The sequence below is a fragment of the Molossus molossus genome, unplaced genomic scaffold (genome assembly GCF_014108415.1).
Source record: "Molossus molossus isolate mMolMol1 unplaced genomic scaffold, mMolMol1.p scaffold_m16_p_21, whole genome shotgun sequence".
NCBI classification, from domain to species: Eukaryota; Metazoa; Chordata; class Mammalia; order Chiroptera; family Molossidae; genus Molossus; species Molossus molossus.
In genome coordinates, this window is record NW_023425357.1 from 47,419,658 (window position 1) to 47,542,625 (window position 122,968).

The following is a 122,968-nucleotide window of genomic DNA, read 5'->3' on the forward strand; positions in this document are numbered from 1 at the left end:
AGCCAGGGCCTCTTTTAAAGATGTTTAAACTAGGACACAAACAAAGACCACAGCTTGCATTTGATGGTTCTGTCCCTTAGGTCCCTTACTTTCTACATTTTAAACTCACTTTCAGGCACTTTGGGCTACCCTAGTGACTTGACCATGCTACCATGAATTTTTTAATTTGTCTCCGATGCTAAGTGAAATGCCCAAAACGAATTGGGTCCAAATGACTATTTTCTTTTCTTTTCTTTTATAACTTTTTTTCCCCTTTATTGATTTTAGAGAGAGAGGAAGTGAGAGGAAGAGATAGAAACGTCGATGAGCAAGAACATCGATTGGCCGCCTCCTGCATGTCCCCTACTGGGGGTTTGGCCCACAACCTGGGCGTGTGTCCTGACTGGGAATCAAACCGGCGACCTCTTGGTGCATGGGTCAATGCTCAGCCACTGAGCCACATTGGCTGAACCAAATGAACATTTTCATTGATAACTTTGGTTGCACCCAATGGTGATTTTTTTTTTTTTTTTTTATAACTTTCTGAAACGTATTCCAAGGACTACAATCGGCGACCTATTTTTGCAGTCCCGGCTCTCAGTGCCCTTCAGTCCAATACTGCCTGCTTTATGTACTTAGCAATGTTTCTCACACTTTCATTGCCTACTGACGTTGTTCCTAAGTCGTTTTCATAAAGAAAAACAAAACTTCTAAGAGTGGCAAAGTCACGAACGATTTCTTTTACTGACTATTCCTGAAAGCAACATTAAGATTTTAAATGTTATCTTAAGATCGGAATGTGAAATAAAAGAGGTGAGACGTCGTTACATAAATCATTTCTCAAGTTCAGCTGTGGCCCTCGCCCGGCCTGGAGCCTCTCTGTCGGGTGGTGCTGGGACTTCGGTCGGGCAGATCACTGTCAGAAAGGTGCTGGACTTCATGGCTCCTCTTTGCTTCAGGCAGCAAAGGCACTATCATGGGGGGGACCCTCAAGAAGCTGCTAAGGGTAATTGCAGGGCTGCTGGCTGGGGTGCCTCCAGCAGCCTTCCTGGGCCTCCTGTGTTCATCAGCTAATTACCGACCCAGGGCCGGGCACGTCCAGGTTGTTTTCCAGCTGCGGGGGTTACGGTAAAGGCCAAACCCTAACAAAGCAGGAATTCTTCCATCGATTCTACGAGCTACCAACATTCTTCTCTTCTGTTCTTCCTCTGCTTATGTTTACCATCACCCATTTCTGTTGTGTGCAACCAGGACCCAGAATGAACCGAGACTCCAAAACTATAAATCCTCCTGAAGGAAAGAAAAGTCTGATATTGCCCGGCCTGTGTGGCTCAGTGGCTGTGCGTCGACCCTGCACCACAAAGTCGCTGGTTCGATTCCCAGTCAGGGCAAATGCCCAGGTTGTGGGCCCGATCCCCAGTGGGGGGCATGCAGGAGGCGGCCAGTTGATGTCCTCTCTCATCGATGTTTCTATCTCTTGCTTCCTCTCCTTTCCTCTGTCTCTCTAAAAATCAATGAAGAAAAAAAAATTGTTTTTAAAGAATGTTCATAGTATCATTACGCAGAATGGCCAAACAAGGGAAACTACCCAAATGCCTAGCAACAGTAGAATAGATAATCAATTATGAGATAGATAGATGATAGATAGATAGATAGATAGATAGATAGATAGATAGATAGATAGATGATAGAGGTGCAGTTCTGTTACATGAGAGTTACATATAGTTTCACATATGTGGAGAAGACTATATGGAACATGTATAATGAAAACAAGCAACTAAAACTACACCCAACCGACAACATGGACGAACCTCCAACATGACATTGAGCCAAAGCAGCCAAACACAAAAGAATGCTCACTGATGATTCCATGTCCATCAAGTTTAAGGTCGCAGCCAGGCAAAGTGAATGTATGCTGTTAAAAGCCAGGAGTGTGGCTGCCCTTGGGAGGTAGGAGGTATCTGGGAGGGGACATGAGAGGAGTTTCTGGGGTGTTGGTGAAATTGTTTCTTGATCTGGGTGTTCAGAGGTATGTATAGCCACTTGGTAAAAATTCATCACACTTGGGATTTGAGCACTTTTCTCAACGTATGTTATATGTCAATAAAGACTTACTTTTTAAATGGAAAGTATCACTTTTATTTGTTTGTTCATTATTATCTTTTTTACCCTTACCCGAGGACATTTTTCCATTTTTCGTTCGGACAGAGTGAGAGAGAGAGAGGGAGAGAGAGAGAGAGAGAAACATCGATGTGAAAGGGACACATCAAGCGGCTGCCACCCGCACGACCAACCTGGGCCGGGGTCAAATTGCAACCGAGGTACATGCCCTTAGCGGGAACCGAACCTGGTCTCTCTGGACTGAAGGCCGATGCTCTTACCACTGAACCAAAATGGCCAGGGCTGTTTGTTTATTTTAAATGCTCATCCAAGGATACTTTTTTTCCATTTTTATCTTCAGATAGAGTTGGGGAGAAATAGGGAGAGAGAGAAAGAGAGAAACATGGATGTGAGAGAGATACATCGACTGGCTGCCCCCTGCACAACCCAGACCAGGGCCAGGGACCGAACTGTAACCGAGGTACTTGCCCTTGACTGGAATCGAACCTGTGACTCTTTGGTCCACTGATTGACGCTCTACCGCTGAGCCAAACTGGTCAGGGAGGAAATACCACTTTTAATTAGTTCATGTTCAAGCAAATTATCTGCTTCTGCCCATTAAATGCCAAACACAGCACTAACTACTGAGGGATCTAACGTGGTCCAAGCATGGCCCTGGCTCCCGTGGGCTCAGGCAGGGCCTCGCACTCGGCCCGTTCTAGTTCAGGTCCTTCCCGTCGTGGGCCTGGGTCTCAAGTTGCTGATTCCACAGAGGAATTTTCCACCGTGAGCATGAGTATCAGAGCTGCCGGAGCAGGGGGCTTAGCCAGAAACACCCCATCTCCACCGGGCATATTAGAGCCAAGCTAGCCCTAAGTTCCGTCCCCCGAACATCCTGGCCTCTGAGGGCCCAGCCCTCCTCACAGAGCCCCCATGAGAGGGATTAGAGTGGAATTCGATTTGGCATTAAACCAATGTGGGTTCATGTGCTGGCTCTACCTTGTCCTAGCTGTGTGACCTTGGGCAAGTCAGTGCACCTGCCTGCACCTTAGTTTCCTCATCAGGAAAAGGAACTTCCACTCTTGCCTTCTTCAGGGGGTGTTGGGAGGACAAGGGGGTAATACATGTAAAACTCTTAGCATGTGCCTGGTGCACAGCAAATGGCCCAGGTGTACGCTAACTTAGATTGCACAGGGAAAGGTCTCAGCCACAGGCCAGACCTCACAGTGAAAGGAACTCAACCAGAAGACCAGGCAGAGGGCTGGGCCTCCTGACCCCTCTGCCCTCTGAACCAATGCCTCAGAGAATTCGGTTAGGAGGACACGGGAGCCGGGAGCTCATGGGCATGGCCGGAAGAGAAAAGACTGTGTCAATGAGAGCAGCTGGTGGTATTCAGTGACATTAGGCGTACTTATGGCCTGGTACAGGGCTCTCAAAACTCGCAAGCCAAACCTGGCCAGCCCCTGTGTTTGTAAATAAAGTTTTATTAGAACACAGCTACACTCATTCATTTACATAGAGCCTGTGGCTGCTCTAGAACTGCAGCAGCAGGGTGTTCACAACCACCCACAAAGCCAAAATATTTATCATCTCACGTTCTCTGGAAAGTTTGCCAACCCCTGACCTAGGAGCCAGTGACCCCACTCCTGGGAGGAGAACTCCTCCCTCTGGTCTGCAAGGGGAGCTCATTGCCAACTAGGTGCCCATCTCTGGGCAGTCAAGAAATAAAATGTGCGCCGTGCACCCTGTGGAATACAGTTGACCGAGGAACCATTCGCACAGACTGGCGTGCGTGGTTCTCCGGAGCACCGGGCTGAGGGACAGAGGGAAAATAAAAACCGAGCAGTGCAACAGTAGCAGCTAACACTGTTGGAGCATTTAGCATATGTTAGGCAGTTTTCTGAGCACTCCTTAAGCGTTACCTCCTTGAGTCCTCCAGATTACTCTACAGAGTAGGAGCAAATGCACCAGCCCATTTCACAGGTGGAGACACTGAGGTCCTGCACGGCTGAGCAGCAGAGCCGGGCTATGAATGCGGGCAGTTTGATTCAGAGCCTAGACCCCTGACTGCTACACAGTCCAGAACACAAGACTTCTTTCCCTGTGTGTTAAAATCACATATGTTAAAACAGTAGGTTTGATGCTACGTGTCTTTTGCCACAATAGAAAAAGAAACGCACAAAGCAACATTATGTGTTTAAGGGTGTTTACCCAGCACATTGGAAGGCTGCCTCCGTGCCGATGGAATGGGGAGTGGGATAGATGTAAAGCAGACATGATCGTCGCCTGCTATGAACTGAGCAGGCGGATCAATTCCATTCCACGCCTAAGATCCATAATTTTTTCAGCTTTAAAATTTTTCAAGAGAATTCTGGCATTCTAAGTCCAGCACGGGGTCCAGTCGGAGGCTGCGGCCAGTGCTGCCAGCTGCCTGGCCCAGCGGCTCTGTGGGCGTCCCAGCCGCCGGCAGTGCGGGCTCCGGGGCTAGCACAGTGGGCATGACGGGCGACCGCAGGCTGGCTGCCTTATCGCGCCGGACAGAGCGCACCACATGCGGCCTGACACGGGCCCTCCCCATGGCCACAGCGGGATGGCCGGCTTTTTTCCTGACCATCTTTGAGCTCGAGATCAGACACAGGGAAAGATTAAAACAAATATGAATTTAATCAAGGGATTCTGCTATCCTGGGGTGGAAACAGGAGCCTGCTGACATAAAGAGAGGATGGAGCACTGGGGAGCCAGAGTCGAATCAAAGCCGCTTGCTTACCACTAACCGCTCAGATGATCCATATCATAACAACAAAAAAGAAAAACAATTATTTATTCTTTTTGATGTTGCAGCTCAGCAGCAACTTGCTTTTTGAAGAGAGCAAGGTCAAAACCAAGTTATTGTTTTTGCCTGAAACTTTGACAGGGACGCGGAGTTCTTCCGTGTGACCTACTTAGATGAGAGGTATGGGAAGTGGAGATGCTGGTTGCTTCTGGGCCACGGCTCAGGACTTCCTTTCTTCTCCTGCCCTGCCTCCTCCTCTCCTTCCTCTCTCCCCGTCTTCCCATTAAGGACCTGGATACGATGCCGTGCGGAACACAAAGGCCGCCCAGCAGTTCTGTCTGTTCAGGGAGAGCGAGGAGCTCAGGTCTCTGAACCGACCCCTGGGGTTACACAGCCACACTCAGGCGTAGCGCTAAATGTTAGGGAGACAACCAGAACACACAGGTGCAGCCCCTGCTCGAGGAGTTCAGCTTTCACAGGAGACACAGTGGTTAAATGATTGATGATAATTCAGGGGATCCATGTACACAGGGTTCATGAGAAAATGAGCCCTGGGAACCCAGGCTGGGATCCACAGGCACCCGTGCCTCGGAAGAGGCGTTTAAGCCAACAGTGAAGAAGGAGCGGGGCTGGCCAGGGAGCAGGGAGGAGGCGTGCTGGGGCAGCGGGGACAGCAGGTGTTCAGGCCTGCAGGTGCGAGAGCTCGCGGAGCTAAACAGCTCCTCACTCAGCTGTGTCATGCCAGCAGCTTGAAATCAACCACGGTGGGAACATTTACACCATGATAATTGGCAGACACTACAAAGGAAGGATTTTTTTTCTTCCAGAAAACGAGTTTACCTTCGTATCACTGCTCCTTTTTCTACTCCCTTATCAGTGTTTCTTGGCATTACCACCCAAACACATTAACTCGAACTCATAACCTTATTCGGGATGGACTCCTAGGGAAACAAAAGTTAATACAGCCCCCCCTGAATCTAGAGACCAAGAACAGTCAGCTAGCTCACAAGAGACAGGAGACCCTTTTCCTGTCCTCTGCTGCCGGCCCTCTGTCCTACCCCCTCGCACCCCCACACACAACCTTCACGGCCACATCTGCCCCACCCTCCCATCACCCTCAGTGGACATCTGTTATTTCTACTCACCAGGACCCTGTCCACTTCTGCTGTTGACAGCACCCCGATTTCCCTTAGGGAAAGTGCTAAGTTGTGTCAGTGGTCCCAGTTCTTCCCCTCCTTCCATATCTAAACCCTTCACCATCAGAATTGAGTTTCTTTCACTAAAGAAGCAACGTTTATGAGCCCACCCCCTGCATCTGGACATAGTCCTGTGGCTCACTGTGGGCAACACAATGAGGCAGAAGTGACGGTGCGCCCAGTCTGAGCCTTGGCCTCGGGAGGGCATCACTGTTTCTTATCTGTGACTTTGCCACCACCATGATGAGGACATTCTGGATTGGTCAGCTGGTCCAGGAGAAAGAATGGGATCAGAGTGGTCCTAGCTAACTGACTCAGACAAGCTCAATCTGGAGCAGAGCCTTCAGCCAAACCACACACATGCAGCAGCAGACGCTTCCTGGTGCGGGCTGCCAGGTTCTGTGGTTGTTCCAAAGGGAACCATCCCCACCCACTCAGTCCACGTGGTCCAGGTGGAGCTGACCCTGTCTCCTGGTCCCAGACAGGACATGTGCCAATCAGTGTACTCTGTACTCTGGCACCACCATTCACAAATGGGCATGTGATCCAAGTGAGGTCAATGAGATCCAACCCTGGGACATTTCCAGGAACTTGTAGGAAAGTCACTCGCTTCCCATTGGAGTTGCAGAGGTGGGGGGATGTCAGCCCGTTGCTTTGGGCACTGTCTTGCCACCACAATGGAAGTGGGTTTTGGAGAATGGAGCAGTTGTGTTCTGGTGAACTAGCTCCCCCCACCCCAAAAGCCCTGCTTTATAACATTTACCAATTTCCATGATACAAATGCTCCCACCATGGCCAGTTTCATGCTACCAGTGATTAAACAACACTGCCCAAAATTCCTGAATGTTTTACAATTGACTCTAGCACATCCCTGAAATGGCATCTATACCACGGACAACAGAGGCAAAAGATGAAGAGGTAAATAGGATCCTGGTGGTATTATTTGAGCCCCTAGATCTAGCCATGCCTGAAATCCATCGACCCCTTGGATTTTACTCTTATGTGAGCCAACAACTTCTTTTTGTTTGCTTTTTTCTTTCTTTAGTTTTTACCTCCCAATCTGCTTTCTTCACTTTGCCAATTACTCTCAAAGAATGGACTTTCTGGTTCATACCATTTCCTAGAAGAAGAAAACAGAAAGAAAACGGTTGCTTCTGTCTGCATAGTTCAAATGCTCATTGACGAATGGTCAGTAATAAACCATGGACCTCCGCACCATTCAGTGAAACCGTCTCTAGCCCAGGATGGATTCTGCCAGCAGCCACGTCCTCCAGATCAACACGGTTTCTTGGAATTTGCTTCTTTCTCCTGACAGTGGAGAAATAGTTAGCCACCTTTGATTCTGGCTGGTTGTTGTATTCTGGGGGACTCTGCTGCATCCCATGTGAACGCCCTCTTCTTCCATAGGCTCAGCTTCTGCTGGCTGTATCACCAACCTCTCGGGCCCTGAGGTCCTGATCACTCCCTTCTCTTCTGCTCCTTCCCTTACCCCTGGGCACACACAAAGCAAGTCAGCTGCTTGAGCTCCTCACTGCAACTACATCAGTCTCAGGACTTCTGTTTGCAAGTTATAGAAACTCAACTCAAGTTCATTGTCTCAAGTACCTGACATGTCCAGGGATGTGTCTGATTCTGCAACTCCAATGATGGTGTCAAGACTTGGTCTCACTCTCTCCATCTGTCACTCTGCTTTCTTCTGCGTGACTCCATTCTGTCTCATGGGGGGCCCTGAGGTTCCAGACTCACTTCCTCTCAGTCACAAGTCCACTGGAAAGCAGAATTTTCTTTCTCAACTCATCCTACAAAAACAGTGGGTTGACCACTTCTGTAGGGTGGTGGATTCTCATTAGCTCAAACTGACACGACGCCACCCTCGAACCCTTCACTGTGGACAAAGGATGGGTTTATGGGTTAGCTTAGGCCAGCGTCACATGCCATGCCCGAGGTCTGGGTGTGAGATCACTTCCACCCAAACCATGTAGACTGAGTTTGGGGGAGAAGTGGTTTCCCCGAGGAAAATGGGGCAGTTCTTACCAGAAGAAGCGAGAGCGAATGGTGAACATAAAAACAAATTCCCATGATACTCATCTCCATGCTAGGCCACTAACTCGTGACCGCCATCATTTTTCACCTGGTCTTCTAACCACTCCCAGCTTCAGTCTCCCCCTCTTAACCAGGCTCCTCACAGCCCCGAATCTTCCAACGTTCACTCCAAAAGAAACACGCACACACTTCAATAGCTCACAATTGCCCAGCCCCTGAAATCCAAGGTTCCAGACCTAAAGCTCAAGACCTTCCCTACTCTGACCCCAGGAGAACTTTCCAGCCTCAGGGCCTACAGTTTTCTCTTCCCCACGTACCTGACATTTCAGCCAAACCAAATTAGCTGCTGTCTTCTCACGTGACTCTGTTTTCTCTCCTCTGAGCCCTTAGCTTATGCTGTGCCCTTCACCTGGAATGATCACCCACTCCCCTGTTTCACTGGGACCCTGGAATCAAGCCCAGCTCGATACACCCCTGCCAGGAAGGCTCATATTCTGCTGAGGCTCCGCCAACTCCGTTCTCCAGTCCACCCACTCCTGCCTCCGACGCAACCTTCGGCACCTGGTTGTCCCAAGCGTTGCTCTCGTGCAGCATCTCCGGTAAGGAGGCTGTGAGCTCCTGCGGCTGAGAGCACTGTGGGGAGGGCAGGCTCCTGGGTGATCAAGCCAGCCTTGCCATTGAGCCAGCTCTCCCAGCGCAACCCAACTCAGACCCTTTTCTTTTTCCTTTTCTTAATTTATTGGTTTGAGAGAGAGAGAGAGAGAGGAAGGGGGGGAGAGACATCAATTTGTTGTTCCACTTATTTATGCATTCATGGGGGAACTCTTGTATGTGCCCTGACTGGGGATCGAACCCACCACCTTGGTGTTTGGGGACGATGCTCCAACTGAGCTACCCAGCCAGGGTCTCAACTCAAACTCTGTAAGCACACACAGAACGGGAGTGCCCCATGGTTGGATTCAGGGCATCATTCTCTCTGTGTATGACCGTGGCTAACTCCTTCCCTCCTGGGACCTCAGTCTGCCACCCCTACAGTGAATGGCCCTTTTAGGGCGGGCACTCTGCAATCCTGTGACTCTGCTTGTCTTTACCAACCTTCAGAGCCGATGGCTCACCCTCACAAGGATGCCAGTCAGCACTCTCTACTGCCCACCCTGCCTCGCCCGGGAGGACCCCACACTGACCTCCTGGCCTGCCTCTGAAACCTCAGCTGGCCCATCCCCCAAGCCATCGGGGTAAACGAAGATGCGCTGAGGGAAGATGGGAAGGGGGGGGGGGAGGACAGGTGGAGGAGTCGCCTGGTGTACCACCCCTGCTGGAACGGTGCCACTGGACGGGCCTTGCCTCTGGCTGATGGTGGGGATTTAAGACAGCAGGTGCCACAGAAATAGCTGTCGGCTCCCCCACCCTCGGACTCCCCCAGAAAAGGGCTGATCTCTACGAGAGAGCATGTAAAGGGTGGAGCGGCGGGTCAGAAAGCCCCTCCCCAGCTCCCAAGAGACAGACCTGGAAACCTTAAAGGAGGGGAGTGGGAGGGGAAGCTGACCCAGGGCGGTCCGCCCCCTTGGCGCCCACGGTGGGGCACTGGCAGCCGCCCCCGCCCTCGTGTGAGGGAGCTGCGCGTCCGTGGCCACAGCCTGCGCCAAATGTCAGCCTCGAGTCGCAGGGGCCCCTCCCATCCCCGAAAACCAAAGGCACCCTTCGAGAGGAGAAAAGGGAGGGAGCCTCGTCATTAATAGCGCTGGCGGCAAGGTAAGGCCGCCCGCCCACTCTCGCGCACCCTTGCCCATAATTATGCCAGCGAGGCTTTTATCCCCACGCGCGCACGCGGAAAGTTTATTGTTGTATTTCGGCCTTTTCTCAGTCTCCTCTGCCTTTTATGCAGGGGAAGGGTGCTGAGGGGTCAAAGCAGCCTCCCCCAGCCCCTCTCCCTGCTTCAGTCCTTTTAGAAAAACACCCAAAGCCATAATTTGTCTTAGAATTTCTTTTGAAACAGCTACAAGAAAGACTAAGGACTGCTCTTTTCCCTCTGTTTCTGATCCCAGCCATCCCTTTATCTGGCTTTCATTAGAGCTTCGGCCGCGCCTCTTTTGTGGGGGAGACTTGAGAGAGCCAGGCAGTTTCCCAGCCCCTGTGATGTTGCTAAAGATTAAAAAGGAGCTTTGAAGCTGCACCGTTCTCTGAGCGCCCCTCGGTCCAGGACCTCAGAAAGACCCAAGCCATCTGGCAAACCTGACATAAAGACAAAATAAAGTGATTGAAACAGTCTCTTCAAAGCCACAATGGCAGATTTGTTGATTTGAGCGCTATCTTTCATGCGAGGCCCTCAGAAGTCACCAGAACACCTAGGTAATCTCAGGCAGGTCTCAGTACAGTGCATGGAGCCGGCCAGCCAGGGCTGAGAGGTTGTGCCTGGCGGGGCGGAGGATGCACCCAGGCCGCTGGACACAGGCCCCAGGAAACTCAACAGCTGGGTCCAGAGCCGGGCCCTGGCACAGGTTTCTGGAGAAGCCTGCTCACTCGGCTCCCGCCTGGCGTGCCACCTCGGGGGGGCCCTGACCCCCACCCGATGGTCAGGACTGGAAGCTGCCTGCCGCAAGGCTGTCCCGAGCCGACGGGAGTGGCGGGGAGATGAAAGGCTGCTGCCCTAATTGCAACCGACAGCCCATTAGTAACGCCCTGGCAGCTTCCATATCAGAATCTGCTTCTCACGGCTCACGGCTGGGCAAGGCCTGGGCAGATGGCTGTCTGCCGGGCCCACGGGAGGCTCACCCTGGCTGACTGAGCCTGGGACAAGCGGAGATCCTGAAGGCACAGAACCCAAGTCAGCTCTGACTCGGTCCTGCCTTAACACCGCCGACACCTGCGTAACCCAGCGCCCAGCCCCCTCCGGACCTCAGCTTGCACTCCTGCAAAGGGACAGAGTCATCTACCCTCACGAGCAGAGTTCCTCTCATCCTGTCGGGTAGCAATGCCCCTAGCGCGAAGCCTGGGTCATGGGGGCACTGCTGGCCTGGATGGAGAACCCAGAAGAGACACCGTCAGAGCCAGTACCAGGGCTGAACAGAGCCCCCCACACACGGAGTTGCAGTCTGGGAATTTGGGAGACACTGCCCCACACACCTACTACAGACGGGAGGTTATACAGATCATTCTCCTCTCAATGACTCAGTGGTCCTAGTGGGAAAAGTTGGGAGCTGGGGTGGTATATTCGATGCTGGAAAAAATTGGGTTCCACAAAGAGTCCTGAGAGGGCCAAGGTGGGGTAAGGAGGGAGCCAAGTGTATCTCTGGGTCCCCCATCTCCCTCCAAATGAGCTTCTCTGCTTATATCTGTCACACACGTTGGGCTTCAGGGAGAATCTCCAGCTTGTTTTAAGGTTCCACAGATCAAAACACACACACCATTTAAAAGCTGCAGGTCTAGAGGGGCTCTGCTCCTTCCTTCTGACCTCCTCGAATCTGCGATGCTAATCAGGCCCTGATGAGCTCAGCTGAAAGCGAAACTTCACCTCGTTCAAGCAAAATGATGAATTCACCGAGTCTGACCACTGATCAGCCCCTGAATGGACCGCAGGCCTACTCTGCACTCCCGCTAGGAGAAGGCAACACCTTCCAGTCCCCAGGAAAGCTATCTAAGGGGCGTCCACGTTCCCAGTGGATCTGATCAACTGCATTCTGCTTTCGGAACCGGAGAGCAAGGGCCACTGGTCACCAACCTGGGGGACGACTCACCCATCCCCACCTTTCTTTGACTCCTCCCTCTGGCCCATCGCAGGACCAGGATCCCAGCTCCTCCGTCACTGCCCTGTACCCTTCAGATGGCCCAAAGAGGAAGCTTCTCACCACAGCTGGCTCCGTCCAGGGTGGGACTCACAGCAGGGTTTTCCTGGCATCTTGGCAGTGATGTGCCAGCGTGCAGTTGGGCTTCCATCTGTATGTCCTGCCAAAGGGGGCAGGGGGTCCAGCTCCCAGAGAGACATGGCCACCAAACAGCACATGTGGGAGGGGCAGCTGCTCACCACCCCTAAGGGAACCTTCCAGGTGGACAATTTGCCCCTCCTTTTCTAATCACTCCCCATTTTCTCTGTCTAGTGAGCCCCTACTCATCCTTCAAAACCCATCTCTAAGTCACTCCTCCTTTAAAGCTTTTCTAATCTTCCTTCTCCCTTGAGTCACATACCTCATCGTACACACCTGTCTTGGGGACGTCTGAAATTAAATGACAATCATCATTCCAGGAAGAGGCAAACATCTGGAAATTAAAGGACCTCAGTTCAAATCCCTGCTCCCTTATTCACCTGGGGTAGGACCTTGGACATGTCACTTTGTCTCTCTGAGCCCCAAGTTCCTCATCAATAAAGTGGAAAAAATTTAAACTTATCTTCTAGGGTTGTTCTGAGGATTACACAAGAAAGTTAGTTATACATTAAAGAGCCTAAATTATGTCCAACACAGAGAGGCCCTCAAGAGAAGTGAACTTTATTCCTTCCCTAATGGAATGTGAGCTTCTTAGGGGAGGAGCCAGCTCTTCATTCATTCATTCATTCATTCATTCATTCAGCCATCAGCACGGAGCTGCTGTTGAGGACTCGCCCTGAGCCAGAAGCCATGTTCTACAGCAGGTCATAAGACAGACACTGTCCAGGTGCTCCTAACTCTCCCAGTTGGTCTTCCTCACCTGTGTATGTCCAGCACCTGCTTTGGCTGACACTGTCCCCACGTGTCCCAGGTAGCCGAGCCAAGGGCAGGTCTGCAGAGTCCAAGCTAAAAGTTGCCTGACCCCAGCATTGTCGGCAGGCCTCTTCCGGCACGAGGCCTCCTCTGTGGGCAGAGCCTTGTCGGAACACTGGGAGGAAAAAAACAAAGAGACGCCATCATCCCCACTCGGGGAGATCTCCTGCTCTGATGAGAAATGGTCTGATGGGAGAGACACTCAGCCCATCCCTGGGGAGATTTTAGCCTGATGGAAGAGACAGACACATCCTTCTCAACCTTGAGAGCTCCCGATCTGATGGCAGTCACGTTTTCTTGATTTGAGGAACTCCTAGTCTGAGAGCAGAGAGCGGAGTTCCATTTCCCCCGATACTGTTGCCTCTTAGTTTGATGGGAGAGACACAGTTACTGCTGATTTAGAATTCCCAGTCCGAGGGAAGATCTCGGCCCAGTCTATCACTGATGGGGTGAGACTGTTCCTGTCACAGGAGGGCACTTCCTCTGATGGGAGAGGCAGTCTGTGCCCATAGATAGCTCGAGAGTCAGATAAAACAACACGTATGGAAAAAAGAGATCAATCTCGGGTCCCTTTGAAAACCTCGCTGTGCAGTGTCTCTGCCTGTTTGTAGACTCAGAAGTGATATTCCTGGCTCTGCAGATGCACCACAGGGCTGGACACAAATGACACAGACCCATCGCCTCACAAGCATCCAGCCAAGCCCCCTCACCAGAGAATCCAAGCCAGAGCTGGCCTGAGGCCCTCGTCACTGGCATCTCCTGCCAGTCTTGCCAGGGGAGGCTTTCTCATGATCAGGGACATCTGGGCTGGCCCCAATCCCAGAGGCCACCGACATGAAAAGCAAGGGGCTCGGCAGAAACACCATCTGCACATCATAAAGCAGCGTGGTGGTTCCCAGAGGCTGCCTCCAGCTGCGGCTGCGCTACCCAGGGAAAAGCAGAGGAAGACACCAAGTGGCCGGGATGGGGACAGAGGAAAGGATGGCCGAGAGGGGGGAGCCAGACTGGAGTTATTCCCACTTATAGTCAACACACTTTGGAAATGAAAGTCGCCTGGCCTGGCTCCCTGGCGCTACCCGGGTCCGCAGGCTACACCTGCCCCTGCAGCTGCCATGGCGACATGGGCAGCGGACGGCAGTGCCTGCGCACTCCCACTGCCTGGGTTCAAACCCCGGGGTTCAGATCCTTAGACAAGAGGATGGACTTCGCGGAGCCTGTTCTCATACCTGCACAGTGGAGATGATAAGAATCATATCCCGTATCATGGGGTTGCTGTGAGAATTAAAAGAAGTGATACAAGTGTTGCACTGTACACTTAAGATTTTTGCACTTGTTATACCTCGATACGATGTCTTTGTGAAAGAGGTCATGTGCATCCTGTGCCTGATTTAAAGAGGTGCTCGGTCATTATTGGCTCTTCTCAGCAGTGAAGACTCTATCCTGAGGATCCCGGAGCAAGCAGCTGCAAGGGGTGGAGCTAATATGGATATGTCATTGACCATCCTCCGCAAGGCCCTGCCCCCAGCACTCCCAACACAGCTTATTGGACAAAGCCTAGGACAAGGCCAAGGGAAGCTCATCTATTGGCGGTTGAGTCCACTCTGGACTGTAGATTGATGATTACATTGGGCCATGTAGAAGCAAGGGAAGGAGGCAGAGAGAAGGGAAAAGAGACAAAGAACTAAGAATAGCAGAGAGGAAAGAGACACAAGGTTCCCGAGAGACAGAAAGCGAGGAAAGAGGGAGGGGAGGCCTCCAAACACAGCTTTGGGTTCCACGTGAGTGCCCAGTAGATGAGGCTGAACGGTATCGCAGCTTGGAGCCTAGGAACCAAATCCTGCCAAAAAGCAGGACGTGCACACACACCTACAGACATACCACACAGCACATCACACCCATCCTACCGACATTCATGCACTCACTCTGCTTTACTTTTTCTTTACAATTCCCCACTCATATCTGCACAACTTCCAGCATGGTGGATCCCCAAGGAGACTGATTTTGTTGAGTGAGTGCGGAAACAAAGAGAAACAGAGCTGACTAGTTCTGGACAGGGCAGAGAGAAGAGAGGAGATGGCTGGCCGGGGGAGGGAACAGGTGCAGAGAGCGAGCTCGTGGGGGGTTTCACAGTGTCTGAACTGTGGTGCACGGTCCTTCTACTGCACTACAACCACACCTCCTGCCGTCTCGGCTCCGCTCTTCTCCACACCGGCACCCTTCTTGTTGGGTTTGCCCTCCTGGCTGGCAAGGCAGCTGCATCATCCCTTAACGAGAGCCAACAGGGGGCGTCCTTGTGTCTTGGTGTGGGTGCCCCAGAAGCAGACCCTGAGACAAGAATCTGAGTACAAATGGTTTACTGGGACGTGATCACAGGAAACTGGTAGGGGAACGGGGAAGTGAGCCAGGGAAGAGGCAGACGGTGAAGAATGTGTGATCCCTCCGGGCAGCCAGAGCCCCGTGTCCCAAGGGAGCTCTGAGGGACAGGGTAGAGGAGGCGGGGAAGGATCAGAAGGAGCCAGCGTGTGAAGAGGGGAACAGCATTCCAGAAAGAGGGAACAGTATCTATGAAGTCCCGGCATGGTCGAAGAGCGTGGCATGGTCAAGGGACTGAAACTGGGCGAATGAGACTGTAGTATAACAAGTAAAAGAGGGCTGTCGCACAAGGCGGGGTCCGAGAGGAGGGCCTGGGGCCAGGTTACACAGAGCCTCGGACGCCCAGGACAGGAGCTCGGGTTTTATCTGAGTGTGAAGGGGGCCGCTGAAGGGTTGTGAACAGGACAAAGATATGGTCTCAGTTAATCCATGTTTGTAAAGGTCACTCTGGCTGTCCCAGGGAGTGTGGGTGGAGAGTGGGGCACAGTGGAGGCTGCAGGACATGGCAGCCTTGCTAAGTCAGTGTCAAGGGCACATAGGTGAGGGGGCCATTTCTTCCTAATGCGGGCATCTGGGATCTTAACCAAGTGAAAGCTGAACAGCAGGCATGAAGGAGGAGGCTGTATTCCCCACTTTAAGCTTTCTCCTCCTGAATAAAGGGAAAACTTCTGTTTTTCCTTTTGCTGCCTCGGAAACTAGAAAAAGATGGCCGTCCATTAACCAGAGCCTTCTCAGACACCTGCGATAGGGTTCACCATCCGTGACAACAAACAAATGGCAGTTCCGAATGCAAATAACTCAACAACCTCGTACAGTTCGGCATAAATAGATCTGGCTGAGCCTCGCAAATTTTCTGCCGGGGCCGACAGTGTCAGCAATTCCGAGCCTGATCTCTACTGGCTGCTGAAAGACAAGAGCACAGGAGAGAGAGAGAGACAGAAAAACCTCCCTGGTTGCATTTCTGTGAGCAAATGGGCACATTTGCCTCTTGGGTGAGCAGGACAAGTGTCTGCCAAGCCAATCAGAATGTGATTTTAGGAAGAAGCTGCTCTGCCAGGTCTTTATTGGCGACCAATCATATGAAGGACGAGGGGCCACATTTTATGAAGCATGCTGTGTTTGTTAAAGAGTGTATGTTCTATTTAACTAGGCATTGCCTGCCAGCCAAGTTAGCACAGTGACATGCCCTGGGGTTCCAATCATCTCATCCCCTTCCTCTTGGTCACACCCTCCTCGCTCTGCACCCTCACAACAGTAGTCCTCTCAAGGTAAGTAGAGAAACTGAGTTTGAAACTGTTTCATTTTGTTTCTTATTCTTGCTGTGCCCATCCAGCAGCCATTCTCCAATCCTGCAGTGACAGCACCCTGATTTTTCCTGAGGGTCTCAATTCAGGCAATATGGTTGAGGTGGCAGCAGCCTCCCATCCAAGTTCCAGGGGTAGACCTGTGGTTTGGTTTGTCATTGAATTCCCCCACCATCATGGCCACCCCACTCCTTCATGGTTATGGGTTTAGGGTGGGCACGTGATCTATTTCTGTACAATCAGATAACCCCATGACTTTTGCTGGATTTATGAGATGGCAGCCTGGAGGCCATGGGAGCCTGTCAGAGAACAGGACAAGGGCGAAGGATGCACAGCCAAGAGATGGAGAAAGCCTGGATCTTGCAACATCATTTGAGTTCCTGGATATAGCCATACCTGGAGCTCAGTCTCATTAGGGGTGGGTTTCTGACACCAGCAAATAAAAGCATTCTCACTATCACATGGAGGCTAAGCAATGTGAGGATGAGGACCAGGTATCTTGACTTCTAGTCTGGTGCTCTTACCCGGTATTGTGTTCCACTTGGCTTCATCAAACCTCGCAATTAAACTTGACTAATCTGTGTGGCTTTATGGTGTGCCGAAAGATGGATATTTTAAAAATAAAAACATCTGATCATAAGAGTATTTGTCTAACTGAATCAGAGTCATGGCAGCCCACCCCCCTCCCCGATCATATCATTGAGTGATTTTCAAAGATTCTTTTTGCAACTCATTTCAAATGAAGTCTTAAGCAGAGCTCTTATGTGTAAGAAATAAAAGCTGTATCTTGTAGAGCAAATATATTTTATCTTTTAAGTTAAAAGTTTTAACATTTACTTTTTATAATCAACACAGGTCAAAATTCTAATGTATTTATTTCCAAGGTATAAAAATTGATTATATAGAAAATTGATAGAGAAAATCAATGAAATCAAAAGCCGTTTTTTTAAAGAACAAGAAAATCAATAAGCCTCTAGCCAGGCCTAAGGAAAAGTACTATTACTAATATATATGAGAAAGGAGACATCATTACAGATCCTGTGGACATTAAACTATAATAAAGGAACACTATGAATAACTCTATGCCCACAAATTTGATAATCTAGATTAAATGGACAAATGTCTTGAAAAGCACAATTAGCCAAATTCACACAAGAATAAGTAGATCATCTGAACAGACCTATATCTATTAAAGAAAGTAAATCAGCAATTAATAAACTTTCAAAACAGAAAGCACCAAGCCAGACAGGTTCACTGGTAAAATCTACCAAATATTTAAAGAAGTTACACCAAATATAATATTATACATCAACTACAATTGAAAAATAAAAAATTAATTTTTAAAAACTTAGTTAAACCAATTTTCTACAACCTCTTTCAGAAAATGGAAACAGAGAAAATACTCTCTAATTCATTCTATGAAGCCAACATTGCCCCCGTACAAAAAAACAGATACAACATTACACAAGAAAAAAACACTACAGACCAACATTTCTCATGAACATAGATATAAAAATTCTCAACAAGATATAGCAAATAGAATCTAGTAATGTGTAAAATAATTATACACCATGAACAAGTGAGATTTATCCTGGGCATGCAAAGCTAGTTGAACATTCAAAATCAATTAATGAAGTCTTTCACATCAACAGTCTAAAGAAGAAAAATCACATGATCACATCAATAAATATAAAAAAGCATTTGACGAAATCCAACACCCATTCACGATTTTAATATATCTCTCAAAAGCTAGAAATAGAGAGGAACATCCTCATCTTGATTAAGAATATCTACAAGCCCTGGCCAGTTTGGCTCAGCGGTTAGAACATCGGCCTCAGGTCTAGAGAGACCAGGGTTCAGTTCCCGCTAAGGGTGCATACCTCGGTTGCAGTTTGTCCCTGGCCCAGGTTGGTCATGCAGTGGCAGCCACTTGATGTGTCCCTTTCACATCAATGTTTCTCTCTCTTTCTCTGTTCCTCTCTCTCCCACTCTACCTGAACAAAAAATGGAAAAATGTCCTCAGGTGAGGATAAAAAAAAAAAAAAAGAATATCTACAAAAAACTTCCAGCTAACAGTGAAAAACTTGAAGTTTTCCCTCTAAGATCAAGTACAAGGCAAGGATGTCCCTTCTTACCGCTGTTTTTTAATACAATACTTGAAGTTCTAGACAATGCAATAAGACAAGGAAAGTAAATACATATTAAGAAGGAAGAAACTGTCTTTGTTCACAGATTGCATGATCGTCTATGTAAAAAATCTGAAAAAATCGACAAAAACCTGGGACTAATAAATGATTACAGCAAGGTTGCAGGATACAAGGTTAATACACAAATGCTAATCATTTTCCTATATACTGGACATGGATAAGTGGAACAGATTCCCATCAGCCTACAAGGTTCTGCTTCTAGGATACCCAACCTAAGATTCATCCTCCAGGCCAATATGGCTTCCTCAGGGGGCTTTGCCTGAACCCCCAGGATGGCTCAGAGTCCTATTGTAACAGTACCCTGTTGTTTTCCTTCATAACAATTAGTACAACTGTAATTAAATAATTATCTGTGCAATCACCTGTTTAATATGTGTCTCCTCACCAGACTGTAAACTCCATAAGGAGAGGACCGTGTCTATTTTGCTCCCACTGTGTTCCAGCACCTAGCACAGCACCTGGCACAATAGCAGGCACTCAACAAAACTGGATGAAGGGAGGGAGGGAGGTCCTTGTGTTTTCATTTTCCTATTAGATCAAGGCTTCAGCTTTATCTTTGTCATGGCAGAATCTGAGTCTAAATAACTTTCGAGGTTGCCAGCAACGGGCACTGAGGCTGGACTCCCTGCCCTCCAGCAAGCAGCTTCGAGGCCATAAGGGTAGAGGCAGCCTAGATCCCCACATGGACAGCTGCCATCTGCTGCCTCTTTTGTTCACGCTGAGGTAGGAAGCTGGGGCAGCTCCGCCTGTGACCGTGAGCAACCCTGGAAGCCGCGTTGTCAACAGCCTGTCACAGCGAATCAGCTCAGACCACTGCATCCCCAAGAGCTGCGTTGTGAACCAGCCTCAGCCCCACAGGGGCCTCTCCCAGCAGCACTAACAGGCCGGTGCCAGGTTGGCCAGTCCATGCTGCCAAACTGGGGCATCTGTTACAGGCACTAGGGGCCTGGGCTCAGAAAATGCCACTTAATTCCCCTTCCCCTGGGGACAGAGGGCAGGGTGCCCCCAGAGTACCCAGGGAGATGGCCCTTTCCTACTTCCTTTCTGTTTTTTCACACTTGGGCAAGAAGCCTTTCCACTCCCCACTTCCCTGACCCTTGTGCCAACCACACAAGCTACGCAGGGCTGGTTCTACCCATTATTCAGAGGGAAAGACTGAGGTTCAGACAAAGACAGGAGCAGAAGGACGTAGCCCTAGAACAACTGGCTTTGGGTGGCTCTCCCAGCCTCACTGCTGCATGAGGGGCTCTGCGGAACACAGAAGGGCAGAGGTGAGTGTCTCGGAAGCACCTGATGTTCACGGCTTTGATCTGTCTGAATCATGGGGTCAGCTCCCAGTAAGCCTCTTTGATCTGTCAGCCATGAGGGGATACCTATAAAGGGTCCCCACCGGCTCTTCCAGAACTGCCCAATCCAGGGAAGCCGCACTGTACCCCTAGGTCCCGCACATCAGCTGTGTCCCAGAGCCCCCTCGCCATTGGAGCAGGAGGTCTGCAGGCCCAGCTGAGCTGGGAGCCTGGCCGGCCCCTGCCTCCAGGAGCAACAGGTCCTTCCTGAGAGGCCAGAGCCTGAGCAGCCAAGCAGAGGCCATTTCCTGGGAATGCCACACCCCCCAGTGGCCAGCCTTCCTCAGTGCCTCTCTCCTCCTCTTCTTCCTCCTCTTCCTCTTCCTCCTTCCCCTTTTCCTCCCCTGGTGGACACCGGTCACTCTTGTCTCCTGTCTCCAACCAAAAAGACCCGCGGGAGAGAAGGAATCATCATTGCAAAACAGTAACAATTATTCATTCATTCATCCAACAAATATTTCTGGAGGGACTGCGCTGAGTCCAGCTTGGCTGGAGGCTGCCCTAGTTCCTTGCCGCTGGGCCTGTCCGACGTGACCACTTGCACCATAGAAGCATGCAAGCCAAGAAGGCAATCGAGTTGGCCAGCAAGACGGAAGTTACACTCTTACGTCACCGAATCACAAAAGTGACCTCTCACCACCTTTGCCACATTCTGTTGGTTCGGAGCAAGTCTCTAGGTCAGTCTACACTCAGATGGAGACATGACTACCAGGAGGCAGGAATCTTTAGGGGTCATTTTAGAGTCTGACTGACACAGTGTGGTTCAGTTCAACTAGCATTTTCTGGTGCCTCTTATGTGTCGGACACTGTCCTGAAGCTGGGAATAAAAAATTAGATGAGTTAAGGTTTCTATCTCCCAGGAAGTTTTTGTGCAAAGTGTTTTCTGCTTCATGCTCTTACTCATTTTCTCCCAGCTGTGAACACTTGGGGAACTACATAGGACCTCTGTGGAGGGGAGGAGGGAAATTCCTCACTCTGTAGTGTGAATGTGTTAACCAGACCCTTCCCTCCATCCCAGGGTTGTCAGAGGGAAGAGAGAAAAAACACACACACACAGAATAAAACTAGCTCTGAAGGGCATTTGCACAGTGGTGGTCACTGTGCTGGGTGCTGTGGATACCAAGGCAACAAGACCAGACCCTGCCCTTGGGGAGCCGAGTGGATAATTGGGAGCAGACAGGTCAAGTCATGGGTTTGGCCTGGAGTAAGGCATGCCACTGTGGAGGCCAGACCCACGGGGAAGTTGGCATAGCAGTTCTCCTTAGAGCAAAAAGAGTTACAGCCCAGGCTGAAACCAAGCTTTGCCCTGTACTCAGAGGCCTTTACATATCAGCACATAAGGTGTTTGTTTTTAAGATTAGAACCCCTCAGCTACCAGTGTGCTGGGTTTGCTGGATCTGGCATCCAGTACAGGGCTCAACAAATATTGTCAAAGGGAGGACAGAAGCAAGGGAAAGTGGATGGGAGGGAGGAGTCAGGAAAGGAGAAAGGGAAAAGAAAAGGAAAAGGAAGAAAGGGGGAAGGGTGGAAGAGAAGAGGGAGGGAGAAAAGGGAAAGAGAGAGGGAGGAGGAAAGAGAAAGGGGGTAAAAAGAGAGAGAAAGAGGAAGAAAAAGATGAAGAGAGAAAGACAGAAATAGACTTGGAGGGAGGGAGAGAAAGAGGGAGGCAACAGAGAGGGAGACAGAGAAAGGAGAGAAGGGGAAAGGAGAAAGACAGTGAGAGAAGTAAGGAGGGAAGACGGAAAGAGGAGGGAAAGGATGGGAGGGAGAAAGACAGAGAAGAAAGGAGAGATTCAGAGCAGTGGGCCCGCCCCCGGCCCGGGCCACGCCCCCCGCCCAGGCCACGCCCCCGGCCCGAGGCTGGAGCGCCACCTCCAGCCGCCAGGGGCCGCCACGCGCAGCCGGCTGCACCCCGCGTGCGCGGCGGGCCCTCTCTCCCGCCTCCGCGCTGGCTGCTCGCCGAACCCGCCGCTGCTTTCGTGCTCCGGCTGCGTCTCGCTCGCCCGCCCGCCCGCCGTCTTCTCGTGAGGAGCCTCGCGCCGCCCGGCGCACGCCGCCCCCCTGCCTCGCGGCGCAGGCTCTCGCGGGCCCCGCTCCCGCCCTCCGCTCGCCTGGCCCGGACCGGAAGCGGCGGCGCACGGCCTGGGCCTGGCGCGGGGGGCGGGCACCGGGGCCCGGTCGGACATGGGCAAGAAGCACAAGAAGCACAAGTCGGACAAACACCTCTACGAGGGTAAGGAGTGGGCGGGGGGGCGAGCCCGCGGCCGCTCGGGGGGCTTTTCGCGCCTTCGACCCCCGCTCGAGCGCCCGTGGCGGGCCGGGGCTGCACCGCCCTCGGGCGGCCCACCCGCGAAGGGGGCGCGGCCCGCCGGCGCGGCGGCTGCACCCGGGACCCCTGGCGGCGTTCGGGGCTCCCGCTCGGCGAGTGCCCGTCATTCAACAGGTGCCTCGGGGCCGCCCACTGCGTGCCCAGCGCCGCCGGGCTTCCCCTCGGCCCCTGCGCGCCCAGCGGCCACTGCACCGTGGCCGCGCCCCGCCGGCCCGCCGGCCCCTCAATAATCGAGCCTCTTTCCCTGTCTCTCAAGAGTATGTCGAGAAGCCCCTGAAGCTGGTCCTCAAGGTGGGGGGCAGCGAAGTCACCGAGCTCTCCACCGGCAGCTCGGGGCACGACTCCAGCCTCTTCGAAGACAAGAACGACCATGACAAGCACAAGGACAGAAAGCGGAAAAAGAGGAAGAAGGGCGAGAAGCAGGTTCCAGGGGAAGAGAAGGGGCGAAAACGCAGACGCGTGAAGGTAAATGTGGTCGCGCGACCTGGGCTGGGCGCAGGTGCTGCCTCTCCTGCCCCGCCTCCGGCTCCCGGCGTTCAGAGCCGCGGAACCGCCTGCGAAGGCCGCCTTGTCTGCGGGAGGAGCAGGGCTGAGCAGCTGGAATCACCTGTCAGCAGCCCTGTTGAGTTAATTACACCCTGGGCTGCGCTCGCAGGTCAGTGAGGGCGCAGCCAGCGTGTCCGGGTGGGCAGGCGCGCTTCCTCGAGGGCCTGCTCCATCTGGAGAGCCCTAGGGTTCCAGGACCAACTCACCTGGGAAGTGAGTGGGATCTGTCGAGGTTCACATTTGGTTTAGAAATAAATACTGTAATGCTAAGTATTTATTTATTTTATCCTCACCCGAGGACGTTTTTGCATGTATCCTCAGATAGAGTGGAGAGAGGCAGGGAGGGAGAGAAACATCACATGAGTGGTCGCCACCCACACGACCCCAACCAGGCCGCCGGGACAAAGTGCGACCGAGGTCCGAGCCCTTAGCGGGACCAGACCCGGGACTCTCCGGTCTGCAGGCCCACGCTCTAACTGCTGAGCCAGACTGGCCAGGCCTGTAATGCCAGGTATTTAACCAGTAACGTCCATCTTTTAAAACAAAGTTTGAGTCTCTTTTAAGAGGAAATTTGATTGAGACCTTTAAGGAATATGACATCAGTGATAAAAAATAAGCATTTTTTTAACCATTGGCAGTTAATAGACAAAAAATAAGTAACTGCCGCCTTGGTTTGTAAGCTGAGCAAAATCATAATAATTAACCGCACTCCCAGAAGATGATCACATACATACTTGAAATTATCCGGGACTTCTGCACGTCCCAGTTTGAACCTGTCCCTTATCAAGTCATCCTGTATCTTGAAGATAGATTTCCATAGGTTAGTTTTATCATTTTTCTTATGTTTATATACACAACTGAAGCATTCTGTTCCATGTAATTAAACACATTGGTTAAGTCATTAAATCTTAGAGATTCTCTTCTTCCAATTTCTTAAATCGGTTCCTTTCTGCTTGGTTTTTATTGTCTTTCCATAGACAGAGACAATATATTCATCTATGTAATGTTTCCCTTTCTTAAATTATAAAATCTGTATGTGATTTTTTTAAATTTATTTTTTACTGATTTTAGAGAGGAAGGGAGAGAGAGATAGAAACACTGATGAGAGAGAACCTGCCCCCCCAGGGATTTGGCTCACAACCTGGGCATGTGCCCTGACTGGGAATCGAACCGGCGACCTCTTGGTGCATGGGTCTATGCTCAACCACTGAGCCACACTGGCCGGGCTAAAATCCATATATGATTTTAAAAGAATTTCTAGTGGTACAGAAGGGGACAGAATTGGGGTGGGAGGTCCTCACCCCAGTCTCTCATGTAGTCTCTCTCTCTAGAAGTAAATAGTTGTATGGTTTTTTAAAATTATTTTTTGTTGAGTAAAGTAATTTGTGAACATAGTTTTAAAAAGTCAAGAATACTGCAGGGCTTTTGACACAAAAGCATTCTCCTGCTCCAACCTGGAGTTTACTTCCCAAATATTTTCATTTTCTCTCTTTATAGTTATCTCCATTTCTAAATGTAGGTTTATAGTGCTCTTTAGTGGTTTATCAGCTTAGGTCTTTTACTGACATCGTCTGTGGAAGACGAGAATTTAAATTAGCATTCTCATACTGCTTCACGCCCCACTCCCTCCATTCTCCCAGTATATGTGTATCACAGTTGTCGGTGAAATCCGTAGTGTTGTGCTTAATTATTGTTCACTGAAGACAAATAGGATGTACAAATACAGGTCTGGATTGTGAGACGTCGTTGTCGCAGCCCTCTGTCCCCTCCTGCTCTGGTCTAGATTCTTAGTCCTTTGTATAGGACCAGTGTTTGACTCTTGAAATCTTTAGGATCCTTTCCTTTATCTTTAGTGCTCTCACAATGAATAGTCTCGTTCTGAGATGTTCGCTTGAAGTATTTCTGTGATCGTTTCCTTCCCTCTGTTTTCTCTCTTCTCTTTCTGGAACCCCTGCCATTTTTAGATGTTGGACTCCTGGACTCATCCTCTTAATTTTCTTGTTTTCTCTTTGTTTTTTGTGTTCTTCCTTCAAGGAGAGTTCCTAAACTTGATCTTCTGGTTCTGCTATTGAATTTTGTTTCAGGTCTTGTATTCTGTATTTCCAGTTGTCCTTGTTTTAGTAGCATCTTGTTTTTATATGTAATATCTTCTTTTATCTCTCTGAGGATATTAATTGATGTGTTTTTGGGTTTTTTTGACGTTTTCTTTTGCTCTTTGTATTATCTGTATTTCCCCTCAAGTTCTTTATTTATTTGGTCTCTTACGTTAAAAGCATCCTTTAGTTATCTGTGGAGCCTTTGTAATTTGTTTGTATTTATATATGCAGCACAAAAAGGTTGATCAAATTCTTTGTGCTGGACAGAGTTTGTCAGCTGGTGGACTTCACGGCATAATCACTAAACAGAAACTTAAACATTTTGGTGGGGAACCCCCAAATGTCTGTACCCAGTAGGAGACTTTCTCTAGGCTCTTCAGTTTCTCCAGAGAAAAATCACTCCTGGGAGAAGGACTTTACCCAGTGCCACTGTTTCAGAGCCAAGCGGGGGAAGGAGGCTGCAGGGTCACTGCCTGTGTGCTGTGCTTTCAGCCGGGCTCCTCTCCCCACTTCCGACTGCATCCAGGTCTGGAGGCTCTGGTTCCTCATGTCTCTGAGTTCTGAGCTTTTTCAGGTTTGGGGGCTTTGAACTTTTCTCATTGGTGTCTACCTCCGCTTGCTTTCTCGACCTACAAACTTCTCCGCTTGCTTTGCATCTCCCAGGTGTCTTGGCATCTTTCATCCACTGTTGTCTCTTCTGTATTTTTTGTTCCTGCCATTATCTCATTGAACTGGAAGTTGAAGTGTACTGCCTTTAATCACTACTGGTTTTTGTTCTGCCAGCTACCCCATAACACCAGTTGATATATCCTTCCTTTCTTGTTTATCAGTTATCTCCTTTTTATTAACTACATTGTATTGTTATATTGATGTACCACATTTTATTTCATATACTACTACTTTTAAAAGTTATAAATAATGCTGCAGTGAGCCTCGCTGTACACTCTCTTTGCACACTTTTATAAGGACGTCTTCAGAATAGGTTCCTGCAAGCCTCCCCTTCTCTTCCAGCCACTCTGCCTTTTCCCGACTGTGGCTCTGAATATCATTAATCACCAGTATATTTTGATTCCATTGCAAATGAAGATGTTTTTTGCATCCACAGTCTCATTCAGACATAACACCTTGCACAGTTGGACAGGTAGGTGAATGGTTCTTATTTTACAAAAGATAAAGTGGAAACTCAGAGAAGAGAAGTGAATTTCTCCCGGTTCCCACTTCCTGGAGGCTAGCGATCATAGGACATTCCAGATTCTCTGAGGTCGTTCTCTGTAGAGGCTCTTTGGGTCATCTCTTTTTTTCAGGCCAGAAGGTTAGAAGGTAAACCCTGTAATTTTTCAAAGGTATCTTAGTTCAGTGATTTTCTTCTTTTGAGTAGGAAATCCCTGATTATATTCGTTTAAAATGCCCCAACAGTCCAGCTGGTGTGGCTCAGTGGTTGAGCATCGACCCCATGCACCAAGAGGTCGCCAGTTCGATTCCCGGTCAGGGCACATGCCCAGGTTGTGGGCCAGATCCCCAGTGGGAGGCATATAGGAGGCAGCCAATCGATGTTCTCTCTCATCAATGTTTCTATCTCTCTCCCTCTCACTTCCTGTCTCTCTAAAATCAAAAAAGGAAAAAAGAAAATGCCCCAACAGATAGGACCAGTAGTATTTTTCACTGTAGGGCATTGAGAGTCCAGCATGCCTTGGTTTTAATCAGATCTTAATCTGGACATCGCTTCTATGAAAGTGTATTGGCTTTTTTTTTTCCTTAAACATTTGAATGCTGAGCAGTTGGTGGAGAATTTGCATGCTGGCATAACTCTTGTTGTGTAACATTACCCTTTCCTAAACATTCAGCCTTTAACATTTCGAGTCACTCATTCCCACATTATATTAAAAAAAACAACAAAAAACACTGCTCGCCCTGGCCGGTTTTGCTCAGTGGTTAGAGCATCGACCTGCAGTCCCTAGAGACCTGGGTTCGGTTCCCGCTAAGGGCACATACCTCAGTTGCAGTTTGTCCCCAGCCCTGGTTGGGTTATGCGGGTGGCAGCTACTTGATGTGTCCTTTCACGTCGATGTTTCTTTCTCTCTCTCTCTCTCTCTCCCCCCCCTATCCCCCTCCCACTTTATCTGAACAAAATATCAAAAAATGTCCTCGGGTGAGGATAAAAAAAAAAAATGCTCATACCACTTGATGTAATAATATAGGCACACGGACACAAGTAAAACTAAGGTGCGAGAGGTACAATTCTCTGTAGGCCATTACACTGATAACATGATGACACACAAATGTTACAGAAGTGTTTATAAAACCATTTTAAGTGAAATAACACAGTCGTGTGTGTGTGTGGGGGGGGGGTACTGAAACTACCTAGGTGCTTTATAAATGACTAGTATGGATTAAACACATATTGCTTACTGGGTTCTGCGCTTAGTGCTTTATGTATGTTAAGGGGGAATGGACAGTTTGGATTTAATGGGTAGGAAAAAGTTCTGGAAATTGGTTATACAACAATGTGAATATACTGTACTTAACACTTCCTCACCATTAGCCTATCAGAGTAGTGCTATCTTTTTTTTTTAATTGTGGTAAATTACATATAGCATAAAATGTACCATCTTAACCATTTATAAGTATCTAGTTCATTAGTGTAAATATATTTATTCACATTGTGATACAGCCAATTATCAGAACTTTTTCATACCCATTAAATACTAATTATTTCCCTTTCTCGCCATTCCCTGGTAACCACCATTCTACTTTCTGTTCTAGGAGTTTGACCACTCTAGATAACTCATAGGTGAAATCATACAGTATTTGTTTTTTTGTGTCTGGCTTGTTTCACTTAGCACAGTATCCCCAAGGTTCATTCATGACATGGCATGTGTTAGATTTCCTTTATTTTTAAGATCGAATAATATTGCACTATATGTATGTATGTACCACAGTTTGTCAATCCATTCATCACTGGACATTTGATTTGCTTCCTTTTCATTATTATAAATATTGCTGCTGTGAAAATGGGTTTATAAGTATCTCCTCAGTACCCTGCTTTAGTTTGTTTGGATATATATCCAAACGTGGAATTGCTGGATCATATTATCTTCTCTTTTATAAATGAGAAAACTAAGGCCTGGAGAGGTTAAATTAACTTACTTAAGGTCACACATTCAGTGCCAGAATAAGAAATCCTATCCTGCCCTTAAGAAGTCTTTAGTCTAAAACAGTTGTTAAAATAGACCCCAACCTCCACTCCTTCATAGCACATGGAAGAATAAAAGCAGGGCCCTAACAGCGGCTGAATTCTCATCTCCTGCTCCTGAGATTCCTTGGAGCTAGAGGGATCACAGAAGACTTTGCTCAGGAAGTAGCACTTGAGCTGGTATTTAGAAATCAATATAATGATGCCACACTACATATTCAGTCAGTGTGGGGTCAACTCTACTCTTGGCTGCTATTGTATTCTTGTGTTGTACAATTAAATGTAAAGGATCATATGTATAAAGCAATGAGTAGTTTTATGGCTACTTCAGGTATTTTCCAAGGTAATCTGACAACCCAATTTTCATTTATATACTGACATGAAAAGCTGAGCCCTGAATAGAATGCTACACTCCTGTATAGAGATTGGGAGGTAAGGAAGCTTGCTCACCAAGTAGGGAATGAAGAACAGCAGCATGAAGGTGAGCAGATGTGGGGGTGTGGATAGGGGACATAAAGTAGCATAAAGGGGAGTATAGGATAAGATGTGAAAGGCAGCTGAGATGTCAGAGTAGGGAGTTTGAACTTGAATGAACAGTAGGCTGTGGGGGAGTCAGAACATTCTGAGTGGAAGAATGATACAAGTTGAGTCAGTAATGTTAATCTGTTAACAGTATCTAGCAGATATTAAAGAGAGTGGAGACTGGGTGTAAGGAGACCTACTTAAAAGGCATTTCATTAAAATAGCTCAGAAGAAAGGTCTAAATGTCTTTACTAAAATTCAGACCTGTTCTGAAAAGTATAATCCTAACCCAAATTCTGTTTTAACATCTTTGCAAGTCAGCTACAGGTTTAGCTGCTCAGAGGAGATAGGCTACTCCCATTGCTAAGGATGTTAGAATAAAATGAATTATTTTTTTAAAGTTTTTAGCCCTAGCCGGTTTGCTCAGTGGTTAGAGCATCGGCCCGCAGACCAAAGAGTCATAGGTTTGATTCCGGTCAAGGGTCACGTACGGTTGCAGTCCGATCCCCGGTCCTTGTTGGGGTCGTGTGGGAGGCAGCCAATTGATGTGTCTCTCATCTCTCTCTTCCTCTCCCTCCCTCCTTCCCACTCTATCTGAAAATCAATGGAAAAAATCCTCGAGTAAGAATTAAAAAATAAATAATAAAATAAAGTTCTAAAATTACAAGCATTAACATATATAGAATATTTATAAAGCTGAGGTTAAGTAAAACTTTTAATGAAAATGTAAAACTATTATTCATATGAGTAAATGCTAGTAAGTGCTATAGGTCCCAGGGGATACATACTCATAAAGCGAGTTTGGGTATTTACGCCAGGCACTGTCCTAACTCTGTTCAGTGTGTGAGTCCTCGCAGCTCCGTGGGGCAGGCACTATCAGTGTCATGTTATTGCTAAGTTAATTGAGATATGGAGGTTGATGTAGCTTATAATTACAGAGGAGAAGTGAGTGACTATAATTATTAAGCAAAGTGGAAATCCTGTCAAAACATACGTCATTGACTTTGTCATGACATCTACCACACCCAGGATCTCAAGGCTGCTGTGGCTTATCGGGGTTGACAGAAAGCCCCCCCTCCCTCTGCCGCTCCTCCTGCGTCGCCCCTCCTGATGGCAGGTCTTCCAGAGAAGGAGGCATTGACTGAGGGCATGAGTAGTGAGCTCCTCTGGTCGAAGGGCTGTTCATTTATTTATTTACTTATTCAACAAATACTCACCAGACACCTGTACTGGGCTCACGTGATGAGGAGAAATAAAATAGACACAAGAGGATGAATGGATTGTCACGGCCTGGTAAATTCTCATAGGGGAATGCCTCACAGAGATCATGTTAAGTAAACGGTGCGGCAGGTGCTGTTTCTACCTAGGGCCCAAAGTGAGATGAAGCTTCAAGATCATACAACTGATTTTTATTGCATTCTAAAGTCACCTGTTAAAAACGGAAGTTCTAAAATTGTTCTGCACATGGAAGCATTTTTAAAATTATATATATTATTATATATAAAATATTTTCATAACTACAAACACATTGTACTTATTTTTATTTTTCACTTCAAACTAATTTTATTTTTTTAAACTTGTCTTTATTGTTGAATATATTAGATATTCCTTTTTCCCCTATTGACCCCCTGCACAATCCCACCCCTGCCCCCCACTGCCTTCCCCACACTATTGTCTTTGTCCATTGGTTATGCATATATGCATAGAAGTTTTTGGCTTATCTCATTCTGCCCTCCCTCCCCACTTCTCTTTGAGGTTCATCAGTCTAACAACCAATTTGTACTTCTTAATTCCTTCACCTTTTTCACCCATCCCTCCAGTCCCATCCCATCTGGCAGCCATCAAAAAGTTCTCTGTATCTATGAGTCTGTTTCTGTTCTGCTTGCTCATTTTGTTTGTAAATTCAGTTGTTGATGGATATGTATTAATTGCCCTTCTGTTGTTCATATTTTTGTTCTTCTCCTTCAAGAAGACCCTTCAACATTTCATACTTGTCTGGGAAACTCTTTATATGTCCATCAATTCTAAGTGATAGCTTTGCAGGATAGAGTAATTTTGGTTGCAGGTCGTTGCTTTTCATCACCTTGAATATCTCCTTTCTGACCTGCAAAGTTTCTTTTGAGAAATCAGCTAACAGTCTTATGGGAGTTCCTTTGTAGGTAATGAACTGCTTTTCTCTTGCTGCTTTTAAGATTCTCTATCTTGAACCTTTTGCATTTTGATGCTGTTGTGTCTTGGTGTGGACCTCGTTGGGTTCATCTTGTTTGGGACTCTTCCTGGACTTGTATGTCTGTTTCCTTCACCAAGTTAGGGAAGTTTTCTGTCATTTTTCAAATAGGTTTTCAATGTCTTGCTGTCTCTCTTCTTCTGGCACCCCCATGATGAGAATGTATTATACTTATTTTATTATGAAATATATTATTTAGTCAAATATATATAGAGAGAGAAGGAGAGGTTTTTTGGGTTTTTTTTTCCAACTACATATATATAAAATCTCCAAAACTAGCCAATCTAAAGGACAGTGCTTACTACTCAGAATTAACTTCAGCTGTTAATTCACATGCATTCACATTCCTATTCCATGCTGGCTCCTATAGAGCTTGGAGGTACAGAGCTGAATAAGACATGGGCCCCTCCCCACAAGGGACTCCACTGAAAGGCAAATATGCCCATAATATAGAACAGTATTAACACGCAGATATTTGCTTCAAACGTGTTACAGATGAGTGAGATAACTTGCCGTTGGTTCATGGCTAATTAGAATATGATCTGATGTAAGTGCAGTGTGTTTGTAGTTATGGAAGTAGTCACCTCGCCTCGCCTGCCTCAGACTGGGAGCACACAGGGTACTTCCTGTGGCTGGAATGCTTTGCCTACTGCCCGCCTCCACTGCCCAACCTGACTAAATGGCCTCTCCGCAGAGCCCAGCTCCCGTGTCGCTTCTTTAAGCTTCCCTACCTCCCCATCTGAATGAGAGTCACCCAGCAGTTACACTCTCGTGGAAATCTGTTTTTGTGGGGGTTTTTTATCCTCACCCGAGGATATTTTTCCATTTATCTTCCGATAGAATGGGAGGGAGGGAGACACATGGACTGGCTGCCTCCCACACAGCCCTAACCAGGGCTGGGGGCAGACCGCAACTGAGGTACATGCCCTTGACTGGAATCAAACCCACGACTCTTGGTCCACGGGCCAACACACTACCACTAAGCCAAACCAACCAGAGCTGTTTGGTTTTTTTAAATGAGTTGTTTAATGTTTGTCTCTGTTATACTGTCAGCTTCCAAGGGCAGGGCTGTGTTTGTGGTTTATCCACCAGTGTGGATCCAAACAGTAGAGCCTCACGTATTTATTGAATGCAGGAATGAATGAGCTCACTATGTGCTAGGCACTGCACTGAAATTTCACAGACGACATCCTATTGAATCCTTATAATCTTCTGAGAGAGATACTGATGTCTGTTTTAAAAATGAGAAAATAACTCTCCCTCAAATGAAGTTTATCTATGATCTCATAGCTAATATGTGGCAGAGGTAGAATTTGAACCCATTTTATAAACTGCTAACTATAAACCCTTCTTTGGCTACCTGAAGGTAAATGGCTCCAGTATTTTTGTTTAGTTTTCTGTGTGTAACTAACAAAGCACACTAACTGTTAACCAGAACTGTGTTAACTTTGATTTTACATATCTGTGTTAGTTTAGTGACATTCATAGTAGGATTCTGTAATACATTCTGAATCACATAAAAGGAAATTAGGTGAGTCAGAATTTTAGATGGAGAGAGAAATGTGGAGATCAAAGCCTCTTGTTTTATAGGTGAAACTGAGACTAAAACAATGGGGTAACTTGTTCAAGGTCACATGCAGGTCACCTAGAAGCTAGGTCTCCGAATTCCTAGTCTGGCAAAAACATGTTACAATATCTCTATTCAGTTTAGGGTAGTTTCCAAGTACATGTTTTTATATTCCCTTTCTCTTTTGGACTCTAGCCCAGAAGGCTATATTCATTCTCTTGCCATACTAAATAGTAAAGTGGTTACTGTCGACCAAGCTACCTAGATAAAGTTACCAGGTAAGGGTAGTTCACAGACATTGTACCTTTCTTTGGTACTTTCTCAACTTTCTTTTTCATGGCCTCATTTTGCCATCTCATTGACACCAAGATAAATAAACTCGGAGTTACATCTCTACTTGCAGGTGATACAAAGGCCTGGTGAGAATGAATGAGTTGACTAAAAAGGTCTCAGAGTGTGTTAAGGAGGATGCTGGAGCTCGAGCCTCTGGACCACGGGTCAGCAAACTGGTCAACACCGCCTGATTCTATAAATAAAATCTTCCTGGCACACCGCCACACCCATTTATTTACATATTATCTTTGGCTGTTTTCACACCACAACAGCAAAAGCTAGTAGTTGTGACACACCTTGTGGACCACAGCTGAAATATGTACTGTATGGCCATTCACAAAAGAAGCTTGCTGCTCCTGCTCTAGACTCCTGCACTGCGGTCCTGCTGTCACCTGGGAGACACCTGCTGCCTCCAAGCTGTCTTCCTCCATATCTCCGTTGATTGGGAAGGATCTGTGCTTCTGGGGTAGTTTTCCATTGAACGATGTTCTAAACCTGCCAGCTTACAAAAGATTCATGCCAGTTCTTCTGAGCAAAAGAGAACACATTCCAAAGTTAAGGAATTACCCCGCTCCAGAAGACTATGTCATGAGGCATAAAAAACAACCAGTCAACTTAATGGTAACAGATAGTACACAATGAGTATAGTTTATAGCGTTGTCATCTGGGCTTTTAAACCAGTCATGTCTTCTGTGTAAGTGTGGACCCCGAGGGAGTGTGCAGCTCTGTCTGGGTTTGGCAGAGTGGGATCCCTGCCAGCTAGACCCCACAGCCTGGGAACTTGTTAGTCATGCAAATTCAGACTCTAACCTAGACCCACTGGATCTGTAATTCTAGGAACAGAACCCAGACCTTAGTGTTTTAACAAGACCTTCAGGTGATTCTGATGCACGTGGAATCTTGGCAACCATGATAGGAACTCAGAACTCACATTTCCAGCTGTTTCCCAGATGATGATGTTGCTGGTCGGGGGAACCACACTAAGAGTTGACAAGATCCTATTGATAATCATGATTCTCAAGAGCTTAAGCTCTTAGACATTAATAGGCAGTTTTACTTCAGAATTTAATTTTAAAAATGCAAACTACAAAGGATAATAAAACTATCGCCATGATACCAACCATCCAGCTTAAGGAATTCTCAACATTTTGCCTTCTGCTTGTGTTTTGTTTTGGTTTGTTTTGTTCTAAGAAATTAGAGTATAGACAGATGAAGCCTTCTGTGTATTCCAGAATTCCATTCCTCTCCCTCTTTTCCTGGAGGAGAACCATTGTGGTGAGTCTGGTTTGTGTCACATACATACTTGTTTTTATATTTTTACTAGTTCTACAGACATCTGTAAATAATACACACCTGCATGGATTCACACTTGACATAACTTGATTTTGTGACTGTTCTCCCCTTTTTTCTCTAGAAATTGTTTCACGATACATGTTGATACAGTGTAACTTCAGCTTATTAATTTCACCTGCTATGTAAATTAGCCATAATTTATTAATTTATTTTCCTTTAAGTAGGCATTGGATTGTCTCTAATTTTTTGTTATTTCAGAGAGTGCTGCAGTAAATACCGTTGTGTACAGTTGACCCTTGAACAACACAGGGGTTAGGGGCACTGACACCCGCCTCCCAGTCAAAATTCTGCATGTAACTTGACTCCCCGGAAACTTAAGTTGTCCTTCGGTACCAGGGAGGATTGGTTCCAACACTTCCACGGATACCAAAATCCCAAAATGCTCAAATCTCCTACATAGAATGTCATAGAGCAATGCACACATTCGGCTCTCCCCATCTGGAGACTCCCCCTGTGGATCGAGAACAGTACAGGTATTTACTAAGAAAATCCACCTACAAATGGACCTGCACAGTCATACCTGTGTTGTCAAGGATCAGCTGTACTGTGTGAAAAGATTTCTCTAGGGTATATGCCCAGGAGTAGAAGAGCTGAGAAGTTGGGTAGAGGCATCTTCAGCCTTACTAGCTACTGCTAATTGTTCTGCGAATGGTTGTACCTTTGTACTCATTCATCTGCAAAGTATGAGCGCTTCATTTCTCTACATTTTCATCAAAACTTAACATTTACAGACATTTTAGTTTTTTGCCAATCAGAGAGATGTGACATGCCTTCCTGTTTTTAAATTTATAATTTCTAGAGTTTTAAGGGAGCTTGAGCTAATTTTCCTATTTCTTCTTGACACTTCCGGTTTCTTCTGGGAATTACCCGTGATGCTCTTTACCCATTTTCTATTGGGTTATTTGCCTTTTTACATGTATCTGTAGATGTTCTTTGTGTAATCTTTGCTAATACTTTGAATTATTTGTGTTTTAAGTACTTTATCTTAGTTGATAACTAGCCTTTTAGCTTTATTTATGGGTAAGAAAATTTTTCTTTACTCTTGGGTCATAAAGATTCTTTTATCTGCAGTTTTAAAACTTTTCTTTGTACATGTAAGTCTTTACTATGCCTGGAATTTACTTTTGTGTATGCTATGAGGTAGAGACCTAATTTCATTTTATTTTCCATATTGATAACTAGTTGTCCCAGCACTAACCACCCTTTTGTCCTTGATCTATAATGATGCCACCTCTTTGATATGCCCAGACTTGCTATATGTGTGGGTCTGTTTCTGGGCTGTGTAATCTCTTCTCTTGGTCTATTTGTCTATTCCTATGTCACACCCACGATGTCTTAGTTACAGCATCATCCCATGGACTGAGAGGTCCCAGTTTGATTCCTGGTCAGAGCACATGCCTGGGTTGTGGGCTCAATCCCCAGTAAGGGGCGTGCAGGGGGCAGCTGATCGATATTTCTATCTCTCTCTCCCTTCCTCTCTCTAAAAAATCAATAAAAACATTAAAGAGAAAAGGGTAAGTTATACGATTGGCTTGTCAGAGTCCATGAAAAATCTCATCTTACAATTTTGATTGGCATTATATTTTATTTATAGATAACTTTGGAGAGAATCGAGTGTCTTTCAATTCACGAACATGGTATATTTCCTTTATTTGGGTCTTCCACAATGGTCTTTCAGTAATATTTTATAATTTTCCCAGAACGTATTAGATATTTTTATTGTATTTATCCTAGGTATTTTATCTTGCTTTTAGGAATAGTGTTATTTTTTCTAAGAGGTTATTTCTGGCATATACTGTCAAATCACTTTTTCCTCCTTTATGAACATGTTAGTCTCTCCTTTTCCAGTAGATGGCAGTAAAATACATTAAGATTTTAGTAAGAATTTTCATTGGGATCTTTTTTCCCACTGAAATTAAAATGATTTGATTTAAAGGTATTCTGGAATATTTATTTCTACATCATCTTCCTTTGTTTCATTTAGGAGGATAGAAAGAAGCGAGATCGGGACCGTGTGGAGAATGAGGCAGAGAAAGACCTGCAGTGCCAGGCCCCTGCGAGATTAGACTTGCCTCCCGACAAGCCTCTCTCGAGCTCTTTAGCCAAACAAGAAGGTTGGAATGAGTGTTAACTGTCCCGAGTGAGGCGCTGGCGTTGTTCTAAGCGGCACAGCCAGGGAAAGTAACTGGGCTTTCAGCTTTTAAGTTAAAGTTTAAAAGCTTTTTAATTGAATTTTTAAATTTTTCTTATTTATCTGACATACAAGAGTTTTAAATTAGCTTCAGTTTTTAATTCATACCTATTCGTAAAATAAATGCAGTTTCTGATATTTAATGATGGATGTAAGTCATATAGAAAGAAAATAAGCTAAACAATACTCCATAGAATCTTCCTGTTTTAAATGCTCTTTTTCTTTCTTCTTTGCTTTAGAAGTAGAACAGACGCCTCTTCAAGAAGCTTTGAATCAACTGATGAGACAGTTGCAGAGGTAAATGGTTTTTCCAGTATTTTTGTAACATGGAAATTGAAATGAGAAATATAGTATCCAAAACATTTTTCTCTTTTTGATTATTTAAAGCCACATTTTGTGGCCTAAATCCAGATGTACTTGATTTTAAAGTGGATGATAAATATTTTGCCTGGCAATAGAAGCCCTCCGAGCGGCTGACTTTTAGATGTTCTCATTTAGTTTGTTTTAACTGGCAACTTGAAGAGTGTTACATAATACTCTTAATGGCAATTTTTTAAAAATTTGAAGTAACTTCTGATGTTAAAGCTTTAAACCAGGAATAAACAATACAGATATTTCCACTTTGTTAGTAGATAAAAATATCTCTGTCTATTTGTGTAGTGTTTATCATGCTGTAGAATGTTCAGAAATTATTCAGTCTGGGACAAGAGATAAAATACTATAAATGGGATTTGTGACCCTTTTAAATGCAGAAATTTGTTCTAAAAATTCCATTATCTAGATTAAACCAATGTTAAGTTCTCAAACAGAAAGAGTATAACTCAGTCTTAATTAAAACATTGATTCTGATATTTCTTTTTGCCCAGAATTTCAGTGTTCAGCTGAAAGTCATTCACATCATTGGCAGAGGATTCGGGGTGTAGGGCATGCATTTCATTCTAACAGTGAACTTCCTTCTTACCGTGTTGTTCTTAAATGTCAGTGTCAGAACACATCATAAATAATTGTTTAGGATAAAGCCTCCAGTGCTGTCTGTATTCAGTCAACACCTGTTCATCTCTGCAGTTAAAATCGTAGGTTAGTGGCCTCTCCCCCTTTTTGTCTTTATAGAGTAGTTGAGAAAATTACATCTCAAGTATTTACACTTGAATAAATAATTATTACTTGTCCCAAAAGAGAGAGCAGGTTAAATGTTAGACATTTTAACTCAGAATGTATGCCTAGACTGTTTTGGCTGCCATTTATTTATTTATTTATTTTTAATTGATTTCAGACAGAGGAAGAGGGGAAGAGAGAGAGAAACATCCATTAGTTGCTTCTTGAACTCACCTCAAATGGGGATTGAACCTGTCACCTTTTGGTGTATGGGATTGCGCTCCAACCAACTGAGCCATGTCAGCAAGGGTTGGCTGCCTTTTAATGTTCTTGTAAGACTGGAAAATTTCACCTTGAATTCTGCTTAAGACAGTCTCTCTACAGTTAGGAATTACAGTCTAGAGCCAAATAGTTTTGAATAGCTGTCGTGATTGGGTGGGTTTTCATCCTCGAAGCTCAGTGCTAATGTTGATAAATAATATAATTGATCAGTTTAGGAATACCATTTTTGGTCAGACCAAGTGGGGCTCTGTATTAAAATGACTAATACTAGGGGGTGTGGATAATTTGCTCTGAAGAGGTCCTCCAGACATGATTAGTGTTACTCACACTAACTACTGTGAACATCACACATTTGCATGTGTAAGTGCCAGACTGGATGTTTTTGCTTATTCTCATTATGTTTTAGTCTCATTCCTTGAGCATCGTGCTGGGAAGAACAAAGGCAGATTCACATAGACCTGGGTTCAGATTTTAACTCTCTCTTTTATCAGACTTACGACCTAGAACAGATGATTGGCCCTCTGAGTCTCAATGTCCTCATCTCTAAGTGAGGGACCACTTCCTTGGTGGCTTTGGGAGGATTAGCTATAAAATACATCACGTACCTGCCACTGGGCCTGGCGCATGGTAAACACACTTTAAAAGTTGCTACTATTATTCTTTAAGCCATTATTTATTGTTATGATTATTTGGAGTAAGAAAACTTCAGTATGCTAAATTTCTAGAGGGGGAAAAAATCACTCTGATGACCTAATTATGTAAAACAGTGGTTCTCAACCCTGTCAGTACTGGAAATACCAATGCAGATGTCCCAGTGCCAGTACCAATACTCAACCCTAGAAATACCAAAGCCTGGACCCAGCCTTCCAGAGAGATTCTTATGTCTGGGGCCAACTGAGATAAACCCCGAATCCTGCTGTAAGTTTATGAAGCTCCTCCAGTGGTTCTTATGTCGGAGTGGAGAAGCTGAGATGGGAAGCACTGTTTCTCAAGTTTGGGGGTGCTATGAGGACCTTCTCAATGTTTATAAGACACCATCCCCCTGGTACCCAAGAAGCCATATCCATTGATTCAGAAAATATACGTGCACACAGGGATGCAGTAATTGTGTGGCCCACCAAGAGTCCGAGCCTGTAGTCGGAAACCATATGGAAGATTGCACGTGTGCATTCACAGTTCGTACTTCTGCCTTCTCTCCTGTGGCTGATAGAGACACGGATGCGGGCTGATCTCCTGAAGGCCAAGGCGTTGGCAGTTCGGCTAGGTTTTTTTATTTTGTTTCATTTTTTCCCGTGTAGGAGGTACTACTAATTAATTTAGGCTGTGTATTTTTAAAGATTTCTTTGTTTAAGAGTACAGTTATTATGTAAAACATCTTAACCTTGTTATTAAATGGTTATTAGTCTTTAAAAGTATTCCTTCAGTTTCCAGTGGAAAACATGTTAGCATACTGCAAATACTTTCTGCATCTGAAGAGTTTCCTGACTTCTGCTCTTAGACTAGATTTGTTTGTAGTAAAAATGAACTTGCCTTTTTCATATCTTGACAGAAAAGACCCAAGTGCTTTCTTTTCATTTCCTGTGACTGATTTTATTGCTCCCGGCTACTCCATGATTATTAAACATCCAATGGATTTTAGTACCATGAAAGAAAAGATCAAGAACAATGATTACCAGTCCATTGAGGAACTAAAGGTAACTATAGCTGTTTGTGTTGTGATTGGACAAATAAAAGCTATGATACAAAGTAACATATCTTTATTCATTTGAGTTTCAAGCTCTTGGATCCTATATATACAAAATCTTGACAGAAACCTACATGTCTGATACTCAGAATCTTTCTAATTGAATTTTATTTTGCAAAGAATTAAGTTTATTTTAATATCCAAAAATATTTGTATATTTCTTTGAAAACATTTTTGAACTTGGAGATGCAAATGCCGTCTGCTTTTATTATTTTGAGGGTTTAGTAAAATTTTGAATTTCATATGTTTTAAAATATATTTTCTCAACCTTTAAAATGAGAATATACTTGATTTTTTAATTTCAGATCAGGTAAAATGCATATTGTAATGAAATTTAATTAGAGTAATTTCTTTTTCTAGACATGTAAGGTGTGCATATCTACTACAATAGAGACTAAATTGGCTGATCTAGAAATATTAAACGGATGTTTAATTACATTTTCAAATTACCCGAGGATATTTTTTCAGTTTATCTTCAAATAGAGTAGCAGGAGGGGGAAGAGCGACAGAGAGACATCAATGTGAGAGGGACACATCGACAGGTTGCCTCCCACATGACCCCAATGGCCAGGGCCTGGGATGAACCGCAACTGAGGTATGTGCCCTTGACCGAAATTGAACCCGCAACCCTTTGGTCTGCAGGCTGACTGTCCAACTGCTGAGCCAAACTGGCCAGGGCACATTTTCTAGTTTGATGAAAGTCAGTTGCTCTCTGAGATCATTTTGGCGATATTTGTTGAGCATATTTCCTTCAACTTTAAAAGGAAGGAAATTAAAAACTTGCAAGTAAAGAACCTACAAGCCACCAAGATGCTGTATACGCCTAATGGTAATAGTTGAAGTGCTTTCTGCTTTTACATAGTCTCGGTACATGTTGATTTAAGAGGCGATACTTTTCCTTTAACCTTCCACAGAAAAGGAACCACGTGCTTTGTGAATTGGCTCCGTGCCAAACCATGACAAACTGAACTGGTTTAGATGTCTATTCTTCCTTTATTTTTTCTGCATAAACATCATAGTGTTCACCTGACCTAAGGGCTGGACCTGATCAGTCACAAAAGGAAAATAAGACAGTAAACTGTCTTTACTTGCTCTTCTTTTTTATCCACATGTCAACTAGCTGAGGTTTATGACTGACAGTAGCATTTAATTCTATCTTTACTATGAATTTGAATGAATAGACAATATTCCACTACTCTGAAAAACAAGTTACATTCTCATGTACAGTGTTCAGAGAAATGGAAACTTTTCCCAACTTTTCATCTGGTGAAAATTAGGCCATAACTGTTTATTTCAGCATGTTTCTGACTTTATCATTGCTTAATGGAAAAAACCTTAAGTTTTGTTTTTTTCTGTTTGTGAACAGTTTCCCTCTGATATTTGTCTTGCGGTGACAGGAGAGAGGAGAAGTGTGCCCCCAAGTGTTCTTGAGCACATGGTTCATTCAGGCTTATCATGATTGAAATGAGCAAGTATTTTAACTCTTTGGAATTTTGCATATGTACTACATTTTTTTCACTAACCTAAAGTAATATTTATTAGCTTTTCCAGCTCATTAGGCTGTTCAAGATTTTTTTTTTTTTCTTTTTCATTAATTAATTTTTGTTACAGATGTTTCTCCTTTTTTCCCCACTGATTCCCCCCTCCCCAACCTGTCCCCAGTTTGTTGTCCATGTCCACTGTTCATGCATACATGCATATAAGTTCTGTGATTTATCTCTCCCCCACCATCCCCTCTTCTGGGGATTGTCAGTCTGTACACCACCTCCACATCTCTGGGACTACCCCATTCCTCAGGCTGTTATGTTCATTATATTCCACAAATAAGTGAGATCATATGATACTTGTCCTTCTCTGTTTGGCTTGCGTCACTCAGGATGATACTCTCCAGGTCCCTCCATGTAGTCTCAAAGGACAAGAGATCTTTCTTTCTTAGAGCTGCATAGTACTCCATTGTGTATATGTACCACAGCTTTTTTATCCACTCGTCTACTGATGGACACTTGGGCTGTTTCCAGATCTTAGCTATTGTAAATAGTGCTGCTACAAACATGGGGGTACATATAATCTTTCTGATTGGTGTTTCAGGCTTCTTAGGGTATATTTCCAGAAGTGGGATCACTGGGTCAAATGGAAGTTCAATTTTTAATTTTTTGAGGTAACACCATATTGTTTTTCGTAGTGGCTGCACCAGTCTGCATTCCCACCAGCAGTTTACTAGAGTCCCCTTTTCTCCACACCCTCGCCAACACTTGTTTAATGATTTGTTGATGGCGACCATTCTGACAAGTGTGAGGTGATACCTCATTGTTGTTTTAATTTGCATCTCTCTGATGATTAGTGATGATGAGCATTTCTTCATATGTCTCTTAGCCATTTGTATGTCCTGTTTGGAGAGGTGTCTATTTAGTTCCTCTGCCCATTTTTTAATTGGGTTCTTTGTCTTCCTTTTGTGGAATTGTATGAGCACTCTGTATAGATTGGAAATTAACCCCTTATCTGATATATCATTGGCAATTATGGTCTCCCATACAGTAGGTAGCCTTTCCGTTTTGATGATTGTATCTTTCGCTGTGCAGAAGCTTTTGAGTTTGATGTAGTCCCATGTGTTCATTTTCTCCTTTGTTTCTATTGCTTTAGGTGATGTATCAGTGAAAATTCTGTTGCGTATGATGTCTGAAATTTTGTTGTCTACAGTTTCTTCTAGGATTTTTATGGATTCATGAGTCACATTTAAGTCTTTTATCCATTTTGAGTTTATTCTTGTGTAGGGTGTAAGTGGATGGTCTAGTTTCATTTTTTTGCATGTAGCTGTCCAATTTTCCCAGCACCATTTATTAAAGAGGCTACCTTATTCCACTGTGTCCTCTTGCCACCTTTGTCAAATATTAATTGAGCATATTGCCTTGGGTCCATTTCTGGGTTCTCTGTTCTGTTCCACTGGTCTATATGCCTGTTCTTGTGCCAGTACCAGGCTGTTTTGGTTACAGTGGCTTTGTAGTATAACCTTGTCGTACTCTCGCAGTTTAGGCCCAGTGGCCATTTAGTATGAATAGTCCTCGTCTTGTGTCTCCCCTTAACTGCCTCTCCTTCCCCCAAATAGACATTTAATCATTCTTAATGGAATGGAAGCTTTTCAGAATATCTATCTGTACCAAGGGTAGTTAACTTGGGGTCCCTTGGGTAGCCACAAATGAGCCTTTAGGGGGACTGGGACCTGGTAAATTAGCATGAGAAACCCTGTGTGTGAGTGTGCGTGTGCACCCATGCGCAGGCTGAGGAGTGCATGGGTCCGTGGCTGTCACACATCCTGGGAGGTGTAGGGCCCAGCAAGATCCTGACTTATTAGACACCTAAGCAGGGGCTGAGGTCCACATGAACTTACCCACTTTGAATTTAATACCAGTTTATTGTGACCCTTGAGTCAGCCTTCTCATATGCTGTTAAACATTGCTCAGTCTACCTATTTTCATCCCATTCCACTGTTCTCCACTGTCGCCACTAGATATTAAATAGTGGGGTTTGAATGTTCTGCTTTGGAGGAGTTTGTTCGGGAGGCATCAGATTCTTTTTTGTTAAGTTTTTGTTGTTGTTGTTAATCCTCACTGAGGATAGTTTTCCATTGATTTCTAGAGTGTAGAAGGGAGGGAGGAAGAGAGAGAGAGACCTTGATGTAAGAGAGACACATCATCCGCCGCCTCACACATGACGCTGACCAGAGCCTGGGATCAGACCCGCCACCCTTGGGTCCATGGGCCTGCACTCCATCCTCCAAGCAGACCAGCCAGGGCTTTTGTTTGTTTTTTATCGTTTCACCTTAGTAATGCACAGTCACTCTCGCGTGTGCACTGTGAGGTCACTTCGCCGTGGCAGTGCCGTAGACTTGCGTTCTCAAGCACACCTGTCGCTTGGAAATGTGAACCAAAGGTACGCTTTTGGTCATGGCTTCTCCATTTACATGTTCTGGCTCTTTGAGGCTGGTTGTATGGTTTATTTCACAAATTGGCTTATAATAAATAGCACCCAAACAGGTAAAAGAAAATTAATGTAAACATTGTAAAATTTTTGCTCAGTTAATTTGGATTTAGTAGGAAATATTGTGATAATTTAGCCCTGTTCCCAGGTTTCAGTCGAGATCCAAAATAAAATATCTAATTCATAAATATATGGAAACTTAAGATTTATTTTAAAACTAAAGTAATGTTTCTAATTAGATTAACTATTCAGTTAAGATCGTTCTATTAAAATATGATAGAAATATTTTCTTCTAATTCTTTTTCATGCAGTAAGATTAAAATTTTCATCTTGTATCTAAAGTTTATATAGTTATGAAATGTTTAAGAATTTGGAAAAGAATATAGTAGGATTTTTTTTCTTTTTTTTATTAAAAAAATTTTTTTTTGCCTTTATTGATTTTAGAGAGAGAGGAAGGGAGATGGAGAGAGAGATAGAAACATCAATGAGAGAGAACATCGATTGGCCGCCTCCTGCATGCCCCCCACTGGGGATCGGGCCCACAACCTGGGCATGTGTCCTGACTGGGAATTGAACTGGTGACCTCTTGGTGCATACGTCGACACTCCACCACTGAGCCACAGTGGCCGGACAGATTTTTTTTTCTTTATTGATCTTTTTTAGAGAGAGAGGAAGGTAGAGGGGGAGAGAGAGATAGAAACATCATCAATTGGCCGCTTCCTGCATGCCCCCCACTGGGGATTGGGCCCACAACCTGGGGATGTGCCCTGACCAGGAATCAAACTGGCAACCTCTTAGTGCATGGATCTGTGCTCAACCACTGAGCCACACTGGCCCGGCTATAGTAGGATATTTAAATGAGCAGCACTTGTTTTGTTTATGAGTCTTAAAACTTAATGAATTGCTATTAATGTTGTTTATTAAACAGTGAAAGAAAACAGTAGGGTTGTTTTTAATTTTTCAAAGACCGGTACAATTTCAAATCAGGAAAGCAGGGTACTTTGTTTTGTTTTAATGCATTTCCCCCTTAATATTCTCTCTGCAGGATAACTTCAAACTTATGTGTACTAATGCTATGATTTACAACAAACCAGAGACCATTTATTATAAAGCTGCAAAGAAACTACTACACTCAGGAATGAAAATTCTTAGCCAGGTAAAGAAAATTCCTGTCATAAATAATAATTATTATAAAATTTATATTCCTTTGTTGGTCATAATAATACAAATCCAGTTCAGTACTGGTTCTGTTGTATAGGAAGATCATAATAAAGTTAAAATTCAATGAATAAACTTTTTAATACTATAAAGAAAATTCAAGCAGAAAGATTCTCGTTTGTAATCGATACAAATAAATATTGTTATTCCCTTGCAATTATTTGTATGAGGCTCTTGAATTGACACTCACCAGATAGACATGTATCTGCAGTGAAAGAAGCGTCGACCTGAATTCCAGGGTAAGGTGGATTTGGTGAGTTGTGCGACCTGTAGGAGGAAAGCTCTCCCCCTGCAGGGATGGGATCTGGTGTCCGGTGAAGCACAGGAGCTCCTAGTAGAAGAAGGAGAACATACCAGTGAGCGGGCAGGTAGTATCTCAAAGCCCCTCCGATGGGAGCAGCCTCCCTTGAAGGGCAAGCTCTGGCCTCGCGTGGCGTTGGAGGTGGGGAAGAGCACGCAGGGACCCGACGTGCGTCATCAGCTGTAAGCTTTCGTATAGTGTATTCCAGAGGGATGCTGTAGGCAGTGGCAGAAAGTTATGTGGGTGTCATCTGGGCGCGAGGGCTGATGATAGGCCTTGCCAGGTAACTGGAGGTGATCGCTGTGGGAGGAAGGAGGGCTTCCGGGTAAGTCGCGTCTGAGGCTCCATAGCACTGAGTGGGATGGGGTCAGCTGAGGCCCCACCGGCACCTCACCACGCAGGAGCCGGAAGACGGTCTGGTGCGAGCTCTTTCCGCAGCTTAGGGACCTCAGGCACGACATTAACCACTGCACCTCGGTGTTCTGTCTCCAGAGGACGGCCTGGCCTGTGCTGCTGCTAGACGAAACCCGGCATAGGGAGGAGAGGAGTGGATATGAGGCAGAGAGGAGGAGAAAATCCACCATTAAAAGCTTGAGCTTCGCCCCAGAGGAGTTACAGGACAGTAGGCTGAGTCATAGATGCACGTGGTTTCCAGCTTTGGTGGTGCTTGTCTGTGTCATTGACAGAAACGCCTTGGTGTGCACATGTCTGAGTGTCTGTGCTGCTCTGAAACATTCTTGGATCCACTTAACAAGGGACAGGAAAACATTTGGACTGACGATTATTCCTGCACTCCTAATATTTAGACATTGGTTCCCATCCTCTCCTAAAGAGTTGGGAAACTGTGATGTAAGCCAGTTAGTTACCCATCTTTGGCAAAATTTGCAGAGGAAGGGGAAATGTAAAATGTGTATCCCATTCTTGGCAGAAAGACTCAAAATGCAGAACCAAGCTGTGTTCCCGGCTCGACAACCTGCAGCGCTGTGGCCGGCGTATCTGCAGGAAGAGCGCGCCCGGCGGTTGCGCCCTCTCGTCCCTGCAGACGGTCCTGAATGTTAGGAGAATGTGTAACTCGCAGGGAGAACAGCCAAAGTGAACTGACCAACTTCGACTTACCATTGTTGCCATTGTTTATATTATTTGTCATCTTCAAATAGAGTAGTTAATGTAACATGTGAAAGGTTCCAGTATCCCTTGGATTTTACTGGGGATGGTTGGTTGGAGGCACAGAAAATAAAGTTTCTCCTCCACTTTCCCTTTTCTCTCTCTGTTATCTTCCTTTTTCTCAGACCTCTTCCTGTTGAGGAGCCCTTCCCATCCTGTGTTACGCTTCCTGTTGACTGTTCTCTCCACCCTAGATGGGAGCGGTCCTACAACAGTGCTGTGTAAATGTAGCCCTTCTGAGTTAACTCCTCACATCGCCATGTCCCCGGAGGGCCCGGCACCCCTCCATGAGTGGTGTCTTTCCAAAGGTGGTGGTTTCCAGTGTTCTGTGTAAAGATTGTAGAGCGCACCCTTTATTTTCTCAGCTACACACAGATGACGACGATTCAGACATGTTGTTTCTGTAACGAATGGGCATACTTAGAATAACTCTTCTGATGACCTAAGTAAATATGAGGATGCTGCCTTGTAGTACAAGCAAAACAGTACAAACAGTACTATTTGTAGTACAATGGCTTTGGAAGCAGACCAATCAGGGTTCAAGTCCTAGCTCTGCCATTGCGCTGCTGTGTGACCTGAGGAGGACATGTCACTTTTTGTCATGTAAAACAGGGTAGTGATAGTACTGACCTCTTCTGGTATGTGGGTGAGCACTCAAGTGTTAACTGTTGCAATGGCAAAGTCTCAAGGCCTTTCAGTCATTTCATATTGCAAATCTGAGGTTGATAGACAGTATGCTAATCTGGAGACATTTTCATTACCAAAAAAAGTCATTGCTTTAAAAATAAAATTAATTAAATTCAACTTTTTTTTATTACTTGTGCCAAAATGTTGAAATTTCTCTAATTCTTTTAATTTTGTGCATGTTACCTTTTTAAAAAATCTCAGTGTTCTTTTTTATTTTTTATTTTTTTTATTTTCATTGATTTGAGAGAGAGAAAAAACATCAATGTGAGAGAAACATCGTTTGGTTGGCTCCTGCACACACCCCAACTGGGGATCGAACCCGCAACCTGGGCCTGTGCCCTGAGTGGGAATCAAACGGTGACCTTTGGTGTATGGGACAACTCTCAACTAACTGAGCCACACAGCCAGGCCCAAAATATTCCTAATGTAAGTTCTGCTTTCTAAATTCTAGGATGGAAAGAAAAAGGTTGCTAAGAACTTTGTGATCTAGGCCCTTTTTTTTTTTAATCCTCACCTGAGGATATTTTTCTATTTCTCTTCAGATTGAGTGGCAGGGGAGGGAGGGAGAAAGACAGAAACATCGATGTGAGAGGGACACATTGACTGGTTGCCTCGTGCACAACCCCAACCAGGGCCAGGGATGAACTGCACCCAAGGCAGTGCCCTTGACCAGAATCGAACCCGTGCCTCATTGGTTCTTGGGCTGACACTCTAACCACTGAGCAGACCGGCCAGGGCTGATCTAGGCTCAGCCTTGAGTCCCTGCAGTGTGCCCACCCGATTCAGTCGGTGGAGATGGAGAGATGAGTAAGAAATGATCTAATCAACATCGTCGAGGGGAAACACCAGTGGCCCGTGGCAATCACAGAAATAACCATTCTCCCTAACATTGTTTAAGTATATATTAAAGTGAGACATGTTTTAAAGAATCAAATTGGCAGATTTTTTTAAATTAAAAAATATATATATTTTTTAATCCTCAACTGAGAATACTTTTCCATTGGTGTTTTTTTGTTTTTTTGGGGGGGGTTTTTTTTTAGATAAAGTGGAAGGGAGGGAGGGAGGGAGGGAGAGAAACATCAACATGAGAGAGACACATTGATCGGTTGCCTCCCACTCAACCCCAACAGAGGCCTGGGATAGAACCTGCAACCCAGGTACATGCCCTTGACCAGGAACCAAACCTGCGACCCTTCAGTCCTAGGGCCCATGCTCTAACTGCTGAGCCAAACTGGCCAGGGTGCATTTCTTTAATGATACTGTTGTTTTTTTAATTCTTCGCCTGAGGATATTTTTCCATTTATCATCAGATAGAGTGGGAGGGAGGGAGAGAGAGAGCCAGAGAGAAACATCGGTGTGATAGAGCCACATGGACTGGTTGCCTCCCACATGACCCAACCAGGGCCAAGGACAAACCACAGCCAAGGTACGTGCCCTTGACTGGAATCGAACCTGTGACTCATTGGTCCATGGACTGACGCTGTAACCACTGAAACAAACTGGCCAGGACACTTTTTTTTTTTTTTTTTTTTAACAATACTGTTTATTTGACAAGGATTCAGAGAAACTTTCAAATGATTGCTATTACTTTTCTGAAAGGTATTTTGGCCATGAATATCAAAAGCCGTAATACTCATTTCCACCATGGCCAGATGGCTCAGTTAGTTGGAGTGTCACCTCGTTCACCAAAACGATTGCAGGTTCCATCCCCAGTCCTGGCGCACGCCAGAGGCAGCCCAGGGTTTCTCCCTCGCATCGAGGCTCACTCTTTCTCTCTCAAAAAATCAACGAATGCATGTCCTCGGGTGAGGATCACAAACGGAAAATACTCATTCCCTTTGACCTAGTGTTTACATTTTAGGAATTTATCCTAACAGATTCTTAGGTTTATTTACCATAATGTTATTAAGACTTGTGTTTGTAATGGTGGGAACTCGGAAATAATCTAAATGTCCAGTAGTAGGTTGTTAATTAAATGATGGTACATAAAATAGGATGAAATAATACACAGTTATTAAAACATTTTAAAGAATATTTGATGATATAGAGGGGAAATATTTGTAATTTATTAATTGAGAAAAATTCTGTTAAGCAAATATTCGATATAATTCCAGTTTGCTAATATGTATAATGCTTAGAAAAATACTGAGATGATAAACCTGTTAATCCTGTTCCTCTAGATAATAAATTAACAAGGTTTTATTTTCTCTACCTACATCTTTATCTACAGTAAAATATATAATGATAATAGTTTCAAGATCAAAGTAGAAATAATAGGCCCTGTTCTTGAGGCTCTCGCAGCCTGCACTGCGAATACGGTCATGGACAGCAAGAGGCTGGTCTTACTCACTGCTTGTGACCTTAGTGTTTCTGGATACATTATTATTATTTTTATTTTTTAATCCTCACCCGAGGACATTTTGCATTTATCTTTAAATAGAGTGGGTGGGAGAGAGGGGAGAAGAGAGAGAGAATTATCGACATGAGAGAGACACATCAAGTGGTTGCCACCCACATGTGACCCCAACCCGGGCCAGGGACAAACTGCAACCGAGGCACGTGCCCTTAGCGGGAACCAAACCTAGGCCTCTCTGTTCTGTGGGCCGAAGCTCTAACTGCTGAGCCAAACTGGCTGGGGCTGGATATATTCTTGTTTGAATGACCTTTGGTTCTTTCTAATTCCTAGTTTCTATTATTTTGCAAAAGCCTTCCCAGCTGTTGCTATGTGTTCCTAAGGAGACTGCCCTCCATATTTTACCCAGTGACAAGGCTCAGAGCTCAAAGGCAGAGTCAGTAGGAACTGCTCTGTCTCCAGAAACGTCAAGCCCTTAACCACAGTGAGAACTTGACAGCACATCAGTGAAGCGCTTGGAGAAGAGCCAGTATGTGCTCTGAGAAACGGCTGTGCCGGCCCCTCTTGTTCCCCGGGCACGTCCTCCCAGTCGGTGACCATCCTAGGGCACACTGAGGAGCCTTCACCGGTCACATGCTGTAGGCTTCTACTAACTGATGATTCTGAAATTCAGATGATCAGCCAAACTGTTAAATATAAAATTTTAACATGCTAGTAAACCGAATTTGATGTTTATAAATTTAATACTGCAAAGAATAATCTTTATACATTGTCTTCTGTGAACTTTCTGATGATGCAATAAAGTTATAAAGCATTCTCTTATGTTGGAAATTGTCATCTGAATTGAAGAAGTAGACTTTATTGTCCTGGTTTCTAAATACAATACTCTTGGTGTTAATTACATTTAATTGTTTTTCTTCACAAGTTAATCACAGGATAAATGCAATCTCTTGTGAGAAAAGTAATACATTCCTTTAAAAAGTAATGACAAACATACAATAAGATGTTCTTGAATATTTTTAGGAGAGAATTCAGAGCCTGAAGCAGAGCATAGACTTCATGGCAGACTTGCAGAAGAGTCGAAAGCAGAAAGACAGAACAGACACCTCGCAGAGTGGGGAGGACAGCGGCTGCTGGCCCCCAGAAAGGGAGGACCTGGGCGAGATGGAAGCACAGGCCTTCAGGAGTCCCAGCAAGGAAAGCAGGAGGTAGAGTCTTTGCAATGTTACGTTGAAGCTGTCTTTCCAAGCTAGTAGGGGGTACTGACACAGTGCCTGCCTTGGGAGGCAGGTCCTGCTAGTGGGGCATGAAAGTTCGTTTTGGTGATGTGCTAGATGCCCTCTTCTCATACAGAGCGACGTGTGGGATTGTGCGGGGCAGTCAGCAGTTCTGAGTGGATTCTTACGAAGCTACTTTTAAAACCAGTAGGTTCTCTTTAGGGACTCATTGTCAGTGAGTTGACTTAAAGAGAGCTGTTTATTGAGGGGATAATGTGTATTCATCACCGCATCCATAAAGGAGTTGAGATGGTAGTGAAGCCTGAGCATAGGTAAAGCTGCTTCCTGAACCAGCGGCTGTCGCTCAGACGTCACCGTGGGAGCAGCGACTTCCCACGGCCCACGAGGACCGGCCTCACGCACACCTCTGACAGCAGTTTGGGATTTGTGCTGTCATACTGCAGTGAAAGTAAACTTGTGACAAGTTTTTGTTTTGTTTCTAAGATTTATACTTTTTTTTTTAATCCTCACTCAAGGATATTTTTACATTTATCATCAGATAGAGTGGGACGGAGGGAGGGAAAGCGAGAGGGAGAGAAACCTCGACTGGTTGCCTCCCACACAACCTGACCAGGACAGGGGATGAAGTAAAACCGAGGTACGTGCCCTTGACCAGAATCGAGCCTGCAACTCTTCAGTCCATGGGCCTGGGGGTCGAACAAGACCATCTGAAAACACATTTCTGATGGTCTTAGGAACAGAGACACTGCTCCTCTGCCTCCAGCGGGTCCACCCACATGAGATACGCCCGCAGACACAGGAGCTGCATCACAGGGTCGCGGCTCAGGAAGGCTAAGAACCACTTTGACCAGGGCTAAAATTTATACATTTTAAATGTGTGTTTACTATGAAAAATCAAACTTTAAAAAATTGTTTCTCTCCAAAATATATTCTTTTTTTTTTTTTTTTATCCTCACCTGAGGACATTTTTCCATTTTTTGTATTTGTACAGATAGAGCAGGAGGGTGAGAGAGGAAGAGAGAGAGAGAGAAACATCGACATGAAAGGGACACATCGAGTGGCTGCCACCCGCACGACCGACCAGGGCCGGGGACAAACTGCAACCGAGGTACATGCCCTTAGCGGGAACCGAACCCGGGTCTCTCCGGACCGCAGGCCGACACTCTAACCGCTGAGCCAAACTGGCCAGGGCCAAAATATATTCTTGGTAGAATTCATTTTTGTGAATGTACTGAGAAAAATGTTTACGGTGAGGAACACTGGGCCCGAAGGGAGGGATCCAACCAATGAGTCGGATCTGCCTTTCTTTGCACTTGCGGGGCCTCCCGAGGCCTCATTACGGAGCAGAGTCGGATGACAGCCTGTCTCCACTGCACTTGTCTTCAGATTTGGAATCCATTTAACGTTGGCACCTTACCTTCTTTTTTACTTAGTGATGTGTGTTTTCAGGAAAGACAAAGATATGCTTGACGATAAAGTGAAGAGTCATAACTTAGAACGAGAGCAGGAGCAGATTGACCGCATCGTGAAGGAGTCTGGAGGGAAGCTGACCCGGCGGCTGGCGAATAGTCAGGTGACAGCTTTTCCTCTCTCAGTGCCTGCCGATCCTGTGATATGAATGCCCTGCTGGTTTGTTTCTTTCTTTGTTAATCCTCACCCACGAATTTTGTTTTCCCCCTTTGATTTTTAGAGAGAGTAGAAGGGTGGGGATGGGGAGAGAGAGAGAGAAACATTGATGTGAAAGAGACATGGATTGGTTGCCTCCCGCATGTGCCCCCACGGGGCCAGGGAATTAATCCACAACCCAGATACATGCCCTTGACTGGAATCAAACCCTCAACCCTTCAGTGCAAGGGCCAGTGCTCTACATTGAGCCACACTGGCCAGGGGTGAACGTTCCATTTTTAAATTCTTTGTACCTTTTTTAAAAATAAGATTCGGTCTCTTTTTTGTTGTTAATCCTCAGCTGGGGATATTTTTCCATTGATTTTTAGATAGAGTGGGGGTGGGGGAGAGAAGCATTGATGAGAGAGACACATTGATTGGTTGCATCCTGCACGACCCCGACGGGGGCTGGGGATTGAACCTGCAACCCAGGTAAGTGCCCTTGACTGGTAATTAAACCCTCAACCCTTCAGTCATTGAGCCAACACTCTAACCACTGAGCAGAACTGATCAGGGCAAATTCTGTGTACTTTTAATCCACACCTACCTTAGAACTCCTCAGTACAAGACTCAGATCAGAAAAGTTCATGTTTATTTGTAAATAACGTGATTGATCTTATCCTTTATTACTAGATTTTTAATGTTTTTTAAATTGGAAAATGAACCACATACTTTTAAGTTTATGAGAAAACATTTAATTTATACTCTGGTCTTTTAAAATTATATTGTCTATTCAGCACATTGGTTTTAAAACCAAATGGATTAGTTTATGACATTGGGCAGGTCACCCCTTTCTCCTGGTCTTCAGTATTCTCCTTTTTACGCAGAGTAGGCAGAACTGGGTGTCCTTAAGGACCCACATAGTTCTTTCAAGTGCTGAGATTTTTTCTAACCATTTCTAAGCCCATCATCACCTGTGTGTATGGAGACAGGTGTGAAAGTCAGTATCTGATGCTGCAAGATGGTAGCCGCCTGTGATAGCAGGTTGACTAAAGGAAGGCTTTTCTAGTGTGACACACAGATGGCACATACAGCACTGTTAATGCGTGTGGATGCCCTGGGTCATTGCAGTGTGAATTCGAAAGAAGAAAACCGGACGGGACGACAACACTGGGACTTCTGCACCCTGTGGACCCCGCTGTAGGAGGTGGGTCGGGGCGAAGCTGCACATGAGCCTGCTCTGGGCACAGAGTAGTGGCCTGGGTCACACTGCAAAGCAACAGGCCTGAGTGTCGATAAATCTGGTCGTATTGTTTCCAGAGAACTTGGCGAGACATCGTGTATTTCATGTTAACAGCTAGCCTAATTTCTCTTCCTCCTAAGATAGTACTTACTATATAGGTCAAGTTTTCTTTAAAACACCAAGTCCTAGAATCTCAGACCCACCATTAACAAAGCCAAAAAATGAGGCAGTGATTTTCAGCCCTGCTTTTTAGAGGCTGATTTTGTGCTCAGTTATGTCTTCAGGTGTCTCAGAACCCTCAGACTGTGACATCATAGGCTCAGCTGACCATTTCACACTGAGGGGACTGTGTGCCATGTCACCATCCTGGGGACGGACAGCACGTGCCTGAGGTCTCTGTCTTCCACTAGAGACGGTAGAAGGGTTATGAAGGTTGAGAACCCGTTTTATAACTTCAGTCATATTTTTATTTTCTCAGATGATATTTTATTGGAAATAATATAGGATAAATTTGGGATTGGATGTAAAAATAGGAACTTTTTGTCTTTGGTCTAAGGGGAAATAATTACGTTGTAATGCGCAAATGTGAGAATGTTGTTTTATATTCGTTTTCATACAGCCAGTATGAAATAAGTGGGGATACCAAAAAATGCCAGCAGAATTCCCCTACTTCAGGAAGTAGTCTCTGACACTGCTGTTCCTTACGGGGAAGGCGCTGTCTGGGGAGCTGGGGCAGGTGGGTGTGTATAGGGAACAGAACAGAGAGACCAGCCCCTTCCCCTCCACTTGGGGGTGAGGAGAGGATGGAACCAACAGGTCTCCATGGAGAAGTGCAGCCTGTCCCCCGTGGGCCGGGGCCACCAAGGGGCAAAGCAGCTGTGCCGGTAGAGCAGAAGGTGCCTCGTGTCTCGGGGTGAAGGAGGCCTCCTTGGCCAGGTGACATTTCGGTTGGTCCCTAGAAGGTGAGTCAGGGAGGGAGACCACAGGTAAGAAACCCTTGAAGCAGGGAAGAGCCTGAGACATTTGAGGGCTGGAAGAGCAAACCTGTTATGTCAGCGAGCGTTCCACTCTGGAAATGCTCCAGGAGTCCTGCATGCAGAAGAGAAGGCACTGTGTTTTCAAAGCGATATGCACTTTTTGCTTTTATGTGAACCCTCACCCAAGGATATTTTTCCGTTGTTTTTTTGAGGGAGGGAGGGAGGAAGAGAGCGCATGCAACCTTGATGTGAGAGAGACACGTTGATTGGTTGCCTCCCGCACAACTGATAGGAGCTGGGGATTGAGCCTGCGACCCGGGTACGTGCCCTTTACTGGGAATTGAACCCGCAACCTTTCAGTCCGAGGACTGGTGCTCTAACCACTGAGCAAACCAGCCAGGGCTTATGTGAGCTTTTCATAGTAGGAATTTATATGGTCTTGGACCAAAGAAACAGTCACTGGATTGAGAACATCGCTCTTGCTCTTTCTAGTACAGCTGGGGTGAAATTTTGGCACTAGATGCAACTGACTTGATTGGTGACAGCGTGAGATCAGCCCCTTCCTTCCTTGGTGCCCAGGGATCTGGTTTCTGCCCTCGGTCAGGTCTGCCGGGGGTCCAGCCTCTGGCCTAAGCTCACTTGGCTCCTCGCGCTCAGCAGCTCCCCCAGGCCGCTCACTGGTGGAAGGAGAAGATTCCCACTTACTTCTCACTTCCATTGTCCTGGTGGCGGTGCATCCCCGCGAGGACACCACCTGGGCTGCTCCTGGGGCGAGCGAAGTGCCACAGCCGCAGCTTCCACTGCAGGGCCGTCTCGGTGCAGAAGCCGGGCGGGATCTAACACAAGCGAGCAAGCACATTGCAGGGGCGGGGCAGAGGCCTGCCTTCTCCGTCTCGTCCTGTCAGCCCTCTGCTTGGCACAGAGCCAGTGTCGTCACAGGGCCTGCGCCTGGTGTGCAGACGTCACGTCTCTGAAGGCTCTTCTACTCTGTTCCTTCTGAGTGCATTGGGAGTTCTTGTCTTCAATCAGTAGTTCCCTTCATCTTTTGCTAACCTTTTCTGCTGGTTTACTTCCATCATAACCTTAAAAGGTCCAACTTTTTTTAAAGCAAAATGTAACACGGTTATAAAGAATTTCGGGAAGCAGTAGGGTGTCATGAGAAGGACCAGGTTTGGGTCCTGGCCACATGCCTGCCTTTCTAAGCTCAGACTCTGTATTAAAAATGGGGAAGGAAGGGCTCCCCGCCTCATCACGGTCACGTACGTGGCGGGAAGCCGAGTGCATGCCGGCGCTGTGCAGAGCGCCACTCGGCTCGACGCCGCTCGGGCCGCCTCCACGGCACTCGCCTTAGTGCCTGTCTTCTTCCCAGAACCTGGCTACTGCCCCGTGCGGCTGGGCATGACCACTGGGCGGCTCCAGTCTGGAGTGAACACTCTGCAGGGGTTCAAAGAAGATAAAAGAAACAAAGTCACTCCGGGTAAGGCTCCCACTGGTGACAGTTCCCGTTTACTCTTTGTTCACTAACTCTTGCTGGTATTTTTGCAACTTTAATCAGCTATTTTACTAACCGCAGAAGAAACTGCAAAATCAGGTGTTACTATTCAAAATTAGTTTCATTCTTTATTTTCTCTCCCTTTTGTGGGGAAAAATGCGGTTGAGTTGCTACTTCATAAGCATCTGTGGGTGGGGGGGATGTCTACCTTCGATGTGTGTGCCAGTCAGTGCAGTAGAATCAGAAGGGTATGTTGCCCACCAAACCAAAAGCACAGACAGCCCCGCGAAGGAGCGCGGCCCTGACCTGTTCCGTCCTTACCCACAGTGTTGTACCTGAACTACGGGCCCTACAGTTCTTACGCACCGCACTACGACTCCACGTTTGCCAACATCAGCAAGGATGATTCTGATTTAATCTATTCGACCTACGGGGAGGAAGACTCGGACATTCCCAGTGATTTCAGGTGTGTCAGCAGCTCATCCGTGTTCTGAGTGCCCTGTTTTTCTGAAGTATTGATCTACACACGTGTGTCTAAGGGGGGGTGTCCAGACTGGAGGTGTGGTTTGGAGACGCTTAGTGCATGTGGAGGTCAGGAGGTAGATAGGTCACCCAGGGGTGAAGGAAGGGGAGGAGCACAGAGCGCCACCGGCTGAGCCTGGACCCCCCATCACTGAGCTCTCATCTTTGACAGTTTCCTCTGCATTTCATCCCACTGTACTCTCGATACTGTTTCGTTCTGTCATGGTGGTAACTGTGTCACTGGTAACATGTAAACAGTGCTGTGCCGGTGGAAAGTTGGACATGCTCTGTAAGGAAGGGCATCTGATGGGAGCAGCTGGCTGGATAGGCAGAGTGAGCCGGTGGAGATGAGTGTATGGCACTGACTTCCCTACATGCTCTCTTTCAGCATCCATGAGTTTTTGGCCACGTGCCAAGATTATCCGTACGTCATGGCAGATAGTTTACTGGACATTCTAACTAAAGGAGGGCATTCTAGGACCCTGCAGGAGTTGGAGATGGTAAGAATGCTCCTAAGGAAACCGGGCGGTTTGTTATCGGTGCCCAGGTGTTAGTGGTGCAGTTAGGAAGCTATGGGGTGAGCCAGTGTGACAGCTGGGCCCCATTTCCCTGAGACGATGCCCAGTCCGGGTGGAGACTGGGTGGAGGACAATGAACGGGAACGGGTAATGCGGGTACCAGCATCTGAGGGCCAGAGAATGGTGACCATCTGGTCCTGGGCCCGTAGGCATCAGAAGTGGGGTTCACAGCTAGTGGTCAGCTGGCGCTGTGTGCCCTGCTCCCGGGCTGGAAGCTAAGTTGGCTAAAATGAGCGAGAATGTTCTTTTCTTTATTCTACAGTCAATGTAGTTGGTGGAGCCTCAAGCAACAAAGGAAAAGCTTCTTTGCTGTTCTTTTATTAACGCCTGTAAACTGTCCAGCTCATGTGAACGGAGTTCATGTTCTGGGATAATTTAGAGACTTGGCTCAAAGATCCGAACAGAAAATGTTCCAATATAGAGAATTGCTCTCCAGAATGTCCTTGTCACCATAGTTAGAGAAGCCCCTTTATCTCTTGGGCGGTCATGACTTCCAGATGGCCGTGACAGGGGTTGCCTTGTCCTCCACCCTCCCTGTACGTATGGGTCGGTCCTGGGGTGACCTGTCAGCAAAGCAGAGTCAGCACCTGGGGCTCTGTGAGTGCTGTGCAGTCCAAGCACCCAACACGGTCCCTTTTACATCAGTTCTAGTGTTGACTGTACACCCTTCCCATCAGGACAACCTCAAACAGAAATTGAATCGCTCTCATTTGGCTGGTGTGACAGTGTTTCTTACCCTTTGATCTAACAATTGTTATTCTCAAAATGTATTCTGGAAAATAAGAAAAATGTATCTGTAAGGATACATTTGTTTTATCATTTTTAAAAATTGGGAATCGGTTAAATAAGTCACAGTACATCCTTTCAGGAAAAGATGACGTCATTACTGGTCCGTGCGTGTGTGCTGTCTCCGAGCACCAGGGCTGGGGAACTCACGTTCTCTGCAGCACCTGGGTGTGCACAGTAGCCCCTGCCGTCTGAGCGCACTGCCTCTGTTGACGTGGGACAGTCCCTAGAGGTCCTGTTTTCTGCCTATCAAAGGTTGACCTGTTACTGAAAACAGACTCCATTTATTTAGGTACTTATGCTGTTTAGCAAACACCTTCTTGAACAAGTGTAGCTCTTAGACCAGGCTTAGAGTTCCCATCGCCAGGTCGCTGGAAGCAGGTGCTCTCAAAACGCTAGTGACCACATCCAGTTCCGTCCCCGGGATCCATGTTCTTGTTCCTTTTCTCTTGCCATGAAACTCGGGCTATTTCTCTGTTTCCTTGATACTTGCCTTTCTCTCTACCTTGTAATAAAAAGTCGTTTTCTTCATCCTGCAGTCGTCACCTGAAGATGAAGGCCAGACGAAGACACTTGACACAGCAAAAGAAATAGAGGTGATTATATTTTTTTATAAAAAATATTTACATGGAGCCCTGGCCGGTTTGGCTCAGCGGTTAGAGCGTCGGCCTGCGGTCCTGAGAGGCCCGGGTTCGGTTCCCGCTAAGGGCGCGTACTTCGGTTGCAGTTTGTCCCCGGCTCTGGTTAGTCGTGCGGGTGGCAGCCACTCGATGTGTCCCTTTCCCATCGATGTTTCTCTCTCTCTCTCTGTTCCTCTCTCTCCCTCCCACTCTACCTGAACAAAGAATGGAAAAATATCCTCGGTTGAGGATTAAAAAAAAAAATATTTACATGGAGATAAAGCTTTGTTTGAAAAGACAAATGTTTATTGAGTGTCCACTGAGATAGAGGACTGTTGGTGCCTGTAGGGAGCGGTGCCTGTAGGGAGCATGGTGGTAGCTGGTGAGTAAACAAGCCGGTCAGCGAGGGAGTGACCTCCATGGTCGAGCCGAGCGCAGGGCCCTGCGGACCTTGGAGAGTGGGCAGCCGCGGGTGCCTGGGCGGGGCTCGTGGGCAGCGCCGAGGAGTTCAGATTTTGTCCCAGGAGATAGGTGCTGCGATGAGCTGTGTCGGGCTGTGGGGCCTGTCCAAGCAGAGGAGAGCTTGGACCGATGTGAAGGGAGAGAGCTCAGCTCTGCAGTGAAGAGGACCCAAGAACTGCATGGACAGGACCTGGTGTCTGAGGTCGGGCAGTGGCTCGGGTTGGGAGCACAGGAAAGGGGTGCCTTCGGTTCCCCATGTGGTGGAGTGTGGGTTAGTGTGGTCACTGAGGTCAGCGCGACCATCCAGGAGAACACCTAGACCAGGAAGCCTCGAAGGGCAGAGCCTTGGAGAAGACCAGCAGTTAAGGCGGCACAGCATGAGGACACTGGGCGCCAGGGGCTGAGGAGAAGCCCAGAAACAGGGACGAGTGTCATGTGTAACCTTAGATGAATCAGTAGCATGGTGGGGACAAGAGGGAGACTTGAGTGAACTGAGCAAGTGGGAACACTGGGACGTTGACGGTCTGAGACATACTTAAGCCCTTTACTGAGGTACAAAACCCTAAAGGTGTGAGCTCAGGTAAAGGTGGGTGCAGGTGTGTGTGGTGGTTACACCCCCACGTCCGTTCCAGGAACAGCCCAGCGAGGTCATGTGCTTGGTGAGGGTCCCAGTGGGTCCTGACAGCTGTCCCACCCTGACTTCAGCCGTGTTCTGATCGAGCTTAGAGTGCAGACCAGTCTGACCGAACCGTCAGCTCTCAGGGTCTGCTCAGGGTCTGGGTTGGTTGGTTCCTAAAAGGCAGCCTGGAGGTCGTAGAGACCAAGTCATGTGAATCCAGAATTAAAGCTCCACCCATTTTGGGGTTTTATTTCTCCTGTGCAATACTGACAGCCTGGCTTTGGGGCTGTTGGGAGACCCAGGAAGTATCTCACGTACAAGGTCCCCTATAGGAGTGTAGGTCAGCAGACGGGGGGTGACATGGTCTGTGAGCCAAGGAGACGGGGCGGGTCCCAGTGACCAACGCTCTGCACAGCAGCGCAGTCCTGGGCTGCGGCCACTCCGCACCCCGAGTGGCTGGCATGTGAGACTCCACCACACTGTGCAGGGCTGTGGACACTTGTCGCCTGGCTTTGGGAATGGCGTTTTTATAGACATCAGATTACAGCTGCAAAGTAAGTCGGGAGAATAACTGGGCTGTGAACACAGGCTGTCTTACTGATTTCTCATTCTAGCACGGTCGGGAGGGCTTAACACGCTCAAGTACTTCCTTTCTTGAAAGCAGGGTCCAGAAGGAGAGCTGGCAGGGCGGTTCGACTGTGGTCAGGACAGGCTCACTGTGCTGGAGGCGGTGGCCAGCTTGGGTGCTCCCGTCCAGGTGTTTGGCTCTGAAGGTGAGTGTCCGGGCAGCTGAGACCGTGCTGGGCTCAATTTGGGGACTAACGATAACCTCTGAGCATGGGGCTCATTGACGGCCGCGAGCAGGTGATCAGTGTTGCTTGCCCCGCAGAGGCCGAGGTGTTCCAGCGGAAGCTCGACGAGACCACCCGGCTGCTCAGGGAGCTCCAGGAAGCCCAGAACGAGCGCCTGAGCGCCAGGCCCCCTCCCAACACGATCTGCCTCCTGGGGCCCTCGTACCGAGAGATCCATCTGGGTAGGTCGTGCCTCCGGCAGGGGGAGCACCCGGAGGGATCCGGTGGACACTGGATTTTTGCACTTACATACTTTTTAACTTTTAAAAATATTGATAAATAAACCACATTTCAATACCCAGAACGGTTTTCATTTTTTTCCTAGCTGAACAGGTGACCAATAACCTTAAAGAGCTTACACAGCAAGTAACTCCAGGAGATGTCGTCAGCACGTACGGAGTTCGGAAAGCCATGGGCATCTCCGTGCCCCGCCCGCGCATGGGGAGCAGCCTGGTGGATCTAACCGAAGGTGCGTGTGAGGGCTGTCGGCAGATTTCACTTCTGCACGTTGTTAGTGTGTCGGCTATTAGTTCTTTACAGAACTGAAGGGTTTAGACATTTGTGAAAGAGCTACGGTGGTCACCTAATAATGCACGTGGTCTCCGGCCTGTGCGGAGGGCCTGTCCGCACCTGTCCCTGCACGGCCCTTTTTTTGCATTTATCTTCAGATGGGGGGCGGGCATCGATGTGAGAGACACACCGAGTGGTTGCCCACACGACCCCAGCTAGGGCCAGAGACAAACTGCAACCGAGGTACATGCCCTTAGTGGGAACCGAACCCGGGACTCTGCAGGCCGAGGCTCTAACCGCTGAGCAGAACTGCCTGCACAGCCCTGTTCACCAAGCAGAACACTCCACAAGCTCTTTCCTTGCAGATCGTGAAGAAGCTACGAAGACCGATGCTGAGTGTGGACCTGAGGGGACTTGATTATATATTATGTGTATATTTTTTCATTAACCTGGAAATGCTTTTCAAAATATTTGTAAATTGTGTTTTTAATTAAACTTTGGAACAATTAATTTAATGTTCCAGAGACTGGCCTCTTGTTGGCAGCAGAGCTGTCCTGGGACTAAGAGCTGGACGGTAACGGGGGAGAAAGCAGCCTCCGAGCCACCTCTGCTGGAAGCAGCTGCTGCAGATGGGAAGCCCCTTCCACAGCCTTCCCAACCTACCAGATTCGTTTGACTCAAAGCGGGCCTGTTGCCCCACAAAGCTAGAGAGAGTAGGGGTGGGCGGGGCTCTCGGGACTGCTGGTTCAGATGCAGTTGGGCAGCCATGGCCTATTCTAAAGTCAGGACATTCGGCTTTTCCAGACTGGTTCAGCTTCCCATGTGTTAAATTACCAATCAGAAACCCTGGAACTTTATAAAAATGAAATAGAACATTTTCAAGCAAACACTACAGGCCTGTGAACACGAGTGCACAGAATGAGCCTGGCCACGTGCACATCTGCGTCACTGGCTGACGCAGTGCTCGGCCTGCTGTCTGTGCCGTGGGAGCTTCTCTGGCCGAGAAGCTCGGGGTCTTTCACGAGCTGGTGAGGACAGAAAAGGGACCTGTCCTGTCATAAAACAAAAGGACACGTGTAAAGGAGTGACTTGCTCATTAGAAAACAGGTTTATAAAAATAACTGCAAGTGACTTCTGTGGTCAGTTGTACACTCCGATCTGAACATTGAAACCGAATCTTATCTGAGCAGTGCTTAACTGGAAATAAAAAACATACATTAATGGTGACCAGTTATTTTTTAAACTCCCAACCGGGATTTCTGTCGCTGGAAGAAACAAGCAGCTTGAATGTCGAGCAGGAAAGGCCCCTGCACACTGATGTGCGCCTGCGCGGGCCCTCCCTGACCCCCCGGAGCCTGCTCGCCCTGTCCCACGAGGCCAGCCCTGCGCGTGACCGGGTGGTGTAGAGGCAGATTCCTTCCTACAGCAAGTTCCTGCACTTGTTCATACCATTCCAGTCACATGCAGCGTCACTGCTGCCCGGCACCGTGTACGTCAGGGTGAGACGCTGGCAGCTGGCCCCTCGGCCCAGGCAGCCCTCGATGTCAAGTCGCTGCTAGCACGGTCTGTGATCTCGGGAACCCCACTGTGCAGTGACCTCACCTGTACTAGGTCCTGGGCTGCTCTGGTCACGAGGCAGTGCAGTCAGATCAGAAAAGGAGTGGCAGGTTGGTTGGTTCTCAGGGTGGGGCCGGGTTGGGCTCTGGATCCTGCAGAGGTGAGGCTCACAGATGGCTCTGTGCACCTGCACTGATCCCTTCAGCCAGCGTCTCCGCAGCCCCGAGGGCCTCCCACGTGCCCTCGCTGAGTGCTGGCTCCTGGCCGACGCTCCTCGGGGCTGGTGTGCAGGTAGCAGACAGGACGGTGCACTGGCGCCCGCGCTCCAGGCCGCTTCTCCAGTCAGCGTGGTTGCGAGACGCACGGAGGCTCACCAGGAGCCCGGAAGTGCATGGTCGAGGGTGAGGTTGGTTGTGACGAATCTTCTAGGCTTTTTGCTTATCGAACCTAACCTCAAAATGGAATCCAAGTGGTCTGATCCAAAGCCAAGGCCACGCTGCCCCGCTGGCTCGCTCAGAGCCCTGTTCCAGAGAGCTGCGTCCCCACCACCAGCCAATCCCACCAGCTGATGGGGGACAGCAGCCCCGCTGAAGTGCCGGCGGTTAGAGGCCGGGCGGGCGCGGGAGGGAAGAGGTTTGCCTAGTGTCTGACATCATTAAAAAGTATAAAACCTCCATTAATAAGGTGTCCATTTAAAACAAACATGCCAGAGATGGTGAGGAATGCGTCCACCGTGCTTTCTTCCCACCACGAAACCATTTCTGGACTGGGAACACCCCGGTTCTAGCCACCAGAATGCCTGGGCGAGCGGCAGTCCCGCCACTGGGCAAAAGGCGTCCCCAGCCCACCCGACAGTGTGTCAGCCCTGTACCAAGAGGACGGGTGTCATTTGCGCGGCTGGCGGCCACAGCGGGTGTGTTCGGTCGTGCTCCGCGGCCTCCACGGCAGGCAGGACCTGAGCGAGGATCTGACACTCCGGGGCCTGTTGCTGCCAGGCTGGAGGCTGTGCCCACCTGTGCAGTGAGCACCTGGGGCCGGCGTGTGTGTCCAAGTCTTCTTGTGCAAGTCCCAGGAAGCCACGCACAGCCACCTGTCGGGTGGTGGTGGCCCTGCCCGTGGAACACCCGTGGCTGGCGTGGGCTGTCTTCCTGTCGGCTTGCTTCGGGGCAGCGGTCGGCCCCCGGCATGTCCTGCCCCTACCAGCAGCCTCAGTTCAGCCCAGGCCCTTGGAACTTGGCGGTGTCCGTGCAGACAAAGTAAGTCCTCAGCTCCCCTTTGCCTTTGACATTGATCAGTCCGCGGCACTCACAGGAGTAGCCGAGTCCCTGGAGGATGGTGCACGTCTCCTCTGTCACCTGGAGAGAGGGGAGACGGGCCTAGAACCAGCAAGGACAGCTGCCGTGGTGGCCAGGGCGAGTCTGCTTCCCTCAGGGTTTGATGCTGGGTCAGTGAGCGCCGCCACGTCCCCTCACCTCCAGGAGGTGCCTCCCTCCTCGGTCCCGGGCCCCAGCTGGGTTTACCTGGATTTTCCCAAGTTGTCCAGTGCTCTCCATCCTGCTGGCGACGTTGACCGTGTTTCCCCAGATGTCGTACTGGGGCTTCCGCGCCCCGATGACCCCAGCAATCACAGGCCCGTGGTTTATGCCTGGAGGTGATGTTTGTAGTCGGCAGGTCACAGAGGCCCAGCCTCAGGGTTCTGCCCCTGGGGAGGCCACCAAACCCACCACCAGCCACAGGATGCTCCTACGGAACTGAAGGAAGGCTGAACGGAGCTTCCCACGTGGGGCCTGCTCACCACACTCCCTGGGTCTGGGTGACACCAGTCCTAGCCTCTGCTAATTTTTTTTTTAATCCTCACCCAAGGATTTCTTTCTATTTATCTTCAGATGGGGAGGGAGGGAGGGAGGGAGAAACATTGATGTGAGAGAGACACACTGACTGGTTGCCTCCCACATGACCCTGACCAAGGCCCAGGGTGAACCGCAACTGAGGTAGGTGCCCTTGACCGAAATTGAACCCGAGCTGACACTCTAACCACTGAGCCAAACCGGCCAGGGCCTCTGCTAATCTTTTTTTTTTAATCCTCTCCCAAGGATTTTTTTTTGCGGAGAGGGGGGAAGAGAGAAACATCGGTTCTGGCCGGTTTGGCTCAGTGGTTAGTGTCAGCCTGCAGACCAATGAGTCGTGGGTTCGATTCTGGTCAAGGGCATGTACCTCAGTTGTGGTTTGTCCCCAGCAACTAGTCAATGTGGCTCTATCACATCAATGTTTCTCTCTCTCCTCCTCCCGCCCACCCTATCTGATAATAAGTAGAAAAATATCCTCAGGTGAGAAATAAAAAACAAAAAAACTCTTCAAGTCAAAGGAGAGAGAAACATCGATGTGAGAGAGACATCGAGTGGTTGCCAACCACACGACCCCAACGGCCAGGGACAAACTGCAACCAAGGCACATGCCCTCAGCAGGAACCGAACCCGGGCCTCACCGGTCTGCTGGCCAGGGCTCTGCTAATCTCCTAACAGTGAAGGGGTCTGAGCCCGGCCCTGTTAGCTCAGTGACCACTTAGACCAACAACGTGGTTCCCAGGTGATTTAAGCTGGTGGTCTTGGCTTCTCCGTTTTCTGTAAGAACGTATTAGTAAAACTTTCAAAGGTGACTGTATCAGTGGTGTGTGAGGACCACTGGGGCCGTAAAATCAGGGGTCTCTAGCACCTTCACAGTAGATGGGCGAGAACACCTGAGGGGGCCTGCCCACAGCGCCCTGCGCCCCCTGCCCGCGGGCCTCACCGACTCGGAGGCGGAAGGAGTTGAAGGAGTGCCTGTTGATCCCGTCCAGCTTGTTCATCAGGGCCATGCTGAACTCCACCATGATGCCGATGTGGGCATGCTGCCGCTCCAGGTCCTGCGGGCAGAGCGCGGGGCTGGGCCACGGCTCACCCCGCCTCTGCCCCGACTGCGGTGCCCGGGCCACGGCTCACCCCGCCTCTGCCCCGACTGCGGTGCCCGGGCCACGGCTCACCCCGCCTCTGCCCCGACTGCGGTGCCCGGGCCACGGCTCACCCCGCCTCTGCCCCGACTGCGGTGCCCGGGCCACGGCTCACCCCGTCTCTGCCCCGACTGCGGTGCTGGGCCCCGGCTCACCCCGCCTCTGCCCCGACTGCACTAATGGACACTCCGGCGCACCCTGAACTGGCGCACCACGCGGGCACGGAGGGGCTAGTGGTGGGCAGAGACGGGCCAGTGGCTCCCGCACAGAGGGCCCAGGACCTGCCCCACCCCCACAGGTCAGGGACTTGAATTCCCTCAGGCCGGGACGTGAGACCAGCAGAGTGGCCGAGTACCTGGTTCTCGTGCCCTGAAGGGACGCTGAGCCCAGCAGCGGCCATGTAGGTGCTGCCGATGGTCTTGATCTTCTCCACGCTGCTGAACTTGGGCTTGAGCAGCAGCTGCAGAAGAGACGGGGCCACGGGGCAGCTGCAGGCCCGCCCCAGCTCGGAGGGTGTGGCCCCCTGCCCCCTCTGCTGCCCACGTTCTCCCGCCAGGCCCTCCCCCTGCCTGTCTTCCCCACCTCCCCATTCCTGTCTGGACTCTGGTTCCCGCTAAGGAGCCGGTTGGTTCCATGGCAGCATCCACAGGCCTGTCAACCACCAAGCCCGCCTCCCACTCAGGTCGACAGCGAGGGCTTAGCTGGAAGCCACCTTCCCGAGGACGGGCCGGCGGAGCCGGCGCCCGCAGGTGACCCTGATACAGCGGCCGAGCACACCTGCACCCTGGCGCCGCCGCGCCCGCGGGTCCCACCTCGTCAAAGTCGGCGATGATCTCGTTCAGCAGGCGCAGGCACTCCAGTCCCTCCTTGTTGACGTCGCACTCGGTGTAGAACACCTTGAACTCTGGCACCGAGGCGAACATGACGCAGACGCAGTCATAGGACTGATGGTACCAGTCCTGGGCGGGGGAGGGAAGAAGTGCCTGGGAGCGGGCAGCAGCTGCGGGTGCTGCACCGGGAGGGGCAGGCTGGGCCCCCACCCGGCTGCACAGGAGGGTCGTGGGCCCTTGAAGAGCGGTTGTCAGGTGGCTGGGGAGGGTCAGGCCCGGGTTGGTTCTTGGCTCTCAAATGCCCTGATTCTGCAGAGTGGGGCTGAGGGGGACAGCCAGGAGCCGGGCTCTCTGTGACGTCGGCACAAGGCGGGTGGGAGAGACTGAGCCCACAAACAACCCGACACACCTGGTCTTCGCCACCATCCTGCCGGCCCATCTCACGGGTGCACCTGGGCCCAGGGCTGAGCACCTGGCTGCCCGGGTCTCTGCCCCCAGGCCTGTGTCCCTGGGGCGCACGGGGAGCACTGCGCAGCGATGCCCTTCACCGTGCCCTCCGGCTCCCGGCCCCAGCGACCTCGCACCTCCTCTAACTTGTCCCCGATGGAGTGGGCGGCCACGTGGGCGGGCGGCACGTTCCCCAGCGACCTCCCACCTCATCTGACTTGTCCCCAATGGAGTGGGCGGCCACGTGGGCGGGCGGCACGTTCCCCAGCGACCTCGCACCTCATCTGACTTGTCCCCAATGGAGTGGGCGGCCACGTGGGCGGGCGGCACGTTCCCCAGCGACCTCGCACCTCATCTAACTTGTCCCCGATGGAGTGGGCGGCCACGTGGGCGGGCGGCACATTCCCCAGCCACCTCGCACCTCATCTGACTTGTCCCGGATGGAGTGGGCGGCCACGTGGGCGGGCAGCACGTTCCCCAGCGACCTCGCACCTCATCTAACTTGTCCCGGATGGAGTGGGCGGCCACGTGGGCGGGCAGCACGTTCCCCAGCGACCTCGCACCTCATCTAACTTGTCCCGGATGAAGTGGGCGGCCACGTGGGCGGGCAGCACGTTCCCCAGCGACCTCGCACCTCATCTAACTTGTCCCGGATGGAGTGGGCGGCCACGTGGGCGGGCAGCACGTTCCCCAGCGACCTCGCACCTCATCTAACTTGTCCCGGATGGAGTGGGCGGCCACGGTGGGCGGGCAGCACGTTCCCCAGCGACCCTCGCACCTCATCTAACTTGTCCCGGATGAAGTGGGCGGCCACGTGGGCGGGCAGCACTGTTCCCCGCGACCTCGCACCTCATCTAACTTGTCCCGGATGAAGTGGGCGGCCACGTGGCGGGCAGCACGTTCCCCAGCGACCTCGCACCTCATCTAACTTGTCCCGGATGAAGTGGGCGGCCACGTGGGCGGGCAGCACGTTCCCCAGCGACCTCGCACCTCATCTAACTTGTCCCGGATGAAGTGGGCGGCCACGTGGGCGGGCAGCACGTTCTCCAGCAGCAGGCGGTTCACGCTCTCCATGGTCTCGAATTCCTCGTGCTCCTTCTTGAACTTCTTCTTCCACAGGCAGTCCAGGCGGCAGTAGTAGTCAATCTGCGGACGGGACGGTGGTCCTGGCCCAACAGCTGGGGGCCCACGTGTACCCCTGCCCATCGCCTGCCCACCCTGTGCCCCACAGGTCACTCGGGTCCCAAAGGCAGCTAAGGACACCGACTGGAGACTAGACCATGGCTTTGCCACAGGGCTGTCTGGCCCAAATCTGAGGCAGCCCAGCCCCCTGTCCCCCTCCAGGGGCGGGCAGGTCGGCTGTGGCCTGGGCTCACCTGTCTGGACAGCATGATGAGTGTGGCGTAGAACAGAACCAGGTAGAAACTGATCATCGTCTTCAGATCCCTCCACAAACAGGCCGAGGAGCTGCTGGACATCAAGGGGGGGGGGCAGGGGTCATTTCCAGCTCCCACCTGGCCCCCAAACACAGGGTGCGGTGTGGGGTGCAGGCTCAGTGCCCCCCACCAAGAGCTGCCAATTCCGAGGCATCTCTGCCCGCAGTGCTCAGTCCCCGCAGTGCAGACAGTAAACAAGACAAAAGAGGACTTCAGGGAAAGAAACGGGGTACAGGCCAGAGGTCGGCTAGGCGTGGGGGCCTGAGATGACATCTGAGCTCACACCGGGATGACAGGAACAGCCGCCCCGCACTGGCCAAGAAAGCCCCCGGCAGTGATGGAGCCAAGAGGGTGCAGGGGGTCAAAGTGTGTGGACGGTAGGAGCTGCAGGTGCAAGCCACACTGGCCGGGGTCCCACACCCCAGCCTTTTAGTTCAAGGGAGCTCTTCTCCGGTGGGGCCCAGAGCCCCCAGAACCATGCACACAGCCCTTCCTGTGTGACAGGTGGCACCCGCTCGTCCAGGAACAGCAGATACAAGTGCTCTTTCCAGAACTCTGGCTGAAGCCTCCTCCTCCCCAAGCCCAGACCGGCCAAAAGACAGGACAGCCTGGATGGTCTCCGTGGGACCAGGGACAGTCCCCAGAGAACCTGCCAAGGTGTCACACTCGGTCCGAGAGCTGCAGACCTGGAAACCTTCCTTCCTTCCTTCCTGTCAAGTAGAAATCACGCAGCCCCCCCCCCCCAACGGTTTCCCACCAGAGGGGGTGTGGTTTGAAATGACAGACAGGTGCTACAACAGCAGTGGGATGGGGTCCTGGTGGCGAGTGGTGGCCTACCTGAGGGTGGCGTTGGTCTCGGTGAGGTTGCCCAGGCTGCGGCCGCAGCAGCCCCCCTGCACGCACAGGGCGGTGTTGAACAGCACCAGGTAGGCCACCAGGGCCACGGTCAGCAGCACGACTTTCAGCTCCAGGCTCATCCTCAGGAAGACAGAGCAGGCGACGAAGGCCAGGATGCAGCTGCAGGTGTAATACTGGGGAGATGGGGTGCTGGTCACCCCACCATCTCCTGTATCTGAGACACCTCCTGGACCAGTCGTCACCAGAGGGAGGGACGCCTTTAGCACTTGGGAACTCCGTGGAGAGCCAGTGTCTTCAGCATCCCCTTCCTGCCTCCCTGACCTCCCTTCTTCACAACCAGGCAGCAGCGAATCTCTTTCTGCTACTATGTCGTTTCTACTGTTACTGTACTTCTACTTCCGGCAGGGGAACTGTTTAAAGGGATAATGTGACAATGTCGTTTCTACTGTTACTGTACTTCTACTTCCGGCAGGGGAACTCGTTTAAAGGGATAATGTGACAATGTTGTTTCTACTGTTACTGTACTTCATTTAAAGGGGAATAATGTAACAAACGCCGTGGTGTGGAGACGTGACACGGGGCGGGGGCGGGGGCACGCACATGCCTGAACAGCCTCCCTGCCTCGTTTTTGCCATGAGCTTGCCCTTCCCAAAGTGCATCCCTGCCCACATTACTCTCCTGCTCAAGATCAGGCCGTGGCTGCCCAAGGCCCCCAGAATGACCACCAAACCCTTCTCCCTCGCGCGCACGCCCTGCCTGGAGCCGAATCAAAACACCGCTGGCCACCAGCCGCCCCGTGGACGAGCACTGAAACCTGCCCCTCCTCCCCTGCGCTGGCCTTTCTGCCCCCGAGAGAACAGCTCAAAATGCATGGCTGCCTCTCAGAAGTCCCACGTGCCCTCAGGCTGCTGTGGGCTCCCGGTGTCGGCCCGCCTCCTGGTCAGCAAAACGGAGACCTGGCCGGCCGGCCACAGAGCGGGTCCGGAGCACGCACTAGCACGGGCGCTCCCACCCGCGCCCAGACGCCCGGTCTCCAGCTCCGCCCGCGTGCACTCGGCTCTGCCACGCGCCAGGGCAGCAAGGGGGGGCACTCACTGGCAGGAGCTCGCACGGGGTCCTCTCCCTGCTGCTCGCAGCCTTCGGGCTCGTCTGGTTCCCCGCCGGCGGCCCCAGGGAAGAAAGCGGCTACAGAGAAGACAGGTCCCCGCGGGGGCGGTCAGGGCCTGGCACTCCAGGGCCTGCCGGGGCTGAGCAGGGCTGGGCCCAAGGCCTCTGCCAGCATCACAGGCGTGTGTGCCCAGAGTGCCCGCCTGACCCCACGGCAGCACCAGCATCACAGGGGAGGGACAGGGGTGTCAAAGGCAGACACACGGGCACCACCCTGGAGCTTGAGGCTGATGCAGCTGGGAGAGGCTGGGACCAGCACTTCCAAGGAGCAGCCTTCTCTGCAGGCGAGGCTCAGGGAGGTAGGTGGTCAGAGCGTCGGGGCACAGAGGTGGGGACACCCCGACTCCAGACATGGGGCCTGGGCCGCCCAGCAGCAATGAGTGAGGCATGCAGCACCTGAGCGCAGCCCACGGGGCAGGGGCTCCGTGCCCTCCCAGCTTGTCCCCGGGCAGCTCCCAAGTCTCCAGGAGGGTGAGACGGGGCCTCCTCGGGGGCCCGGGATGCTGCTTCTGGACATATGCGGGGCTGGCCACACGCATGCTCTGGGGCACCCATTTAAAAACTGAAGGGTGAGGAGCTCTAGGGCCACGGAACCTCCCACCCCGGCCTCGGGGCTCCGGACAGGGGTACACCACGTGGAGCTTTTAGGCCACAAGACACAGGAGTGGAATCTGCAGATTCCCAGGGTCAGGACTGGCTCCCTCCACCCGGGAAGCGCACACAAGGGTCCTTCCCGGGGCCCACCCCCACCCCCACCCTCACGGCCTGAACCCACCAGGTTGAATATGGCGATAGTGAGCAGGCTGCCGATGGTCAGGACGGCCAGGGACAAGCGCAGCAGCGGGTGAGTCTCCACCCTCTCAGACACGGCCCGGCGCATCCCCCGGGCTGGGCAGCACCTCTGGAATCACAGGGTCGATTCACGCAGTCGCAGCCGCAGCCCGAGGGGACTGCCTAGGCTTTGGCAGGGGAAGCCCAGCCTGAAGGCCCAGGAGACGTGAGAGCCCCTGGGAACTCAGCCAGGGCAGCCAGTACCCGTGCAGTGCACAGAAGGGACATGCCACCCCCGAGGCCACTTAGGGACCATTAACAGGCCGGGCACAGCGGAACCCACAGAAGTGTGGGGAGCATCCAGTGACTGTCCCCGAGACGTGGGATGGAGGGGGGCACATGAGCAGAGCCCTCCAGGGAGGGTCCAGGGGCAGGGGCTCACATCTCCACAGCCTCAACACCTGTGGGGCCCAAACAGGGGCTCAATCCTGGGCCTCCCCACTCACCAAGAACTGGTCAGCAAAGCACAGGCCCAGCACCAGCCCCAGCACGCAGGCCACCAGCCCAAAGGACACCCCCAGAGCCGCTGTCCTGGAGAGGGAGGGCAAACCTAAGTTCTGGGGGCTCATCTGCTCAGGGCTAAGCCTCGGACATGCTCCCCCACCCCTCCCAGCACCCCAGCTCTCAGGTGCATGGCCTCCGTCTGCCCCCTCACAAACTGCTATTTTATACCCAGCCAAGAGGCCCTTTGCAAACCTGTCCAGCTGCCCCACGAACAGCACACAAGGCCTGGCCAAAACATGAAGCCCAAATCAACCCACATCCCTGCTCCGGGCCAACTGTGTCGGAAGTGAGTGAACACGCAGCCTGGAGTCAGGAGCGCGTCAGAAGTTCCACGTAAACATGTCCTATCTTTAGTGAGCGTGTCCTAAACCATGACACTCATGCCACGGCCTCACTACCCTTCCAGAACCAACAAGCAGCTGACCTTCCTTCCTCCCTGCTCCTCACACCTCCGTCCAGCCCCACCAGGCAGAAGCGGGCATCTCCGCATTGCACCCCGACAAGGCGTTACCCACCCCCCCGAGCCTCGGTTTCCCCCAGCTAAGGGCACGCGGAGGACAGGGAAGCCCCTCAGGCGGAGCCCACACTGAAGTGCCCGCGGGCCGGGCAGGTAGCAGGTGACTTGGAAGGTGAGAGGCCATGGGAGTCGGGGGCCTGTCTCCAGCTCGAGGGAGCAAGCACGTCCAAGTAACGCAAAATCGAAGAGCCAGTTACACCAGGTGTGGGGGACACAGGTCTGAGCCCGTTTCCGGGACTCCGAGGCCTCATGGTGCTGAACTCTTTAACAGGTGGCCCCTCCTGCCTGACCCCAGTGGGCGTGGCCATCCGGCTCACCCGCTACTGACCTGGGCATCAGCAGGAGGTGGACGAGCAGAATGCAGACGAAGATCAGGCCGGCACAGGCGAAGTAGTGGCGGGCCCGGGGGATGGGTGCCAGGCGGTACTGGGAGCAACAGAGAGGTGAGGGGCGGCCAGGACGGCTGAGGCCCCAGCGCAGGGCCACCTGCTCTGACCCTCCTCCGGCCAGCTCAAGTTAGTCACCTTAAAGAAGCCTCACCCCTCGGAGTTGAAGGCGAAGTCACATCCTCACAAATGAACAACCACATTTGTTCCCATGTTGTGTTTGGAGGTGACACCCCCTACGCCCCCCATCTCCCAACATCCCTGGAAAGCCCCGGGCCCAAGTCTGCAGCTGAGAACCAATCTGAGCTCCGGCACTGCCGTGATGAGCTGGTGGTGGGTCTGTCCTCGGCCAGACCCACCACCAGCTCATCATGGGGGCCAGCCCAGCCTGGTCTCCTGCCTGGGGGGCCAGCCCGGCCTGGTCTCTGCCTGGGGGGCCAGCCCGGCCTGGTCTCTGCCTGGGGGGGCCGGCCTGGTCTCTGCCTGGGGGGGCCAGCCTGGTCTCCGACCTTGCTGCTATAGCAATGTGCTCTTGTGCCATCAGTGATCATCTTGTTTATTGAGCGCCTACTGGGTTCTGGCCATGTCCCAGGCACCCAGGTGATGTCATTTAACCCCCAGGACAGCTAGGGTGGGCCCTGCCAACCATCTCACAGACTCTTTGAGGTTTGGGGGCATCTTGGCCTCAGTGGTGGGCCTTCTCCCACGTCGGCCTCCAGGGTGGGGGCTGGCTCTAGCTGGGTTCCCTGAGTTAGGGGTTCCCTGGGTGGGGAGCTTGGGGTCTGGAGGCAGATGTGGTCACCAGGACACCTGCCTAGGGGCCTCCGGGCCGTGTGGCCCGGGCATGCTGCAGGCTGAGTACACCAGGAGCCTTTGATGGTGCCAGGTGTGGAGGGACAGGCAGCTCGGGGTCCCTGCCTGGCAGCTCGGGGCTCGGCTGACCTTACTCCTCAGTCTGGGCCGAGGACCAGGCAGGAGACCAGGCTGGCCCCCCAGGCAGACGCCAGGCCGGCCCCCCAGGCAGGAGACCAGGCTGGCCCACCAGGCAGAGACCAGGCCGGGTCCCCCAGGCAGGAGACCAGGCCGGGCCGGCCCCCCAGGCAGGAGACCAGGCCGGCCCCCCAGGCAGACGCCAGGCCGGCCCCCCACACTGAGCTGGGGCTTCCCTGACCACAGGCCCACTCGGCCCTGAGGCTGCCCTGGCCCTACCAGCTAAGTGTTGGCGCTTGAAGGGAACAGAGACTCCCAAACCCCGTGGTTGTGTCACAAATGGGGGCATGTCAAATACAGGGGTGAGGCCAGCAGGCTGAGCCTCTGTCCCCCCACGTCAGCTGGCGCCGTCCCCACCACCTGCCCGCCTCGCCCTCCGGCACTGCCCAGGCCTCACCTCTCGCTCGAAGCCCTTCTCCAGGAAGAGGGACCCGAAGGTGTAAAAGTCGTCGGACTTGGAGCAGCAGGGCCTGCGGGGGGGGGACAGGAGTGGACATTGGGGGGCGGGCAGCAGGGCCTGGGGGGGCGGCAGGAGCGGACATTGGGGGGCAGGCAGCAGGGCCGGCAGGAGTGAGTATTGGGAGGCAGCAGGGCCTGGGGGGGGCAGGAGCGGGTATTGGGGGGGCAGCAGGGCCTGGGGGGCAGCAGGAGCGGACACTGGGGGGCAGCAGGGCCTGGGGGGTGGCAGGAGTGAGTATTGGGGGGCAGCAGGGCCTGGGGGGGCAGGAGCGGGTATTGGGGGGACAGCAGGGCCTGGGGGGCAGTAGTGGGTATTGGGGGGCAGCAGGGCCTGGGGGGGCGGCAAGAGCGGGTATTGGGGGGCGGGCAGCAGGGCCTGGGGGGCGGCAGGAGCGGGTATTGAGGGGCAGGCAGCAGGGCCTGTGGGGGGGCAGGAGCGGGTATTGAGGGGCAGGCAGCAGGGCCTGTGGGGGGGCAGGAGTGGGTATTGAAGAGCGGGGCAGCAGGGCCTGGGGGGGCGGCAGGAGTGGGTATTGAAGAGCGGGCAGCAGGGCCTGGGGGGCGGCAGGAGCGGGCACTGGGGGGGCAGCAGGGCCTAGGGGGGGCAGGAGCGGGCATTGGGGGGCAGGCAGCAGGGCCTGGGGGGCGGCAGGAGCGGGTATTGGGGGGCCTGGGGGCGGCAGGAGCGGGCATTGGGGGGCAGGCAGCAGGGCCTGGGGGGGCAGGAGCGGGCATTGGGGGGGTAGCAGGGCCTGTGGGGGGGCAGGAGCGGGCATTGGGGGGCGGGCAGCAGGGCCCCCCTCAGGAACACCACGAGGAGGAGGAGGAGTTCCCCAGGACATGACTGGACAGAGCTGGGTCACTGGGGGGCCTGGCCACAGGGCCCCCCGGGAAGGAGGCAGGGAAGGGGGCAGGGAAGGGGGCAGGGAAGGGGGCAGGGAAGGGCCCCGGGAAGGGGGCAAGCGAGGCCAGACCCTCACCTCGTGGAGCTGAGCCCCTCGATGGCCGACATCATCTCGTCGTCATACGAGTCGTCCTCCGATCGCCCCTTGGGGGACGCACTTCTGGAATTGACACCCACACAGGCATCACCCCAGGGACCCGAGTCCTTGTGCAGGACGGCAAAGGGCCAGGCAGGGCCCACTGAGGCCCAGGGAGAACAAGTGAAGGCCTGGCATGGCCGTGGGCAGCAGCCCAGCAGGAAACAGACAGCAGAACCCCCCCAAAGCCTCTTCTCGGGCCAAGAGCTCCCTCACAGCCCCCTGCTGAGCCGCGACCCGGTGGCCCGCAGCCGCTCATCACGGCCAGTTCTGGTTTCTAGCTACGGCAACTCCATGGTCGGGGCCAGGCCTCACACAGCGCCCTCCTTGGCAGAGGCTAGGCAGGGCAGCCTGCCTGGAGGAGGTGACTGGGACAGGATTTGTTCAGAAAGTCAGGCCACCTTTTGCCAGGGGAAGGAACAATACACCTACCTGTCAGGGGTCCGGTGGCGCCGCAGGGGAATGGCCTGGAAGGGAGAAGAGACGGTTAGTCCCCAGAACATGGGGGCGAAAGTCCATCCTGGGCCTGGGCCTATTATCTCTGATACACACAGACAGGATGCAGGGACTATCTCGGCTGCAGACATCTAAACCAAAGCTAAATTCTGGGGAACGAGGAAGACGGAGACATCCCAGCCACCCTGGCCCCTTCTCCATACACCTTCACGTCCCTAGGAGGGAGGCAGGGCAGAACGGGACGCATTTCACAAGTGGGGAAAGTGAGGGTTGGCTGGAAGGACCCTTTAGCACAGGCTCTCCCGGGCCCCAGCTCCTCGGGGGGACGGGGCCTACCTTGGGCCTCTGGCCATTGGGGACAAGGGTCTCGCTGCTGCTGATGCTCTCTCGGTGGTTGAGGTGGGCAAAGGGCCGCGCAGCCCCCCAGGACTCCAGGTAGCGGGTCATGCGCACGGACGCTCGCATCTTCAGGGCTGCGTCCCCCTTGGGCTTGGCGAGGTGCTGGCTGGGTGGGGGCGGCTGCTGGCTCTGCGGGGACACACAGGCACGGCCTGTCCCACAGGCGCACTGCCCAGGGCACGGCCCGCCCGGCCGGAAGGGAGGACGGCGAATGACTGCGGGGTCCGCAGTCCTCGGGGACGGGCTGAAGCCCCCTGCACTCCTTGGCCGGCTGGAGGGGTGGCCCCAACTTGGGTCTGGGCCTCCCCATCCCAGGAGTAGCCAAGTCACAACTGTGCACACCCCCTCACACCCTTCTGTCTCCCCAGGCAGAGAACGCGTTCAGGACCTAAGCCCTAAGGCCCAACTTGCCCTCCTTGGAGCCAGATACTGTCCTTGGGGCCTGAAAGCCCAATGCCCCCCTTCCCATCAAGGCACCTGGGGAGACTGTCCCAGGGAAGCCACAGGCATCCAGCCCTGCCTGCCGCATGTGGCTGGCACATGTCCTTCCTGCGGGTCCCAGCCCAGGGAAGAGGGTGCTGGCTGCAACCCAGAGAGGCAGAGAAATGTCCCACCAAGGGGCCGATCCCTCACCCCCCTGGGGCACCATTCTAGGGATCTCCACTTGTGTGGCCCCCAAACCACAGCAGAGGTCCATCGCTTGCCACGCGCCTGCTGTGGCCATGCCAGGATGTGGTCTTAGCCAGGCCCTGAGTGAGGGCCCGGCCCTGCCTTCTTCACCAGTGGCTCACCCCCGTGAGAACACCCCCTCGGACCTTCCCCACTGGGGAGGCCGAGCCCCGAAGGGGGGGGGGGAGAAAGACCCCCACGGCCACCAGAACCAAGTTTGGGCCGTCTGGAGGTCTTGAGCCCCCCTCCCCCCACAAACACCTAAACCACACACACTCGAGAAGCCACAGCAGTGACTTCCCTGGAAAGTTCCAGCCTCCTCCTGGGACAGAAGCATCTCTACACCGAGCGCGTCTCTGCCCGAGGGAATGGCGTGAAATCCAGCCGTCTGAGTCCAGGGCCCCAGAATGCACTGTGCCCTGTGTGGACACCTGCCCTGGGTGGGGGTCGCGCCTGTCTCCCCCTCCACTGTCAAACGGCAGGAGCTCCAGAAAGCACACCCCTCTTTAAGGGGACGTGCTGGCCACAGACAGGACGCACGGAGAACCCCACTACACGCCCGCCGTGCCTCCTGCACGTTCAACTAGGAGGGTGGACGAGACGACACAAAGGCGGGAGGGAGGCAGGGGCCGGAGATGACCATGGAGCCCGGTTAAATCTCCATTAGCCACACGCTTTCCGGACACTGTGTGGTTCCCACACATCAGCAGGCGGAGGCCCGGGGGTGGGGGTGGGGCCCCCCGGCTCCCGGGAGACTGGCAGGCGGGCCAGCCCTGAGGACAGCCAAGGCCAGAGCGAGAGGGAGCTCAGAGCCTGCGTGGCTGACATTCTTGAGTGAACCCCAAGGATGACTCACCAGCAGCTACGGGACCAGCTAGCTTCCCGGGGCGGAAGAATGGCCCGGGCGTGGGGCAGGCTGGGAGCAGCCCCAGGGCCCCCCACCACGGGTCCTGAGGAAAGTGAGGCATGGCCACCAGCCCACACCACGGGCAGAGCAGGACACACGGGGGCCCAGCCCTGTGGCTCCACGGCCCCCTGGCCATTCCCCGCTTCCCGGAGTCTCACCGAAAGCATGTTTTAAAAACGTGTTGAAAATCCGGAAGATTAGTGACCACTGCATGGAAAACCAACTCATCGTGACTTATTTCCAGGGTATTTGTGACGCGCCCGGGTTGGCTGCGGTGGATGCTTCACTGGGTTAGCGGTTTCTCCTCGGAGGTGGCCGCTGCCATTGTGCCCACGCCACGGGGAAGGCCACAGGCCCAGGGGGGTGCTGCTTGGGGCCTAGGCTACATCGGCGACGGGAAACTCACCCCCGCCCCAGGCAGGCCTCTCCTCCGCTCTCCCTCCAAGGGGCCTTCCCCTGGGTGTGGGCCCCCCCAGCCGCTGCCTCTGAGCCCTCGTACCCGGGGATCGATGACCAGGTAGGTGCGGATGTTCATCTCCTTCAGGTAGGGGTCCCGCAGCTGCCCGTGCCCGTCCTCCACCTCATACGTCTTGTCCAGGTGGTTCAGCGTCGCCTCTGTGATGTGCACCCGGCTGGGGGAGACCCACGTCAGGTGGAGCAGCAGGGCCCAGAGAGGGCTGGCACCACCTGGGGGTGCACAGCAGCCAGAGCCCAGCAGCCTGACATGCAGCTGCTCCACCCACGGCAAGGTCACTGGTCCCACCTCTGACCCCGCCTGATACCCCAGCCCAGAGTGGCCCCTGGCCCGACCCCCAGCTTCCGGCTGAGCCTCACCCAGGGACTCCAGCGGCCTCCATCCTGTTGGCGAGGGACACATCGTGGGACCACACGTCGTACTGCCACTTGCGCAGCCCGATGACACCACACAGCACGTTCCCCGAGTGTATGCCCACACGCATGCTGATGTCCACGCCCGTGGCCTCCCGCACCTGCCTGGGGCGGCAGGAGGGTCACCTCACCCAACCAGGACTGCCTTGGGGCCCTAGGCCCTAGACCACTGGAGCCCCAGTGTGGGGACGGCACTGGGCGGGGCAGAGCAGGGGTGGGGGGAGAGGCAGGAACAGGGCAGGCCCAGCACAGGGAGCATGGCCTCAGCCTGCCGGAGCTGCCCGTGCCCCGTCCTCACACCCTGGGCTTGACGCTCGGAGCCCCAGTGGGAGGGACGCAAAACAGACAACTAAGTGACCCAGGCTAGCCACCCGCACATCCCCACCAGCCCTTCGAGGCAGGAGGGCGCCGTCCCGGGATGGCCCCAGTGCCCCAGCCTGCCCCGGCACCTACTTGATGGCCTCACACATGTCCAGCCCCATCTTCACACAGTTGCGGGCGTGGGTGGGCAGGGACACGGGCAGGCCCGACACGCAGTAGTAGCAGTCACCCAGGATCTTGATGCGCATGCATTCGTTGGCCTGCAGGGCAAAGCGGCTGGTGGGTGGGGGCCTGGGGTCACCGGCCAGCCACCTCCCCCGCACCCTCCAGGGGAAACCAGGCTCCTTCCAGGCCAGGGGCTTGCTCCTGGGGTACCAGCCACCAGTGGCTGCTTCTGGGCCTGGAGAAAGGATCGGGAGCACGGTCCTCTCCACTGAGGGTGACGCCCTGGTCGCCCTGGAGGGGGCGCTCCCTTCATTTCGTTCATCCATGAGCACCTACCGAGTGCCCTGCCCAGGCGCCTGGACAGCAGTGAACAAAGACAAACCACCCCCAGCACGAGCTCACACACTGGTGGCAGGATGGACACGACGCTGATAAAATCCACGTCCAACAGTGTAAGCGCGGAGGAGGAAGACGAGGCGTGGGAGGGGAGAGGAAGTTCCCAGGAGGCCAGAGAGCCTCTCTCAGAGAAGGCAACGTTCCAGCAAAGACCTGAAACACTGAGGATAAGCCGTGCAGGGTCCGGAGGCAGAGCATGCCCAGCAGGAGGAGGAAGTGCACGTACAAAGGCCCTGAGGCCGGAGGGCAGAGGCAGCCTGCAGTGTGGCTGAAGGGGATCGAGCAGGGGAGACGAAGAGGTGGCAGGTGCCACAAGCTAACGGGTCAGCAGGTGTGCAGGAAAGTCAAGACATGGCATGCTGCTAGGGCTGCAGGATTTGGGGGTGTGGAGAAGAGCAGGGAGGAAAGATGGGGTGCGAGAGGCTGGAGTCACACAGGAAGATGCCCATGGGGGAGGGGAGGCCCACGCCAGCTGTCAGGTTCCATCTGAGGGGCTTCCGAGGCCACTGGACCCTCTGTAAGCCCCCAGCCAAGGTGGGGTTTTCAGGAACATGAAGGAGGAGCTACTTGCAGGCCCCACCCCCCACGGAGGCCTCAGCAAGCAGCCCTGCCCCTGGCTTCTGGTGGGCAGGGAGGCCGGGCTGGTGCACTGACAGCCCAGCTCTCTCCTGCACAGTCCGCAGGGCGGGCTGCCCTCCTGGCACGGAGGTATCCTCTCCGGCCTAGTGCCCACTCCCTCCCATGCCCGTCAGGCCTGGGGCAACAGCGCAGCGTCAATGACCAGGCAGGGCACCATCCCTCCGTCCAGGCTGCACCCGTCCTGCCTTTCTGAGCAGCCCCTTTCTAAACCCTCCTCCAACGACCCCATCTGCATGTGCACCAGCGGCTCCTGCTGGCACGTGAGGGCTGGCTCTCCCAGAAAGCCGCAGGGAGCCTGAACACGCAGGCACGGATCAGGGCTCTGGCCACCCTCACCTCCCCTGGGCCAGGCACAGGCCTGCCGTCGGGATTTCTACTCCCCAGGCTGCCTCTGCACCCGGCCCACAGGCCCACTGCCTGCCACAAGCCAGGAAGTCGTGCGGGTGCGTTGGGGGCCCTGGGTTCCTGAGCCCAGGCGCAGTGACGCCTCAGACAGCAGGCCCTCTCTGTCAAGAGTCACAGCTCTGGAAGCTGACCGCTGGTAGGACTCTGCCCGTCTCTCAGCTGGGAGGCTGGCGCCTGTCCCCACCTGTAAAACGGGGCTGCCTCCTGGGCCTGCCACAGACGGGGTGCTGTGTCTAGGAGGGCAAGGGCAGGTCCTTGGGATGTGTGGCCGGGAAAGGGCCAGCTATGGCCTGAGACCCTGGCCCCTGCCCCACATATGGCCCAACCTCTGGGAACTGCCACCTGCTGGTTCAAGAGAACGTGAAGGAAGAAGCTGAAGCTGCTGAAGGCCCCTGCTCAACAGGCCCTTCAGTCCACAACACCTGGGGGGTTCTCCAGAGCACTACTGGCCAGTGGCATTCAACTATAATTGAGTCACCCCTGTGACGAGAGGCTCATCGCCTGAGATAGAGGCACTCCCGGTAACCTCCTCAGACTGAACAGCTGTGACCACGAAAATGTCTTGTGTGCACATGAGGTCACCTGGGGGGCATGAACATTCTCAAGGCTGTGGACACGGGTATCGCTCTAAGCTTTTCACAGGACTCAAACATGCAGCCAGGACAGAGCCCCTGCCTTAAATTCTACATGTGGGCCTCTACCCCGCCCCCAAGAAGCCTGCCTGGACCATCTGAGCCTGGGCTAGGTGTTCCCCGGTCCCACAGCCCCCTCTGACCCACAGGGCCCAACAGCTGGGAACTTCACAGGCCCGAGGCCCCGTACAAGCTCAGGGCTGCCACTCAGTAGGGCTTGGGACCATACGTAGGTTAATGAATAACTGAGGCCCCCTCCCCCTAACCACATGTACCTCTGGGTTGGGTGCTGCTCACACAGACAGAACGGAGATCCCAGCTCGGCCCTGTCTGGTCTCCAGACCTCTCCTCCACCAGCTGTGTCCTGGGGACTCTCTCTGCCCACTGACCTCCCCTGCTGGCACCGGAGTCAAGTCCAGGGCCCTGGGTCCATCCCACCCCTTACCCCAGCCCTCAAGTCCTTGCATGTCAAACCCTGTGACCTTGTCCCCTTCACACTCTGCCCCTTTCGCACGGAGCCACGTTCATCCCAAGGGCACTCGGAACTTCCTACGCCAGGGTTTCGCACATGCTGTGTCCTCTGCCCAGAACACTTCGGGTTTCTTTTTAGGGTTTCTATTTAGGGTTCTCAAACTTCACTGTACACATGATACACCTGGAATACTGTCAGAAGGCAGATCTGGGTAGGCTTGGCATTCCACAGTCCCCCAGGCTCCCAGGCGAGGCAAAGGCTGCTAGCGCTGCGCAGTGAGGATGGAGCCGCCGCCTCCAGGCAGCCTTCCGGAGGCCCCGTCTCAGCTCCCGAGCCCCTGCTGTGTACTGCCCGTCTTTCCACTGGCCTCACGTTCTGGGGGGCAGCATTCTAGCGGTGCTGGCCCCCACTCACCCTCCACTTCTGCCACAAGGTGCCCAGAAGCATCTGCTGCCTGAGTCTAAACCCAGCCAGGCCTCCGTGCCCCCCGCAGCACAGCACTGGGCACAGGACGGCTGTGGCGGCGGGAGGGCTCCCGACTCCCACCAGCAGAGGGGGCACCACGGGCCGGCGGGCTCACCTTGGCGATCTGGTCAAACTTTCCGAACAGCTCGTTCAGCATCACCACCAGCTCTTTGGGGGAGCAGTCGCTGGCCAGCCGCGTGAAGCCCACGATGTCAGCGTAAAGAATGCTGGGTGGGGTGGGGTGAGGTGAAGGTCACAGCCAGCCCCGTGAAGACAGGGCTACAGGGACACGGGACCAGCCGAAGCCCGTCGCCCCGCTATTCGGCAGCCTCCACAGGGACAGGGGAGAAGCTCCAGAGGCTTCCCGTGGGCGCAAACCCGGGTGTGCAGGGGCCCGGCCGCTGCAGGTGACTGACTGCTGCTCTCCCCGCGGTGCTCCGGCACCTGGAACCGACTTCTCCTTCCCTGTATCTGCAGTTTCACCTCTGACCCTCCTAGGACTCCCGTTCTACAGGTGAGCAAGCTGAGGCTCGGGGGTTAGGACGGCCGGGGGAGCCCGCGCCCAGTCTGCACCCCCTCCCAGCTCCCCGGGCTGGTTCTGGGCCGTGCATGCACACCAGCCTGGCCGCCTGCCCACCTGACATTCTGGTGCCGCTTGACGTAGAGGCTGTGGAAGTTGTTGTCGGGCACGTAGCGGCGGTCCCCACAGCCCTTGAGCCGCTCGATGATGGTCAGCTTCATGCCCATGGAGATGTGGGCTGGGAGCACCGACAGCAGCAGGTTTTCCTGGGCACCAGGGTGGGGCGGGGGAACGGCAGGGGTCAGGCAGGGTGGCATCAGGCCCCAGGCTTAACCTGCATGTCTCTCCTGTCTGCTCTGCCCATCGCCCTCCACATCTGCTGGCCTACATCCTTCCACCACCCAGCGGGCACACACCCTCCGCGTCCCCAGCTGCCCCTGGGTGTGGTGAGGCCTGCATGGGTGTCCAGCCACGCACCCCCACACCCGCTCTAGGAGCACGCGATGTCGGTGGAGAAAGGATGCGGGGCGTGGGGCTGGGCGCGACGGGGTGGGCCGGAAGGGCTCTAGGGGGCGGGCCCACCTGCAGGGCGTGGGGCTGCGAGACCCTGGAGCAGTGGGGCGGGGCCGACGGCTCTGGGGGGCGGGGCCAGACGGCTCTAGGGGGCGGGCCCACCTGCAGGGCGTGGGGCTGGGTGACGCTCGAGCAGTGGGGCGGGGCCGGACGGCTCTGGGGGCGGGGCCGGACGGCTCTAGGGGGCGGGGCCGGACGGCTCTAGGGGGCGGGCCCACCTGCTGTCGCTTCTCGATGCGCAGCTTCCTGCGGGTCTGGATGCACTTCACCGTGTAGGTGAAGAGGTCGCGGGAGGCGTCCTGCATCTGGTGCTTGTGGAAGGCGCCGGTGAGGTTCCCGCAGAGGAAGATGATGGCATTGGCCAGCAGCTGCAGTGGGAGACTGGGCTCAGGGTCTGGCCTGGTCTGTGCCCTGGGGGCACTGTCCCCCATGATGAGTCCATTCCCTGACCTCTAACCCCCTCAGGCTGCACCCTTCCTGGAGCAGGCAGGGAAACTGAGGCCCAGACAGGGGCTGTCTCCGAGGGAGTCGCTGTGACTACAGGACCAGGGCTCAGGCCTGTCTCGGCATCTGCCAATCATTCCCTGGTCCGGAAGGGCTGGACCCCAGACACCAGGGAAGCACAGAAGGCCCAGCACCCCCGGCTGCCCAGAGCTCTGGCCTCCGCCTCCCAGAGCAGACACCAGACCCAGTCAGGAGGAAAACAGATGTGTGAGTCACCACTAAGTATGAACAAATTTTGCTCACTCAACACAAGACAAAAGACAGGATGGCCAGGGATGGCCCCAGCCCTGTGGGCGAAATCTCAGGAGCAGGGCTCACCCAGGGCAGTGCCCTGCACCCAGGAAGGGGGCCCAAGAGCCAGGGCTTGAGTGAGGAGCTGAGCTTCTGGGTACCACAGGCCAGTAAAGGCCAAAGGCTTCGGAACCAACTCATCCCGCAGGCCTGGCTGCCCTCCACCCAAACCACAGCCCCCACCCAGACCCCTTGAGCAGCTCACCTGCAGCCCCACCCAGCCGCTGGGTGATGAGAAGACCCCCATGAGCGCGCCGAGCACCAGGAGGTGAGAGGTGCTGGAGACGGCCCCCGCCACGACAGCCCCCTGCATGCTGAAGGGCAGCAGTGTGTACACCACGAAGACGATGAACAGGAAGAAAGGCACCTGGGCCTGGAACCCCATCAGAAAGAACATATGTACCCCCATGTTCATAGCAGCACTGTTTACAATTGTAAGATCTGGAAACAGCCCAAGTGTCCATCAGTAGATGAATGGATAAAAAAGCTGTGGTACATATATACAATGGAGTACTATGCAGCTGTGAGAAAGAAACATCTCTTATCCTTTGAGACGACATGGAGGGACCTGGAAAGTATCCTCCTAAGTGAAACAAGCCAAACAGAGAAAGACAAGTATCATCTGATCTCACTTATTTGTGGAATATAATGAACTAAACAAACTGATGAACAAAACTGACCTAGAGACAGAGAAGTAGGGTACAGACTGACAAACCCCAGAAGAGGGGGTGTTGAGGGGGAAGAGATAAACTACAGAACTCATATGCATGTACGCATAACCAATGGACATAGACAACAAAGCTGGGGATGGGGCGGGGGGGGTGTCAATGGGGGAAAAAGGAGAAACATCTGTAACAAAAACAAATTAATAAAAATAAAAAAATTTAAATTTTTTTTAAAAATTAAAAAAATAAATAAATAAAGGCACCTGGGAACAGGCTATCATGAGGTGCATGCGGGACCCGGCCACACCACACCCAACCCAGGACACAGCCACAGACTGAGCTGGTGCCGGGCACAGTCCCCTGGCGGCAGCCCCAGGAACCTGAATCATGAGCCCCGCGGCGGCCAGTCCAGGGCACTGGTGCCCTCAGGGAGGCCCCTCCCTCCCTGCGTGGTGAGACCTGGTGATGGACACCCAGTAGAGAGAGAGAAAGTGCAAATCTGCTTCTGGGTAGACCAGTCAGCTTTATCCATCATTTCCTACAAACTGATTTATGATCTGGGCCAAGGTCAAGCCTCCCCAGGAACCTTGGGCATGACCCGGGGAGCTCCTGCTTGCTGCCCACTGCCCATGGCTCTCCCTCTGAGAAAAGGTAATGACCAGAAGGCTGGGCAGGGCCTGCTCACCTGCACAGCAAGCCCCACCCACCCTGTCTGTCTCAGAGCTCGCCACTGCCCCCACCTGCCCCTATGGGAACAGTGACCTCTGCTCCCAGAGCTTCCAATCGGCATGGCTGCCACAAGCCCCCACCCCCCAGCCCAGGAGTGTCACAGGATCCAGGCCCACCGGTCAGAAATTGCCACCTCTTGGCAACAGTGACCATCCAAGGCTGGGCCCGTGACCCAAGCCAGGCCAATATGACTCAAGCTAGTTGAGAAAGGGCTCTCTCTGAGCTGGGGTGGGAAGGCTGGTGGACAACACTGAGGCCATCTCTGCCCCAACCTGGGCACATCCTGCCTGGGAATGAACAGAGGAGGGCAGAGGCGAGAGGAGCCGAGATGTGACCGCCCTCCTGGGGCCCCAGGACAGACCTCTCAGGCCTTCTGGGCACGCGAGCCAGTCCGTGCCTTTCTGCCTGTCTGAGCTGGAGATGTGTGATTTCCAACCCACTGAGGGTCCACCCAGAAAAGCCGACTCTCCTCCCACCTCTGACCCACCCCACTGGGGCAGAGGACTAACAGGACAAGGTCAGCCCAGGACCCGTCCTAAGTCACAGAACCACAGCCACAGGGGCGGAAAGGGCCTGGGGCCAACACACCAAACGCTGGCCCAGCCTCCAGAGGGACCCGATGCCCGGAGAAGGTGCGGCCAACTAGTGGCATCCAGCCCCCGGGGTGCCAGGGTCCCCTGCCTGTTACCTGCTCCCACGCACAGGCCTCCTTCATCCATGAGTCGAACACCAGCACGTAGCCCAGCGTCACCAGGCAGACCCAGATGAGCAGGGCCGAGGCCCGGAGCCACCGCCGGACAAGGCACTCGACGTAGACCAGCACGTAGAGAACCACAAACACAGCAAGCGTCAAGAACGCCGTCCCCAGGACAGCCTGCTGTTGAGAGGGATCCTGGGCATGGAAAACATACAAAGAAATGCCATGGCTTTGCCCAGTAGGGTGCCACCTCCTCCAGGCAGCCTGTCCAGCCTGCCCTGAGCAGCATCACCCGAGGCTTCCTCCATGGGATGGTGTCTATTCTCCCTCGAAACACCAGGTTGTGTTTTACCTTCAGGCGAGGTCTGTGCTGCTCTCTGCTGGGTCTGCCTGCACAACGCCTTTCCCTAGGCCCTGCGAGGCCCCGCATCCTGCCCAGCCCAGCCCTGCCCCACTCAGTCCCCACCCTCCCCATCAGGCCTCCCTGGGCTCCCAGGGTGCTCTGTGGATACCTGCAGGGGACAGGGACAGGAGAACAGGAGCAAAGCCACAGAGCCCCCCCAGAGGAGCAGCTCCTGCCCCGACTCTTCCGGAGCGGACAGAGATGTATGAGGAAGTGATGAGCAGGCATCCCAGACAGGGGAAGAGCTGCAGCAAAGCACCCTGATACCGGGGACTTGCAGGAAAGACAGCCCCTGGCGGCCCGGGTGGCCCTACGCTCCATGAGCAGAAGCTGAGCTGGCTGTCTGCATACAGCAGGTGCTCAATCGCTACTGGCTGGATGCTGACACAAATGTCCTGCAGTTCACGCAGCACCAACAGAGCACCCACTAGGTGCCAGGCACCTCACCCACATCACCCTGCCAGCACCCCGTGACTTCCTAAGACTCTGCTGTCCCCTGCAGGAGCCCCTCCAAATGTGGCTGTTCAAAATTACGTTTACGTTAAAAATAAGTTAAAAATCACTTTCTCAGCCACATTGGCCACGTTTCAAGGGCTCAGCAGCTGCACGTCGGTCGTAGCTGTGCAGGGCAGGGCCCAGGTCACTGGAGTCGACCGGACAGCTGTGTTCATGGGATTCTGAGACCGCAGGCCGGCTCCGTGATACTGGGATGGATTCGTGCTATCTGCCACGGAGCCAAAAGTGGCAGTGGCAATTCTATTGAGGACTATGGTCCTCAATAGAATAAAATTCTGGCCAGTTTGGCTCAGCGCTTAGAGCATCAGCCCGCCGACCAGAGAGTCCCGGGTTCGGTTCCCGCTAAGGGCATGTACCTCGTTTGCAGTTTGTCCCTGGCCCCAGTTGGCATCGTGTGGGTGGCAGCCACTCGATGTGTCTCTCTCACATGGATGTTTCTCTCTCTCGTCCCCACTCTCTCCCTTCTATTCTATCTGAAGATAAACGCAAAAAAAAAAGACCTCGGGTGAGGATAAAAAAAAAAAAAGGAATAAAGTTCACTGTGGAGAAAAGTGAGGGTAGCCTATCTGGGCAAATCACTGTGAGACGACCGCCACCCCGATTTCAGTTCTGTAAGTCGAAGGCCTGCTGCCGCGGCCCAGCACCTGCAGCGCGGAACGCGGCCCAGGACTCGCCCGGGCCGCCCCAGCCGTCGGCCGAGACCCACCGAGAGCCCGGCCGCGCCCTCACTTACCCCGCGGCTGAAGGCCAAGGCGACCAGGGCGATGCAGGCCGAGATGGCCACCAGCAGGAGCAGGAGCAGCAGCGGCCCGTGCTGGCTGGTGAGGCGGTACTTCTCGTACAGGGCATCCTGGTCCGGGCCCTCCTCGCCCTCGTTGAGGAAGTAGCGCCCCTTGGCTGGCATGCTCCCGCTCCGGCACACCCCGCGGCAGGCCACTCAGGAGACCCCACGGCCCGGGGGCATCTGCGGGCCGACACCTCCCCCGCGGCCTAGGCCTCTGGCCTCTCCGAGCCCGGCAGGTGGGGCTGGGGAGGGGTCCCCTCGGCCGGCAGCTCCATGGGCAGCACGGGGCCCGCTAGCTCCACGGCCAGGCCTTGGTCACTGCGCTGCTGGAATCTTCCTTCGCACCCAGGCCGGGCCGACCGGACGGGCTCCTCAGCTCTGCACACAAAGCGACCTGGATCTGACCTGGATGGGCAGAGTCGGGGAAGGGCTGGCATCAGGGCACAGCCTGGGTCTGCTCTGCCAGCCTTAACCGGGACCTCACTCCAAGGCCCGTTTACAGCCCTGCGCGCCCGGGGCCGTGAGGCCCCCCCGGTGTTTCTAGAACTGCTCCGTGGGCACAGCAGTCACCAGCCACACGGGCTCTTTGTAGTTACAGCTGATGAGAACGAAATGAAAAGCTCAGCCCCTCGGTCACACCGGTCACATCTCAGGTGCTCGGCAGCAGGCTCAGCTCCAGGCTATGACACTGGGCAGCACTGCTCCGTGGACTGTGTGTGTGGTGTGAGGCAGGGGTCAAGCCTCACTGCCTGTCCCCGTGGACGTCTACCCCAGCAGCGGTGACGGAAGCCTCTTCCAGAATCACAGGGGAGCCGCCTCTGTGGTGAGCCAGGGAGCAGTCGGGGGTGTGCTTGGGAAAGACCACACTGCGCCTTGGCTCAGACCTCCGCGCCCGCGTCAGCCGGAGGACGCCCCCTGCATGCATGCTAAGTTCCCACAGAAGACCGTGCTCTTGAACAGGGCCCGCCCATGAGAGGTTAAGAGTCTGCAGGCCCCACTTCACAGGACAAGACCTGAGCCCCAAACCGGGAACGCGGGGACCCTTCGTGACAAAGCTGGGAGCGGACAACAGGCTTGAGGTGCTCAGCCCGGATGAGCGCCCCCTTCCTGGCACCATGCATTCATTTGCTCATTCACTTGTTCCGAAAGGGCTTGTGAATCATGTCCGTGGCATGCCGGGCCCACTGCCTGGACCCGACGCCCCAGCCTGCCCCCAGAGTACCTTTCCACAAACCCCGGGGACAGAATGCAGAACCATGTCTGGGGTGGAGGGGCTGTGCCCCCAGAGTACCTTTCCACAAACCCCAGGGACAGAATGCAGAACTATGTCTGGGGCGGAGGGGCTGTGCCCCCAGAGTACCTTTCCACAAACCCCGGGGACAGAATGCAGAACCATGTCTGGGGTGGAGGGGCTGTGCGGGTCCTGACTCCCTCCAGGCCCAGGCAGGTGTCCACAAGCCTTGGCACCTGTTTGACCTGGACACCCTGCGGAGGTCGGGCCCCAGCTGCCCGAGTGCCCAAAGCACTTAAACAAGCTGCAAATCAGGTTTCCACGTGAAATACCAATTTGTAAACGTTGGCAGCTAATTCCAGAAGTGTGACTGGTCCCTCTAAACCTAGGCTAACCGGACTTGATCCCACGAGAGGCATTTTCTCAGTGCCAACTATACATGCCAGCCTGTGCCACAGGGTCTGTAAAACAGGGCAGGGCCCTGCCCTGAGAAGCCCCCCGTACAGGGCACCCCTAAAGCAGCTATCTGCAGTAGCAACGTTGTCACACTGTACCCACTCCCACCTTTGCACCTGCTAAGGCCAAGGTGTTCCAGCCACTTCGCAGGTGCGTGTCAGCCCGGAGAGGCACCGTGGCTGGTCTACGGCCACACAGCTGCAGCTGGCTGGCAGCAAGGCCGGGACTCAATCTCAGGTCTGCCAGCTCCCGAGCCGGCGCCGCCCAGCCAGGCGCCCTGCCCGCTGCAGAGACGCTTCCCCGGAGCTCCTTCCGGCAGTGGCAGCTCCTGGGGCTGAACCAGCTGCCACCAGTCCACACAGCACTGCCAGCCTCTCCGGCCTGGGGCCAAAGCTGGCGCATCAGGGCTGCCCGACTGAGGACCCCCAACACTGAGATGATAACTCCCACAGCCACTATCCCAGGCAAAACCACAGACACGCACACACGCGCACACACACACGCAGACACAGACACACACATTCGCAGACACACTCACACACACATATACACACACACAGAGACACAGACACATGCACACATGTGCATACATACATGAGCAGAGACAAGCACACACGTGCACAGACACGCATACACACATGTGCGTAGACACAGATGCATGCACACGTGCACAGAAATGCACACACACACAGACACACACAAGCACAGACACACAGACAGGTACATACATACACACGTATACACATGTGCGCACACGCATGCAGAAACGTACACGCACAGACATGCATACACACATGCACATGTGCGCACATACATACACACATGTGTGCACAGACCCACATGTGCATACACATGCATACACATGTACACACAAACATACAGACATGCATACACAAGCAGACACACACGCAGATACACACGCAGACACACACATGTGCGCGCGCGCACATGCAGATACATGCATACACATGCCCAGACACACGCGAAGACATGCATACACACACAAGCAGATGCACACATACACACACGTGTGCAGACACATGCATATACACACAGACACACACATGTGCATACACATGCATACACATGTACACACAAACATACAGACATGCATACACAAGCAGACACACACGCAGATACACACGCAGACACACACATGTGCGCGCGCGCACATGCAGATACATGCATACACATGCCCAGACACACGCGAAGACATGCATACACACACAAGCAGATGCACACATACACACACGTGTGCAGACACATGCATATACACACAGACACACACATGTGCATACACATGCAGACACGCACACACAGACATGCATACACAAGCAGACACACACACATACACACACAGATACACACATGTGCGCAAGACACACACATGCAGATACATGCATACACATGCACAGACACACGCAAAGACATGCATACACACAAGCAGACGCACACATACACACACGTGTGCGCACACACATGCAGATACACAGAGACACACATGCACACAGACACACGCACAGATATGCAGACACACACCTGTACAGACACATACACGTGCAGATACACACACAGACATGCATACATACGCAGACACACACAAGCACAGACACACACGCACAGATACATGCACACACACATACACACATGTGCGCACAGACACACATGCAGATGCACGCATACACACGCACACACATACACACATGTGCGCAGAGACACACACATGCAGATACACATAGACACGCACACATGTGCATACACATGCATACACACACAGAGACATGCATACATATGCAGACACACACACGCACAGACACATGCACACACACGTGCGCGTGCTCTTTGCCGCCTGTGCCCCAGCCACAGACCTGCCCTTCCAGGCACACAAAGCCCAGCTGAGCCAGGCACACGGAGGAAGGGCCCTGTTGCCAGCATCCGTGGAAACCAGGCCTGGTAAACTGCCTCTGAGGGCTCTAATTAGGCCACTTCCCAGGCAACAGCTGCAGGGACAGGAGGTGGGCAATGCCAACACTGGGCATGGAACTCGTCCAGCTCCTGCGCGGGGCAGGGCTGGGCAGGGCCAGGAGAGAGGGCCTGTGAACCCCTCCATCCACCGGCCAGCCCCCGAGGAGCCGCCCGACTTGCCTCATCTGGAAAGCCCTCGTGGTCCCTTGATGGGCCCAGAGCCAGGGGGCAGGGTCCCATGTAGACCAGAGCTGAGTGGGCCCCGAGACGCAGTCAGTCCTACGACAGCCTCTGGAAGGGCTGAGCCAGGAAGCGGACCCTCACACTCATACCTCCACCGTGCCCCAGACTCCACGCCCAGGCCCAGCCAGGCTGCAGGAGGCTGGGGCACCTCCTCTCTCCTGGCCTCGAGACTCCTCCCGGGGAGGAGTTAGGGAGCTCAGGGGCACCCTTAGGTGGAAATTGGTACCAGGAAAAGTATCCTCCTCCTCCAAGCGAGCCCGGTGGGCTCGGAGCTCCCTGCAGCCCCAGGGCCTGTGACAGAGGGTGAAGGATGTCACACACAAAATCCACTGAGCACTCACTGGGTGCCCGGAGCTGTGGGCTCTAAACCCACTCACCTGCCCGGCAGGTGAGGACCACCGCTTCCACCTCGTGGGTGTGGGAACTGAGGCACAGAGAAGTTCAGTCATTTCCCTGAGGTCACACAGCTAGTAAGAGAGCTGGGATCTGAACACAGGCCATCAGGGTCCACCTCTCATCCTGCCCTTCGCCTTCACAGTGCCGACATCCACAGCCCAAAACATCTCACCTGCCAACCCCTTGCTGCTCTTCCCTCTCAAGGCCCCGGGCAAGGTCTGGCAGCCTTCTCTCAGCCAGCACAACCCAGGAGGCCTCTCTTTGCAGGAAGCCCTCCGAGCTATGCCACACAGGACTGCCTGTGCCCTCCTTGCCGAATTCTGACTAGTGAGGCCCAGGCTCCTCAGCCAGAAGAGCTGCTGGACGTCAGGGGCTCGGCCTCAAGTCATGACTGCAAGACCCGGCCCTCAACGGTGCTCAGGAACCCTTCCCCTGCAGAGCTGGCTGGTCTGGCAGCCAGCAGCCCTGCCGCAGCCCTTGGGGACTTCTAGACCACCCCCAGCTCTCACAGACACAGGGCACCCACTTCCTCACCCAAGCAGTGCTGGCAGGAACCCCAGCCCGGCTTCCTCTGGCCTGCAGCAGCCTGGAGCTGCACGGGGCCTGGGCCCTGGGGGCCCAGAAAGAGGAAGTGGGGGCGGGCAGGCCTGAGGAGAGGAGAGGCCCCGCGCAGTCTCCGCCCCGGCCCTGCACCCACCCCCAGGGCGACCGAGCACTGCAGCCGCCGCAGCGCACCCACCTGGCAGGCTGGCCCCCCGGCCGGGTCCCAGGCTTCCCTTTGCTGGAGGAGCCCCATGCGGGCCACTGCCTCAGCAGACTGAGCTCTGTGGACGCGGCCAGCAGCTGCTCTGCCCAGCACAAGCCCGGCACAAAGGGGAACTCGTGGGCTAAGGGATGCCAGCCACACTGGCAGGGAAGCCTGCCTTCCGCCAACACCAGCCTCTCCGGTCCCCGAGCCCTCCCCCTACTCCTCCTCCCCAGGGACACCCCCCGGGAGGCTTTCCCGGGCCCTGCCAGACTCCCAGCACCTGCTCACCCCGCTGCCGCGCCAGGATTTGTGTCTGCACCCTGCACCGAGCCCTGCACACAGGGTTGGGGGCAGAATGGACGGACGGACGGACGGACGGACGGACGGTTGGATGGGTGAACCAGCTGGAATCCTGGACCAGGCGGAAAGGCGGGGAAAGGTGGGGCAGCCCTGGCGAGGAAGGAGGGTCCCCTCAGGGCAGGAAGCCCCCGCCTCGCCCAGGTGAGCCATGCCCGGGAGGGAGGCACCCCGGTTCTAGTCCCAGCTGCACTGCCATGGGTCCTGTGGCCGCCCCACATGGGCTCACTCTCCTCCCCGGCACACGTGGTGCTGACACCGAGCTGGCGGCAGAGTGAGGCCCAGGTCCTGACGGCTGACAGGTCGTTGGCAGGACAAGACAGCAGATGAGTCCAGAAAGAAGATTCAGTCCCCAGAGCTGAGGAGGCCCAGCCCTGGGGCAGAGGCCTGAGGGGGCAGGGTCCCCAAGAGCTTGCCACTTCCCCTCCCACCCCCTGGTGGCAGCCATGGATGGGAGCTGAAGTTCCCCAGTGACGGGAGCAGCCCTCCTGCTCTCCGCTCCCCAGAACTCCCGGGCTGACCCCCCAGCCCCAGCCTGGCCCAGAGGCCTGTGCTCCAGCTCAGCCACCATCTGCTCCGGGCCCGGGCAGGGCCCTTGCCTGGTCTGGGCCTCGGTTTCCCTCTTACAAAGGTGTGGTGATGTCAGACCTCTGAGGCCGCGTGGGGAGGACTAAAGAGAAGGACAGAAGAGATGGCAGAGAGCGAGCCTGACGCTGCCACCTGACCCCGGAGGGGGCGGGCAGGGAGTTCCTCTTCCTGCCTGAAATCCTCAGCCTGCTCTCCCTCCAAGCATCACCCTAGCCAGCTGATCCTCTTTAAAATGCAAATACCCCATTTACCCCTCAACCCGAGGCACCAGCTGCCAGGGATAATAAATCGGGTTTGCTACCTCTGTGCGGATTCTAGTGACCGGGAGGTGACGGGGAGGTGACGGGGAGGAGTCCACCCATTCCCCTTGAGAAAGCAGCGTGGATTCATTCATCAACATTATGCATAGAACCTTCCCTGTGCCAGGCCCCAATGAGGTGCCAAGAGGCAGGTGCTCCAGGCACAAGCTCCCAGAAGGCGGGGGCCTCAGTACCCACTCCCCCCAGGTTGTCTGCAAGGGCTCTGCACTCAGTGGGTGTTTGAGCAACAGTGTCGACTCACTGGCTGACCAATCAACCAGGCACCCCTACTGGGAAGAACAGTATTTTCCCCGACTCTTGCCTGAAATTTCACCATTAGTGATTCATTCCTTTAAGACTGCCTCACTGGGCTCCCCTCGCGGGATGGAAACTTTCATGCCCATGTGTAACACGTCTGATCCCTTTCCCTGGGTAAGGAAAACAAAGGGGAAGTCCAGCCGGCCTCTGGGAACCTTACGAGATGCCAGTTCTTCTAGGATGGCAGGCTGCCCACAGCCCACCCGACAGCAAGGCACCAAAGGGGGCGGGGGTGGGAGAGGATGCATCTCAGTATACCACTGTCTGAGCAACCACTGACCTGGCCGGGGCCAGAGGGTTCGAGTCTGCAGCCCTGCCCTGCGGCCAGCCTGCTGCAGAGGCTAGAGACAGAGCAAGCAGGGTTCATGATTTACACCAGGACAGTTGCCAGAGCCAGAGACCACGAAAGAATTCCCACGGAATGCTGTCGTGACTCCATCCTTTCTAACCTGCCACAAAAAAACTAAAAGCCATCATGAAAAGACTGGTAAGTTCAATTACATTTTTAAAAATTTTTCTACACAGTAAAAACTATCGAAAGCAAAACCCAAAGATGAGAGATTAGGAAAACATGTGCAACTCATATCCCGAGGAATTAATCTCCCTCCTATGCAAAGAGCTCCTACAAAAAATTTCAAGAAAAAGACCAATAACCCAGTAGAAAATGGGAGAAGGAGATGAACAGAACGCTGACAGGCACGTAAACACTTGGAGAGACGCTGAGCCCCCACACACACCACGTATGATAAGAGAAACACCCAAAGTCCAACTACTAAGGAGAGTTTCACATACCCCACCAGCAAAGATCCAAGCGTCTCAGAAACCTGCGCTGGCGGGGGCAGGGCAGAAACAGACACTCACACGCACTCCTCACAGGAGTGTGACTCAGCACCGCCCCCGAGAAAGGCCCGAAGTCATATCTAACAAAGTCGCTAACGTACACAGACCTTTGACCTAGCAAGTCTACTTCAAGGAATTTATCCCACACACTTTCAGGTGCGTGAAATGACATGTCCGAATCCTTGACAGAGCACAAGGCATCGAGCAGGCAGAAGCTGGTGAATACGTCAGGATACACCCTCACAGTGGAATACTATGCAGCTGTCAAAAGGGTGCACCAGCTAGAACAGTCCTGGGGTATCCTGTAAAAAATCCACGTGGCAACAGTAATGCCTGAAAGAGAGAGGATGGAGCCCGGGCATGGAAAAACCAAACTGTGGCTTCGACAGAGTGACCAAATGTTCCTTCTCTTCATCTTCACTTTCTACTGTCACGATTAGCTGGTGCAATTTTTTTTTAAGTTTTTAATAGAAAAACCAAGGTCTACTGTATACACCGTGTCTATAGTTAACAATACTGTGTTGTGTACTTTGAAAATTTTTAAGAGAATAGATTTTATGTTATCACAAAAATAATAATAGAGTGAAAGAAAACTTTCGGAGGTAATGAAAGGGTTATGGCACATGAGTACACACTTATCTCCAAACTCATGAAGTTGTCTGCGTTAAAAATGTGCAGCTTTTTGCCCTGGCCGGTTTAGCTCAGCGGTTAGAGTGTTGGCCCGTGGACCACAGAGTCATGGGTCCGATTCCAGCCAAGGGCACATACCTCGTTGTGGTTCATCCCCGGCCCTGGTTGGGGTCGTGTGGGAAGCAGTCAGTCGATGTGTCTCTCACATCGAAGTTTCTCTCTCTCCCTCCCACTCTATCAGAAGATAAATGGAAAAGTATCCTCGGGTGAGGATTAAAAAAAAAAAAAATAGAGCTTTTGATACGTCAATCACAGCTTAATAAAGTGGTTTTTAAAGTCAATTAAAAAATTAAGACACTAGCCCTGGCCAGTTTGGCTCAGCGGTTAGAGCGTTGGCCTGCGGTCCGGAGAGACCCGGGTTCGGTTCCGCTAAGGGCACGTACTTCGGCTGCAGTTTGTCCCTGGCCCTGGTTGGTCGTGCGGGTGGCAGCCACTCGATGTGTCCCTTCACGTCGATGTCTCTCTCTCTCTCTCTCCCTTCCTCTCTCTCCCTCCCACTCTATCTGTACAAAAAATGAAAAAATATCCTCGGGTGAGGATAAAAAAAAAAAAAAAAATTAAGACACTAGTATAAAAACTGAAAGGGCACTATAAGGCAATTGATAATTAAAGTGACACTAAGTTTAACCTGTTAATGTGGAAAGACGTGTTCCTAGCACGTTTGCTGGTGTGTGTTTGCACGTGTGTGTGTGTGTACATAAAAATACATTTAAAATTTTCAAAGAAAAAATAAATCTTAGGTGCATGGTGTCTAAGCTGCATGACCCTGAGGAAGTTACTTACCCCCTCTGTGCCTCAGTTTCTCATGTGAAGAAAGGAGAGAATAATTCTGAACACACAGGGCTCTGAGAGGATCCAGTGGGGCGACAAGGACACAGCACCGAGGTTGCACCTGGCCCAGAGGACCCAAGTCGAGAGGACACACGTTATCAGGTTGGCAGTGAGCCTGGAACCTGCCCCTTCTGCTCCACCCTGACCGAGTGCTGAACCACCTCCCCGGAGAGCGGCCTGGCCTCGGGGGGCGGAGAGAACTGTGCGCAGAATCTCAGGCCTGCTGTCCGCATGGCTGACAGCCCCAGGAGGGGCCCGGTTAGGCCTCGAGAAAGTAGCTGTCCACTGGGGTCAGCATCAGGTCTCCACCCCAATCCCTCGAGGTCTGTTGACAGGATACAGCGTAACACCCAACCCTGAAGACACACTCTGTGACCTCTGAGCCCAACAGAGATAAAGAAGGCAGAAAACCAGCCAGGCTGGCGTCCCCGACTGTCAGCCTCTGAGAACCTCCACCAAAGTGAGCAGGACTGGGGTGGACGGGGCAAGGTCCTTCCATCCTGACCCCCAGGTGAGGGTGGAGTGGCTCTCACTCTATTTCCAGCCAGGGAACGACTCTGGGGTCCTAACCTCCTTGTCCAAAGCCCCCTGGCTGGGAAGCAATAGAGCTGAGATTCAAACCCAGACCTCCCCACTCCAAGGCCTGGGCTCTTTCCAACTGTGTCTGCATCTCCTGAGACATGCTCTGGCCCATGGTGGGGCCATGAAAGCTACACACACAGGGCCACACTCTACACCAGCTTCTGGTCACAGGCAAGGCAAGTTAATATGCTCCTCCTTTAAAGATTTCTTGAGCACATTAGCAAATCAAAGGCTCTGACAAGTCCTGCAGGGAAAGAACTTGCTGAATTAAACACAGCTAAACATCTCCCAGTCTTTTCGGTTCAAGGGACTCTTTTTTGCATGAAGTCCCCAATGAACCCTTTGGAGTCTCCCAGAGTCAGCTCAGAGCTTCTCCCCCAAGAAGACTTCCTGGACACCAGAGGCCACGACCTGCCCTTTCCTCCTCTGCCAGCCTGGGGGCTCCCTCAGGCTGGGGCCCCCACTCCCCACATCCTGACTCTGGGTAGGGCGAGATGGGCACAGGGAGGGGGGCAGCCCTGAGCTCGGCCTCTGGGGTAGGTGTGAGGGGAGGAGCCGAGAACACGCCTGGGGGACAGCCCTGGCCCTCAGGTAGTTCTCAGCTGGGGGGCAATCTGCCCTGGAGAAGAACAAGCAGGGACTGAGCTCTAAACACCAACCAGGACAATCGCCTCCTGTCCCACTTCCTGCCCCTCCCGTGCATTGCAGAAAGGTGGCCTCCTGCCTCAGTCTCCCCACCTGCCCCTGGCGAGCAGTGAAGGGGCCCGAACACTGGGCTGTTAGGAGACAGTCTCAGCTCTGCCCCTCACCTGCCCTGGGCCCGATTCCTCCAGCATCTGCGAGGGCCCTTCCCATTCAGACTAGCAGAGCAGCTGGCCAGAGAGGGGTCAGTGGGCAAGGCACCCCCCCAGAACTCGCAGGCTGCACTGGGGGCGGCCATCCCCAGGGCTCAGTGAGGCACCCACTGCCTGGCCCAGAGGCCCCCAGTTTGGCTCCTGCAGCACCAGCCATCAACATTCACAGCCCCAACCCAAGGGGCTGAGACCCCCCCGCCCTCCTCCAGGTTCCTGAGCACCTGAGTGAGGTTAAGGGGCGTGCAAGGGGCGGGGCTGCCTGGTGAGGCCCAGCCCAGAGGCTGGGAGAACCTTCTGCAGGGAAGCAGCCCCAGCCGAACACCCCCAAACCACAGCTCGGCTTCCACAGTGGCACCCACATGGGGGCTCGAGAGGCCCTCCTACCGCCGGCCCTGGAGCGGAGCGGCCCGTCCTGGGTACTCACTCCTTCCTTCCACAAAGCCCTGCTGGCCGGAGCCAGGGCTGGGCTGGGCGTGCCAAATGCCTGACAGAGACTCAGCCCACAGCATCCCCACGTCCTCCAAGCTCCCTGAGACAGTCCGCCAGGGCTTCCCACACCTGCCCAGGACCCCAAGCACACTCAGCCCAATCCTGCTCACCCTGGCCAAAAACCTCCTGAGGGCTCCCCAAGGCCTCCTTCAGGGCTGCACGATTTGACTTATTCCGGTTCCCCAAACAAGCCCCACCTCCAGCCTCCGGCTCTGGCAGCCCGAGAGCACAGCCCACCTCCCTCCGCCCGGCAGGCTCCTGCCCGCCCTCCCGAGCCAGCTCAGCTGCCACCTCCTCCAGGAGGGCCGCCGATCTCCACTACTCTGGGTGCAGAGCCTGCCCCAGCAGCATCCCCGTGCCTGTCCTCCCGCAGCACAGGGCCCTGGCCTGTCACTGCCCGGCAAGGGGACACCTCCCCCAGGGCTGAGGCCTGGCCACGCAGTGCCCGGCGTCCGGGATCCAACACGGCCTGGCACACAAACTGGCCACCAGCGGCTGGGCCCCGACCCGGGCGTGCCAGGCCTGTCTGCATGAGCTCTGGCAGGCCACCTGCCTCTCAGGACTTCCACCTGAGCGACGGGGATGGAAACGCCCCCACTCCCCAGCCTGTTCGGGCGGAACGATCTCAGGGCTACGGAAACGCCTCATCGTCCTGCAGCTGCACGGCAGGGCACAGGGAACCGGGCCCACTGGGCTCGTGCCCATGCGGGTGCCCAGAGAGGCAGTGATGACACAAGACACACGGCAACCAAGACCCACGTGGGCCCTGGCAGAGCTCAAGCCTGGGGCGGGCGGGGCAGGCAGGAAAGCCCGCCGGTTGAGAGCGTGGGCTCGGGGGTCAGCAGCTGTGAACCCGAGTTCCACAGGAGAGGAGCTGTGTGACCCGGGGTGGGTGCACTGACCTCTCTGGGCCTCCGCTTCCTCACTCACAGAATGGACTGATAACGGTACCTAGTGCCCAGGGCTTCGCACAGAAGCTGGCACACGGGAGTGCCATCCTCCAGGGTCACCCGGCGGGCTCCAAACACGAGGGGTGGGCGGCCACAGAAATCCTGACATCAGTAGGCACTGGGGACACACTTCAAGTCCCAGGGGGCGTGGTCTTACTTCCTGCCAGCCCCCAGAAGGCATTTTTTCTCTTCCCTTGCCCAGAAAGTGGGGCCTGGCCAAGAAATGCTGATGAGCTGCCCCCAGGCCCTGCCTGGCACTCAGGCAGCCCCTCCCCAGGGAACCGGCTGCGGCTCAGCTCCGGGAGTCTGGTCGTTGCAGGAGGGGCCACAGGAAAGCAGCACCTGCACTGACCCTCAAAGGCCCCTCCCCAGCGGGGTCAGGGGGCAGGACTGGGAGGTCAGGAGCAGGGAAGGCAGAGCCTGCAGAGCCCGGGCCGCTCAGGGAGGTCAGCAAGAGGAGTCGGCCTGTCCACTGCAGAGTCGGGGAGACAGGCCGGGAGGAGGGAAGACGCGTCCCTAGCCCACACCCCCACTGAGGGAGGCCAGGGGAAGTGCCCACTTCACAGCTCCGACCAGGACACTCCCGAGTCCGGAGGTCCTGGTGGTGGGGTCCTCGGGGCCTGCTGCCCGTGCAGAGAGCAGCCGCACCCAGGACCCTGGGCCTCACCTGCTGCCAGTGATGCCCGAAGCCATGCACCTGAGGCAGGAGACTGGGGCACTTCAGAGGGGCTGGGGACATCCCTGAGGGGGGGGAAGGGCCTGGACCCCGGGGACGGAGGCCTCCATCGGGCTGTCCTGAGGTCGGAGGGGATGCCTTCAGCAGCACGCACCCCCTGGGGGCCTCACACTCCTCAAAAGTCAGGCCTGCCTCACTGCCAACCCCAAGCGCCAGCAGCCTGCACGAGCACGCCCGCCCGTCACCTCCAGCCGGGCCCAGGAGGAAGCCAGAAGAGGTGGCCTTGGGGGCCAGGAACATGGCTGCGAACTGGGGTACCTGAAGCAAACTCCTCAGTTTGCTTCCTGCCCCCAGGCACGTTGCAGGGTATCTCCTCCCGTGGTCAGTGCAGGGAGGGGTGCAGACAGGCATGAAGCGGAGGACGGAGGGTGCTCCGTGTCCCCCAGCACAGGCACCAGCGAGACAGCCATGGGGGGGGTTCCAGGTGGATGCCACCTCTTCTCCTGAGCTCGGGGACTCTGAAGGGGAGCCCTCGGGGGCGGCACAAGCCAGGAGGGGACAGTGGGCCAAGCAGGAGCCAGTCGGGGCCCAGCCCGAGTACACGAGAGGCCACAGAGACAGGACTGGGGTGCAGGCTGCCAGGAGGCCGGGAGAAGGGGTCCAGCACACACCTCAGGGCAGACTGATCAGACGGGCGTGTGGGGGGAGCCCGGAGCCCCACAGCCTCTTCTCCGGGCCCCGGTCCGCCATCCCTCCATCTGAACCACAGGTCAGCTCAGGTTTCCCTTCCCAGCATGGGGCTTGGCTGGTGCTCAGAAAACACCAGGGAATTACACCTGTCAAAGAGGTCAGCGGACGGCAAGAGAGGGGACAGTCCCAGGTGTCACACGAGAAGGGTCACCAAAGAGGAACTAAGCCCACCTCTTGCCCAGGGCTCACCACTGCCACACCAACACCCAGATGGCTCCCAGGGTGGGCGCAGGGCGCCTGGGGACGGGGGAGCAGGGCTGGAAGCTGCTCTGCACCCAGGTGTGCCCAGGGGTGCGCCCAGGATTGGGCAACGCCAAGCCATGACGTGGCCAGTTGTGAAATCCGTGGGCAGCGCAGGTGCAGCCGGATGCTGCTGGCTTTCAGGTGGGCACGCTGCACCATCGTTACCGGTGGGCCAGTGGACCACACGGCAGAGCAGGGGCTGGCAGGAGGGCTCCATTGCCAGGAAAACCCTGGGCCTGAGCTTGGTCTCAGATGCTTTTAACTCTCCCAGAAACCCGCCCGGGCACTGCCAGTCTACAGATGAGGACACAGGAATGCTGACTAGGCCGGGGGTGCAGGCTGCCAGGGAGGCCCCTCACCAGCCCTGCCCACCCTCCCAGGACGTGTCCACCCCCTGCGCCAGGCAAGACGGGGGTGGGGGCAGAGCCGAGACGCAGCGGTGGCAGCAGTGATGCCCCGGGCCAGGCACAGGGCGGCGTCTCCTCGCTGGGTCCCCAGCACTGCACTCTGGGGACCACGAGCAGCCCCTTTCACAGACGCCAGAATCTCTCCAGGCCTTGCCCGCCCCCCACACCAGAGGCCACCCCGCGCCTGGAGGGAGGGGCTGGCCCCAGGATCACCTAACACCCCCGCTCCTCGGGCTGTTCAGATGTGTCTTCTTCACTCCTGTGACCTGGGCCGAACGAACCCAGCTCTGGGCCTCCAGATCTCGGCTACTTAGGGTTCGTCAGGCAGAGTAAAAGCCCAAAGGTCCCCGTCAGCACCTCCTGCCACCCTGAGACCTGACCCCACGCTCGGCCAGACCCGCTGCTGAGACGGGCGCCCAGTGAGACCAGGCTGCCTGCTCCCGCAGAGGCCTGGAACTTTCCAGCAGGTTACATTATCGGGCGACGCGGCAAAGCTGCCGTCAGCTCAGAGTCAAAGTGCCCAGCACCCTGTTCCTCCGGGACGGGAGGGGGAGGCGAGGGACAGCGCGGAGGGACGGCCACCTGGCCGCGATCCTGGAGGTGACGCGAGCCCGCGTCCAGGCACACTCAGCCCCGGCCACCGCGGCGGGTGCAGCCCAGGGGCCGGCCCGGCCTCCCTTGGAGGGAAAACGTCCTCACTCCGCCAGGGGGGCCCCCACGCACCCCACCTCTCCAGACAGGCCGTGTCCTGGGCTCGAACGCGCAGCTCTCAGGAGAGGTGTGTGGGTGGACGCCCGCTGGGCCTGTCTTCTCTGTAAACTGGGGACAGAAGTCACAGGGTGGTGGGGAGAGCAGGGGCCCGGTTAAAGCAACAGTCACAAATTGTAAAGAGGGGTCCGAGTCCCCAAAGCAACATCAAGTCAGACCTTTGTCTCCTCTGCAGCGTCCCTGCGGCCTGTCTGGAGGCTCCTCCTGCTCACCCCACTGCTCCCTGTCCCCAGGAGACGCCATCCCCCCAGACCCTGGCAGAGGCCCTCGGCGACCACCCGCACCCGCCACTCCTGGGACACCGCCCTTCTCCACAGAGACTGCTGGAGATACCCCAGTTCTCACCTCCCCTCCCGAGGGCCTCGAATCCGGAAGAGCCCAGAACTCCCCCTCCCTCCACCGCCACCCCACACGGGGCCACAGGAAAACCCCAGAGGGCCAGGCCCGTGGGGGGCCGGCAGGCCTGCAGCTGGCACCCCAGACCCCCACTTCCTGCCCGCCGGCCCCCTGCACTTTCTCTCAGGCCTCCACTTTTCACTTCAGTGCCTCCCTGGGCTTGTCCCAGGCAAAGCACACTCACCAACTCACAGACTCTGAGCCCTGTGCACCGGCTTCTTTCTTCCGAAACACAGGAAAGTCAAGTGCTAACAGTTTAAACACCCCCGGGCGCGGGGGCTGCGGCAGAGGGCCCGGCGCAGGTCCCAGTCCACGGAGGTCACCAGCTGCACTCGGCGGCCGTCCCCTGCCCTTGCCCCTCCCCCAGGGCCGGCCCCAGAGGAAACCCCCACCCAGCTGTCCTGCCCGCCATGTGGTGACAGGGAGGGGCTCCTGCTCCCCCTGCGTCTGTGATGAGCATGTGTTTGATGAGCATGTGGAACCATCCGGAAGGACCCACTCGCAAAGGTTCGCGAGTGGGTTGGGAGAGGCTGGACAGACAGGGAGACGAGTTCGTTTTCGTTAGGCATCTTGGTTCTCTGTCTCAGCGTGAATCACTTCCAGAGTTTGGGCTTTTCGTCTGTTTTGTTAACCTAATAAAACAAACTCCCTTGCCCGCCCGCGCTGACGCGGAGCCATTGAGAAAAGCACGCGCACTTGTAGTGTAAACGGCAGCCCTGGAAGAATGTGGGCTGAGTGGTTCACAGAATTCTAGGTGCCACGGGCCACGGGAACGTCCGCCGAAGTAACGGCACCTTCCTGTTGGCTGCAGAAAGCCAGCGACAGGTTGCCTCTGGGCCTCTGCCCAGGAGCCTCCGCACCCGGCTGTCTGCCCAGGAGGCTCCGAGCGCCTCCGCCACCCCCAGCCCAGACCCTGGCCCTGTCCGTCCGCTGCCCGGCCGGCCAGGTCTGCCTGCGGGGGCTGTTGTCCAGCGGTCCCCTTGGGCCCAGGCCACTAGGACAGACTGCAGCAACCCGTCCCCACACACCCCACTTTACCTGGCTCTCCTCCAGGGCCCCCGGGCAGCGGGGCCAGGGTCTGAGCCGGCTTGGAGGTGGCCAGCCCCTCTCCGCCAGCATCCAGGCTCACACATGTGCAGACGTCTCCCCAGACACCTAACGAGCGTGAGTCACAGCTGGGACCCACAGCTTCCTGCTCGCTCAGCGGCGGCGGGGGCAGCAAGCTTCGGCTCCGCGCCTCCAGGGGTGCGCCGAGGGCCCCCCCAGCCGCAGCACAGCCCTCAACGGGGGTGCAGGGAGCTCTCAGGCCAGGCTCCTGCTCCAATGACCTCATGGAAATTGGAAGCTTTAAGCTGGAACAATTTTCACAAAGTGAAAATAACCGAGCACAGAAACCTCCATTAGCAGCCCCGAGACAGCGGCTGGAGGCAAGGGGGCGAATGTGTCCTTGACGAGCAATTCGAGGCCGGAGCAACCTGGCGCACACACAGGCCGCGCCTCAGTTTCCCCACCGGCACCGTGAGGGGCCTCCCCGGCTCTGGGAGGTCCGAGGTCTCCAGCCCCGCCTGCTGCCTGTCCACAGCACAGCTGCCCCACGCGGGGGCCAGGCCCAGGCTGGAATTCCTGTTCCACACGGTGAGTCCCCAGAGAACCTGGGAAGCCCTGGGCCCCACCAGGCCAGGAGCCAAACCCCAGTTCCCCTTCTGCTTTGCCGGGCCTCAAGGTCCCCACTGGGGTCCCAGAGGGGCCCCGTGGTGAGGCCGCAGAGTGGGAAGGGCCAGGAGCCATGAGTGGCGACCTCCTGAGACAGGGAGAAGCGCCACCTGGCCCTCGGGGACCCTTCCGAGCATGCGGCGGGGAGCTGGGGCCATTTTCTCTCTTTTATCTTCACAGGAAACACCCCTGTTTGGTGACAAGGTGGGGAGTGGAGCCCGAGGTTCCCGGCCTCCAGCTCTTCCCTCAGAGGGAGTGGCCAGACTCCTGCACCCCCAGCCTGCCACTGATACCAGCGCGCGGTGCCAGCAGGCACGAGCCGTGCCCACACGCCCACACGCCCTGTGGTCAGCAGGACACGCCTCACGAAGACGCCGCCAGCCCCACGGAGGGACCTGCCGCCATCGTCTCCCTTCCGGGGACCATGAGCCCCACGGAGGGACCTGCCGCCATCGTCTCCCTTCCGGGGACCGTGAGCCCCACGGAGGGACCTGCCGCATCGTCTCCCTTCGGGCCGTGAGGCCCACGGAGGGGACCTGCCGCCATCGTCTCCCTTCCGGGACCGTGAGCCCCACGGAGGGACCTGCCGCCATCGTCTCCCTTCCGGGGACCGTGAGCCCCACGGAGGGACCTGCCGCCATCGTCTCCCTTCCGGGGACCGTGAGCCCCACGGAGGGACCTGCCGCCATCGTCTCCCTTCCGGGGACCGTCAGCCCCACGGAGGGACCTGCCGCCATCGTCTCCCTTCCGGGGACCGTCAGCCCCACGGAGGGTCCTGCCGCCATCGTCTCCCTTCCGGGGACCGTCAGCCCCACGGAGGGTCCTGCCGCCATCGTCTCCCTTCCGGGGACCGTCAGCCCCACGGAGGGTCCTGCCGCCATCGTCTCCCTTCCGGGGACCGTCAGCCCCACGGAGGGTCCTGCCGCCATCGTCTCCCTTCCGGGGACCGTCAGCCCCACGGAGGGTCCTGCTGCCATCGTCTCCCTTCCGGGGACCGTGAGCCCCACGGAGGGTCCTGCTGCCAGCGTCTCCCTTCCGGGGACCGTGAACCCCACGAGGGTCCTGCTGCCAGCGTCTCCCTTCCGGGGACCGTCAGCCCCACGGAGGGTCCTGCTGCCAGCGTCTCCCTTCCGGGGACCGTCAGCCCCACGGAGGGTCCTGCTGCCAGCGTCTCCCTTCCGGGGACCGTCAGCCCCACGGAGGGACCTGCCGCCAGCGTCTCCCTTCCGGGGACCGTGAGCCCCACGGAGGGACCTGCCGCCATCGTCTCCCTTCCGGGGACCGTGAGCCCCACGGAGGGACCTGCCGCCATCGTCTCCCTTCCGGGGACCGTCAGCCCCACGGAGGGTCCTGCCGCCATCGTCTCCCTTCCGGGGACCGTCAGCCCCCGGAGGGTCCTGCCGCCATCGTCTCCCTTCCGGGGACCGCAGCCCCACGGAGGGTCCTGCCGCCATCGTCTCCCTTCCGGGGACCGTCAGCCCACGGAGGGTCCTGCCGCCAGCGTCTCCCTTCCGGGACCGTCAGCCCCACGGAGGGTCCTGCCGCCAGCGTCTCCCTTCCGGGACCGTCAGCCCCACGGAGGGTCCTGCCGCCAGCGTCTCCCTTCCGGGGACCGTCAGCCCCACGGAGGGTCCTGCCGCCAGCGTCTCCCTTCCGGGGACCGTCAGCCCCACGGAGGGTCCTGCCGCCAGCGTCTCCCTTCCGGGGACCGTCAGCCCCACGGAGGGTCCTGCTGCCAGCGTCTCCCTTCCGGGGACCGTCAGCCCCACGGAGGGTCCTGCTGCCAGCGTCTCCCTTCCGGGGACCGTCAGCCCCACGGAGGGTCCTGCTGCCAGCGTCTCCCTTCCGGGGACCGTCAGCCCCACGGAGGGTCCTGCTGCCAGCGTCTCCCTTCCGGGGACCGTCAGCCCCACGGAGGGTCCTGCCGCCATCGTCTCCCTTCCGGGGACCGTCAGCCCCACGGAGGGTCCTGCTGCCATCGTCTCCCTTCCGGGGACCGTGAACCCCACGGAGGGACCTGCTGCCAGCGTCTCCCTTCCGGGGACCGTCAGCCCCACGGAGGGTCCTGCCGCCATCGTCTCCCTTCCGGGGACCGTGAACCCCACGGAGGGTCCTGCTGCCATCGTCTCCCTTCCGGGGACCGTGAACCCCACGGAGGGACCTGCTGCCAGCGTCTCCCTTCCGGGGACCGTCAGCCCCACGGAGGGTCCTGCCGCCATCGTCTCCCTTCCGGGGACCGTGAACCCCACGGAGGGTCCTGCTGCCAGCGTCTCCCTTCCGGGGACCGTCAGCCCCACGGAGGGACCTGCTGCCAGCGTCTCCCTTCCGGGGACCGTGAACCCCACGGAGGGACCTGCCGCCATCGTCTCCCTTCCGGGGACCGTCAGCCCCACGGAGGGTCCTGCTGCCATCGTCTCCCTCCGGGGACCGTGAACCCCACGGAGGGACCTGCTGCCAGCGTCTCCCTTCCGGGACCGTCAGCCCCACGGAGGGTCCTGCCGCCATCGTCTCCCTTCCGGGGACCGTGAACCCACGGAGGGTCCTGCTGCCATCGTCTCCCTTCCGGGGACCGTCAGCCCCACGGAGGGTCCTGCCGCCATCGTCTCCCTTCCGGGGACCGTCAGCCCCACGGAGGGACCTGCTGCCATCGTCTCCCTTCCGGGGAAGGGAGGACAGCCCGCGAGGCCGCTCACTCGCTGAGGAAGGCGGAGCCACAGTTCAAACTCAGGCCTCACTCCGCGTCCTGGGTGCTCAGCCACTCACCGAGACCCTCCTGGGAGCGAGGAGGGGCTGCCCTGGGGAGAGGCTGCCTCGAACCCCACTTCGCACCCTCGGCAGGGTGCCCTGGCACCCAGTGCTCCCAGACCTGCTGGGCCAGCTTCCCCCAGGAGGGCAGCCTGAGGTCTCAGCGTCAGACAGGCGAGACTGGTCCCTGCTCCCTCGCGGTGCCACTGGAGTCAGGTCCAAGTTCTCGGCTGGAACAACGGCCTTCGGACTCCTCATGGGGGTGCTGAGAGGCGGTGGGGTGAGCCCCTCCACTCACACTGTGCTAAGCCTCAGCCGCCCACAGCCACCGACCCGTCATTGTAGAAATAAATCTACGAGATGCTGCTCGTCCCAGGTCCAGTGCCGCAGGGGAGATGAACCACCTGCGTCCTGCTGGTACAGCCCCGCCTCGGCCAGCCTGGGCCACGGGGCTGCCGCTAAGCAAGGGGGCAGCTGGGGTCAGCTGCCGGTTGAGTAACAGCAGAGAACCCTAAAAGAACAGATGTGAAAGCAACCGTCCTGCCAACCCCAAGGCCTTGTTTCCTCTGAAAAACTTGGCAGTTGGGCGACGCCAGCGGACGCCTGTCCCTCCCCACGCCCAGCCGCTGGGAGCCGCGGAGGAGCAGGAGACCCGCCAGCCCTGCAGATGCTGGAGGGGGCCACCACGCCCTGCACACAGCAGCCCTGGCCACAGAGCGAGGGCCACCTCGCTGTCATTCAACAACATCACAGATCTGCGTGTGTGTGTTTTTTGTATGCAAGAAAATCTGGAAGCATATACTCCAAATCTTAGGAGTTATCCTGAGATGAGTCAAATTTTATGCCGTTGTACTTGCTAATTGGTCGTGCTGATGGCTGTTTCCAGGTTCTCTAATGAGATACTCTGCCATGTAAGTAAATGGGGACAGGAAAAGCAACAGAAAAAACAGCGTCCCGAGACTGGCGGTTCTCTACCCCAAACCAGACACAGCAGCACGCAACCAGGTGGCGATGGAATGATCTTCCGACAATTAAAAATACTGCTACTGCCCTGATCCGTTTGCTCAGTGGTCAGAGCATCAGCCTGCGGACGGAAGGGTCTCAGGTTCGATTCCTGGTCAAGGGCATGTGCCTGAGTTGCAGATTTGGTCTCCAGCCCTGGTCAGGGTCACGCAGGAGACAACGAACTGATATGTTTCTCTCAGATGTCGATGTCTCTCTCTCTCTCTCCCTCCCTAAAAATCAATGGAAAAATGTCCTTGGATGAGGATTAACAATAACAACAAAACTATTACCTTAAGCCACGGAACACCAGCGGCCGCCAGAATGAAAAATCAAATGCAACCAGGCAACGCCCAGAAGTGGCAGCCCACCGCCCCTGTGCTCGTGTGTGGGAAGGCCAGAAAACAGCAAGCCTCCGGACACGACCACCGGTTCACGGGCGCTTCAGAGGATCCGGAGCACACGGCACATGACGGGCTCGCTACGGGGACGGGCCCAGCCTCCTGACACACACATGGCGAGAGCGCGAGTGGCCATCAGTCCTACAGCCGGATGGAGACCTGAGGACCGGATGGAGCCATCTCACTACGTAGACCTCATGTGGATCCTGACTCTAAAAACTAGGGGGGGGGGGGTTTTAAAACCACTGGAAATCTGAACACTGGATAGTTATGCTCCAAAGAACAGTTTCAGGAACAGCTTCTGGGACTAGAGACGGCTCCAGGCTGGCCAGGAGCTGGAGACCACAGCAGCTGTGGGTTCCGTGGGGGTCATGCCCTCCTGTCTCCCTCTGTGTGTTTAATTTTCCACAATGAAATGCTGAAACACTGTCCCTGTAAGGGCTTCAGCACTGCTGTCTCATCTGAGTCTCGGGTCCTCACGGGGGCCTTTCCAGCCCCTCCCTGCAGATGCCCAATGTGTGGCGACTCGCCCGGGTCTGAGCTGGTGACAGCACCATCAGGGTCAACCTGCTCCCCACGCCCATTTCCGACCTGAACACCCAGCATGACTGGCAGAGACAACTGCAGGCCCCGTGCAGGGTTCCAGGTTCTGCCACCACCTCCCGGCATGGAGCAGAGGACACCCTCCCTTCTCCTCCTCCCCCCACCTCCCCCGCAGCTTAATGGCTTCCAGTAGGGCCTGGGCACAGCATCTTAACCCTCTCCCAGCAGGGGCCTCTCCTGGGAGCTTCCGGTCTCATCCTCTGACCGCAAAGCCGTTTACCGGGAGTGGAGAGCTCTTGGCTCCTGGGACCTCCACGCCCCCAGACGCAGCCCGGCTGCAAACCTCAGTGCAGCCTGAGGCCCCACCAGATCAAGAAACGGACCCCTATCCATTTACCCTCCGTAAGAACCCCCAGTGTATGCAAAGACGTTGCTAGTGGCTCCCTAGCGGAGTGCGGACCGCAAAAATACTGAAGCAGCCTAAATGACCAACAACAGGGGACAGAGAAAGTCAACCGGGCTCCTCAGGTACCAAGTGCCAAGGCCAGCCGGTGTCTGCCCGGGAACCCCCACAACCCCACTTTCGAAGCCAGGGGCAGGCTGGACAGATGGAACTTCCTTGCACGACAGCAAGGAAAACTGGGATGCTCAATGTTTTTGTTATTTATTTTTTTAAAAGCCACCTGGAGAGATGTACACCGATACGTTAATGGGCTACTTCAAAGAGTACAGAGTCTGGGGTTTCCCTCCTTTATTGCTGAGGCTGATTTTTCAATACTAAATGTCAATATTTCTGTAACACAAAATTAAAGCCATTTCGAGAGAAGAAATGAGCCGACTTTCTCCTCCTCCCCAGGAATGCAGCTCAGAGCCGTGGCCAGGAGGCAGAAGCTGCCTGGCTGTGAACCTCTACGGTCACACTGCCTCTCTGAGTCCGTTTCCTTATCTGTCACACACCAAACTCAGCTGCTCCCACCAGCCTCGCTGTGAGCTGGGGACCAGTCTGGCCGGCCTCACCACCCTCCCACCCATCGCCTGCACCCATTCGCTCGTTCCTCCTCCTCCTGGGCACCTACTGCCCTGCACCAGGCTGACGGGGAGCCAGAGGCCAAACATGGCATGAAGTCCTCACAGCCACCGCCAGAGCTCCCCCTGCTGCCAGGCCAGCCCTCCAACCTTCCCCCAGGAAGGCCCTGGATCTCCATTTTACAGAGAAAGGACCAGAGGCTGAGAGAGGGGGGAGGAGAGAGAAGAGGCGGAGAGAAGAAAACCGCCCACCTACAGACACCAAGCCAAGATGAAGACTGCAGCCTGGGCCCTCTGGGAGCCCCTCCTCCAGCCTCCTCCCGGGGCAGCCAGCGCACCCCGAGCACCCCTCTGAAGAGCCAGGCGCAGGGCTCAGGGCTGCGACAGGGACCCCGGAGGACTGGGGCTGATGGGATACAGCAGGCTGGAGCCACAGAGCTTCTGGGCTCCTCTGGTGTCACACCCCCCCCCCCCCAAACACACACACACACACAAGTAAGCGCTCAAGCACAGGCTGAGAAAAGGAGCCACCCTCTGAATGGAGCAGTGGGTGGGGGAGGGGAAGACCCAAGCCTTGGGCCTGGCACCCTGGGATCAGGTAGACAACAGCACTTCCCGGGACAGCACATTGGGAGCCCCAGAGGCCAGACGGGACATCAACAAGTGAGACTGGCTGACCAGGTGGGGACTAGGGCAAACTGGAGGACCAGGTCCGGTTTAAAAAGCAGCTGCTGGCTCTGGCCGGTTTGGCTCAGCGGTTAGAGCGTCGGCCTGTGGTCCAGAGAGATCTGGGTTCGGTTCCCGCTGGGGGGGCCTACCTCGGTTGCAGTTTGTCCCCGGCCCTGGTTGGGTCGTGCGGGTGGCAACCACTCGATGTGTCCCTTTCACGTCGATGTTTCTGTCTCTCTCTCTCTCCCTCCCACTCTATCTGAACAAAAAATGAAAAAAATGTCCTCGGGTGAGGATTAAAATTTTTTTTAAAAAGCAGCTGCTGCCCGGCTGGGGTGGCTCGGTGGGGCTTTGACCCATGCAGCAGCAGGTCACAGATTCGATTCCCAGTCAGGGCGCACGCCTGGGTTTTGGGCTCGATCCCAGGTAGGAGGTGTGCGGAAGGTGGCCAATGGATGTTTCTCTCTCATCAATGTTTCTCTCTCTCTCCCTCTCCCTTCCTCTCTCTGAAACCAATAAAAACATTTTTTTTATTCCTCGCCCGAGGATATTTTTCTATTTTTCATCAGATAGAGAGGGAGGGAGGGAGAGAGAGCGAAATATCAGTGTGATAGAGCCACATCGACTGGTTGCCTCCCGCATGACCCCAACCAGGACCAGGACCGAACCACAACCGAGGTACATGCCCCTGACTGGAACTGAACCCGCGACTCTTTGGTCCACAGGCCTACACTCTAACTGCTGAGCCAAACCGGCCAGGGAATCAAAACATATTTAAAAATATAAAAAATAAAAAGCAGCTGCCGAGCTTCAGCCAGCAGCCGCCCTGCAAGGCCGTGGCCGTGCCGCAGGCCCTCTGAGCAGGGAGACGAGACATCTGGCTTTTCGTGTAAGGTCTCGTGGTTGCAGACGCTGGCGACCAACCCAGCCTTTCAAGCAGTCCTAACAGTGCTCTGGACCCACTGCTGTGTGGCCCTGAGCAAACCCCTTCACCTCTCTGGGCTTCAGTGATACCATCTGCCAAGTGGAAAAATGACACAGGTTATCATGACAATGAAATTAGACACACTTTGCTCACACTAATGATAAAAGCAACAATGACAATACCAGCTAACGTTCACGGAGCGTGGGCACTGTCCTAAGTAACATGAGGTAAAGTCATTTCCCTCACACCATTAGATGAGCACCATCTGTTTTATTTATTTGGGGGGGAGGGGCGCATTGTTTTAAAACTTTGGTATTTTTTTTTTAATCCTCACCTGAGGATATTTTTCCATTTATCATTGGGGAGAGTGGGAGGGAGGGAGGGAGGGTGAGAGAGATGGAGGGAGGGAGGGAGGGAGGGAGGGAGAGGGAGAGAGAGGGAGAGGGAGGGAGGGAGAGGGAGAGAGACAGAGAAACATCAATGTGAGAGACACATCAATTGACTGCCTCTCACCCAACCCCGACCATGGCCAGGGACGAACCGCCACCAAGGTACGTGCCTTTGACCGGAATTGAACCTGCAACTCATTGGTCCACAGGCCGACATTCTAACCACTGAGCCAAACCAGCCAGGGCTGTTTTAAAACTTTGTATTTTGAAACAATGTCAAACTTTCAGAAAAGTACAAGAAACACTCCTATACTTTTTATCCAGATTTTCCAATTTGTACCATTTTGCCTCACTTTACTGTCTGTCTGTATATTTGTTTCTCTTTAATATTTGAGAGTGGGGCCCGGCCGGTGTGGCTCGCAACAAGAGGTCGCGGGTTCGATTCCTGGTCAGGGCACGTGCCCAGTGGAGGCATGCAGGAGGCAGCCAACTGATGCTCTCTCTCATTGATGTTTCTCTCTCTCTCTCCCTCTCCCTTCCTTTCTAAAATCAATAAAAGAAAAATAATGTTTAATATTTGAGAGTGGGTGCTTATATTGTACCCCCCACCCTAAATACTTCAGCGCATCTCTGAGAACAGAGATGGAGTCCTCGGTCATTTAATGTTGATACAATACTTTGATCTACAGTCCGTGTCCAATTTCATCAACTGTCCCGATAACATCCTTTAGACAATGTCTTTCAGCCTAAGTTCACATTCGGCATTTGGTCGTCATGTCTCTTTGGTCTCCTTTTAACTGGAACGGTTCCCATTTTATACACGAGAAACTGAAGAAGCTCAGAGAGGCTGAAGCACTTGCCCGAAGTCACACAGCTAGGAAGTGCGAGCTGGGACCCAGCCTAGGGGTTCCCTCCAGAGCCCACGTTTCTGCCCTCCAGCCACAAGACCTTGCAGAGAGTGGCCTCTGGTAATCACTGCAAACAGAGCTCGTGGGGGAACACGAGCAGGCCGGCCCTCAGCAGCGCTCCCCACCAAAGTCGTGGCCCCGGCGCACACTGGCTGGGCTGCTGGCTCCCTGCAGCTGGCCAGTGCCCACCACCCGTCCTGCAGGCCCCATCAGCCCCTTCTATACAAGCTGGGGGCAGAGAGGGCCATGCAGGGCTGTGGGGCAGCATCTCCTATCTTTATTTTCCCTCTTAAAGTGACCAGAGAAAGGCACATACCCCAGAACCAGATTCTGAAGTTGGAAGGGCCCCCAGGCCATGTCCCTGACCCACAGACCACCAGCGCTGAAGGGGGCCCCTGAGGTCAGCTGTCCAAGACAGGGCTGAGCACATCCTCAGACACGATGGGGGGGATGCATTAGAGGAAGTGTTTATAGGAGGAAGAACAGCAAGGGCTGGGGGGAGGAACTGTGCTCTCACGGCAGGGAACAACAGGACTCGGGACTCTGGGGGTCACACAGCAGTACATGCAAAGAGGAGGAGGAGCCAACCAGCTGATCCCCCAAACTCAGCCTCCCAGTGAGGACCCACAGGAATAGGGGGTTTTCCACTCTTCTTGGGGCCCAGAGTTCCTATCCCCAATTCCAACCCAGGCCCATCAACCCAGGCCAGGCACACGAGCCTGGGAAACCGCTCTCTTAGGTTCCCAAATGGGGTGGCTCAGGGCCTAGAGGCTCCAATCCTGCCGTCATCACCCTCTGAGAGGGACTGCCATCACCCCGGCTCCTGTCCACCCGCTGGCCAGCCAGCAGATAGCTCTCTGACAACTGGCCGAGAGCCCGACACCGGCAGGCACACAGGGCGAGGTCCATGCCAGTGAGCAGCTCCTCTGCCCGAGGTCCAGGCTGTTCTGCTAGGTTCTGAGGCTAACTGGTACTGAATACCTCAAACCCTGGACCTTCCCACAGGCCACCGCCGCCTCCAGAGCTCACACCAGCCTCCGACCCACAGCGAGCCCAGTGCTGACCCAAACCAGCTGCTCTTGACGCTTCTCCAGAACAAACAACGAAGGAATAAGGCTTTGCTTCGTTTCCTGACTGCAGACGAGTTTGAAAGTACAGAAAGTGTGAATAAATAAGAACACGATCTATCGACAAACTCCCCAAGTGTATCCCAGTCAAGACTCTTCCTTGGCCCTTTCTCCAGGCACAGTGGCCGCCCTGTAGGGGCCTCCCTCTGCACAGGTGTCTGGGGTCAAGGTGCAGCCACTTGGTCCCTCCTATTGGCCAGTGGGCTCAGGAAGGCAGGACCACACCTAACTCGGCTCCTCAGGCTCCCTTGCTAGAGTCAACATAAGCCACTGCCCATCAGCAGTTCCTTTGTGCCCAACTACAGAGAAAGGGGATCCGGGAGGTGGGGTCAGCCTCAAAGTCCAGAGCACCCCCAGGAGGGAGGACATGGACAGGGAGGTGGGCAGGCTGTGTGTTCTGCCCTTGGGGAGGATTTAACAGCCCACGTGACACTCAGCCTGCTAAGGGGGCGTCAGCTCCCAGTACATACTTAAACAGACCCCTCCAGAACCCGGGAAGGCCAGGAGGCCAGGCCCCATCTCCAGGCCTAACTTGCTACAAGATCTCTGATGACCTCAGCTTTCCCACACGCAAGTGGGGTTCACCACTCCAGCCCTGACTCACAGGGTCAGCCAACCCAAGGGGTGTGCCGGGGCTCTGTAAGCCCTCTGGCCTCAGAAACTGGGGGGCCCCCACCTCCCTCTACCCTCCTCCATAAAAGGCCCAAGAGCACCCACTCTCCAAAGCCTGGAGGCTGAGGAAGGAGGACCCAGCATCTGAGGCTCCTGAATAGTCAGTCTTGGGGGAGGGGGCGGGGGCATCTCCAAAAGGCACCCTGGGGATCCCAGTCTCCATGCATGAGGCTGCCCACCTCTGGTCCCCAGGCACAGCTGGCCACTCCTGGGGGGCTCCTCACTGTAGCAGGTCCACAGTGGACAAGCTTCCGTCTCCTACGAGGGGACCGGCCACATGTAAAGCAGTGACTGAGTACCAGAGCCCCTTCATCTCAGAGCCCAAAGCCCCTGCCTGCCCAGTCCCCTCGGCCTGGTGCCTGAGACCACTGCAGTCCTGCAGGTCGCTCACTCACTCCTGTCTCTGTTGGACATCACTCTGGACCAGGTTTCAGCAAGTGAGGAGGTCCCCGATCTAGGACGGGTCCAGACCTGGCCATTTGAGGCACAGCCCACACATTCAGGGCACCTGTGGTCCCCATCTTCAAGGCTCTACTTCTAGCAATGGGGTCCAGAGGCACGTCCAGCCTCGGCTCTGGGATTCGGTGCACGAACTCCTGGCCTTTGTGAGCGGGGACTCGGGTAGAAAGCAGGAGAGGACACCTCCAGGCCACACATCCTGCCTCCAACATCCTGCCTCCAACCAGGCTCAGTTACCACCTTGGCCCATTTCCTTCATGTGAAAGGTTAGGTGTGGGGTTCCCCCCGTGGGGATCCAAGTCCGGGGCCAAAGCCTGCCCAATGTTCCATCTGACATCCCACCCCCTTTAACTGGTGAGGGGTCCTGCTCACTGTGGGCGCGGGTGGACGGCTTCCAACCACAAGCCCAATCTGGCCCTCAGGAAGGCTTCTCCCCTTGAGCTATTTCTACTCGAAACAGACTAGGTTGACCCCTCAACAGGCAAGGGTGTCAGAGGCACCCACCCCACTCAGTGAAAATCCATGTGTAACTTCTGACTCCCCCAGAGCCTAACTACGGGACTCTCTGGTCCGTGGGGATCCTTCCAGCCCCCCCCCCCCAATACCCACCCGAGGACGGAGTCCCTCACGAGGTGGCATGAAGGCTGCTGCAGCCACAGCAACCGTGCCCTCGGCCCTGGCATCAGCATCCCAGCCACAGGGTCCGGCACAGCGCCTCCCGTCTGCGCGGCCTTCACCATGCCAAACCTGCCGAACCTGGGCTGGGTGAGCTGGCTGTGCGTTCATTTTCACAATTCGCACAGAACTGGACCCTGGCCCTTCAAACCCGTTGTCGAGGGCGAGCTGCATACCGACCCTCCAGGGGGCTTCCCTGGCAATGTCTGGGGAATGACCAAGCTGCCCCTCTGCCATCATAAGCCACAGGGCTTTCCCACAGAAGGGCAGGGGGGTGCCAGGCCTAGGGGGACAGAGGTGTGTCCCTCCACCACGTATGTCTCGTGGTTGGGGCAGTGACATGGGGCCCCTGTTCCTGCCAGGTGGGGCCCTCTCTAGGCACATTCCGCCCCAAGGGCCCTGGGAGGAGGGTGGCGGCCCAGGGCGGAGGAAGTGGGCGTCTGAGACCACCCAGACCTCAGCCAGAGGCAGAGGAGCGGAGGGGGCGCGGGCCTGGGTCCCCGTGGGCCGGCACCCCACCGCTGTCCCCCATCTCGGGCCTGGAGAGGCAGGGGCGGCAGGGGCGGCGCAGCCCTCCCCCCGGAGCCCGGCGGCTTGGGGCGCGGAGCCGCGGGCACCCCCATGGCGCAGGCCCGAGCTCCGCGGCGCATCCCGCCCCTCCCCCGCCCGGCCGGCGCCCCCCCGCGGGTCCGCAGCCACGCTCACCTGCCGCCGCCGCCGGGCCGCAGCCCGTCCCCACGCCCGAGCGCTGGTGCGCACCGGCTGCGGCGGATCCGGAGCGGGCGGCACGGCGCCGGCCACAGGCGCCCCCCGCTGGCGGCCGGGGTCGGTCCAGCCCAGCGCGGGCAGCAGGAGGGGCGCCCTCCGCCCGCCCGGCCCGCCCTGCTGCAGCTGCACCAGAAGGGCCGGGATCGCCAGCACCGCTCGGCCGCGCCTCGGGTCAGTGGGGAAGGGGCCGGGCACCGGGGCCGGGCAGGAAATAAACCCTTTTCCAACCCGCGTCCCGCACGCACGTGCTCGGAGCACCAGGTCTCCTCCACCCCAGGGGGAAACACTTTCTAGCAAACTCTTTCAGCTGTTTCTGCTCCAGATCCGCCCCCTACTCCAGGAACGCCCCCATTTCTGGAAGGATCCATAATCTGGGGATTAATGCCCTCCTGCCGGGAGGAGGGAAAACACTCAGGCCTGAAACTCGGGGTCCAGAGGTGGCAGCTAAGGGCCCCCCACCAGCCCCCTGCACCCTGGTGGTCCACCTTTATCAACCTGTTTTGGCACCAAGAAGACAAAGTCTGCCTAAGAAAGGAGGTGTCCTGCCCGGCCAGAGTGGCTCAGGGTTGCAGGTTAGATCCCCTGCCAGGGCACATACCTGTGTGAGGGGTTCCCCTGGTGGGGGCAACTGACTGATGTTTCTCCCCACCCCGTCCCCTTCCTCTCTCTAAACATGTCCTCAGGTGAGGATTTAAAAAAATAGTACTTTTTTTAAAAATAAAAAGTAGGTGTCCTCAGAAGGTAGGTGTCACAACCTCATCATGACTTCACTCCTTCCCACAACCCAAGGTGGGGCCTCAGGGGAAAAACATCTGTCCTGTTTCCAAGGCACCCGGGCTGGGTGAGCAAGATCACACTCATCTGCCCTGGCTAGTTTAGCTCAGCGGTTAGTGTTGGCGGGGGACCAAGGAGTCTCAGGCTCAATTCCGGTCAAGGGCACCTACCTCGGTGACTGCGCCTCCCGCCCGGGTCGGGGTCCTGTGGGAGGCAGCCAGTCACTGTTTCCCTCTCACATTCATGTTTCTCTCTCCCTCCCTCCCTCCCACTCTATCTGAAGATAAATAGAAAAATATCTTCGGGTGAGGATTTTAAAAAAAGGAAGAAGAAAAGGCAACACTCATGTGAGTCACCACTGGGAGGGGCAAAGGACGAAGCTGAAGAGCCAGGAAGGCGGTGATGTCACAGACCGTCAGTCTCTCCCTTCCCGCTCGCCCAGAGCAGCCTCACGCCCACGGGGAGGCCGGGGTCCCACCTTGCTGAGGACCCCGCTAAGCCCATTTCTAGGTGCAACCTCAGAGCTCCCCAGGAAGGGTCCCCAGGAATCTGCAGTTTAACAAGCGCCAGGTCCTATGACAAGCAGGCGGGAGAAGCCCGGGTCCACTCGGCACCTTGTGGTGGAGTCATGGAGCCAGGCACCACGTTCACCTGGAGGGACAAGCCCCTGTGTGTCATGGCCTCGACCCCAGGGGCCCCAGCCCTGAGGCCACCACTTTGGAGCTATGCTGAGGATTCAGTGGAGGAACACCGGGACGTGAAGCTCTGATTTCCATTCCATGTGTCAGGAACCGAGGTCCCACAGCCTCTGGGCCATGGCGCGTGGCCCCCTGGGCTGGAGCTCACAGGAGGGCCCACAGCCTCTGGGCGGTGGCGCGTGGCCCCCTGGGCTGGAGCTGACAGGAGGGCCCACAGTCTCCGGGCGGTGGCGCATGGCCCCCTGGGCTGGAGCTCACAGGAGGGCCCACAGCCTCTGGGCCATGGCGCGTGGCCCCCTGGGCTGGAGCTGACAGGAGGGCCCACAGCCTCTGGGCCGTGGCGCGTGGCCCCCTGGGCTGGAGCTCACAGGAGGGCCCACAGCCTCTGGGCGGTGGCGCGTGGCCCCCTGGGCTGGAGCTGACAGGAGGGCCCACAGCCTCTGGGCCGTGGCGCGTGGCCCCCTGGGCTGGAGCTCACAGGAGGGCCCACAGCCTCTGGGCGGTGGCGTGTGGCCCCCTGGGCTGGAGCTGAGAGGAGGTCCCACAGCCTCTGGGCCGTGGCGCGTGGCCCCCTGGGCTGGAGCTGACAGGAGGGCCCACAGCCTCTGGGCCGTGGCGCGTGGCCCCCTGGGCTGGAGCTCACAGGAGGGCCCACAGCCTCTGGGCGGTGGCGCGTGGCCCCCTGGGCTGGAGCTGACAGGAGGGCCCACAGCCTCTGGGCCGTGGCGCGTGGCCCCCTGGGCTGGAGCTCACAGGAGGGCCCACAGCCTCTGGGCGGTGGCGTGTGGCCCCCTGGGCTGGAGCTGACAGGAGGTCCCACAGCTTCTGGGCGGTGGCGCGTGGCCCCCTGGGCTGGAGCTCACAGGAGGGCCCACAGCCTCTGGGCGGTGGCGTGTGGCCCCCTGGGCTGGAGCTGAGAGGAGGTCCCACAGCCTCTGGGCGGTGGCGTGTGGCCCCCTGGGCTGGAGCTGAGAGGAGGTCCCACAGCCTCTGGGCGGTGGCACCACCCTCCTGGCAGGGTCACTGCTGCATTCTAAGCAGCTGGGACTCCCTGGGCCAGAAACGGGCACCATGACAGGCACACTGATCCTCATCAAAGCCAACGCCGGCACTGGGCCCCGCCAACCCCTCAGCAGTCCACCTGTTTGCCTCAAGAACAGTGTGCGGCCCTGGCCGGTTTGGCTCAGCGGTTAGAGCGCCGGCCCGCAGTCCAGAGAGACCCGGGTTTGGTTCTGGCTAAAGGCACGTACCTTGGTTGTGGTTCGTCCCCGGCCCTGGTTGGGGTCGTGTGGGTGGCAGCCAGTAGATGTGTCTCTCTCACAACAATGTTTCTCTCTCTCTCTCTCTTCCTCCCTCTCTCCCTCCCGCTCTATCTGAAGATAAGTGCAAAAATGTCCTCAGGTGAGAATAAGAAATAAATAAGTAAACAGTGAGTGCGTCAGCCCCTAGACGTGTGTCCTGCGACCAAGCTCTACCCTGGCGAGTGAGGGGCCCTGGGCACGGGCTGGCCTGCTGGGGCTGGTGCTCAGCAGCCTCCGTCCGGCCCCTTCGAGCAGAGCACCGGAAGCCTCAGCCCTTTGCAGCGCATGGGAAGCGATGCTATGACTTCCCACCCACGTGTGTCATCTTCACCCAAACCTATGACCAGCTCTCCTAGCAGCAGCTGGAAACAGCCAGAGAAAGTGAGGTAAACACAGTCTTGCCTCACTGCTCACCCTAATTGCCAGGACAGCCCCGCCATCTCTGCGGGGCCATCTCTGCGGGGCCATCTCTGTGGTGTGGCCTCCTGGCAGGCTCCGTCCTCGGTACTGGGGCCGATGTCGGAATGGCCCAGAGGCCTTGTGAAAGCAAACACGAGCCCCGCACTGCTGGGCCCCACCCTGGGTTTCTGGTTCAGCAGGTCTGGCGTGGCTCCCAAGAATGTCACCTGGTCCTGGGCTCCCAGGTGACACCGGTGCTGCCGGTCCTCAGACCAGCCTGGATGATGAGGCTCAGGGACGCTGCTTTCCAAAGGTGGCCGGAGCCCCATCCCCAGAGATCCTGATCCCGGGCAGGGTCTGCGAGTGTGCGTGACCAAAAGCCCAGGTGAGCCCGGCCGGTGGGGCTCAGGGGTGGAGCGTCGACCCTGCACAAAAGGTCGCGGGTTCGATTCCCAGTCAGGGCACATGCCCAGGTTGTGGGCCCGATCCCCAGTATGGCGTGCAGGAGGCGGCCATTCAGTGTCTCCTCTCATCGATGTTTCTCTCTCTCTCTCCCTCTCCCTTCTTCTTTAAAATCAATAAAGAAAAGGTATATACATATATATATATTTTTTTATCATCACCCGAGGACACCTTTCCATTTTTTGTTCAGATAGAGTGAGAGGGAGAGAGGGAGAAACATCGACGTGAAAGGGACACATCGAGTGGCTGCCACCCACACGACCAACCAGGGCCGGGGACAAACTGCAACTGAGGCACGCGCCCCCAGCGGGAACCGAACCCGGGTCTCTCTGGGCCACAGGCCAACGCTCCAACCACTGAGCCAAACTGGCCAGGGCTAAAGAAAAAATATTTTTTAAAAAACCCAGGTGAGCTTAGTTAGCTGAGGACGGCGTTTCCAGTGGGGAAGAAATGAGAAATGCCTCTTCCACGTGTGATGTTGGATGAATTGGCTACCATTCGAGGAAAAGCTGTTACGCCGCACCCAGACTAACACAACCAACAGATGAAAGATCTTTTGTGTTAGAAAATAAAACTGATACATGAAAATATTTTAGTAGTTTTTTGGGAGACGTCTGCAGAAGAAATCCACACGGAAGAGCTGTAGTTAAAAATGGAATGTCTCGCCCTGGCCTATTTGGCTCAGCGGTTAGAGCGTCCGCCTGCGGTCCGGAGAGACCCGGGTTCGGTTCCCGCTAAGGGCATGTACCTCGGTTGCAGTTTGTCCCCGGCCCTGGTTGGTCGTGCGGGTGGCAGCCACTCGATGTGTCCCTTTCACATCGATGTTTCCCTCTCTCTCTCTCTCTTCCTCTGTCTCCCTCCCACTCTATCTGTACAAAAAATGGAAAAATCTCCTCGGGTGAGGATAAAAAAAAAAAAATGGAATGTCTCGCTCCAGGTGAGGGGTTCTCCAAAGGTCCCCATCTAGCGTGGCTGTCATCTTAATCACCCACTGTGGTGGAACATGAGCCTCCCTTCACCACCCAGCCCCCACTTGGAGAGAGTGGTCAGCATGTGTGGCCTGAACAAGGCTCTCGCATCCCACACCCTCCCCCCAGCAATCCAGGCGCGTTGGAAGACTGGCCAGAAAGGATGCTGGACTGAAGCCATCATCTACTCTCGCTGCCTCCAAACGCTGCGAACAGATCTTTGTAAGGCCGCTAAGAAGGGAGAAAAGGAGAGAGGAAGGGACAGACACACGAAGGTGGGAAGCAGGTGTTTCGGTGGCACTGGCTTGGCGGACACAGGACACCGAGCCCTGAACTGCAGCTGGGAGAACTAAGAACGGACCCCAGTTATACTGGGTAAGCACCAAAGACTCAGAGGGGACATGCCAGGCGGCTCGGGGAGCAGGGTGGGGTGAAACTCAGGAAGGTAGGTTAAAGGCGAAGGAGCAGCCAGGCTCTCACTCACCCCTGACCCCGCCGCCTCAGCTGAGTGACTGCCCCTCCCGCCCAAGCAGAAGTCTGGAAAAGCTAACAGAGAGACAGTCTCTGGATGGGGCCACACCAGGCCCAGCTGTAGGAACAGGGAGACGTTTAAAAGGCAGATCTCTGTGGAAGCTGAAACATACCCACCGCCTCAGGCCGCCCCTCTCCCCAGCCAGCTAGCTCCCAGGATGCTGGCGGCCGCATCCTTACCCCCGGGCCGGGGGGATTCTCTGGGCCACCCACCAGCAGGTCCTGAGGAGCCTCTCCTGGTGGCGGTGCAGCAGGAGCACCCTCGAGGAAGCACACAGCTGCCACCTACAGGGAGCACCCCACTGGCTAGTTGGGCCACCTTCACACAGGTGTGCAGACAACCCGGAAGCATGGGGATCTGAGCAAAGCCTCCCACCCAAAAAAAGAGGGAGTCCCAGACAAGCAACCAAGTTCACAGATTGTGCAGGCAGACAAAAACCTAACTATAACTCATCTTCAAAGAGGGTCAAAATAGATTGCTACCATGAAGCCAAAAAGAAGGCTATTTTTTTTAAATAAAAAAAAAGAACACCTGAGGACAAACACACCCCTCAGAGATGAAAAACCAACAGAGGGGTTGGAAGGTAAAGCTGAACAAAAAATCAGAGATGGAAACTAGGGAAGAACAGAGAGGACAAGCAGACGATCCGTCTAGGAGACCCCACATCTGAATAATTGTGCAGTTCCTGAGAAAAGGGGGGGAAAATGAACATCAGAGTTCAAGATCTCCCGGGCCCAGAGACACACAGTGCCAGATCACAAGGGTCCGAGCCACGGAGCGCCCAGAGCAGCAGGGAAACAGACCGGCTGATTTCTGTAACAGCAATTTCCGAACCCTGGGAACCGAAGAGAAGATCCTAAAAGTTCAAAGGGGAAAAAAAGTGGCTACAACTGGCATTGCTCACAACACTGAGAAGCATGAGGTCATGCTTTCACATTCAGAAGGAACAGTGGTTTCCAACTGAGAAGTCTACACCCAGCCAAACTATCCACAGGGCATAAGTGAGGAACAAACATTTTCGATGTCTTACCTTTCCCGGGAAGCTCCTGGGAGGTGTGCACCGGGGGGAAGGAGCTCAGCAGGAACGAGGAAGCGTGGGTGAGTGGAGGGAATGTCCCGGTGGAGGTGAGTGACCGCGGAGCGAGCGAGCCCCGTGCTCAGCTGCTCAGAGCCCAGGACAGACGCCTGAGACGAGAGTCAAAGGACCTGCTGCGCCCGAGCGCTTAGAGAGCCTTAACAACTGGCAGAGTTGAGGGAGAATTAGGAAGGCACATGAGAAGCTAAAAACACTCCGGGGGGCACTTGAGCAGAAAAAGGAGTCATTGTGTCCTCCAGTCAGTAAGAACTGACCCACAGGCACACAGCGTGAACCTGTCCCTGGCAGCGGGAAGTCCGCAGAGCACAGGGCCGCGGGGCCAGGCCTGGGCGGCGGGACTGAGCGGCTCCAAGACCTAAGCCCAGGAGGGGTTAGTCCACACTTCTGGTCGGACGGCGTGGA

At 54.1% G+C, this 122,968-nt stretch overlaps 2 protein-coding genes across 10 annotated transcripts; one reads left to right on the forward strand and one right to left on the reverse strand.

Moving 5' to 3' along the window:
• The first annotated feature begins 22,206 nt into the window (after positions 1-22,206).
• Positions 22,207-61,315, forward strand: BRD7 (bromodomain containing 7). Of its 4 annotated transcripts, none has more exons than XM_036275982.1 (17): positions 22,207-22,287; positions 22,640-22,848; positions 36,205-36,334; positions 36,651-36,708; positions 39,338-39,482; positions 44,553-44,663; positions 50,254-50,438; positions 51,918-52,041; positions 53,205-53,280; positions 55,663-55,770; positions 56,113-56,251; positions 56,696-56,807; positions 58,211-58,267; positions 60,034-60,145; positions 60,262-60,405; positions 60,549-60,692; positions 61,257-61,315. In XM_036275982.1, exons 1-17 carry the CDS (start codon positions 22,239-22,241, stop codon positions 61,295-61,297), a joined length of 1,944 nt encoding a protein of 647 aa, XP_036131875.1. In that variant the 5' UTR covers positions 22,207-22,238; the 3' UTR covers positions 61,298-61,315. The 4 variants fall into 4 exon arrangements, with proteins under 4 accessions (XP_036131875.1, XP_036131873.1, XP_036131874.1 ...); XM_036275980.1 differs by lacking the exon at positions 61,257-61,315 and adding an exon at positions 61,099-61,224; XM_036275981.1 differs by lacking the exon at positions 61,257-61,315 and adding an exon at positions 61,099-61,224 and having other exon boundaries at positions 60,037-60,145.
• Positions 61,316-61,585: 270 nt separating this feature from the next.
• On the reverse strand, positions 61,586-103,478 carry ADCY7 (adenylate cyclase 7). 6 transcript variants are annotated; one of them, XM_036275973.1, is made up of 27 exons: positions 98,235-98,293; positions 96,152-96,260; positions 87,187-87,642; positions 85,526-85,729; positions 83,649-83,816; positions 82,867-83,016; positions 82,193-82,341; positions 81,671-81,782; positions 78,514-78,641; positions 78,007-78,165; positions 77,672-77,804; positions 75,534-75,725; positions 75,174-75,208; positions 74,682-74,765; positions 73,640-73,712; positions 72,195-72,292; positions 71,292-71,376; positions 70,790-70,915; positions 69,943-70,032; positions 68,827-69,020; positions 67,930-68,023; positions 67,544-67,699; positions 66,089-66,235; positions 65,632-65,736; positions 65,078-65,192; positions 63,811-63,935; positions 61,586-63,645 (listed from the first exon to the last, which is right to left on the reverse strand). In XM_036275973.1, the coding sequence occupies exons 3-27, from the start codon at positions 87,355-87,357 to the stop codon at positions 63,499-63,501; spliced, it is 3,240 nt and encodes a 1,079-aa protein (XP_036131866.1). In that variant the 5' UTR covers positions 87,358-87,642; positions 96,152-96,260; positions 98,235-98,293; the 3' UTR covers positions 61,586-63,498. The 6 variants fall into 6 exon arrangements, with proteins under 6 accessions (XP_036131866.1, XP_036131867.1, XP_036131872.1 ...); XM_036275974.1 differs by lacking the exons at positions 96,152-96,260; positions 98,235-98,293 and adding an exon at positions 103,353-103,478; XM_036275979.1 differs by having other exon boundaries at positions 67,930-68,020; positions 96,152-98,331.
• Between the last annotated feature and the right edge of the window lie 19,490 nt (positions 103,479-122,968).

What these genes read in the sequence shown, in the direction of transcription:
- ADCY7 (XM_036275974.1), bottom strand. Translation starts at nt 87,357, where the DNA reads ATGCCAGCCAAGGGGCGCTACTTCCTCAACGAGGGCGAGGAGGGCCCG. An exon ending in AGTTTGACCAGATCGCCAAG is followed by an intron (nt 78,642 to 81,670) that starts GTGAGCCCGCCG and finishes TTTGCCCTGCAG; the next exon opens with GCCAACGAATGCATGCGCAT. An exon ending in GAGACCAACGCCACCCTCAG is followed by an intron (nt 68,024 to 68,826) that starts GTAGGCCACCAC and finishes CTTGATGTCCAG; the next exon opens with CAGCTCCTCGGCCTGTTTGT.
- BRD7 (XM_036275980.1), top strand. Translation starts at nt 22,239, where the DNA reads ATGGGCAAGAAGCACAAGAAGCACAAGTCGGACAAACACCTCTACGAG. An exon ending in GGCGGCTGGCGAATAGTCAG is followed by an intron (nt 52,042 to 53,204) that starts GTGACAGCTTTT and finishes GGGTCATTGCAG; the next exon opens with TGTGAATTCGAAAGAAGAAA. An exon ending in CCCTGCAGGAGTTGGAGATG is followed by an intron (nt 56,808 to 58,210) that starts GTAAGAATGCTC and finishes TTCATCCTGCAG; the next exon opens with TCGTCACCTGAAGATGAAGG.